This window comes from Anser brachyrhynchus (assembly GCF_964034855.1).
Source record: "Anser brachyrhynchus genome assembly, chromosome: 19".
Lineage (NCBI taxonomy): Eukaryota > Metazoa > Chordata > Aves > Anseriformes > Anatidae > Anser > Anser brachyrhynchus.
The window spans coordinates 3,566,525-3,703,310 of record NC_137712.1 but is presented as its reverse complement, the minus strand read 5'-3'; the positions used below and the strand labels follow the sequence as shown (position 1 = coordinate 3,703,310).

At 54.9% G+C, this 136,786-nt stretch overlaps 6 protein-coding genes and 3 long non-coding RNA genes across 19 annotated transcripts; 6 read left to right on the top strand and 3 right to left on the bottom strand.

Moving 5' to 3' along the window:
* Nucleotides 1-9,399: 9,399 nt before the first annotated feature.
* Nucleotides 9,400-14,716, top strand: LOC308180279. The gene is made up of 2 exons (XR_013940860.1): nt 9,400-13,842; nt 13,942-14,716. It is a non-coding gene; the product is annotated as an uncharacterized lncRNA (long non-coding RNA).
* Nucleotides 14,717-52,798: 38,082 nt separating this feature from the next.
* Nucleotides 52,799-68,794, top strand: PPP1R26 (protein phosphatase 1 regulatory subunit 26). 6 transcript variants are annotated; one of them, XM_080561560.1, is made up of 5 exons: nt 52,799-53,132; nt 53,207-53,356; nt 53,457-56,282; nt 59,338-63,450; nt 64,808-65,701. In XM_080561560.1, the coding sequence occupies exons 4-5, from the start codon at nt 59,399-59,401 to the stop codon at nt 65,001-65,003; spliced, it is 4,248 nt and encodes a 1,415-aa protein (XP_080417686.1). In that variant the 5' UTR covers nt 52,799-53,132; nt 53,207-53,356; nt 53,457-56,282; nt 59,338-59,398; the 3' UTR covers nt 65,004-65,701. The 6 variants fall into 6 exon arrangements, with proteins under 6 accessions (XP_080417686.1, XP_080417685.1, XP_080417688.1 ...); XM_080561559.1 differs by having other exon boundaries at nt 52,799-53,356; XM_080561564.1 differs by lacking the exon at nt 64,808-65,701 and adding an exon at nt 68,000-68,794 and having other exon boundaries at nt 52,801-53,356.
* A 1,069-nt stretch (nt 68,795-69,863) lies between these two features.
* PIERCE1 (piercer of microtubule wall 1) lies at nt 69,864-71,287 on the bottom strand. The gene is made up of 3 exons (XM_080561574.1): nt 71,079-71,287; nt 70,908-70,980; nt 69,864-70,318 (listed from the first exon to the last, which is right to left on the bottom strand). Exons 1-3 carry the CDS (start codon nt 71,156-71,158, stop codon nt 70,133-70,135), a joined length of 339 nt encoding a protein of 112 aa, XP_080417700.1. The 5' UTR covers nt 71,159-71,287; the 3' UTR covers nt 69,864-70,132.
* On the top strand, nt 71,255-73,077 carry MRPS2 (mitochondrial ribosomal protein S2). Of its 2 annotated transcripts, none has more exons than XM_080561572.1 (4): nt 71,255-71,326; nt 71,491-71,571; nt 71,697-71,826; nt 72,168-73,077. In XM_080561572.1, exons 1-4 carry the CDS (start codon nt 71,299-71,301, stop codon nt 72,709-72,711), a joined length of 783 nt encoding a protein of 260 aa, XP_080417698.1. In that variant the 5' UTR covers nt 71,255-71,298; the 3' UTR covers nt 72,712-73,077. The 2 variants fall into 2 exon arrangements, with proteins under 2 accessions (XP_080417698.1, XP_080417699.1); XM_080561573.1 differs by having other exon boundaries at nt 71,279-71,326; nt 71,494-71,571.
* A 2,528-nt stretch (nt 73,078-75,605) lies between these two features.
* Nucleotides 75,606-79,884, top strand: LOC308180277. The gene is made up of 4 exons (XR_013940858.1): nt 75,606-76,167; nt 76,255-76,301; nt 77,222-77,274; nt 78,958-79,884. It is a non-coding gene; the product is annotated as an uncharacterized lncRNA (long non-coding RNA).
* A 1,630-nt stretch (nt 79,885-81,514) lies between these two features.
* Nucleotides 81,515-88,590, bottom strand: DIPK1B (divergent protein kinase domain 1B). The gene is made up of 5 exons (XM_080561565.1): nt 88,298-88,590; nt 85,649-85,783; nt 83,556-83,663; nt 83,191-83,367; nt 81,515-82,800 (listed from the first exon to the last, which is right to left on the bottom strand). The coding sequence occupies exons 1-5, from the start codon at nt 88,358-88,360 to the stop codon at nt 81,988-81,990; spliced, it is 1,296 nt and encodes a 431-aa protein (XP_080417691.1). The 5' UTR covers nt 88,361-88,590; the 3' UTR covers nt 81,515-81,987.
* Nucleotides 88,591-100,082: 11,492 nt separating this feature from the next.
* On the top strand, nt 100,083-109,387 carry AGPAT2 (1-acylglycerol-3-phosphate O-acyltransferase 2). The gene is made up of 6 exons (XM_080561571.1): nt 100,083-100,371; nt 104,197-104,330; nt 104,612-104,787; nt 104,900-104,995; nt 106,295-106,367; nt 107,303-109,387. Exons 1-6 carry the CDS (start codon nt 100,184-100,186, stop codon nt 107,452-107,454), a joined length of 819 nt encoding a protein of 272 aa, XP_080417697.1. The 5' UTR covers nt 100,083-100,183; the 3' UTR covers nt 107,455-109,387.
* Nucleotides 109,388-110,585: 1,198 nt separating this feature from the next.
* On the bottom strand, nt 110,586-129,044 carry EGFL7 (EGF like domain multiple 7). Of its 5 annotated transcripts, XM_080561569.1 has the most exons (12): nt 128,875-129,044; nt 126,234-126,293; nt 124,355-124,423; nt 122,918-123,105; nt 118,936-119,122; nt 117,155-117,277; nt 116,899-117,011; nt 116,052-116,147; nt 114,650-114,814; nt 113,753-113,817; nt 113,284-113,446; nt 110,586-110,905 (listed from the first exon to the last, which is right to left on the bottom strand). In XM_080561569.1, exons 5-12 carry the CDS (start codon nt 119,013-119,015, stop codon nt 110,883-110,885), a joined length of 828 nt encoding a protein of 275 aa, XP_080417695.1. In that variant the 5' UTR covers nt 119,016-119,122; nt 122,918-123,105; nt 124,355-124,423; nt 126,234-126,293; nt 128,875-129,044; the 3' UTR covers nt 110,586-110,882. The 5 variants fall into 5 exon arrangements, with proteins under 5 accessions (XP_080417695.1, XP_080417693.1, XP_080417694.1 ...); XM_080561567.1 differs by lacking the exon at nt 122,918-123,105; XM_080561568.1 differs by lacking the exon at nt 126,234-126,293.
* On the top strand, nt 119,129-136,567 carry LOC308180278. The gene is made up of 2 exons (XR_013940859.1): nt 119,129-121,585; nt 133,231-136,567. It is a non-coding gene; the product is annotated as an uncharacterized lncRNA (long non-coding RNA).
* Nucleotides 136,568-136,786: the final 219 nt, after the last annotated feature.

Here is a 136,786-nt window from a genome sequence, read left to right as displayed (position 1 = left end):
AACAACCCAAAGACATAAAATAGCCACCTGGATGTATATTAAGTAAGAAATAAAGTGACCTCTTCAGGGAGAAAATAAGTGCAGGTGCCACGATGCTTTAGGGACCGCTGTCTCCCAAAAGCCACCGACGGTTCCTGTGTCATGACCCAGCAGTAAAACGAAGAAGGAATTAACCTGAAAGGAAAAGTGCTTGAATTGGATATCTTCAGAATGGTTTCAAATCTTTTACATCAGGGGAAAATTTTTCTTCATTTCTTCCTATGAAAAATCACAAGATGAAAAAGCAGTTTGTATTTGCCATGAATATGTAGACTGTAGTGATGTCCTCAAACTTATATTTGTGGGAAAAAAATGCCAAAGGCTTTTTTATTCAGCCTCCAAGCAAGCTCTCTCTCTGCTTAGCAAAAGGGAGTTTTCCCATTACATAGGAGGAAAGAAAATACCTGTGCTGTTATATCACAGCAGCAGTCTTACACACAGACATAGCTCAACTTATTTCCCCCTTGATAGTCTCTTTGAAGGAGGTGTTCATTTGACATAAATAAGTTACATGCGGGAGAGTAATGAGCTATGTTAATTGCGCTCATCCTGGCAAATTGATATTGCTCCTGCAAACAGACAAGAAAAAACCTTAAATATGTTTGCATATCATCTGTATGGAGATCATATCCAATAGCAACAGGGTCATGCTGTGGTTCAGCTCTCAAATCTTGCTGCTAAACTGAGGGAACAGCTCTGGCTGCCGGGCGGCTCAGCCTCGGCACGGCGATGGGGACACCCATGGGGACACCGCCGCTCCGCTGCCTGGCACCTTTGCACCACCAAAACCCAACCGAAGCTGGTGGAGAGCCTGCAGGCTGAATTTAGGCTTTCAGAGGGCATCTCTGGGTGAAGGGATAAATTCGTTACCCTTTTCTGCTCCTGCCCTGCTCCCAGCATCCAGCCCCATCTCCTGCAATGATGTTGTGGGTGCAGCACAGGGCCAGGACGGAGCCGTACGGCCCCAACCCCGTTCAGACCCTACAGCGCAGTCGCTGCCAGCAGAGACGTTCCAGTTCTGGCACTGAGCAGTTCTGAGACCAATTAACAGGGCCTGAACTTTAGGAGGCTGTTTAATTGAAGAGAGCTGAAGGACACGCGCTTGACTCGGGCGCTGCCGAGCCTGGAGGCAGCTGAGTGCTGAGTGATGGATAATGAATTTTAAATCGCTTTGCTAACCCAGTAGCCTTGCACCCACAGGGGTTTTGTGATCGGGAGGTTTTTGTGTTGATGTGTGCTCTGTGAACTGGTCTAAGTCTGCATTTATTGTGTTTACTTCTAATAGCGATGCAGAAAACATGCACACCAGTGAATTATATAGGTGTGCCCTCGATCTATGAAAGCACACGCACACATACAGCTGGATTCCTTTACGCAGGCACACCTGCGTACACGGCTGAGTAGTGCCAGGAAGGCAGAGGTGAGCGTGGCCTTAGCTCCCTTTATAGACACGTACAACACAGGTCTCACCAACAGCCTCACCAAATGCAACGGCACCAAGGGTTTTGGGGCCCAAAAAGGGAAAATACATTTATCTCAGGGGGTGCAGGGAGGAGCAGGAGCTCCAGGCTGGGGCTGACGCTCCTAGTGCAGCCGGGAGCAGTGATGGCACTCAAAGGTGAACGTCTCCGTCAGAACAGCCCCTGAATTTGTGGCAGGGTCAGAGCACGGTGGCAGCCCCCAGCACAGCAGGACAGGGACAGGGACAGGGATAGGGATGGGGATGGGGACAGGGCTTTGCCTCCCAGCACCTGGGTTTCTCTCTGCAGCGTTGGTGCCCTTTCAGCCCTGCCTCGTTACCGCCTGTCCCCCCTCTCCTCAGAGCACCAGATCACATCTTTATGAGGCCAGGAAAGTTTGCAGCAGAGTGCTTCTAGATCTTATTGATCGAGGGGGAGAAAATAGAGATCATTAAGTATTTAAATGGAGACAAATGAGTCTCTGTTGCTGTGACATCCAATAACCTTTTAGCCAGCAGCCTTAATTCCTAATAAGTAAAAAAAAGAAGAAAAAAAAAATCATTCGTTCAATCAGTCATTAATGAAGCCATAAATCATTAGCAGAATAATTCTTTCCAAATTGAATTACTCCTTTCAATTATTTTGCTTCACTTCCTCCTTTTCTTTCATTCCTTCATTCCCCAAGGAGCTGTGCAGAGTCAATGCACTGGAATTAAACTTAACCAGGCTGCTGCTGCTGAGTAACTTTTTGACTTCTCTTTTTTCCTTTCTGGTCTCTTGCCTGTCCTTTTTCTCTGCAGACTGTGGTAGGAAAAAATATAAATTAAAACTGTGATGTCAAATCCCACAGCTTCCCATGAGGATTGCTCCATAAGGTTTTGCTTTTTTTTTATTTACCTTTTTATGGAATGAGTCCTTCTGGAATACAGAAAGCAGGAGACCGTCTTTGGTTTTATCTCAATGAACATTACTAACCCAGCGAGTGCTAGCAAGCAGCCTTTCAAGCCTTATCATTCAGCAAAGCTGTGCTGAGATGTGATAGAGAGCCACGCTGAAACAAGATTTAATCTGTCCAACATTTCTGCACCAGTGCACCATCCCTAATGTAATCTTTGGTTGTTTTCAGCCCAGCACAAACAGGGAACATCCGAGTGGTGGGTACAGAATCAAAACCTCCTCCAGGTCCCAGCGGGCTGCGTGCTTTGAGTCCTGGGGAGCAAAGGCAGCAAGGCTGTTTGAGCAAGATAAAGAGGGGCAATTCCTGGAGTAATTTTAGGAAAGGATTTTCTTTTTCAATGCATTGTAGCCATGTGTTGGATCCCTGCATGTGCAGAAAATTGTGCAATAAATCCCAGGGGCACCAAAAGCCCGGCTGGGCTCGGGGGCCCAGCCAGGTGCCCGCACCCAGGCGAGATGCTCGTGTCCCCAGATCAGCTCTGACATTTCATGTGTGTTGCAGTGTCCCAGAATGGCCATGCCCTGGGCCATATCCTCACTTATTGGCAAAGTAAAAACCTTCTCCTTTTCACGTTTGCCCCAAAACACGTGACGTCTGTTCCTTCTCCCCAGATCCACACACCTCCAAGTCCCGTAAAACAGAGACTGCCCCAGTTTCTTTTGCGCAAACTTCCTTTGCCATTCCTTTTCCCCTGGCATTCACAAATGGGCTGAAAACAATATCTTTGTTTCTTTCCTTGTCCTCTGCACTGACAACAGCCGGCTCTCCCAGGCTGTACTTGAAAAAAGTTAATTCTTAATTAAGCTCTTCCATCCTGTTTGATATTCATTAGTCTTTTCATTACTTCCTAACTCAGTTGAGTTTCTTACCTTTTTTTTATGCAACCCAGCCTATTCTCCATCCACTAAATCCTCTGAATCCCTGAATTGCATTTTTGTTATCCTTACTGTTATTGCTTACATCCTGTCTCGGCCATTGTGGCATTTAGGTTTTTTTCCCCTGAGGCTTAGATTTGTGTGCGTGTGTATGTGTGTATGTGGATATATAATACATAATTTGCTGAGCAGCATGCAAATTGCAGTCTCTGGGAGAATGGCAACCTGCATATTGCCAAAATGAGCATCAGTGAAATATGGGAAATTAATTTAGCCCCATGAAGGAGATAATTACTATTTTGCAGATTGAAAAAGTGGGGCATAAAGAGATTAAGGCCCAAGGCCCCAATCTAGCCAAAACCCAATCATATGCTTAATTTAAAGGAGATGAGATAGTTCCCTTAAAGCCAGTCATTGCTTAATATCAGGCACATGTGGAGATGTTTTGCTGAAAGCGACAGCGTGGCTGGGATGAGGGGACGGATGCTGCCCTGTTAGGAAAGGCTGATGGCTGTCAACAGCATGAAGAGGGAAGTCAGCAGGGCTTGTGACCCCCAAAAAGCCACTTCAAGGTATCTCAGAGCAAGCAGCTGATGCGGCAAGTGACCATTTATTGGATGGCGGCACATATGGCCTGCCTGAGGTCTTCCCTGGCCCCTTTGGCAGAGCAGCAGAGCAAATATCAGCCTGCTCCTGGCTCCCAGCCCCTTCCAGGCTCCCAGCCCACACCAGCACCAAGCCCAAGGCGCTCCTCACCCGTGTCATGGGGCTGGTGCGGTGCTGTGCGCCCCTAGCAGCCGCCTCTCCTTCCTGCGTTTCACTTTGTTTTAAGATTACTCACCTGATGGCCATTTCTTATTAAACTTCCCCTAGGGACAGCTCAGATCCCACGTTTTCGATCTGAGATATTCCAAATTTGAGATATTGTTGCTGCAGCAGCGGTGGGACACGGCGCAGGGCTGTGCCGGGATGAGGCCGAACAGCATCTCCATCCTGCCCTGCACGCCTGCGGACAGTTGCCCGCCACCAGAGCAGCTGTCCTGCCAGTGTCAGATGTGTGTTTTGTCCAGAAATTAATTGCAATTACCTACTAATGTGTGTTAAATGCATTGAGGTTCACAGTTAAGCAGATTTATGAAATTATATTGGAATTAACATACTACGGACAGCTTCCTCGTCAGGTCGATCTGGGCACGATGCTACTACTGGATGCTTCGGTACTGAGGTTGTGCCGCAGCAGGTACTGTGATCCCTGCACAACCTCTCCCAAACTTCACCCGCCTTCCTCAGCATTGGAGCTGGCTGGATATTTTACTGCTGAATTTTTGGAATTTTGAGAAAAGCTCAGAGCGTGGCAAGGACATCTCCTGCTGAGCCGGAGCTGCATGTGCTGCGTACGGTCCTGGGGAAGCTGCAGGTGGGGGCTGCACCCACAGCACCCACGGCACCCACGGCACCCACGGCCCCATACACCTCTCGTTGAGCACCGCTCTGCGATGGCCGAGGCTGCTGTGGTCCGTCTTGCCCATCACATATATTTCAGACTAATGTGCAAATACACTTTTCCATAAAATACCCGAGTGGAAGAGTTATGCCAGTCTTCTGGGAAAGTAATACCTATCTTAATAAAGTGTGTAAATACATATTTATTTGCTAGACTGGAACCAAAGAGGCTGTTCTGGTCTGCCGGAGAAAAGAAATACACGTTTTAAGACTGCCTAGGTACATAATTACCTTAGAGAGAGAGTGAAATAAATCATCAGTGTCTTCCTGCTCTGCAGGAAGGAACCATCCGGAGCTCTTCCTCTGCTCCCTTTGCTGGCTGTGAACTCCCCCAGTCACCGTGCAAACCCACCCAGCAGTAATTGGTGACCTGGGAGAGAAACCAGTAACAACCAGTATGCCCAGTCGTTGGGCGGACACTTCCTCCGGGCTTTGGAAATGCCTCTGAAAACTTGTGGGTCCTGCCTGGTGGGATATATTTATCGTTCCTGGTGGAACAAGACGTCTGCCCTGAGGAGACAAAGTTAAGTGAAGGGGAATTGATCTGGGAAAGACACCCAGGCACCTGCCTTCGGATGGCTCCTGGCGCTCGGGAGGGGGAGTTGGAGGCTCTGGTTCCGTCTCTGACCCAGATTTTGGGAACAATTTGGCCACTATCACCTTTCACCCTTCACCGTTTGTGCTTGATTCCCATTTCCCTGCAACAGAGGACACAACTTTTACTCCCCGGTGCAAAGCAGAGCCATGCTGGGGGGCTGCAGCCATTCTATTTTATATTAAACTTCTGCTCGTTGTCCATTAAGAGTTAATGAATAGATGTCTTAATAAACGGCCAGTCGATGGCGACGGATTATGCAGCCCTCCAGTCAATAGCTTGCTGACAACGTCCTTGTGACCATCTGCAGCAAAAATTCCTCGTGTCTGCAATATGCTTATAACAGCTATTAATTATTTACCGGTCTTTTAGAGAACGTTTGCAAGTGGGCCCCAGAATAAAAGGCTGCTGGCTCCTCTTTCCTCCTTCCTTCTCCTTCTGCCCTGCACGTCCAGGGAGGGGATGCGGTCCCGTGTCCCCCAGGGCAGATGCTGAGCTCAGGACCAGCGGGGATTGGGGCAGAGCCTAGCACCGGGACCTGGCTCTGCTCCCTCTTTCCAGCAGCTCTCAGCCTGCTCCTGAGCCCGTGGAGCTCAGCTCAGCTCCCTCGGTGTCCCTGTACAACCAGAGCTGCACGCACAGACCTGAGCGACGCAGCAGGGGGAACAGGCACCCAGGGGCAACGCACGCAGGGATAAACCTAGCAGCAGCCCCCGCCAGACCGTCGTATTCACAAGAAGAGGCCAAGGGCCCGCAGGCTGAGGTGCCCGCGTTGCTTTTTTGGAGGAGCCAGGACGCAGCTCGGCTGCGGCAGGGAGGCGCGAGGCGCCGCTCCGTTCGAGATGCAGCCTCCGAAAGGAAAATGAATTATGCATCATGGCCCAGCCTGGAGATCATTGATGATAAATAATGCTAAGTGGGAGCTGGCTGCATGCTTCAGCTACAGGCTGCCCCTCTGCTGCCTTTTGCTTTTTTCTCTTGCTCTCTCTCTTTTTTCTTTTTTTTTTTTTTAGAGAACTCTGGGTTACGGAGCACAGTTTGACACAGAAAAAAAGTATCTTTTTGTAATTGTTTTGTTTAGGCTGGAAGACTTGCCTCCTTTTGCAAGGTTCCTGTGAGCTATACTTCGGTTACACCGTGGACTTGCATCCTTCAAACATAGCTCAGAGCTGTGGATCGAAGCACACCCCAGAGAATTCATATACAAATGCCATCTGGAGCGGGGAGTTCCCTGGGACATCCACAATGCTCAAACAAATGAATTTTGTTTGATTTTGATGGCAATAAACGTGCTGCCATTTTGCTCCTTTCCGCCTCTTTCCCTAAACCTCAGCCCTTGGCTACTGGGGAGGATGTTCAGCCCTGACCCACACAGGGCTGAGCACCCCAGCGTGTTCTGTACATGGGATGCTCAGCACATGGGATGCTCAATGCATGGGGTGCTCAGTGCATGGGACACTCAGTGCACGGGATGCTCTGCATATGGGATGCTCCCCACACAGGATGCTCTGTGCCACCCCAGTCCTGGTCTCCCCAAAGCCAGGGGCTGTTTTACTGGGGGCTCTGACAGTCTTGTCCCTGCAGCTCCTAATGCCAGGTCTTTCTCCCAGAGCAAAAAGCATCTACTTTGGAATCCATGATAGATACCTGGAAAGGGGATAAACATCATCCTTATATTTAATTGCTCCTAACAGCCCCTCAGAAATAAAAGGACAGACAGTGCTACGGTGCCCAACCCGTGGCGATGCCCCAGAAGCTGTGCACAAACCAAACCAGGCGACTAAAACTGTGTTTTCTTAGCAGCCCGTTGCCCTTTCTGAAGGCCAGGTATGCAGATACAGTGCTTTTCTGGACGGGGATTTATTCTGTTTGTCACTTTGACAAGGGATGATTGACAATCAGAATGATGGGACAATTTGCCGTGATCTCACCGCACCTCTGCCAGGCAAACACATCAAGAAAAAAAAAAAAAAAAAAACACAAAGGAAAGAAGAGAGCAGAGCTTGAAGTGGATGCCATTTATCTGCGAGAAAGCCCATGGTCTACAGCCAGGGGGTCAGGCACTGCTGCTTTCCAAACAAGTGGGCTCTGGCAGCAGAGCCTTAAATGTGGGGCTGCGTCTTCTCTGACGCAGCTGGGGGCCGTTTGCTCTCCTGTCCACGCTGGCATGAGCAATTATCTGCTCAGCACTTGTCATGGTGTGGTATTTGGGGACATGGTGACCATGCCAATAACGGGTAAACCGCCCCTGCCAGCATCTCATGGAGGGCACGTTTGGATCCCAGCTGCCCGCTGGGCTGTGCCTGCCCCCCACGGTCTCCCCTTCCCCGCACCAGACGGAGCTCAGGTCCCAGTAACCAACTGGTGGGGTTTTTTTTCAGCAGGTTGGCTCCACGGTGCTCGTCTCCCTTTTATTCGTCATCCCAGCAAGCCAGAAGAATGCTGTGAGCACCTTTCCATAAACCTAAATAAACCCATCCATGGCACAGGGTGGGAGGGTTTTGTGCCCGGGAAGCTGGAGCAAAGGAAGCATTAAAGGCTGGATTTTTCCACCTGTGCTGAAAACCTTTTGTCCCCGTGACGTCAGTGGGAATTTTGAGCCTGCACCAGCTCTGGATGTTTAATCATATGTGACCTCTCCGAAGAAACGCAGCAAATTAATGGTAGAGTTAAGAACAGAGCCCAGGAGTCCAGATCCCTACCTCCACAGCTTAATCACAAGAAGAAGGTTGCTCTTGATGGAAAGCAAACAGATAGGAACTGGAGCGGAGCTTTGCACTGAATTGCAAATGTTCTGACTCCTGATCAGATTTGAGTTGTTAATCCCAGTTTCTTCCGGTTTCTGCTCTTAACTCATTTCCATTTCTCAGCCTGCAGAGGGATCATGCAGTCCACAGCCCTGCAAGAGCATCCGTGCCCAGGCTGGAGGCTTTTACCCCGTGCGGTGCACCCGGAGGGGCGAGGGCTGTGCTGGGACCGGAGCTCAGGCACACACGGGTGGGGGATCAAGGGACAGGTTGTCTGGGAAGAGCATCTGGGCCCACACATTGCGTCACAATCACTTTGCTGCAATTACCTCTTTTACTCTTTTAAGAAAGCTCCCGAGAGCCTGAGATGGCCGGGCGGTTTGCCTCTGCCTGGGGCAGCTCGAAGCCTGATCCTGCGAGGGTGCCGCCGTACTCCTGCTGCAATGAGACGTGAAACTTAGCCCGCTTTTCCTGCAGGAACCTGCCACCACCCGTCAGCTCTGAGGTTCAGGAGGCCAAGATTGCAGGACACACCAAAACCTCCCTTTAGGAGCTGCGTGGCTAAAGCAGATTGACTCGAATCAGCACGTTGCTTTTCTGTGCAGTTCTGCGCTGGAGAGCGGGGAATTGACTCAGTTTCAACTCCTATAATTAAACTGAGTTAGAATTCATCAGAGTAATCTTTCCTGCTATGCCTAAACCTAACCCAAAACTGTTAAATAAAAATAATTATTAAAAAAAAAAAAAAAACATGGCTGTTACTTTCAGTCAAATTCTACAGGATTGTTTTCTGGAGAGAGAAGCTGAACAGCTCACTCTGCACTAGATAAATTTCAGCTTCTGATTCCAAGCTTTTTTTTTTTTTTTTCCTAAGTGGATATACTTTTGTTAAACAAGCAGAGCTGAAATCCTGCCTTCTCCATCCCTCCCCTTAAGGAGCCTGATTGATGCGGCTGCAGCAACGCAATCTAGAGAGTGAGACGGAGCGTGATGGGGACAGGGGCAGGTGCCTGCGTTTAGAGCCCCACTCACAGAGCACAAAATGAGGTGTGTGCATCCTTGTGGAGCCAGAACGGGTCAGTTTTGGTGGCAAAAGGCATTAATACGTCTGCTACAACATGACCACGGCATGCACAAGTGACTGATCCGTGGGCAGAAAATTGGAAGCACTCATGCTAAGTCCTGAGGATTTTTTTTTCTTTTTTCTTCAGTAAGGGGGGGGTCTCTCTTATGTCCCAAGCTGTGTGCTGAACGCTGGGGGTGTTTGGGGGTGAGCTGGGCAGGGGTGACCAAGGCAGCTGCCCCGTTTGGCAAGCACCGTGCTGCAGGATGCTGTGCTCCCATCCCAGCCACCGGGAAGTGCCCTGGAAGCAGCGCGGCTGAAAGGTGAGAGGAGGCATCAGGGTAGGTTTGCTGCTCTTACCGTGACGTGTGCCATTTCCAAGGGGGTGAAAGGGCAGGCTCCTCACGCAAAAAGAAGCACATGGGATTTAAAATACGCCAGCCGCCGCTGCTGTGCATCTCTTAGTATCATCTTATACCAGCAGCCTCTGCTGGGGAGATTTCCAGGAGGATTAAACTGAAAAACCCTTTTCCAGCATCTGCTGCTGGAAGAGCGAGGGTTGCTATGGAAACCGCATCTGGCCTATTCACATGAGTTTTATAAGGGAAGAAACAAATAAAAAATAAAGCAAAAACAACACACGCGTCGCACAAAAGAGAGGTGACTTTGTCTGCTTTCATCAAAGAGCGAACGAGGGCAATCAGGCCTAATGCAGGCTGGCTGGCTGCTGGGTGGGCACGCTTACCCCCCCGACTGCCTGGGACTTGGGCACACGGGCGTTGGTGTCAGCAAAGCCAGGAGGGAGAGCGACAATCCCAATCCCAATCCCAATCCCAATCCCGATCCCAATCCCGATACCGATGCCACCTTTGGACGCCTGCACAGCAGGGAGAGAAACGCAGGGGCAAAAGGCAAAAAGCAGCCGAGCGCTTTCTGCATCTCATAAAGGGGCCAGCGGTCAGAGCAGCTCGCTGGGCAGCGCTGGGGTTAATTCATTAACACCCCCCCCGGAGCCGGAGCAGCCACAGTGATGCAGAGAGCCGGGGGTCCCTTCCTGCAGCCCCCTGCAGCGTGGCGTCGCAGGGGAGCAGCGGCGGGGGCTGGAGGAGCCCAGGGTAAACCGTGTAATGAAACAGGGGGTAAGCTGTGTAATGAGGCTTTTCCTGGGAAGCTGAGTAATCCACCAATACGGATCAGGAGACACCAGGGGTGTCGGCGTTGGTCCTAAAACAGTGAGAACTCCGAGGGCAGGGTAATGCTTTGAGCACACTAATGATAGCTCCTGGCTGCAGCCCAGAGGGACGCGGGGCTGGGCTGGTGCTCTTCCCAAAAGGACGGACCCAATCTGGGCGAGGCACCAGCTCTGCTCCTCTCCGGCAGCTCCCGTGTGTCCCCGGGGAACGGCTTCACTTTAACTGCCGCAAGGCATTGGAGAAATGTTGATGTATGCCCTTTGGAACCAATCTCTTCACCAGCTCGATCCATATTTCAGGGCGGTGCAGCAGATTTTAGCGATGGCTCTGAGCCAGCTCCTTTGGACCAAGGTCTGGAGGCAGAGCCGTGCGTGCGCCCAGCCCGCACGGATACAGCAGGACGTGATCCCTGGAGGTCAGACCCCAAACCATCTCCCAGCTACGATTTTGGGTGAAGTCCTTAAATGAGGGGGGCAGCACGTAGCTTCGGAGAGGGGCTGCCCCAGTCTGCAAACCCCAGGACCCCACAGGGGGAAGCCGTCTTTCTGTCCCAGCAGGGAAGGACGGACTCTGCTCCGCTCCGCAGAGGGCACCCAGCGAGGCGGAGGGTGTTTGCTGTGCCTCCTGGCTCCGAGTGCTTCCCCTGAGCCTTGTGCAGCTGAACCTCAGCCCAGGACCATGCACACAGGCTCCTGAGTTCATGTTCCTCTATATGTGTCCATCATAAATAAATTAGAAATGAGAGGATAACTGCAGACATGCCAGGTAATGTCTGACGTGTGGTGCGAGCCTGTGACGGGGCACTGACTGCTAATTAGTTAATTGTGCTAAAGCACCAGGAAGGCGCAGAGCCTTGCTGGGATAGCCGGTGCCTGCTGGAACCAACACGATCTGGAGCTTTCACAGCCAAGGTCCCAGCTCTGGCACCCCGAGCCCTGGCCACCCTCCGCTGCTGCCTCCTGCTATGCGGGAGGGGCGGCAGCACACAGCAGGTCGGGGACTTACCCCAGGACACGAAGCAAATCGAGGTCAGACGACTGATCCCAGCCCAAAACGTGCTGACTTTACCCATCACCAGCTTCGTGCTCCAGGGGGTTTCTCCTCCTTCACACCCATGCAGGTGTTTTAATGTTAAACCCGAAAGCTGTGCCGTGCCCGCAGTGGGCAGACGGCAGCTCGTGTCTGAGCTCCTGCAAGCAGGGTCATTTTGGAGATATATTAACAGCACCAAAGCCCCGTTCAAGCCCAGCATCCATTACTGTTGTTTTCAGGAGCGCACACAATTTACCATCTGGCCTGGTATTCTTTATGCTCCGAGCTGGATGGAAAGCAACATAGCTCCACTCATTTCTGGGAGGCTGCTGCTGCTCTCACCAGGACCCGGGCTCTGCAGAGCTCCCCTGCCACCCGCGAGGTGCTGCTGGCCCTGCGGCCCCGTCCACGGCTCATGGTGCAAAATCGGCTCAATTTGGGACACTCCCAGCGCCTAAAACGTATAGAAGAACTCTGGAAAAAGAAAGACGAGTGATGAAGTAAGGGAAGAACGTGGTTCAGAAAGCAAACGCCCCTCCAGTGCCATCATCTTTCTGCCCAAACCCCAGCAAACGCCTCACAGGTGCCCGGGGGGGGGGGGGGTCCCAGCTCCCCGCAGCCCCAGCCCAAACGGGTGCCAGGCGCGGAGCCGCTCGCTCCGGCAGCCAGACGTGGCCCTGCCGCTGCAAATTCATGAGAGCTGTGGCTGAGCTGCGAAAGAAGAGCCACCCTGGGAACCCGAAACAAATGTATTCCAGCAGCTGGTGATTAGGAAGAGGTTCGGATTAGATGTTAGGCATTACGTGCCTCTACACCAGCTCGTGGCTGTGAATCCTCAAGCATCCTCCCCAGTAATCTTCTCTTCTTCTTTATATTGTTCTTTCAAGATTGATCAGCATTTTCTTTTCCCAGCACTTGAAATAAGAGGATAAAAACTTGAAGGCACTCTGGTAAACCCATTTATTTACCTGTTACCCTCTCTTTTTTTTGGGAAAAGCTCCCTTATGGCAGCTCCAGTCTCCTGGAACCAGGGCAGCAACAGGGCTGGAGCCGCCAGCAGACCAGATGCACAGAGAGTAGTCAGTGGGGTTCTCAGGGGAAAGGGGCTGAAGGGGTCTGGAGGGACGTGAGGGTGTCCAGTGCTTTCCCACTTCTGGTGCTGAGCCCGTCCTTACTGTTGGGAGCAGCAGGGATGGATCAGACACCTCCAGGCCGGGGTTCATTGCGAGTGAGTGCCATCTCCCCACCGCCCCCCTGCACGCTGCCCCTAAGGGATTTCTTGTTTCCTTTCATTAGTCTACTCGGGGTAATTATTCCAAGAGCACTGGTACGAGCTGAGAAACAAGTCGCTAAGGAGATGATGCCTCACAGCCTGAGCAGGGCTGGCAGGAGGCAGGCAGGGAGGTGGGGACCCAGGAGCAGGATGGTGGGGAGCAGGTGGGGTCCCGCCAGCCTCCCCCAGCCCTTTTGGGACACGGCCCTAACCCCAGGGGTGGGAAACGTAGAGCTCAATGCAGAGCTGCCCCACACAGCCCTTGCTGGTACCGAAGCAGCTCCCAGGCTGCTGCATATGTCCTGACCCCAAGGGAACGTCCATAGAGCCAACGGGATAGCACCAGCAAGACCTGACCAAAACCCAGTGAGGTTCGTGCAGAAATGACCACCCCCCAAAAAAAAACAGCTCTGGGCTGGCACCCAGAATGATGCCCGGCCCTGGGGAATCCAAACCAGACCAGGGCCGTACCCTGCTGGTTTTAAGATGTCTGCCCTCCTCTTCCCCTCCTTCGTTATGCCTTGATCAGCAGCGGCTGCACGAAATCCCTGAGGGGTTTTCCGCGGAGCCCCTCTGCGGACGAGGTGAGGTGGGTGAGCGGCTTCGCGCCGCGCTGCCCCGGTGTTTGCCCAGCGCTGATTTACGCCCTCCCGCAGAGCGCGGCTCGTACATCAGGGCCCCGCTCACGGCGGCAGTATTTCTCCCCGTTCCTGAACCGTGGCCCATTTTGGAGCTAATAAATCCCCCCAGCAGCCTGCCAGGCTCCTCCTGTTCCACCCCAAAGAGGGGGAAAGGGAGGGAGGGGGGGGGATAAAAAAGAAAAAGAAAAAAGCTGGCATCTCCATGGCAACCTGCTCTTTCCCGGAGCTGCGAAGCCTTTAGGTTCCCACTCCCCATTTATCAGCTGCACTCGATTAGGCAGCGATGACAGTCGGCACCACTAAGTGCTGGGGTGTCGGGCGCTCTGGAGAGAGGTCGCCTTTCAAAGCACGCTGCAGGTTTTGCACATCCTGCTGCTCTCCTGGGGGTGCCCGTGTGTGTTTTGGGAAGCCGGCCAGCCCAGGGTGGTGGTGAGCATCGCCTCTCCGAGCACGAACGCGCCAGGTGGGCTCTGGAGATCCTTTGGTCGGGTTTGGCTGCAGACACAGCCCTCCCCAGAGGGTGCTGGCTTAAATTGACCTCTGCATGTTTGCTGCCTTGCAGGCGAGGCTGGCCGCCTGCTCTCCCCCCCCCCCTGCTCGCTGCTAACCCACCGCTTGCTCACGGGACGAGGCTGCGTGGCCCCGAGCACGCCGTGGGCTGCCCAGCCCCGCAGCTGCCGTGCGAGGACCGGACGCTGCCAAGGGCACGGCACGCTTCGTTATGTCTCATTTACAGCTTGTTACTGGCCTCGATCTGCAGAGAAAAGCCATCAGGGGTGAAGGGAGGCGGCTGTCCTGACCGAGCGGCATGGATCTGGAGCACCCCGGGGTGTGAAGGGAGCAGGGCTGGGATGGGTGAGCCCAGCATCGCATCCCCCCTGCGGCCACCCGCCTGGGCACCACCACCCCACTGCCTCCTCCTGCCTCAGCGCAGGAGCCGGTCGTGCTCTCAAAGCGTGGCAGATGGGCCTGCGCCGAAAGAAAATTGCCTCTGCTCCCCAGCTCGAGCAGCCGCGTTTGATTTACTGATTTCCTACCCCAGCAATGCAAACGCGCTTCCCCTCTCCGCAAGCAGAGAGGCAGGCGGGCGCTGTCACGCCGGTCACCAGATGGGCGCTAACGCTGAGCCCTGGCACGCTGGCGTGGCCGCAGACAGCTGCCCGGAGCTCCCGGCCTCGCCGCGCTCGCCTGGTTAATAAAACCAGGTCCCAGCATTCATTTAGGGGAATGAGATGCCAGCCGTGCCCTGCTCCTGCGGGCAGCCCCCCGGTGAGCACGGCAGGGGCTGGTGCTTGATGAGCTCTCCAGGGCAGGGAGCGCAGATGCTGTTCTTGGTGCCCCTCCAAGGCGGGCAGTGGGGTTTAGGTCTGGACGCCGTTCAAGGGATTATCATTATTTAATTGGTGGTTTAAGCGAGTGCAGAGCCTCGCTGCCTCCTGGCACCGGCGTACGTTTTCGAACAAAGGTGTTGGAAAAAAAGCAAAGCGCTGCGTTGAAAGGAGCCGAGCCCGCTGCCCGTCGTCCGGCAAGGCAGCGCCGTGGCAGGGCGCTGAGCACGGGCACGGCATTGTACAGCAGCCACCCATCAACCTGGGGTGCTGGAGGAAAATTTGCGCTCTCCAGCTGAGGGCTAATTTAGCCAGTTTGTGCTGAGATCTGAAGGAGGCGGCAGCTTCCCCTCTTGCTCCACCCGGGGCATTTCTGGAGCACTCCTTTACTTCATTAGATGTTTGACCAGACAACCCCCCTGCCCAGGTAAAAACAGCCAAATATTTCTCTCCTTCCCAGCGTCGACCTTTGCCAGGGCTCTGTTTTACTGCAGCACTGCGGGGCGTCATTAACTCTCAGTGCACCTTCTCATTAGGTATTTGAGTTACCTTTCACCAGGAGGGAAACTGAGGCACGGGCAGCCCCTTCCCTGCCGTGAGCCTCCCCCTGCAGCGAGGGCAAGGCAGAGCAGCTCATCCCCGCGGCCGCTGCACGCCACCACCTCCCCGGGGCACATTGCTATATCAGATTAAAGAAGCGCTGCCGCAAATATGCCAATCATCAGATAACACGAAATAATAAAGGAAATAAAACACTCCAGCTACCAGCCCAAGCGAAAGCCTCAATTAGCAAATATATCAATCACCGATGACACCGTTGGCGTTTGCACTGAGAGCGTTACCGGAACGATCGGCAGACGCAGCACGGCCGCAGCTTTGCTGGGAGCGGAGCCCCCGGGAGGTGCTGAGCCTCGGACGGATGGCCCCGGAGCGGGGCTGGGTTGACGGCATGCCCACGGGGCTGCACACGAGCCCAGGGGTCCTGGACAAAGCCCCCAGCCCAGCTCCAACCCCGCACTTTTGCTTTGCAAAGCCCCCGAAATAACCTCTTGGATGGGTCCTGTCTGCTTGGTCCTGGCCCCAGTGTGCAGTGAGGGGTTAGTCCCCCCCCCACCCCGGTGCCAGCATCTCCCCCCAGGCACCGGATAAAAAAGGATTGGACAAAGGCGCGGGGACATGCACATTTATTTATGAATATTGTGAGATTACAAGCGGCTTACAGGCTCCCAGCTGTGATCAAACCCCACGGCGGCCACAGAGAGATAAAGGCGATGGCGTGTGCGACAGGAGCAGCATAGCTTCCCCAAACACACACAAAAGAAAAAATAAAACCTCTGCTCTCCTCCTTTCCTCAGCCCTGAGATGCGTTTCTTAAAAAGAAAAAAAAAAAAAGAAAAGAAATAATAATAAAAAAAAGTATTGTTTGTTTGCTTGTTTTAAAAGAATTTGTTGGAGTTTACTCAAAGCCCCAGCTGCAAAACGTCCCATTTTGGCAATCGATTTCACCAGTGGGAAGAGTCAGAAAATCTGCTTCTCCTTGTCAAAAGAAAAAAATAAATTTGTTTGTTTGTTTGTTTTGTGGGTTTTTTTGTGTGTTTTTTTTGTGGAATTGGAAACCCCAGTGTCTCCCACTGGAAAAAATAAATAAATAAATAAATCTGAGAAAAGATTCATTGCTTTTTGTTCTAATCCCTTCCCCAGCTCCACAAGCAGAGGTGAGGCTGAAGGGACGGGGGATGCCCAGGAGGGGAGCAGGGGGCAGCAGCTCCACCTGCACCCCACAAGCGCTCCCCGAGCTCTCCGGGCAGCTCCCAGCCCGGCTGCTCTCGCTTTGCAGCCTAAATTTGCCCAAAGTTCAGAAAGCTGATTGTAAATTTGCCCTCGATTGTTGGTCTCGTTAAACCTTCTCCAAGGAGGTGCAGCAATCAACAGGGAGGAATTATTCGAAGGAGGGTGACAAGAAGTAACGCGTCCCCGGGAAAGGAGAGGAGATGGGATGTGAGGGAGTAGACAGGATAAACTCTAGATGAGTAATTCATCCAAGGGTTCGTTTTCCTGAGCTGGAGGCCAGGGTTTGCTTTTGCAGCCTCCCTCAGGGCCTGATCCTGCTCGCACGTGCAGGCAGCGCTGCACCCGCCCAGCTCACGCGCGGGCGCCGCGCTGCTGTGATCCCATTAACAGGCGGGCACAGCCCCTAAATTCCAGTTAATAAATACCTAATGAGAAGATGACAGCCACTTCTGGACTCTCAGCGGTCCCTCCGGTTATTCGCCAGCTCGGAAAAGCACAGCTCGGCCTCAATAATTGATAGCTCACTAACGCAGAGCTGGGGGGGGGGCAGGAGCCCCGTTAATTACCGCTGGGCAGCACCGAGTGCCACCGAGGTGCTGCTGGCACGGCTGGGACACGTCTGCTCCGGTGGTCCGGGGGCTTGGCAGGGGACTACACCGCAGTGCAATTAAAATCAGGGTGTTTGGGGAAACGTGGCCCGACTGGAAGCGGGTCTGCAAGGCTCTGCCGAGTTTTCCTGGCTCGGAGCAGGGCAGCGCTCTTCCACACTTGCTGGAGGTCGTTGGAGTTGGGCTGGAAAGGCAGCGCTGAGGCTGGGGGAAAGGGTCATTTGCAGAGCGGTTCCTCCAGAAAAGAGGAAAATGGGAAAAAGAAGGAGGGGAGCTGGGGAGGCACCAGGAGACGGAGCCCCCTTGCCTGCCCCTCCGAGCTCCCAACAGCCTCAGCCCGCGGCTTCATCCATGCACCAGAAATGAGAGGAGAAAAGTCCGTCTTCGGGAGGAAGAGAGATGGCCCCTGAGTCTGCGAAGAGTTATAGAGAAAGCAATCTAAAAGTCATTGTAAATCCAATCACATTAAACCCTACACTTCAGAAATGTTCAGGCGTCTTCCTAAAGCCTCCCCCTGCTGCGGCAATGAATCTCGGGGTAATTTGCACAGCACCTGTCAATGAGACAATTTTCACCTTTCAGCGAGAGGTTTTGGGATGTTGCAGTCAATGGGATTGTCTGGAGCAAAGGGGGAGGGAGGGTGCGGCGGGGGAGAGATGTGAGATGAGCCCGGGCTGAGCCAGCGCTGCCTCGGGTGACCGATGGGCTCAGCCTGGCTGTGACGGATGCCCCAGGAAAGCTTTCCTCCCTCTGCCACCAGGAAGGGCTGCTCTCGTAGCTCAGTGAGCAGAAAGCCGTTTTAGCAAGACAAAATAGATGTTGCAGAAGCGGGGAGCTGGGCAGGAGGTGTCTCACCGCGTCCCTGTGCAGGTTGCAGGGTCGGGCGCTGCTCCTCCAGCCCTCCTGCGTCCCCGGGGCTGTGTGCGTGCGCTCCCAGCCCTCCTCCACCCCAGGGGGATCTGCCCAAAAAGCCAGCAGGCTCCTTGGCAAAACAACCTCCGCCTGAAGACGGAGAAAAACAGAGGAACAGAAATTAAGTGGCAGTAAAGGGTTCCCTCTGCATGCCCAAAAGCACTGGCCGTGCCAGCCAGCCCCATTTGCAGCCCGCACCCATCCCGCAGCCAGCGCCTGCTGGCGAGGTGTCCTGGAAGAGAAGGATTTTCAGTAAGCAAGCTGTGCACACGCACGCGTGCGCCTTCCAAAGATGCGGGAGTTATTAACGCATATGCATAATAACGGCATTTCATCAGGAGCCCAGGAATACCGCAGCCATATGGCGCCGGATTTACCATCGGCGCTCCGAGCGCAGCCCGCGTCAGCGCTGAAAGCTTCCAGCTAAAAAGAGGGTGGAGGTGATAATGGATTTTCAAAGAGACAATTGCTTGCTGGCTCTGTCGTGACACACTGATCAACAGGCAGATGTTTCCGCTGCGTTCGGACCCGCTTTCGATCCTGAAAATGAGCGCGGGTTCGGTCTGCCTGCCTGGCTGGTCCATCCAGAGCGTGCAAAGCTGGGCTGGAAACCGCCTGCCTCTGCTTTTATTTGCAGGCTGGAAGGGACGGGAGCCATCCGCTAATCCTGGGGGCCACAGTGGCACTGCTGGGGCCGGTCCAACTGGATCATCTCATCGGCACGAGGGCCAGAGCCATAATTTGACTTTTCATCCAGCAGGGCCCATTTCACATCTGTACTGAGGGAGTCTGCCCTGGCTTCTGGGGATCAGCCTTTAACTAAGGGCTCTGGCTGGCTTCAAATCTCTGATTACGGCCGTCGCGAGGGAGCCTTTCTGTCCGGGGATGCTCGTGTGATGGGGAGGCACCCATGTGCACCAGGGGCAAGGGAAGGGTCCGATCCTTTCCCTGGGAGGCAGGCAGGTGGCTGGGAGGGGAGCAGTGAGGAGCTGCAAGCAGTGCTTTCTGGTTTCCTTCCCTCTGCTGTGTCTCTCTCCTGACCCAGCCAGGTATGTTTGCTCTCTGTCTTGGGAAAGCGGGGCCAGCAGTCGCTCCTCTCCCATCAGCCCTGCTTGCTTGCTGCCCCTGTGTGAGCACCCCAAACTTGGCGCAGAGCACCCCGAGCTCCACGCAGGCATCCCAGCGGGTGCACCACCTTCTCCTTCCCTCCCGCCTGCACCATGTACCCAAGGAAGCACGTTCCCAAAATCCACACCTCCGAGAGCTGGATCACGCCTGTGGCTGCTCTGGGGTGCTGCAGACCCCGCAGGCTGTCGTTTTGCTTGCTGCTGTGTATTCACTTGACATTAGCACAGGTTTTACACGGTTTTACGTGCTGGGAAGGCAGAGGTTCATGCATGCAGTTCAAGCGCTCTGTGCCCTTGAGCTGTCGTTTGGGAGCATTTGTGCAGCTGCAGAACCGTACCCTGTTGCCCTGTGCTTTATGGAAGTCTTCAAGCTCTGTTTCCCTGAGACTGCGGTGGCATCGGAAAAGACCCCAAAATGAGAGACTGGAGATGATTTCCCACCACCAATGTTCCCCAGCAATGCCCCCCACAAGAAACAGGGGGCTTTGCTTTGGTACCGTAGCTTTGGGCTTTGTCTCCCGCTGCTGCCCCAGTCTGGGAGCTCGCAGGAAGGGAACTTGCAAAAAAGAGTGAGTTTTGAAGAGAAGGAAATTTGCCTAAAAAAGCAAACTCTAGCCCATGCCTGAGCATGCAGGAGCATGCAGAAGCATGTAGGGTCATGCAGGAGCAATCATTCCTCCGCTTGCTGCCACAGGCTCGGGCTCATTCCTCAGCTCGCAGCCTCTGCTCGGGTCGAGCATCTTTTGACCTGTGGAGGGGGGACAGGAGCTATTTTGCTTCCCTCTCTTGCCTCTGATGGCTGTGGGACTCTTCCCAGGCCTCACCTGCAAAAAAAAAAAAAAAATCAATGAACTAAAAAAAGAAGCACTGTTTTTGGGGCAACATGCCGGTATTTCTGGCGTCTCCTCCTGCTCTTTGCCTCTTTGCTAGCAGTGCAGCCGAGGGCTGTCGGGCTGGGCCCTGCAGAATAAAGACCTCTTGTCAAAAGGGATCAAAATGCTGTTCCACAACAGGGGTGACCCTGCATGGGCTCTCCCTGGCTTCTCCATCCCACGGCAGAAAGCCCCCCCATGCTTCCCCATCACTTAATTACACCGTGGGCACAGACGGAGCAACCCGCCGGCTCAGCAGCTGCCAGCCCAGGCCTGGCACCCAGAAAGGGGCCCCTCGGGCACTTCCCTGGGTTTCTCCATCCCGGCTGGGTGCCTGGGGCTGGCCCTGCATCCCCCAGCCCTGCAGGATGCCTCCTCCGGGTGGGTGCTCCCCCAGTTCCCCCAGAGACTCCGCTGGCGCGGGCGAGCAGATGCCTCCTGGCTTGGCCTCCTGCTAAATCACCATCAGCTTTTTGCAGCACCAGCAAGCTGGCTGCCGAGCAGAGGCCCGGTTCCCAGAGCACGCCGTTCTGTGGGGCTTTAAAAACGCCTTTGCAGTGCAATAAACGGCCTGCATCAGCTACAAGAACAAATGTTTCAGGTTGCAGGACCCCGGAGCTTTATGCTTGAGAGAGATGCGGAGAGCGAAGTGCTTCCCTGTGGGCCTGCCACCAAAGAGCCCTCTGACTTTCTGATGCAAAGGCACGGCTTCAGAAGGGGCACCTTGGTCAAAAACGGGCCCCCCCCAGCTCCACTCTCCCCCCTCCGTGGGCCCCAAGGCACCCCCTGAACCCCCTGAACCGGAGCCTCCCCATTGTGCCCCCCCACCTCTCCCCATCCCTGCCTCCACCTCCGCTCCCCAAAACTGGCACTGGTTTGGTTTCCAGTCCTGAAAAGCACTTGTCTTGTACGGGCTGGTGAATAATTTATAGTTTGCTCATGAGGAAAGGCAGTTGGGAGCGTGGAAGGGGGAAGAATAAATATATATTTATAAAAAATAGAAAAAGGTAAAAAATAAAATAAAATAATGCCCAAACCTACCTTGTAAACTGTTCCTTTGATCTAATCCAGAATAAATTATACATAATGGAGCTGGTTGGTTTTGCTTGCCGACAGCATGAATAAAAAGAAATAGAAAGCAAGAAAGCAAGCCAAAGCATTTGGGCTAATAACAATGTGCTCAGTATATATGCTTCAGCTGGTATCACTTTGCAGCAGCCAGCTCAGATTTTCATGTGAAAGAAATCCATTTTTAAACCAGGGATGCGCTGCGCAGGCGATGAGCTGGTGGGAATGCTCTGCCATGGCTGAAGCATCCCAGGAGAAAGTTTTTATTCTCATGCAGGACCAAGAGATTCAGCAATGTCTTCACTGAGGGATCCGGACCTTGTCTTTCAAAATAACACTTTGCTGCAGGCCTTAGGGCAGGTGCATTTCCCAACATTTTGAAACAAGGTTGATTCAACAAAAAAAAAAAAAAAAAAAAACCTTTCAACTTACAAAGCAGATCCAGGGGAAAGTTTTGAGAACTCCGCGTTATTTTCCCTAAGCCTCCACCCTCCCTCCTCTTCCTCCTCTCTCCTCCTTCCACCCTCCTTCGCCCTCCTGCAGGAGGGAATATTGAGTGAGGCAGCTTAACAAAGCCGGTCTCTCACGAAGAGCTTAGCTCATTGCTCCGGGATGCAGATTCATCAAGAGCACAGTCCATAAAGAATTCCCATGTAGCTCCGGAGCTGGTTCAGTTTCAAAGGCTAATGGAAAATCACTACTGCTAAGAAGTCAGACTGCACGCCTGCACTGACTTTCTCAGGTGAGAAGGGTATTGACCAAACAGCCAATGCTCCAAAAATAAAAATATTCCCCTAGGCTGGCTTCAGCATGCAATTAAAAATCCCAGCAAAAATACCAGGGCCTTTCAAACATGCAATTACCGAGCGAGGGAATCAGACAGGTGCTGATGGGGGAACAGCCGGGGTCAGCTGCTAACCAAAAATGCCTCCTTGAATTGAGTCTTTTGTCGTGAAATGTGAGCGAGGGAGAGGGATTACCAGTGGCAAATGGCAGTCAATTAGCTGGGGAGGAATAAAAGGTCCCCGAAGGTCTGCACTTGATCAGCATCCTGGCGAAGGAGGGCCGCTGCGGCGCTCTCCCCAGCGGTGCTGGCTCAGAGCAGGCTTTGGAAAAAAAAAAATAATCCACCCTCCTCTGAAAGAGTGCGGCAGTTTCCATCCTGGGTGGCTGCTCTGGGAGCAGGACAGCTCCCAGCAGAGCCGGCTGCTGCCAGAGTGGGACGCACCGGTGCCTCGGTCCCTGCACCACGAGCTCACCACGGCCCCCCTGGCTCAGCGCCTTCCAGAAAGCTCACACAGGGAAGCTCACAATAAAACCCAGTGAATTTAACGTTTGGTGCCTGACGTTAATGCTCACTCACACTTGCACACAGTGAAGAGGATGCAGACAGCTTTTTTTTTCAGCCGTGGCCCTCTGTTTTAACTGTGGCCCTCTTATTTAGCCATTTGAAAAGTCTGTTTGCTCGGGATTTTATATGTTGCAGTTCTTTTAAAATACACCTTGAGTGAATTCACTCCTCCCACTGCCAGCTCAAGCCACAATGCTGCAGCTCCAGCACCAAGCAGACAAGGGGAAAAAGGCAACAGAGGCACTGCCTTCATCCCGCGCCCCAGAGCATCCCTCGGGCAGCAGTGCTCCCACGCACCAGAGACAAGCATTGCGTGCCTTAACTCCCTCAGGGTGCTCTGCAGGAGGTGAAGAAGCACTTGTAATGATGCTTAATTCTTCTTTATAGCTTATACAGGAGTGGAACCAGAGAGGTCTGAGTTATTCTCATCACCTGGTGGCCAGCCAGCCTGCGAGGTGGTGGACAAGCTGATGATCTGTGGAAGAGGAGCGACGTAGGGATGAGATTTGGCAGCCCCTGAACACAGGGGAATTTGGGGAGGCCCACTCAGCATCGCACAGAAAAGACAGGGTCAAAAAGACAGGGTCAAAAAGACAGGGTCAACCAGTGCCCGAAGCCTTTCAGGACTCAGCTGTGAGGGGCCGCGTTGCGCCCCAGGGGGATGCAGCTGGGGGTTTGCCAAACGAAGGCACAGCGCCACGGCTGGCAGCCCCCCGGGGGATTTCTGTTCACCTCAGGCTCAAGGGGTCTCTCACCAGCGCGAGGTGCATCCCTAGTCAGTGCCTGGGTGCTGTGAGTTGTCGAAGGAAACGCTAGCCCTGAAGCCAGGGTGGGAGGAATCCAGTTACCCGCAACCGAGCGGAGACGTGGAACAAACCAAGCAAAGCTCCAGCACCACTCAGCTCCGTGGCTGTTATAAATCCAGGTAAAAGCAGAGAAATGTTCACCGAGGTCACTTAAGGGCACTCTTATTAGAGATGTCTATTAACAAAGAGGCAAATAATGTATGTCAGGCTGCCCAACAGACTAATTACCAACATCACAGGACGGCAGAGGCTCACCCACTCCCTGCTGGTGCCTCGCTTTGCCCCAGGCACCAGCTTCATGCAGGAGGTGATGCGTTTTTCTGGGGAAGGTGCAGATGTTCCTGCAGCACCCAGGGGTCCATCTGAGCCCTTTTTATCTCCACTGTGCTCCCCAGCACAGTGCTTGTACCAGAATATTATTAGTTAGTCACCCTGACATTGCTTTCCAAGGCACTGAGGAATAAGAGCTTGTGCATTTGACTCAGTGCAGCCAGCCCTCCAAGTTTCTTCCTCCTCAGTTCTCAATATTTGGCTGGATTCTGCAGTTTTCCTTTCCTTAAAACTCTAACTTCACTTTCTGACACTGTAAAGGCCTTGATTTGGATTAATTAGAGTTCTCTGCAAAATTTCTCAGCCCACTGAGGACACGTAAGCCCCCGGACACGGTTGTTACCTCCCGCAGCACCAGGCTGCCCGCAGCCAGCCCTGCCCTGCTCGGTGGGCTCCTCACACCCCCCATGCCCATGCGTTGGACCTGATCTGTGCTCTGAGCTGTGTCCTCGGCTTTCTGCTCCCAGAGGAAAGGCAGGATCAGCAGCTCTGGCTGTTTCTCCCACGAGAAGGCCCCCAGCACGAGGTTGGGCTGGTTACAGGGATCAGTTTAATGCACATCCACCCCCTCCGTCCTCAGGGTGGAGGGTAAGTGGTATAAGTGATTCCCAGGCTGAATTTTTGCCTTGCCTCGATCTTCATTTGCACCAAGTACCCGGCAGAGGGGCTGTGTGCTGTTCCCCTTTATACAGAACCGGCCATCCAAGCCGTGCCCTGGGTTTCTGAGGACAAGCATTGCATAACGGGTGCCCAAGCACGCCCTGGATCAGCTCCCCAGCTGGTGTCAATCAAGAGAGATCCACTGAGGTCAATCCTGGCCAATTGTATCCACTTAATCTCCTCTCCAGAGGCACCACGTAATTGCTGTGCAGGGCTTGCAGGAGGTGCTCTCCATGTGCCAGCCTCCCTGCACCACCGCCCATCCCCGGCGCTGGGAGGATGCCTCCAGGAGCCTCTTCCCAAAGCACCAGGGCAGACGCAGCCTCAGCACCTGCTCCTTTCCGAGCACCCATGCCATGCAGCCCCTCTCCCAGAGCCCAGCAGCAGCAGGGAACGGGGCTGGGCCGGTGCAAAACCAACCCAGCTGCCTCTGAGACCAGCAGCTTGTCTCACGGAGTCACGGCCAAATCCTGGTGAGCACCCCTCACATGCCCAGGTCCCTTCTTCCCCCCAGATTTTTTTTTTTTTCCTTTTTCATATCAGGGCAGAATTAAAATCCCGAAGGCTGCAAGCTGCCATGCAGGGCTGTGGTGTTTGTTATTTTGTTGTTGTTAGTTATTTTTAACCTGGATTTATTTTCTGTTTTATTTGTCTGAAATGCCTGGAGGCTGGGGTAGAAAGAGTGAACATCTGGGAAGGCGGATTCTTGATAACTCATATTCCAGAATGGCCCCGCTCCCATCCCCAGCATGGTTCTCATATTTAATTAAAAACTCTAAAATATTTACACCTATGAACAGCAGTCATTTCTCTCCCTTCCCTAGCCCCTCTCCAACACTGAGAGCGAGGGAGACGGGAGCAGGGCACGGGTATTTGTGCGTGATCCTTTACAAACAGGGAAGTTGTTAATGGCCTGGGAGCTTACGGCCAGGTTATTTTTTCTGCCGGACGTTTCCATCACCGCAACCGTGGTGGCAGTTCCCGAGTTTAATGCAGAGCAAAGGGAGGCTTCGTGCAGGGCTGGAAATCGCTGGCATTTTGCTGAGGAGCTTTGCACCGGCTTCGGTGCTGGGAGAAACCAGCGTGGGGGGAAAAGGCTGTATCCCACAGCGGGTGATCTGCACAGCCCCGAGCAGCCAGGTCAGGTCTGGGCTTCGAGGCATCCTAGGAGCCAAGCGCAGAGTGTCCTGGTGCAGGCCCTGGGTTGCAGCATTGTCCCTGAGCCATTTCTTAATGAATTGCTCCGTGCTTAGGAAACGGGAATAAAGCAGAACCCAGTTCCTTGTGCTTCCACTGTTTGTTCTCATCTGCTCGGTAAAAATCGTTGTATTTCATCAACATCTGCATTTTCTTATGGCTTGGACCCGTGCACCAGCAAGGCAAGAATTAACAGCTGGGGACCCTGTGCATACGTGGGGGTGCCTGACGTGGCTGCCTCCCCCCGGCACAGCTGGCGAGTCAGTGGGTCCAGCTGATCCCTGCTTAATGTAACCCGGTTAATGAACCCCTCCGGCTAATTTAGCAGAGCGAAGGATGGGAGAGAGGTTTTCCTGAAGGCAGGCGTGCGTGAGAGGCACGGCGAGACGCGGGCAGCTCCCCTGCGCCCAGCACCACGGGGCAGCGCCTGGAGACCCCGCGGTGGTCGCCGAGCCCGGCTGCGGCTGGGGCGGCTCAAATCGGCCTCGCGCAGCACCCGGGAGATGACGCAGGGCAAAAGTGGTTTGCAGCTGCAGAAAAGACTCCGAGTTTGAAAGCCCGAGCTAATGGTCTGCAAGTGTCACAAGTGCCTAATGGGGTGTGGAGCGCTGCGAAGCTCGCGGCTGGCTCCTGCGGTGTAATTACATTTTTCTGCCTGCCTCTGCCTCCTCCCCGTGCTCTCGCCACGGCAAACACCCAGTCCCACAAACATCCCTGCTGTACCCTAGGGGTCCTCCCCATCCCTTTCCTCCCTCCTCCAAATTACATCGCAGAAACCTTTCTGCTTTAACCGATAACGCCCTTATTTAGGATATTTAAGAATAAGGATTTGCTGTGTTAGGAGCTGGTCCCAGGCACGGGCAGGTCGTGTGGGTACCAGGAGCATCGGCCGGGGGGTGCGAGCAGAGGCAGGGAGAACCAGGCTGACCCCGGCCGCTTTGATGGAGACATCTTTCAAGGAATCCTAAACAGACCTATTAGATGTTTTATTCAGTTTTTATAAGTATTCCTTGCTGTAAAAGAGTAAATGAGGAGCCTGGGGCACTGCCAACGGGGCTCTTTTTGTTCCTATTGGCAGTACATCAGATTTCAAATGATTTTTGCCATGAGGAAAAACAACATGCAAATTCAGGCCTCTCTCTCCCTTTTATCTCCCCCCTTGGCTCCCCTCCCTGCACCACTCGCCTGGTCCCTTCTGCTGGTTCCCCCTCTTTTAAATGCAGATCAGCCCCGGTGCTCCTCCTTCAGTCCCTCTCCTGTTGCTGGGAGGTGGCAATTGGCTTTTTTTTTTTCCTGTTTACTCTGGTTTGGGTGCAGATGGCAAGGAGCAATAGGAGAAATGCCAGATACCCGGAGCAAAGTGGGTGTGGGAGGGGGACAGCGGATCCTGGAGGGGAACGAGGGATATTTCGGGTGCTAAGCATCAGCCGGCCCCATCCTGAATGAGACCCGAATGGATGCAGCTGGGGAGAGGCTGAGCAGGCTGTGTCTGGGTGGAGCTGCGGGGGAAGCTTTGCCCAGCCCCGGGACATCTTCCCCAAAGCAGGCAGCAGGAATTATCGCTGCCCTCCAACAGGACAAAGTGGAGACCAGGTGGAGGGTGGAGTCAGCCCTTTGAAGACAAAGGCTTTCTGCTGATGGAAATCCACTGCCTGTGGAAAGTCCTGCTCTTCAGTGCCAGATGTGTCTCCCTGAGAACACGAGGCTGAAAAATTCTTTACTGCTTTTTTTCCTCTTTTATGAAAAAACATTTTAAAAAAAAGGAAATGCTGCAAACCTCCATAGAAGTTGTAAATAAATTATAAAAGCAACAGAACCGAAAGCCGAGGAGGAAAATCCGTCAGTTCTGCTGGGCAGAGATGATCTCCTTGAGGCTCACAATGACCACCGAGGGCTCGGAGGCTCAGAGATGAGCCCTGATGGAGCCCAGACTCACCCCCCTGTATCTCTGCTGGCAGGGCTTTGGGTAAGGTTGGCTCTTCCCTGCTGGTCCTTCCTGGAGAGCCAAACACAAACATTTCTCAAAGCTCAGTGGTGAAAAGCACAGCCGGTTAGCTGCTCGAAGCCCACACCGGGCTGTGCCTGGGAGTATTTGGGTGCCCCGTGAGCTCTGCAGGGTGCTGATGCAGGGTATCTGCACGCAGGGTATCCACATATATCACGCTGGGCTCTGGCTCTCCTTCGAGCAGTCAAACAAGAAAAAAAGCAAGAAGCCAACGCCAAACCTTTCTAATTTCCCCAAGAACAAGAAGAAAAGGGGATGCTATGGCCCCTGAGCCCAGAAAAAGGAATCCCCAAGCTCAACTTTGTCTTCTCCCGCTGCAATGTACCCAGAGATTTGCTTCACAGCAGCAGGTGAGGAGAAAACCGGCTGCATGACGAGGAAACGAGGGTGATGCCCAGGGGACGGGGACCGCAACAGGCAGGGGGCTGGCGGCGGTCTGCACAGCAGTTTGATCTAAAATACAAATAAAAAAAACAAAGGCTGGCCATCTGAAGAGCAGCCTCGGGAATGCAAGCTGCTGCGGTGGCAGGGACTGGGGGTCACGTCCCGAAGGACACGGATCGATGCGGTGCTGTTAAATCCCGCACGGCGTTTCACCTCCCGGCTCTCCGACCCGCCCGCCTTCTGGCCGTGCTCCTGCCTTCCAGCCTTTATTAAAAATCTGCCTCAGGAGACGTGAATGCCATGAAATATGGCCAGGCGTTTGCATAAGTAAAACTCCCCGAAACAAATTATTTTCGTGGTGCGAAGGATCGCGTTAGAACAGCCCGGGGGGGCACCAGGGTGACTCCGGGAGCATTTTAGCATCGGGTAAAGACACAGGCACGGTCCTCTGGCTTTCCCAGCGACAAAGCAGGAGCAAAGCCGTGCCAGCTGCACTGGCTGAGCTGCTGGTGGCTGTGAACATCACCTTCCCAGCACCAGGCTGCCCAAAAACCCGCCGGCTGAGCCACGCGAGCCTTTCCACGGCACTTGCTGCAGGGCCACCTACCCGCAAGGGGACAGCACGCGGCACACGTGGATGGATGCGTGTGGTGGTCCCATGTGCCCAGAAAGGCTTTTGTGACCCTCTCCAAGCCGCATCCCAAAGGGAATGTGGCCAAACAGCCCAGGTCGAGCCCGGGGAAGCTCAGGCAGGTCCCAGCCTCTCGCTTCATTTGCAGTTCGGCGCGGCAGCAGCAGCCTGGGCAGGCCAGCACAAGCTGGCAGCTCCTGGAGGTAACCCCCCCCCCCCAGTATTTCCATCAATACCAGCCTCAGCAGAGCTGATTGCTTCTTCTGTTTCTTCCCAGTGCGCTGCAGCGCATGTACACACGCATAAAAACACCAACTGGTATAAATTACCTTCCAGGCAAAGCCTGAGGACTTATAAATTGCTTAAAAATCAAAGCACATTCCAAGGGGGGAAATGCTGTAAATTGGAAGGGGAAAAATGTGCATGCAGGCTTTTAATAAAAGCAGTGTCAGGGAGGAATCTCACGGCGCTTTCAAGAAGTTAATTAACTAAGTCCCAGGGCACCCCTTCGAGGCAGAGAAGAGTTAATGCCCCGAACTCTTTTCCAGAGGGATGTGTTCGTGGAAATGTCCCCTCCTGAAGCAGGGGGAGCAATGTGGGGTGCCTGTTCGGTGAGCAGGGGTCCGGCAGCCCCCAGCAGGCAGGATTTTGTGCCACAGCGAGGATCCCAAGGGCGCACAGGCTGCAAACAGGCAGCCATGGCAGGACAGCGAGTGGGCGCTGGCTGATGAAGGCTCCTCCAGTGAGAGGAAGTGGGGACACAGAGGAAACGTTTGGGAAGAAAAGCAAGAAGTCCCAACGGTGAAATGAAAAGGGTTTTCTAATATAAAAATATGAACTTAAAGCGAAAGCCCAGCTTTTTTCATTTCAAGGTGAGTTGCTTGGCTTCGGGATCTGGAGCTGGGATCAGTTCACCCATACTGCAAGCTGGGTGATCATGCGTCTGCCCTAATTAACGAAAATTGCAGCTGAACGTTGGAAAAGGAGTACATTCTCCAGGTGAAGCACCCCCAGCCCTCGGGGGTGACATGGGGACCCCAGGCCGGCCGTGGCTGTGCTCTGTGCCTGCCCTGACCCCCCGGCCGTGGGCTGTCCCCAGCAAGCCCGGCTGTTTGCCTGCTCCTCTCAGCAAAGCCGGACTCGGAACGGGGATCGATGTGTGAAATGGAATATATTGATGTGCATTCTGAATATACAGCCGGGAGCCTTTCATGATGTGAAGCCAGCGATGACTTCAGCAGTGCTTTTCCCCAGACTCAGTCTTGGCACATTTTGACTTTTCCTCCCAAGGACCCATCAGTCACTGCCGTGAATGCAAACCAGGTCTGCGTGCAGCCAGCCACCCGGTCCCTGCAGCCTTGCAAAGATCCCCCATCTTCTAATTCCAAAATAACACCACACTTCTTTAATGATCAATAGCAATTACTAAGTCATTTATATCCAATAAAGGATGCAGCAGGAGGTCTGTGTGATGCATTACTGTATAAATTCACACTATGAAACAGATTAACAAAGCATTATGATAAGCAAGCTTATTATTTGCATGAACACGAGGCTTAAGAGCTAATTGAAGCAATCCAGCAAAATGTCAATGACTTCTTTTGTATATGAAATATTCATTAAAGGCACACACTTATTTGTTAGCAATTGTTTATTTATACCTTTTCATTTGCATTCTGCTACAAAGCGGGCTGCCGCTCCACGAGGGCACAGCCAGCGCGGCTTCGTTTGGAAACGCCGGGTCCTTAACATCACCTCCTGCCTCTCGAGACCACTGGGGGGTTTTTCCTAAGTGAATATTGCGTCGGATCCATCGGTCCAGTGGGGCTGGGGGAGAGCAGCCACGCAGAAACCCCCTCACAACCCCTGAGCACCCTCCTCGCCCTCCTCATCCTCGCCTCCCGTGGAGCAGGGCCAGGCGCTGCCCCGGCTGTCCCCGAGGGTTTGCTTGGAGGAGCTCCATGTACCAGGGCACTGAGGACCCCTGCTTTTGGACAGGAGTGCCAGCCTTGCCATTTTATTTCTCCTTTCTGCACGTTGATGTGATGCTTTCGTGCACCCATTAAGCTAAGGAGCATCGTTTGCCCCACTAGACAGCGGGGGAGAGGCATGATGCCGGTGACATCCACCTGCTCCCTGCAGGCTCCGCACAAGCCCAGCCCATGGACCTACACCCCGCTGAGGCTGGTGCAGGATCAGGCCCTCCGTGTGTCCCCTCCTTCCCTGGCCTGAGGCTGGTGGCACAAATAGGGCTGGGGACCATGCCCTCAGCACCCAGCTCAGCCTAAAAAGGGTGCTGGGCTCCCTGCCCTGTCCCCACACCCGCTGCACACCGCTGGGTAACTCGTTATCGCCTCCCCCCCCACTTGCTGCCTTCTCCGTTTTAAGTCACAAATGAAGTTTTTTCCGAGCCTGTCTGTTTGCAAGGACAGCTCCCCGACTACAAATCAATGCACCACCGTATCTTATTTGCTCTGCAGCCAGCTGAGCAAAACAATGTAGCACCAACAGAGACATGAATCTCCTTCATTTATCTTCGCGCTAGAAAAATTCCAAGGCTGAAGCTTTTTTTGGCTGTTTGGCGGCACTGTCAGGAGCGTGATGTGTTACAAATGGCTGGACTGGGGCTCCATATTTGTTTTCTCAGTGATTTCCTTGCTCTAAATCGCAGTTTTACTAACACACGTCCCCGGTTACCGGAGAGACAAATGTTTGACCAACAGCTTAGGATGGGATGCGAGGAGCAATCCTGCATCCCCCCTTGGAGGGAGGCTGCAGTGGGGATGAAGTTATCATCACCCCTAATAGCGCCAAGGAGAAGCACTCTGTGCCTGTGCCAGAAGACCCCGAGGCTGAGGACCAGCCTCAGGACCTGCAGCCCTGGAGGAGCAAGACCCTGAACAGAGCCGTGGCTGAGCTGCAGCTTTCCCTCTGCCCCGAGAGCGTCCATCATACAGCACCCCAAAAAATCCCATTGGAAACCCCCTTCCCAGCAGCACCTCGTGGGGTTGCATCCCCAGGCTTTTCACAAAGTGTTTTGCTGCTCTGCTGACTCCGTCCCTTGGGGGGAGGTTTGCCCAGACCCCACCCCACAGCCGCAGCAACCCGCAGCTCCTCTCTGTCCCTTCCCAGCCCCTTTGCCCTTTACCAGAGCACCGAGCCCCATGGCCCCACAGCCACATCCAGTCCTCATTTCCTCGAGCATCAGCAGCAAACAACAGACAAACGCAGTCAATAACCTGCTAGTCCCGCAGCCCCCACGTGTCCATCCTCGCATTAGCAGCAGCTCTTACTTTTACTGCCACCTTATTAGCAAAGATACTGAGGGGCAGAGACTTCATTTACTTCTGAAAGCTCCAAGCCTGCCTCAAGCTCTCCCCAGAAGCCAGCAGCCCCAGGTAGGATGGAAAACCCCCGGTCCTGCAGCGGGAACCAAGCCGTGACATGCACCAGCCGTCGGCGTGCACGAGGATGCCCAGGAGGAGAGTGCCCGCGGATGCAGGCTGGGGCGCCCTGCCCAGGTCTTAGCCAAATATTGGTGCGAGAGGCAGCAGAGCTGCGGGAGGAGAAGTGTCTGAATGCAGCTCGAGCCACACAACGGCGAGCAAATGGCTTTCAGAGCCACGAGCGGCTCCGGGAAACTGCTGACATCGGTGCGCGGGCTGCTCCCTTTAACAGCTTTTAAATCACAGGGGTTCAACGGGGAAAAAAAAAATTGCTAACGTTTGCTCACGCTTGCACAGGCTCTTATTTGCATATAATTGCTTCCTATCACAACACGCACCATCCAGTGCCACCTTAATTGCAGCAATCAGACCTAATCGCGCATGGGGTGCGCCAACAGGCCAGCACTCTGCTCCACAAGGAGCCGTGGCCCCGTGAGGCCATCACGGCACCAGGACAGCTCCGGAGAGGAGTGCAGCAAAATAAAAGAGGCAGGTGGAAACAGGGGAGCTGGATTTGAGGTGGGCATCGATGGCACAGGACCCAGGGCTTCCTCCTAAGGCAGCCCCAGGAGCCCGGTGCTCCCAGCGGGTAGGAGCGGGGGGGACACGCCGCGCCTGCCCTAGTTTCGTGTGCTGGTGCAGAGGACGATGTGCTTGCGATGCATTTTTTAAGAACCAAAGTCTGTCCTGAGGATTTAACTCCAGAGACGTCTGCTGAGGAAGATGCTAGAAATTTTGGAAAACATCATTTCCAGGGAGGGCCGGGAACCAGCTGAAGCTGCTCCTCTGTCGGTCTCAGAAGCTGTTAATTAGACACGAATTAACGCCCTGGGAAATATTTGATTCCTAACACGGGCACATCTCCGTGTCACCGGGATTGCCGGCACTCCTCCAGCTCAGTACCACCCTCTGGTGCCCGTGTGCTTCTGCCCTCCCTGCCTCTGCATTGCTGTCGTTCGGAGGGCTCGGAAGGTTTTTAGGGCTTTCAGCCTCCCTCTTTCCTTTACACTTGAGGCTTCAACGAAAATTGGGTGGGGAGAGCCTTCGCTGAAGGATGTGGCTGCACCAGGTCCGAGCCAGGTCCCCGCGCCTCCTGCGTGGGGCTGTGCAAGGACCACAGCACGCAAGGGAAGGTGCTGGGGAGGCTCAGGGATCTGCTCGATCAGAATGGCCTTTTTATGCCTTCGGTGTGCAGCATGGGGCAGGGGTCTCAGTGCTCCCCATCGCTCCCCCGAGCCCCGCAGCAGTCCTGGGAAGTGCCGCCGGCCCCTGCAGGGAGAGGGGGAGAAGCCCAGACCCCCCCCCGCCGAGGGCAGCTTCTCCCCAGTTCTCACTCCTATGCAAAATGCTGATGCACATCAGCACGCCAGGCAGCCTGCTCCATTCTGCAATTAAATATTCACTTCTGCCACAACTGCCTGCCTCTCAGATGTGCTGGGAAGCAATCGAACACTTAATAGGAATGGGTTTTAAGGTTCACCTGGCAGACGATTGAATTTTAGAGCATCCCTTGAACCAAGCACTGCATGTGCGCTGCTCCCCGCGTGTTGTTTATGGCCGTGTCTCTGCCAGCACTCACCCAGTTCTGGGCAGCACCACCGACCCAGGACCTCGGCGTTTTCCCAAACTGGCCACCAGCTACACAGAGGCCATGAAATTTTAACCACGTACCGCGCCTTGCCAAGGCACGCTCCTTTTACGCGGCGAAGGAGGACGATGGATGGGGAGCTGATGAGAGACAAATGAGGGAACAGATTTAGGCTGACACATTATAGGAGGCTGAGATGAGCTAATTATTTCCCTAACAAAAGCTCTTAGGGGAACAAGTGCCCTGTATTTTGTTTTATTGCATTTTATTTTGCCTCTTTCCCAATCCCCACGCACGCATGCACTCTCCCCTCGAAGACGTCACTGCGAGCAAGTACTTGTGTTAGCTCCGATGATTTATTCAGAAGCCGCATCGGCTCTGCCTTCCACTTTGACGGGCTGAGGATCTCAATATTTTATCCGGAAATCTCCAGCTAGCTGCCCCTGTTTCTGGTTTAAGCCGCGTGCTCGGTGCACCCACCTCTGGGGCACGGCAGTGCAACAGGAGCATCGCAGCTCCGCAGCAGCTCTGCCACCTTGCAAGCGGAAATTTTTTCAGGATGCTTTTGAATCTTGCCCTCCTTTTGAATGTCCCCACCAGCCCAGCCCGTCACCAGTGTGACAGAGCGTGTGACGGAGCCAGGACGGCGTGGTGTCCCCTGCCGGTGCCGCCGTCCCCGTTCTGTGCCCGCTCCTCATCCACGAGCCGCTTCTCCGGCTGACAGCCGCAGCGCTGGGAGGCACCTGGGCTCTACCTGGCACCAACCGGCCCCACGCTTTGCCTCTGCTTTTTTGGGGGGTAAATTCTCTCTCTTATGTCACTTTGGAAGGCATGTGAATTACTGCAGATCGGGGGCTGGCAGGGGCCACATCCTGGCTCCCCCAGCCCAGCCGGGGGCGCACCCAGGGTGCTGCCCTGCCCAGAGCACGCAGGATCCGAACTGGTAAGGTGAACAAGACCAAGAACACACACAGTCTAATTCCTCATGGGGAGAGGGTAAAAATGCTGGTTAATATTATTCTCCATGGCTGGTTTTACCCAGGCATCACAGAACCCCTTGGCAGCGATGCTGCGTAACTCGCAGGCGCCCTGCGGAGACACCGAGGTCCTGGGGTCACCCACCCACAGCAGTGGCAGTGATGGGTTTATCCAAAAAAATCCCCCCCCAAAAAAAAAAAAGTCTCCTTGCGAAAGCCCACCCCTCCTCCTTGGGAGTTCAGCTTTTTGAGCTCCTGGTGGCTTTTTGAAATTTTTGAAGCCAGATTTGGGTTGAAACTGGGGGAGGAAGGGGGCGGTCAGCCAGCTCCGCTTGTACCCCAACAAGCCAGACGAGGAGGGTCACCGGAGGGCTGTTCTCCCTGGGAAACACCAGGGATGGGGGAAACTGGCTGTGCTTGGGGGTGAGGACGTCCCAGACCCCCCCAGCTGGGCAGGAGATGAGGGACACCGAGCGTGGTCCCCAGCAGCTCCCAGCAGCCGGGCTCTGCTCCGTATTTGCATCCCGCTGCATCCCCCGCCATCCATATGGAACAGGGCTGCTGCCGAGGGAGACAAGAGCAGCCAGAAAGTTATGGTTCAATTGGAGAGAATAAAGGAAACAACCAAAATAAATCAATTTCGAGAGGGGGGAAAATTCATATCTTTTACTGCTCTCCCAACAAAAACATAAAACACAAACAAATCAAAGGTCTGGAAGTGCTTCCAGTCCGGGACATGACCTGACTCGACAACAGGCTTTAATGTGGAGGGAGCTCCCACGAGGATTAAACCGCCGATAATAAATTATTTAGAAATATTAGGTGGAGAATAGGCCCGACGACAGATTGATTCACGGCGACGTTCGTAAAGAACGAATGTAAAAATGCAAAAGAGGGAAAGAAAAGCAAAGTGGCAACAAGCCCACGAGCCTTGAGCGGAGGAAAGAGCAGGGAAAGCCTCACCTGGAGCCCGGCACGTCAGGAGGCTTCATCCCCCCTCTGCCAGCTACGATGGGGGGAGCAAAGGAGCCTCCCACAGACATTAAAAGCAGCTTGATGAATTTAATTTAGGATTTTTTTTTTGTTAATGTTATTAATCACCATAGGCGCACGTCAGGAGCCTTATGCATATTTAAATTGGGCCAGGAGCCAGTGATTTCTCGTACACAATTTCCTAATGTTAATAATGTTTCCATTAGCCATATTCAGGAAATGTGCCTTTTTTTTGTCCCCTTCTGGCCCACACTTTTTACTTTTAATTATGACCCAGTGTCAGCTATTGAATAGGTTGACGCATTTGAAGCGTCTGCAGAGATTTCTTTTTAATAATGCAATTTCTTGGCTGTAATAGCCCTATAACTTGAGTAATTAATGAACCACGCAGACAGCGCGCTCTCGGATGCTGCCCATTCATTCGCAGCAAAACTTGCCAGGGAAAAAGATGCTCCAAAGCGGGAGAGCTGGCTGCTCACGAAAATTAAGCTCGGCAGGTGGGGGGCCCCTCCCGGTTTTACATCTGGGCCTTTCGGGGCATTAAGCCCCAGGAGCTGCAGGGGAATGCTTGGTTCATGCACGCGTCCCGGTGGCCCGATTGCGGTGCTGTGCATCGCCGTGCTCCTCCCGTGCCCGCCGAGGATTCGGGGGCGTCAGGGTTTCTGCTCTGCGCTCGCCCTCGGCATCCTCGGTCCCTGCGAGCGCAGCCGTTTGTTGCTCTCGGAGCTGCTTGTTCCTGAGCAGGTTTACATCGCCCCAACAGAAGCTCTTACCGAGGAAGTCGTGTAAGGAACAGAGAGAAGGAAAATCTATTGCTGAACGTATTGATCTCTGCTTTTTTTTTTTTTTTGAGTTAAAACAGCCTGAGACAGCGGCAGCAGCTCCCAGAGCCTGCAGCGCCAGAGGCTGCCGGAGCATGGGGAGAAGGCGCAGAAAGAGCAGCCTGGGGGGGCTGGGACCCCGAAATTCAGCACCATGAGCCCCCCAGGAGGGTCCTGCCCGGGTGGGGAGCCATCCCCCAGAGCAGGGGGGCTGTGTCCCCAGCCTTGTCCCCACCTTGTGTGTGCACAACATCTCAGGCAGAGGCACTTCCTCAGCCCAGGAGCTCCAGGGATAACCTGGGGCCACGTTCGCAGCCCCCCCACCACCCAGAAATTAAGGGGCAGGCAAAATGCGGCAGCAGAAAAAGCAGGCGGTTCGTTAGGAAATATTTAATAGAAATATTTATCATTTATTGGTACTGATGTGGCAGCGCATCGCACCGATGGGATACAGGGAATTTCACCTACCACTTTTCTACCCAGAAAACGTTTTCTAAAGCAAGAAAGGTCCCCAAGGGGGGAGCCTGGGGACCTGCAGGGGTACCACAGTGCCAGGCCACCAGCCCCATGCTCCCTGCAGTTCCACACCAATTCTCTGCCTCCCCATTTTTTTTCCCGACCGCTCGGCCGCGTGAGACAGCTCGTTAGAGCAGCCGCGGACCTGAGCAGAGATGATCAAGTTGTACGGGAAAAAAATGAACCATTTTAAAAGCGGCTGGTTTGGGTTCGCAGCTGTCCGTGGCGTTAATAACATCATCACAGCCCGTCTCCCTGCTGCCCAGGACAAGCCTGCCCTGCCCGACGCGGTGCGGCCACGCGTGGGGCTGAGCCGCTGCAGGAGCAGCTTTGGGGAATAACGCGGAGTTTTGGTGGATGGGGAGAAAGATTCGGGCCAGGGCTCGGGATGTAAAAACCTCTCCTCTCCAGGGCATGCACAGACCTTCGGCTCTGCCTGTGGGCTCAGGAGGCAGAGCCACCAGCAAAGCGAGCAGGGACGTGTGCCATGGGGATGGTGCTCCGGTGGGCCCGGTGGCTCTGAGCGGGCTGGCGGCGCTGCCACGGGTCTTGGTCGGCCGCCTGGGCAAAGCCAGGCTGCTGGTGCCACGTCTGGGCTGTTACAGGAGGCTGGGGTGTCCTGGGTGAGTGTTTAAAATGTGGGGGAGGAAACCAGACAGCGGCTGCTGGCTCCTTCCTTCCCCCGTGCCCAGGTCAGCCCGGGGCAGGGAGCGGGTTTCTGCTTTTATTCTGTGCGTGCCGAGGGCACCGTCCTCTGCTCGGGGTGGCCACAAGGGACCAGGAGGCTGTGGGGAAGGGCAGAGGTTTCTCGTGGGATGGAGAGGCCGTGTCTGGGCGGCACGGGTCTGTGTACCCCACGTCTGGTCTTCGGAAAGAGTCCCATTTGCCTGAAATGCTGGGAAAACGTAAGCCACTCTGTTCTTCTCACCTGCTGAATTTCAGAGGGAAAACGTTTTACCTTAAGAAGAAAAATAACCAAAAATAAGACGTACTTAGGCACTAGGGCTGCCTTCCCTCCAAGGACAGTCCTGCACCGTGGTCGTGATGGGTGCGGGGGGCAGCGGGGGGCAGCCGGCTCCGCTCGTCGCTGCTATTAAACAGAGCAAGAAGGGAAATGAAGAGAGCCCTGAGAAGCACAAAAGGTAATTAAGGTAAAACTCGTTAATATTTCAAGCCAGGGCTGTGCCTATTACAGCAAAAGGCCTGGCTGAAGCCAGGGAAGTGACGGGAAAGAGCTTGTCTCATTGCATAACGGCACATTACGGGATCAAAGCAATAAAACTTAAGAAACCTGCTGAAAGCCCTTGCAGGGCGAAGGGGGGATGGCGGAGCTGGAAAAGCCTGGGAGAGCAGAAAATAAAAAAGCTGCCAGTTCTTGTTAGACGGGAATAAGCAGGGAGAAAAACTCCCCACCATCCCCTGAGCACCTTGCTGAGTCTCCTCCGGCCGAGAGGAGCCAGCCGCGGGGAGGGATGCTGCTGCCCCGCTCCCAAACCTGCGGTGCTTTTGGGGGGTGTTTGGTGGTTTTGGGGGGCCCAGGGTGGGCAGAGCTGGGAAAAAATGGCCAAGGGACCGCTGGGTCCCCCCATGCCCCCTAGACAAAGACCCACTGGGGCAGCCCCCTCCTCACCAGGGTTTGGAGGAACTTGGTAAATTATTGGGGTTGGAGGGGCTCAATTAATTATCAGGGTTGGAGAGGTTCAATTAATTCTCAGGGCTGGAGACGCTCAACTAATTATCTCTCCTGGTCATTGCTATTCCGGCAGCGATGGAGAGGGCTGCTCAGCTCTCCGAAGCGGCTCAATCTCTGGTGTAATCTCCGCGAGGTGAGGATGGGAGGGGAAATGTGGCTTTTTCTGGGCTCTGACATTTTCCAGCCACCTCCCTGCCAGGGACAGTGGGGAGGGGAGATGCCAGCGGGTGCTGGGAGCCCCCGGCCCGTGGTACAAGCAGGGGGCCAGGACTGAGCCTGCATCCCCGCAGGCTGCCCAGAAACACAATCTCAGGCTCCTCCGCGATGCTCTTGATGCAGGCTGTCTTCCAAATATTGGATTAGCAGATATGAGAGCAGGGACTTGCCGAGGTGTGGAGTGGATTACAGGCACTCCAGTGCTCTGGTACCCGGTAATTAATGTCCTCGATTTGCCAAGAATGCATCAGGCAAACGTGTGCCTCTTAAGCAAACAAGCTAAATAAATATTAATTCCCCATCTCAGGCATCTCTGCGCACGGGGCCCGCTGCAGACGGGCCGGGGGCGAGGGATGCCCGTGTCCTCCCCACACCACAAGAAGTTGTGGGCAGAGCTGTGAAATTCCCAACGAGCCATGATTTATCGGTGCCCGAGATCGCCGCTCTCCTTGCCGGCAGCTCCTCCGGGCAGAAGGATTCCCAAATCAAATCGCAGCACTCCCCGTAGCGCCCGCTCCTCCGAACACGCGAGGCACGCAGGCTAGGCAAGGAAAACAACACGACCACGGCAAACAAACAAGAGGCTGGCTCCTTTTTTTTTGTGTTTCACCACAAGTGGAGGGTGTCTTGCAGCTGGGGGAGGCGGCACAGAGTGCAGCAGGGAGGTAACAGGCAGGGAGACGGGTGGGAGCCCGGCCGGGCTGCGCACGGGGGCATTTTCAGAGGCAGCTTTTAGGAATGGAGAGAAGTTTAAAACATGTTGAAAACAGGCTACAAGCGTGCTTCAAGGGCCGGCAAACTGGAAGGAGTTAAGCCATCGCCTTTCCCCTCCCTGGCCAGGCAGCCTTGTGGCCCCCCCTCATCGCCTGAGGATAAGGGGAGCTCATTTTCCTGCTGCGCTGGAGCTGACACCGGGAACGTCCTGCTCGCGTCCCTCCAGCCCCAGTGAAAACCAATTTCCCTTGCACCAGCAAAAGCAGGATTTATTAACAGCAATTGGAGCTCGGCGATGGATCTCGACGAGGCGTAATTTCTCTGCAAATGGCACGGCCACATTGTTACTACCTCAGCTGCTCCTCGCTCCGAACCATTTAGGACAATTTTTGACTTGATGGAGTCTATTAAGCGTGGTATTTTGGGGATGTGCAACAACCGCTGTAGTTAAGCCTTCTCGGGGCTGCTCGTTTACCAGGAAATGGCCCCAAACTGGGCTGCTCGCCCGTCCACCGCGGGGAAACTGCCTCGTTTGTGGCCAGGTGCTGTTACCTCTGGGTCCTGATCCCAAATCCTAATGTGCAGGGAGCTCATTTGGGCACAAGCAGCTGGGGCTTGAAGAGCGTGAACAAGCCCGCGGTGGCAGCACAAGCACAAGACGAGCAGAGAGATGTGAGAAAAGCCCCCGGGAGAAGATTTCCACCACTTATTTGCAGTGGGGGGTCAGGGCAGAGCTGTGCCAGGGGTGGTGCTGGATGGACGGGGGTGGCCGCCCCGAGCACCCCAGGATCCCTGCGGGACCACGGCCCCGCCGCGCCTGCTCCTGCTCGGCAAACTGAGCTTTTTCGGGAGAGCATTAGGGCTGCTCCGGCAAGGCCATATATCTTTTTTTAATTTGAAGAACGCACAGTTTCCAGGAACTGCGCCGAAGTTAGAAACAATATGATGCTGCTGGTGAATAAGTCATGAGGGCTGGAGCCTGAATCTACATATTTATGCGCCCGCTCCCTCATCCGGGGGGAAGATTTATGGAACCTACACAAGCGAGAATACTCCCGTTCAAGCTGCAGCCACCAAAGCTCCCCTCTCGCCCCCCAGCTGGGCTCTACCCCACAAAAAATTGCCTGTTCTGGGGCTCCCAGGCCACGTCTGGCCCCGGCCAGCCCAGCCACTGCTGGGGGGGGCTCGGCGTGGTGGCGGCGTGGTGGCCGCAGATGGCATCTCGGAGCAGGGGAAATCAGCACCAATCTGTTTGCATACACTTTCTCTACCCAGAGTTATTATTTTTCTTCTTCCCTTTTTTAATTATTGAAAGTTTCTGCTTCAAGAAGCTCTTCTGTTCTCAGGGAAAGAAAAAAAAAAATTAAAATTAAAAGGGCCCTTTGCTAATTTCTGCCTTTTAATGCGTGGCAGTTGTGCAGTTTTCCTCGGGAAAACATGACTGCAGAGCCCTCTGCCACCTCCCTCGTATTTTTAGCAGCACCAGAAAGTCCCGTGCCTGCGGGGTTTGCCTGCCTCGCTCCTCTCTATGAAAAGAAGCAAACCTAATTAAATCGCAAAATTGCAAGTGGCACTTTTCCTTTAGTTTTCCTTTTTTTTTTTTTTTTTACACCGCGCTCGGCAGTGCCATTAATTACCACCTTCAATTACTTGTCACTTCAAGGCCCGAGATCCGCTTTTTGAAAAAACCTTTTGCAAGGGGAAAAAAAAAGGGTGAAAGCATCGCAGGGCGGCGGGGAGCACCCATGGGGTGCAGCTCCGGCACCTCCACCCCTGCACCCAGCGGCGTCCCTGGTCCTGTCGGGGGCCGTCACCACCCGTGGGGGTCAGGACAGCCCCGTGTCGGAGCTCAGCTCGATGCTGGTGGCACCCGGAGCAGGCACCAGTGTCCCCTCGGAGCTCTGCAGGAGGGAGCCCGAAGCCAGCAGCACTCCCGCACACCCCCCCAAAGGATCTCTCTGTAGAGGTTCCCCCACAAAGGCTCCAGGCAGGAGAGGTTTCATCACGATCACAAAGACATCGAGGACTTGGTTGGAGATCAAACAGCTTCCCGGTTGGCTTTCAAAGGCTGCTGGGGTGGTGCTAAGAGCCGGGGCTTTCTCTCCTCGGCCCTCTGAAGCGCCTCCGCTTTCACGTGTCCTTCAGGGCCCCCCTCCCTGCACCAGCAGGACTGGCCAGCAAAAGCCAAAATCAGAATTAAAACCTCCGTGAGATGGTCTGGAGCCCATCCAGGCTGGCTGCCCTGAACACGCAGAGGATGGGGACAAAAGCGCAGCGGCAGAATTGGTGCCCTCGGTGCCCAGTGCTGGTGATGCTGGCACCTGCTCGGTGCCTGCACATGTAACTTCTGTTAGATATGGGGAAAAAAAAGCAGGGACAAACAGCTTGTGCTAGGAGGAGGACGGAGGGCGAGATACATTTCCCAGTAATGAGCCTTTTGCATCAAGCGAGGAAGGGGAACAACGGAGGATTAGTGTGGGCACAAAAATTACGAGTCAGAAGTAATTAGAAAAGCCCAGATCGCTGCTTAGCCCCAGAGGAACCCCTGACAGCCATGAGGGTGCTCATTAAAGGGATATAATTAGGAACCTGATGTTGCTGATGAGGCACGCCAGCTCCGCAGCACCGCAGTCTCGCGCAGGCGGCTCCGTGCCCCCCGTCCCCTCTTGCAGGACCCTGGAGCAGAGGCGGACACTGAGCCCACTGGGCACAGGGCATGGGGCACAGGCAGAAAAACATCCTCAGCCCAAGCAGAGCCTCGTCAGGGGCGGCAGAAAATGGGGAGCAAACCCAGAGCTCTTCCCTGCGCATCCCCTGGCTGCAGCACCCACGCACGGGTTCTGCTTTCTGCGATGAAAAGCGTCCCGGGGGGCACCTGCAAAGGGCAGGTCCGGCCTCAGGGGCTTGTTTCAGCTCCTGCCCTGCCCTTTGGAGGCATTTTGGGGTGGGGGACCTGAGGTGGGATGAGCGGGGTCAGAAGGAGCCTCTCTGCTTCGTGCCACACCTGGCCACGGTCCCTGCCCTACCGTGCCTCTCGGGCAGCCAAGTCCTTCGCAGGCAGCTGCAGCCCTTCTGCCCCCGCTGCTTTATCACCTCTGATAATAATTACCGTAACGAGGAGCTGCGAACGTTCGATGACATGCCTACACCCACATTTTTATAACTTCAGAATGGAGCCAAGGGGGCCTGGCTCCGTACCCTATCCCCACGGGTGCTCAGCGTGCCGGATGGCACTGCTGGGCAGCTTCGCTCCTCGGCGTGGATCTGCACGGCTGAAATGAGAGGGGAAGGATTTGCAGAGAGCCTGGAGATGCTGCCGGAGCCTGCCACATCCAGCTGCACCCACCTGCACCCAGCTCCTCGCCCTGGGCAGGCAGGACCCCATCCTGCATGGGGCAGGGGGCAGCCTCGGCGGTGCCACAGGGGCCCTGCGTGGGTCACAGATCCCCAAAACGCTGAAATATGAAACAAGTCCCATACACGGGGATATTTCAGCGCTTGCTGAGAGGCTCGGGTAAGGCTGCCCAGCTGTGCCGCGGGTGTCCGTGCAGCTTTGAGATGCTTTTTGATGAGGCTGTGTGAAAGGACCATTAACCCCGAGGGCAGCCCGGGCTCTGGCAGGAGCAGGCGACACGTGAGAAATAATTGAGCGGGCGCCCACTCCCACCCCAGCTGGACGTGACCCTTGGGCTGCCGAAAACTGGCGATGCAAAGACGCAATGGATTGTTTGAACACATGATGAAAACCCTCGAGTGAGCTTGAACTCAACAGGGTGTTGTGAGGCTTAATTAATTTATGTCCAAAAGCACTTTGAGGGCATCAGATGAAAGAGGTTATTACTGCAGCGCAAAGAGATCCTTTATTCTGCAAGATGGAAGCAGGAACAGCCCTGGCCACGCTCCCTCTTTAAAGAGCACAGGCTATTAGCACAAAGCACGATGATGAATAGAAGCTTCACTTTTTCTTTTTTTTAATCTTATGGAAATGATCCTGCAGCTTCTAGGGATGACACATCATCGTGGCACAAGAGGGCATGGGAGGGGAGAAGCTCCTGGTGAAAAACAGAGAGATAATTATTTCTTCAGAGAGCCCTGCTTCGAACCTTGGAGTTTGGACCCAAATCCCCAATCCCTGCATCCCCCCAGGGCTGAGGCAGGGCACCCCAGGGCCCCGCTGCCACCAGCTCCTGGGGCAGGGAACCCCCAGGGGAATTAGAGATGCCTCCACGCAGCACCCTGAGGCACGCACAGCCACCCTGTGTGAGCCGATAACACGGCGTGGGTGGCTCAAGGGGGGGGTTGGAAGCACCAATTCTGCCCCCCACCAGTTGGGCAGTTGGGGTGCAGGGGGTTGCACACAGCATGGGGACGGTGGGCACAGCAGGTGGGAGCCGCCTGGGTTTTTGGTTACGCTGCTGTCGCAGCAGAGACACGTTTAATTGCTGCTCCACGGAGGAGATAATTTGTAGGTATGAATGTCGTCCTCGTGGGCGTTAGTTTTCCCCGGCTGTTTATACGAACGGAGCGAGCTTCCTCGCCTGGGAGCCAAAGGTTGACGCCTCCCGGCTGTCGAGACGAAGGCGCCGAGGCGCACGGCGGGTGGGAACACCTCGGCACCGCGTCCCTCTGCTCCGCGGGGAGCCTCCTGCTGCCGCCGTGCCCCCGGGCAGGGCTTCCAGTGCCCCAGCCATGTCCGTTTGTGGGCAGGATGGCAGCAGGGAGCGGGTCCCAGCCAGGCTCAGCAGGACCCCCCTGCCTCCCCCCCAGCATCCTCCTGCCCCACGCGGCACCTGCCTGGGATGGGGAGGTCTCACGGACGCAGACGGTGTGGAAAAATAACCCCTCCTCAAGATTCAGCCGAAGCAAATGAAAGAGCTAACAAGGAGCGAAAATGGAAGAGGATCATTTGATGCTTCTGCTCCAGTGCCCGGGGTGGGCGACTTATGAAGGGGAATTGACCCTGAAATAAAAGCAGTGGAAAAAGGATGAAGGTAAATCCCGCAGAAATCTGACCTGGACCGTGCTCTTTCTGGTGATGGGATTTATTTTATTTTGTTTTGTTTTGCCTTCTGCCCAAAAAGCAGCAGGACAATGGACCTACGTGGCCCCACGGGGCCTTCAGCTGTGCCTGGGATGGGGCAACCCCTGAGGGGGAGCACAACTGGAAGCCCTGGGAGACACTGGGAGGCCTCCCAGCTGTATTCCTTGGAGGAACGGCACTGCCATGGACGGCCACGTGTTTAGGAAGGGTGAGCATCCTGACGGCTCAGGACATCAATGTGAACCCAAGGGCCCTCTGCAGCTCGTCGGGGGGCTCAGCAGGATGCTGGTCACAGGCAGCCGAAGGTTTCTTCTCGCCCCGCCACAAAGCACAGCATCAGATGTATCCCTGCACCAATTTATGCAGCAACGCAACGTGCTCTCCCCGTCTCCTCTAGGCGCCATTTGGCAGATCTGTGCTGCGAATGTCGCGGCAGCCTTTCAGAATAGCTTCTCCCACCATCCCGGCAAGTGCAATGAAACCGGGGGACCATCTGCTGGGAGCCTGGCCACCGTGTGCGGAGCTGCAGCCCTCCTAGCTGCAAATAAAAAAAAATAAAAAATAAAAAATAATAAAAAATAAAACACTTGCTCGGGCCCACTCAGCCTGCCGTGGGGCGTAGCAGATTTCCATTACCAACCCTTGTGTTTCTGCCCGGGGAGCGAGCGGCTCCTTTTCGTGCCCCCACACCTCTGCCGTGACAGCCCCGTGTCAGCAGGTGAGGAGGTGGCCGGGTTTGGAAATCCGTGGCTTAAAGCAGATTCTTCCAGGTGCCTGTGGCACTCAGCCCTACCGTCAATAGGTTTGTCTCCGTCTGCAAGATTCCTTCCCTGAAACGAGCCAGCAGCAGCACTTCGAGCCATCGTGGATAAAAGACACTGCAGTCTGATTTTCTCGGGCAGGACGCATGTCAGTCGCTAAGGGAGAAGGATTTGATCAGCTTGGCTACGACGGGTGCTCTGCTCCGGAGCACAGAGCCTGTGGGGACGGGCAGGGAGAAACCCAACCATGCTGCTTGAAGGCACGTGTTCCCTACAGCCGACGGGGTCGGCTCTGCCAGCAGTGTCACCCTGCCCAGCCCGTGCCACCACCTGCTGCCCCTCCTGCAGCTCTTGTGCCCCCAGGACAGAGGAGGAGGAGGAGGAGGAGGAGGAAGGTTTGAGCTGCTGCTGGCTGGGTTTTGGCCCAGCCCTGAGAGGCAGATGGGGCAGGGAGCAGCAAAGGGACCAGAGCACCCCCCAGCCACACTGCTGATACAGGAACGCACAATTTCAGCACTTTGGGTAATGAGAAAAAGTGTTTTCTCAGGGAAAAGAAGTGAAATGCTTTTTTTATTGGAAGCGCTTGCTTTCTGTAAGGCACTTGCAACATTTTTCGCAATTAAAATACATCTATAGCATCATCCAGTGCTTCTTCATACTTTCTCTCTCCAAAAGTATGATATGGATCAATGAAAATGTCCTCGGAGCTTATGATAACAGCCTTGCTCAGCATCTTCCCTCTTGAAAGAAGCCCAAGGGACAGAAAGATTCGCATTTGTGCAAGAAGAAGGATTTTCCAAAAGGGCTGTTCCCCCACCCTGGAAAAAAAAAATGCCTTTAGAGGAGCCTCCGGGGGCCCAGCAAGAGCCGCCCGTGGCTGGACGTGGAAATTCCTATTTTACGAAGCAGGCTGGGAGGGAACAGCGGGGGGAACAACCTCGCTCCGGAGCTTCCCATCAAGACCAATTTGCATAATTAACACTAAAACTAGTCTTTGCTCTGTCATAACGATTAAGACGGCTCACAAAGAGCCTGGCAAGGGCAGGACTTTGTGTGGTGCCAGCCAGGCCCCCGGGTCCAGGGCTTCGGGATGGATCCGGGTCCCCAGCGCAGAGTCACCAAAGGTGCAGCCAGCCCCGAGCCTGGCCCAGCGCTGAGCACAGCGATAATAGCAGTTAGACCTGATTCTGCTTGGAAAATACACTTTAATCAGCCCTTTTTGGCTTAGCATTGAAATCTGAGCAGTGCCGGAGCGCAAAGCCGCCGCTTCTCCACCACGAAGTCCTGCTGGTTTTTCAGCTGGGCTCTGTTTTAAACGGGCCTCCCACCCGCAGCAATTGTGCTCAGAGACGGGTAATTATGAAAAGGGACTTTGGTGCCAAAGCGCGGAAAAAAAAAATAAAACAAAATTAGGCAGCACCCAAACCTGTGAAGACTCAGCCTCACTCGCACTCCAGCACGCTTGGCAACACGAGGGTTTTTTTTTTTCCACCCGTCTCAACAAAATGTCAAAAATGTACTTAATGAGAAGTTCTCCTTTTACAAACGAAGCAGTAATCTGTCAGAAGGGAAAATGTGCTGTAAACTTAGTCAGAGCTCATCCCTTGACTCCTCGCCAGCATGCATGAAAGTTCATTAGCGAGCTGGGCTGGGCCGGGCTGGGCGCTGCGGCGCGGGGCTGGACTGCCATCTACAGCGATCCAGGAGAATTAAGAAATCCTGCTGCAGCTCCAGGAGCTTCCCTGGCTCTGCTCGTCCTTCCCTCTTCTCCACCTCTCCCTCTCGTTGGGTTTTGGGGTGTTTTCCAAACAAACAACGCAAGCGATGGGCCTTGCAAGGGAACGATGCCGGGGGCGCGGGGCAGGCCCCCAGCGGCACCACCGCTCGAGGACCCCTCCGGCAAACGCCTCCTGACTTTTACTAAGGGTTTATTTTGCCACCGGCACGAAACCAAACGCAGCAGGGACTTCAGTGGCCGTGGGAAAGGAGCTGGTGCCCAGCCCCGGGGCAGGGATGCCCCCACACGTGGCTTCCCCCTGTGCCAGGATGCGGCCCCGCGGGCGGCACGGCGAGCACCCCGGGGAGCTGACGGAGGGGAGCGCGCCCGGCTGAGAGCCGCGCTACAGCAGCTACCAGAAAGATCCGCGTGAGAACATATGGTGTGTTTTAAAATGCACCCATAACATTTATTTAAAATACAGGCTCTAAAGCTTGCCAGCAAAGCTTAATCGGAGAAAACCTTTCCTTAGGCTGGAACCTCTCCTATTGTTTCACCCAACGCATTAAGCTTGTATTTATTCGATTTGAGCCCAAACAAAGGGGGATGTTGCACTGAGCGGTGTTCCTAGGCTTCTCCTGCTCCTGCAGGGTCCCAAACCCAAGCTGCTGGGCCAGCGGGTGCCTCTCCTCACCCCAGGTGCCTCTCCTCACCCAGCTCAGCTCCCTCCGCCCTGCTCAGCCCCTCCAGCCATAAAAGCCCTGCAGCTGCAGGGGGTGGCTCCCCTGGGGTGCTGCTGGTGGCCCTGGAGGAGCAGAGCATCTCCATGTGTCCCTCCTGCTGCCATCAAGGAGGATGGATCTGCAGTGGGATGGACACAGCAGGAGCAGCAGGTGGGCTCTTCCCATCACCTTGTCTCTGTGCAGCCCCATAGCAAAGTCCTGGTACTCCACAGGTACCTGGTGCAGACCCTAATGTGAGTGGGGCTGTGCCCCACAGCTCCCATCCCGCAGCAGGAGGGATCGGGGCGCGGTGGCAGGGAGCTTGGGACAGCCCCACAGGGGGGCTGGGGTCCTGGACACATCACGGTGCATAACTGGTGTTTAATGAGTGTTGCACCATCTAGAGGAGATGTGGCTACTGGTCCTGGAGCAGGGGCCAAATCCAGCCGAGGCGGATGGGGTGTAGGAAAAGGATGAGCAAAGCAGCCCGGTTACGAGAGAGGTGTGAATCCTTCAGGCAGGCTCGGTGTGAGTGATTTCAGGGCCTCGCTGATGAGCCCAGATGGCCTGTCTTTTGCAGAGAATGGGAATGGGAGGAACAGGAGGCAGAGATGATGGCACTGCCTGCTTCAAGTGTGTGACTGATCTCTTCTGGCTGCAAGGGAGAGGAAAAAATAAATTAAAACTCTCCAGCCTGCAGCCAGGCTGACCGCACACCCCCGAGCACGGAATCAACAGTGCTGAAAGCAATTTCATTGCTCAGCTGGACCCGTATTACTTCTCCCTCTCCGAACAGATGTGCCAGTGACACTCATATGGATTGTGGAGAGGTGAGCGAGTGCCTGGCAGCGCCCTCCTGCCCTGCTGGCAGCACCGATCCTGCTGCTGCTCCGCTCCCCTGCCCACAGGGTGCTGGGGCCGCGCCGCTGCTCAGAGAGGGAGCACGAGGCAGGTTTGTGCAGACACAGCTCCTCCATCAAGATTTGGGCAGCAAAACACCAGGGCTACGGCTGCACGGATGCAGGGAAGGGCTTCTCCGTCCTTCGCAGCACAAGGGATGCAGCAGCTCCGTTCCCACTGTTTGCTTTATTTTATTTATTTTTTTTGCCTACCACTCATGCCTCTGCAGATTGCGCAAGTCACAAGGCAGCGCTGATCACATCCCAAACACAACCACGGGCGCGTCTCAGCTCTCAGTCTGCCTCGCTTGCTGACACCCGGTTCTTCTCCTCCTCCCACGAGCTCCTCGCAGCCGGCTCCTTCCCGTGGGCCGCGCACGGCTGCGAGCTGCTCCCGGCCCCCGCGCGCCTGCCCCACAGCCTGAGGTGTGCTGCCCCCGCTCCTTCCCACCCGTGCTCGTGGCTTTCCTGAGCCTCGGCCAAGCTGGGGACGGGCAGGGAAGCCTGGCCGAGGGCCACAGACAGCCCCCACCCCGCAGGATGCAGCCAAGTGCTTCAGGTGATGGGACTGCATGCATCTCCGTAAGCTCCCCGGGGCAGTGCCGGGTATGGGTGTAGTGTCGCTCCCTCTTCAGGAGCCAAATTTTGGGTAAAGTGCCCTAACCTCATGCTGCTGTCTTACCCTGCCAGCCCCAGGGGTGCAGGATGGGCCGGAGAGGGTTCAGGTTGTTTTCCACAGGGCTCAGACCAAAGCCCGAGGATTCGATGCCAGGACAAGAGGATACTTTAAAAGGGCTGTTTGGTAATGCCATCAGCCCAAACCCCATCCAGGAGCATGAGTTTAATATTGTCCAAAACCATGAGTTTAATATTGTCCAAAAGGACAGGATTTGGTCTCCTCCAGCATTCCCGAAGCCATTTTGGCACCGTTGCCCCAAAGCCCTTGGCAGTGCTCAGTTAATATTTCTCCATCCCCAGCAGTTCTGGGGAACGGCGGGGGGAGTCAGCCCCTGGAGCACCAGGAGGTGACTTTGGCCCACGCTGGGAGCAGGATGAGGACTGGGGGAGGGAAATACTTTGGGGATATTTGCCAAATGCTGCTCCCACCAGTCTGAAATGGCTCCTGGGAGGTGCCCGCACCCCGCAGAGCAGCCGGGAGGTTTTTGCTCCGCCTGGCTGCTTGGCCAAGGGTGGCTGCACTGGTTTGTTGGAGGAGAGCCCAGGTCAAAGAGCTGCGTGGTTTTGCTGTCCCAGCAGGGATTTTTTTTTTTTTTTTAACCAGTTCGAAAATTCAAAACAGTGGTGACTTTTGCTTTGATCCAAACCTTATTTAATGCAGCATTTTGGCCGCTCAGCCGAGCAGCAGTTGCTCGCAAACCCTTAATCAAAGCCTGCTCGCACGAAACGCGTCTTGCATTTGCGAAGCCGTGGGCGAGCGAGCCCCGCTGTGCACCACAGCCCCGGCCTGTCCCCTCCCCGGCCACCCCAGTGCGACCAGGGTGGTGGCAGAGTCCTGTGGGGGCAGCACGGACTCATCCTGCTCCACGGGGACCTCGGGGGGGGGGAAGGCGATCCCTTTGTGCCGTGCTCCGGTCGGAGGCTTTGAACTCCTGCCAGCAACCCCGTTGTGAATTCGCTGCAAGAGGCTTCAGTTGTTTGCAGCCAAGAGAGTCCGCGAGTGCTAAAAATAGAGAGCACTCCTTGAAGGTGATCCGAAAAGCTTTCCTAAAGGGGAAGATGCCTTTTGAAAAAGCTGGCTTGGAGCTAGCGGGCTGTGAGGGTGCTGCAGCCGGCTCTGCCGGGCATCCGGAGCTCCCGCACGGCTGTCGGTGGAGTCGCATCACAGGTGGAGCTGAACGAAGCTCCTGTTTCTTTTAGTGCTGCAGGACACAAGCTCCTCCAACCTCCCACACACCCTGCAGGCCGGCTGCCTCCTGACAGCCCCGTCTCTGGGGCTCAGCGCCTCGGCGCTTGCGGCTGCGAGCTTTGGGAGGTGCCAGAAGGGAGCCCTCAAAAGCCCCTGCCCCGTGGTGGAGGAAGTCACCCCATGGCTCAGGAGGAGGCGCTTTGCTCCCAGATCAGCTCAGGAGGGAGGCGCAGCAGGGCACAGCCTCTCCGATGTGACATCGAGCCCGTGCCGTGATCCCAAGGGATGCCTGCGGTGCCTGGGCATTATCCAGGTGCACCCCAGGCTGCCTCCAGCCCCCCCAGCGGGTCCCCAGCACTGCCCTGAGGGGGCTGCAGGGATGCTCCTGGGCAGGTCAGAAAGGTGCTCCGCAAATGTGACGCTTAGCAGCGCAGGGACAAGTCTGTGGCCCTGCTGGGACTTCTCACCAGAAGCCAGCAGAGCTGTAACGGGGGAAGCTGGAGAGCACAGGGCGTTTTCTTTTCCTCCCCTGGTCCCCTCAAAGCTCGCAGCAATTGCAGCACAAAGTCAAAGGGGTTTGTTTCCTTTTGAAACGTATCGCGACCGCAGCATCTCGGTTTCATTATGGCTTTTCTTTGCGTGTTGGGGAAAGCAGCAATCCCGCTGTACAGCTTTGATCTTGCCCTTTAAAAAGTCCGTTCTGAAGCTCCCAGACCCCTTTTCATCGCCTTTCACCACGGCTCGCGGCACCTGATGCCCTCATATCCCAGCCCGTGGCCAAAATCAAAGTGTTGCTGTGGGAAACTGCAAAAGGTTCATTAAAAAAGAAAAAAAGGGACTTTGTCTCGGAATGAACCCTCGTGTTCTTCAGTGCTCCCGAGCCCTGAGATGCGGGAAACGTGCGAGCTGTCCCGGCCCCGTGCACGCATGCTGCTCGATGGCTTGGCACCAGCCTTCAGCACTCAACTCCAACCGCTCGTTCCCAAGAGGATGCTGGATGAGGTGGAAAGGGACCTGTTGTGGCTCCAGCTCTACCTTGGCAGCCCCCAGGGAGCGAGGCACGTGCTGGAGAAGCAGGAGGGTGCCGCTGCAAGCACACAGAGCTGACCTGAGGGCTGCGATGACACAGGAGCTAAAACACAGCCCCCTGCAAACTGCTGGGGCGAGAGCTGCGTGTGCTCAGCCTGCGGCCCCGGGAGGAGCAGCCTGCGGTCCCAGGGGTGGCTGCGACCAGCAGAAAGCCCTGGGTTCCTGCCGCTGAGCACCCACAGCGTGGGTCCTGCTCCGTGGGTGCCGCAGGGGCTTCTCAGGCTCACATCTCCGCTCTGCGAGGGCTGGAGGCAGCCGGTGGCACCGTGACACCAAACGGGCACAAGCGGAGTTGTGACGAGGGCAGGATGCTGCTGGCACTGCCTCCCAGGACAGGCCACCGAGCTCGACAGAAAGGCTTGGGTAAAGGAAACTTGGGAGCCCATATGGCATATTTCCGTGCTTGTAAACAGCAAAAAGGTCTCATTTCACACCTAGGTAGGAATGAGCCGAAACCATTACAAGATTCTAGTTCCAGAATGTAAGGGAGGTGCCATCACTTCACAATTGTACAGCTCTCCACCATATGATAGAGAGTTTATTTGTAAGGGTTTCAGTCAAACTTCTTGGCACCACATTGTACTTCTCGGGTCGTCTCCTCATGCCAGACACCCAGGAGTTACTATGGAAAGGGGTCATCTTCAAAACCAGGCAGTCGTGCACCCTGGAGGCCTTCAGCTGCATTTTAATGGTCAGTAACGAACGGGAAGTTTGCCGGATTTGACTCAAAACCACTAAACACGTTCTGTCACCATGCCTCTGTGCTATACTTTCTACCGGATGTGTTTCACAGACCCAGCGGGTCTCTATAAAAAAAAAAATAAAATACAAATCTGACATGCAAGGTTGATTTACTACAAAGGAGGCTGCTGAGGCAAGACGGAGAGGAGCCTCCTGTGGCTGTGGGAGCTGTGCTGGCTCCTCCGAGAGCTGGACCCCAGCCCTCCACCAGCCCCTGATGCCATTTCCCCGGCAGCATCAGCCCTGCAGCTACGGCTGCTCACTCCGCTCGGAGGGTAAATAGAAATGTTCAATATCCAGCGCCGCTGGCTGGCAGCTTTCACAGGCATCTCTATTCCTTTTTTTTTTTTTTTTTTCTTCTAAATTAGATCTTTCTATTATAACTTCAAGGCCTCATGAGTCTCCTTGGCATTTATTAAATAACAACTAAACTCTTCAATTTGCCATGTTACTACACGATGCAGTTGTACTCCATCTGATGCGCCGCCTGCGGTCAGACTGAAGGGGCTGAACCAAGGGGGGGACGCAGGAGCGGGGCCAGCACCACTGCCCTGGGGTGTGCTCACAGCACAATCAAATTCATGCAAGAGGGAAGCAGGTGCTCGAGCCCCACCTGAGCCCTGTTTTGAACCAGAGAGAAGCCGCCCGCTCAATTTATTTAAAGCCAATGCTTGCACTGCTTTTTTTTTGCCAAAAGTTTTGGACCTCCTGAAGCTCGGTGGAGCCTCATATGTGGACCCTAAATACTGGCTGAGCTCAAGGTTCAGACCATGCTCACTCCACATCCTTTCCCCCACTTTGCTTCCACCAAAAACTTAAAAGGTCCCGGCAGGATTTCACTTTAACAGATTGGTTTCGCCCCGAAACTCAACGGCACACTTGGTGAGTTCACAACTGCCACCAGCAGAGGAAAAGGTTTGCAGAACCTGAGGCTATCGATTTCCCCCACATCCTAGACGTGGCTGTGCCCTTGGCTGGCATCGGATGTGACTCACATCCCAGCGGAACAGCAGCTCAGCAATGCCTGGTGTTCGAACACGGCTCCACGCGAGGACTGTAATTGGCCTTGAAGCCACAGGTTTCCCGACAACAGGAACATCTGCGAGGTGAGTCCTTTCATTCTTACTATTTTGTTTTTAATCTTGTCCTTTTTCGTTCTGGAGGAAAAAAAAAAAAAAAAAGGCATCACCTGAACTCTGTTTTCAGCCTTGATAACCCACAGCAGCTTTCGCCTCTAATGTGTCCGGAGCCACCTATAATGAGAGCCTGTTCCTACCCCCTGCAATAAGCTGCAAATGGGATGAGCAGATCCTGAGGTCAGGGAAGATGTTTCATTTCGAAAACATGAACGTTTCCCTGCCATCCCAGCCATCCTAACAAGGGGTCCAATTAGCGCTGGTGACTTTGTCATCCATCCACCAGGGACGTGTGGATGGGGACCACTGCTCTCATTTCCACAAAGATCATGGATCAGGAAGACAAATCATCCCTAATGGGACCTCGGGGAGAGGCTCCGTTTTTATTTCAAGTGAAAGGACGCACATGGAGGCCAACTTGTTCTGCAGGGCCATAAAATGCCACCGCCGCCAGTGACAGCAGTGCTCTCCAGCAGCAGCCAGCCTCCCTCCCCTCCGAGCAACTGCATGTGCACAAGCACATTTATCAGGCTTCTGGCCATAGCTTTGACTTTAATTTTATTTTTAAAGTGCATTCACATGCAAATTGACTTGGCCTGGGAGGATACATGAATACAAGAGCCCTTTCTTTCCTTTGGAGTGGCATTAGGAGGAACATGGTGAAAAGAGCAAAGTTTCCTCACCTCCGGGCTGCAATTCTGCAGCTAAGGAAAAGCATGTTCATTGTTTTCTTCCGCACACAGATGCTGGCTGTGCTGTTTTCAGCAGTTTCGTTCAAGCGAGCCATTTCAGAATATAAAAGCTTATTGCATATCCAGGGGGAAAAAAAAAAAAGAAAAAAAAACCAGCTGTTTTATTTATTGTAAGAGCAGGAGATAAATTAAGCTGAGTCTATAACTGTGCATGACCGTTTGAAACGTGGTCCTGTCCCATGTCCTGAATAAAAGCAGGATCAGGTCTGGTAGGTAAGGGACTCCTGGGGGGGGAAAAAAAAAAATAGAATGTGAGATTGGAGTCTAGGAAAGAGCTCAATTCCTTCTGCCTCAGGCTGAAAATCTGCATGCTCCCCAAAAGAAGCACCTTCAGGGTGAAAGCAGATAGAAAACCTTCCACAGCACGTGGCATACGCCAGCCCCATATCTTGCGATGTATTGCTGCAGATTGAGCACAAAAACATCAAAAAAGCCTTGCAGCAAAGAGCTGCAGCACCCAGCACCTATCCTGCACCTGTGCCAGGGACAGGACAGGCTCAATCTGGGAGCAACACCAGCTTCAGCAACACCTTCTCTTTCTGCAAGGACAGAATGGATTCACCTTGGAGCCGTGCTAAACTCTTGCTGATGTGTAACACCACATCAGGAAACTGTCCCCTAACTCCGAGTTAAACTTCTCCTGAGTTGCGGGGCTGCGATGTGCTGTCAAAGCTGCAGCAGAAGTGGCAGCGTCAGCCACTGTGCTCATGCAAAGAGCCTGGAGCTTTGAATGGAGAGGGACACGGAAAATGATTGTGTGATACACCTATGAAAGGCAACGGGCCCTGACATCTGCCACGTCCTTGTGTATTGGGAATAATTCCTCTTACTGCAGAGGAGCCCAGGGGGATGGGAGCACAGTGTCTAGTCTGCACGGCCACAAGCTGCCACCCCACTTCGTCCTGGGACCCTTTGTACCTGCTGTTCCCCACTGCTGTTCGCTTGATATTTCATCACCTGAGCATTTTCCCTGTGATTTCAGCAACACCCAGCCAAAAAATGCCAGTTTCACCTGTACTATCAAAGGTATTCAAGCACCATGACTATAAAACGCACTGGCAAAATGAAAACAGGCAGCGCCTGGGGTTAAGGTGCCGATTTTATTATTTAACAGAAAGTAAGAAAGGGAGTGCTTGTGAAGATGTAGAAACCAAGAGCTATGAGTGATCCTGCAGTTTTTAGTGAAGGAGCAGGTTGAAATGGGTGTCCCATGAGGGAGGATTCTGGTGCTTTGGGATCCGTAATGCCATCGGCAGGGACGTGGCTCTGCAGGGAGGGAACAGGCATGGGTGGGTCAGGACGGCCGTAACCCCAGAAAGCACAGGGGTTTTCCAGTGGGTAACCTGTACTTGTAGCGGAAAGTTTCTGGAAAGAAAACAAACAAATTAAAACAGGCTTTGGCTCTTATAACCGATTTGAGCACCGCATCCCAAACTTTAGGTTTGGGACAGCAAGTGGCATGCTTTGCTGATGTTTTCAGCCTTTCCTCCCTCTGTCGGCTCCCTTCGCGCCCCGAAGGAAGCGCTGCGGGTTCTCCTCGTCCTGCGGGCAGCGCTTTGCAGCCCGTGGGGACACACACCCCACACGCGTGTTTTCATCCCCGGGGGCCCCACCACGCGTGTTTTCAGCTCACTGGACGAGGCACGAGGCCCACACCTCGCCCTGACCCCACCGCGGTGCTTCAGCAGGCCCCGGCCCCACCGGGACCGGCCGCCTCCTTCTCCTCCTCCTCCTCCCCCCCGCAGCAGACCCATGACGAGGGCTCCAGCCTCCTTCCTGCCGGCCCGGCCGTGCCTCCCTTTGTGCCCCGGCGGCGGGGCCGACCCGACCCGGTGCTGCCCGGCCCGCTCCCCCCCCGGTCCCCGCCGTCCCCTCAGCGAGCACCGGCGGCCTCCGAGGGCCCGGTCCGGCCGCCCCCGCCTCCCCGGCGGAGCCCTGCGGCGCATGCCTCCCTCTCCCCGGGGGCAGGGAAGGAAGCGCCGCCCGCCCCTGCACCAAGCGCGGCGGGCAGCGGCCGCTCGGAGCTCGGCAACGGGGCGCAACGGAGCGGCCGCGAGCGGCCCGGGGAAGCCGCCGGGACGCCGCTGCCTGTCCCCCCGCCCCGTCCCCCGTCCCCGCCTCGGTCACCCCCGCGGCGGCAGCAGGTGAGGGCCGGGGGTCGGGCGGAGAAGGAGGAGGAGGCGGCGGGGCCGAAGCCGAGGCCGAGCCCGGCTGAGGGCGGCGGAAGGCGGGAAGGGGGAGCCATGGCGGCGCCGCTCGGCCCGGCCTGACGCGGGCACGGGGAGGGAGGGAGGGGGCGCCCCGCGCAGGCGGCCCCGCTGGCCCCGGGGGGTGGCCGGTGGTGTCCCCTGGCTGCTAACGGGGGGCCCCCCAGCCCCGGTGGGTGCCCTCGCGGTGTGGGGCTTCTTCACGGCTTCTTCATGTCCCCTCGTGTTCTTCTGGGGGTGGCCGGAGTGGGGGGTGGCTCCTCACGCCCTCCCCTGGGTGCCCCCCCCGGTGGGTGTCGCGGTGGGTGGGTGTCCCCTCGTGTCCCCTCACGCCCTCAGTGGGTGTCCCTGTGTGTCCCCTCACGCACAGCCTTCGGGATGTCCCCTCACGCCGTCTGTGGGTGCCCCCCAGCTGGGTGTCCCCTCACACAGCAGCCCCCATGGGTGTCCCGGTGGGTGGGTCCCCCATCATGTCCCCCACGCCCTCGGTGGGTGTCCCTGTGTGTCCCCTCACGCACAGCCTCTGGGACATCCCCTCACACCCTCCGTGGGTGACCCTCAAAGCCACCTCACGGTGGGCAGGACCCCCCCCACGACCCCCAGTTGTCCCCTCTGTGGGTGCAGAGCCCCCCAGGAGGCGGCGGGCGCTGGGCTGGTGACAGGCCTGCCGCCATCTCCTCGCCTGCCCCTTGCACCGCCCTTCCCCTTCTCCTGCCCCCAGAGGGGAAACTGAGGCACGGAGTTGGGGGACACGGAGAAATTATGAGGGATGTGACGCCTTGGCTGGGGGGGCTTTGGGCAGCCTGGGCTGGTGGGGTCATGCCAAGGCAGGGGGTGGCACTGGGTGGGCTCCGAGGGCTGTCCCAGCCCAAACCAGGCTGCGATTCCATGAATTGTGCCTGAGAGAGGGTTTTCACCTGGGTGAGGAAGGAGCAGCAAGGTTGTCCCCATCAGCCATGGCTGGAGAGCAGCAAAGTTGTCCCCATCGGCCGTGGCTGGGGTTCAGCATCCCTTCCTAGCCCCAAGCATCACGGTGTGCGTTACCTGTAGCCACAATAACCATCGTGTTTTCTCTCCAAAGGCGGTCATGTTTCGGCAGTAGAGGTGGTAAATAAATGCAGGTGCTATTAACGCGCGTCCCTTTGATTTACCAGTGCACAGTTGACTCTCAGCAGCTGCCACTAGGGTGTTGGCCATGGCCCCAAGGGGTGGTGTGAAAGTTAATCTCGATGCTGTGTAATGTTTGTAGTGCCACAGCCGTCCGAGTGTGGGATAATGAAGACGTTTGCCCCTTCTCTGGAAACTGTGGAAGTAGGTTAATAGGAAATAGGCTTTTAAAAAAAAAAAAAATTATGAAGCTGGAATCTGAAGTATGTTAATTGCATTTCTTCAGGATAATTAGGTATTCTAATTTCTGTCTGTCTGAATCTTTGCTGCTTATTAGAAGGAAAACCGTCTTTAATTTATCGTTGCCCCGGTGGATGTGTTGGAGACTGTTTTAGAAAATTTGTGTTCATTCACGTTTTTCTAAAAGTTTCAGTTGTGACCTGCATCACAGCAGGCTTCTCAGCTGCTTCTGTGAGACGCTTCCCAGGGTAGCTCGTGGCTTTGTATGTGAAAGGCTGGGAGGGCTTGGATTTCATTGGCGAGTGTAGAGCAGAAGTAAATCTAAACTATCTTCAGTTGACTGAAAAGGTGGAATTCAAACAGCGTGTCATGTTGCTCCAAGTACCAGCCATCAAGCAAGGATGTTCTTAATCACTACACTTAAATTTTTAATTCTGCAAGACTGATGTTTTGAAACTAATTAATACTGAGGAATAGAAAACCAGCAACGGATGTGCAGAGCCAAAGGTTTGGGTTAAAATGCGTTAAGATGCTAAGATGTTCTTCGGCAGAAAATCAGCGAGTGGAAAGGCAAAACATTATCAGCTGTGTTTTCAGAGCTAACCACCCTGTGGACATTGTGTAAGGCACGTTCAGGGTGACTCTGCCTCGGTCAATAAGATTTCAAGAATATGGTAGTCTCCCAACAAGATGGCAATAAAACTGATCCCTGAGCGCAGGTCCCAGAATACTTTTGACACAAGCATTTGTCACGTTGTACTACAATCGGTGTTGGAGCGCTGTGCTCTTTTTTAAAGTGATAAAGCGTTGTCATCCCTGCTTGTCTGTTATCTTTTTCTCAGTAGCAAATACATTTATAAGTTTTAAGGAGTTATAACCATAGTCATTCTTTAAAATATTAGTTTAAATATTAAGAATGATAGTTTAAAATATTATTAAATATTATTTAATCTAATAAATTCTCTAAAATATTTATTGCAACTGATTGATTTGAAACCAAAGCTGGAGAATAATGGACAAGAGTAAAGCTGGAGAGAATTCGGAGGTAAAAGCACGTCTCTAGGCTGGTAGAGTGCGGTGCCACGTTGCCACTGGAACTTGCTGAGTTTGCAGGGGAGACGGTGTATCGGGCTTGTAGAAGAGCCCTACTGCGGTATTTTATTTTAATGGGGACTGCTGTATGTCTTGTGCCAGCCATGTATTGTTTTCATCCCACCAAACGATGCTGCAGGTGAAACCTTCTGCCCCTGAGGGACCGCATGGAAGTTCTGTTTGGGGTGTCAGTCGTTCCGTCGACGATTTTTTTCACTGTCCCACAAAACAGGCCTTGCGCTGTTTGGGGTTTATAATATAATACTGCTCTCTCAAATTCCTGAAGATTTGTGTTTACCAAAAGGTTTTATCCTGCAGTGAGATCAGAATGATTTCTCTCTCGGGGTTATTGCGGTATAGCATGTTTCAGGAAGAAGTAGGTTCCCTTTCTTTCTCCTCGAGCTGCCCAAGTTCCTCTGCTGTATGTGTTTAATACCCAGCCAGAACTAATAAAAGCTGTCCTGGGTTTAGAGTTTCTACTACCGAGTATTATTACGTATCTAACTCCTGAAAAGTTCCAAGTAATAAAATATTTTCTTCTTTTTTATCGTAGGATGGAAGAGAGACCAGTCTGAAAAACGCCTCCTTCGTGGACTTTGCTGTTGCCTGCTAGAATGTTCCTTATGAATGCTTCTCCCTTGGTAGCTCTTCAAACACAATGGGAGTCCTTTGGGCCGGCAAGGAATTGTAGATACCCTGTTTGCTTCTCTGAATCCGAAGGGAACGTCACTAGAACCTCTGTAAGCGCAAAAGTTCAGATGATCATAAACAGCCTGCAAAGTCAAGAGTCTCCCCTGGGTATGAACAATGAGTATGATTGTATTATGCAGAAGAAACAAAAGGGAGAAAAGGGCACCGGTAATAGGGTCGCATCCAGCACCACGTTGCTGCGGAAGCATCCTAAATATACCGAGCGTGGTTGTCCTGCTGGTTCAGACGACGCTGAAGTGGAAGTGAATGTGGGATTTGAGACTCTCTTGCTTGATTCTGATAGTGACGACTCTGTTGACCGAGGTATAGAAGAAGCCATTCAAGAGTACTTGAAAGCAAAAAGCAAAAGTGACCAGTCGTTACAGAGGAATGCGGAGTGCTCTGAAAATATAAGCAGAGACAAAAGGTTTAAGAGACAATTCTCCCAGAACAAAATGTCTAGTGACCTGCTACCTGTGAAATTTAAAGCAGAGATGCTCTCTGAAGAGTACCTTTCTGACCAGCTGGGGCTTGGTAAAAGGCTACAGCCTGCTTCCCCTCAAAGCATCAGCAGTGATGATTCCTTTGAACAAAGCATACAAGCTGAAATAGTGCAGTTCTTGAATGAGAAAAAGCAGCAAGAAATCAGCAAGTGTGTAATCGGGGAGGATAAAAAAGATTCCCAGGTGAGGTCTGTCCTAAAAAGCAACAAACAACCAACAAACAAAACAAGTTGTGGTGCTATGAAGCAAGATTGTAACGCGCTCCTCTTGAGACACCATCCCAAGCTACGGAAGACCAGCACGCAGTCCAAGTGTCTGAAGGCTAAAATCCAGGAAGAGCCCGGTGATTTCAACCAAGTGAACCGAGCGTATCTAGAAATGGCCACTGCCAGCCAGCCCTGGCTAATGCAGCAAAATAAAGAAAGCGGAGCTAATTACTGGGAAACTAGGGGAGCGCTTCTGAACGAGAGCGTGCACGCCTCTGACTCGAGTAGCGATGATGGTATTGAAGAAGCCATTCAGCTTTACCAGCTAGAGAAGATCAGGAAGGAGGCAGGTCACCCAACAGGCTCTGTCCTTTTGCAAAGGGAACAATTTGACGCAAAGGGGATAGCCGACATTTCTGCAAGCCTGACAATTAGCTCAACAAAAAGTGCCTCACCAGAACTCCATAAAAACCCTATCAGCAACAAAAGGAAAGAGATTAATTCGAAGTCGACAGAACTAGAAAGCACCAGCAATGAATTTAACAAGCTGTTTAAACCACTGAAAAAAGCCAGACACTTTGTACCTCCGGAAAACAAGATTGCTGCTTGCGAGCTCACGCTGCAGGCCTCTTGCAGGGCAGACACATCTGCAGAACTCATGTGTGCAGAAGCTATCCTTGATATTTCCAAAACAATCATGCCATCCCAAATGGGAAGTGACAACAGATCCCTCGCTACGGACTCCTTCTTTTCTCCCCAGCTTCTCTCATCCTCCCATTGTGAAAGTGACAACAGCCTCGTGGACAGCGATGATAGCATAGAGCAAGAAATCAGGGCTTTTTTGGCTCTGAAAGCTCAGTCGGAAAGCCTCGTAACAAAGCCTCCCAGCCTGTCACACTCGATCCAGATGCCTTTGCCATCTGATCAAAACAGCCTCACTGGTACTCTTGAGCCTTCTCTTCCCAAAACACTGAAGCTATCACTGAGTCGTAAAAGGAGACTTAAAAGGGAAGGCAGAATAGTGAAACAAGATGCATCAAAAGCACCTGAACAGCTGGGGACGGGATTTTTCCAGCCGGATACCTATTCAAAATCTCCTCTGCTCCACGGGGGGTGTGCCCCGAGCAGCCCTGAAGAACTCTGTGATGCTCGGAGGCTCGACAGCAAGGAGACTACCCAGCAGCAGCTGATCTCTTCTGAGCTGTGCGGATCTGCTGACAAATACGTGGCCTTGGATTCTGTAAATCCTTTTTTGCAGGTTCAGAGTGGTGCGAGAAAGCTTATGAAAAATACCATCCAAACTCAAGAGAGAGACGGTTCAGCTGATGAGAGCAGTTCTCTGGATAGTGATGAGGACCTTGATAGTGCCATCAAGGACCTTTTACGGTCTAAAAGAAAATTAAAGAAGAAGTCTAAGGAGCAGAAATCTCAGTGCAAGAAGAGAGTTAGGTTTACCGAGACAGACGCTCAGCTGCTGGATGAATTTAGTAGCCTCCAACAAAATGAGTGGAAATGTAAAAATCCTGTGCTACTGAAAAGTTGCCTGTCAAAATCTAGAAAAGCTGTGAAAGAGAATGCAATCAGAAATCCTCCAGACAACATAAATGTCAAACTTTCAAATGAAAGGCCAGAAGCCGTTAAGAACTTAGAGTTTGATTTACAGCTTAAAAAAGGATATAAACCCGAACCAATTTCAAACCAGAATAACCTGCGGGTAGCTAAGAATAAAAAATGTACTTTCACAGCTGCATCTGACGCTGATGATAGCAGTTCAGTGGATAGCGACGACAGCATTGAACAAGAAATAAGGAAATTTTTGGCAGAAAAAGCTAAAGATTCTGCAAGCAATTCAGAGATGCAGAAAGATGATGCAACTCTAGACCTATTGAGGGTGACCAAACAAACTGCTAATAAAGGAAAAGCAAAGCAACAGCCAGTTGAAAATGAGGTTGGCCTCTTGCTGGGTCAGAGCAAAAAGACTAAGGTGTCCCAGCAAGCCAACGAGTTGAAGAACTCTCAGAGAACGGAAGGGAAAAGTGCAATGTTACTTGACAGTGAGAAAGCTGCTCCCTCGGCGGAGAACATTTATTTTCATACTACTGGTCAGTCAAAAGCTAAACAAGGAATGGGGGGGGTTAAAGGTGGTGCTGCTGGTGAGTTACCTGGAAACGCAACAGGTAAAAAGGACATCCCTAAAACAGAGCCTGTGCGGAAAACACTTCCAGCTAAAAACAGCAAAAATGAAGGTTGCAAAGTACGAAAAGTAGCTAATGCGAAATCTCGATCTAAAAGGAAGAACACCTTTCACTTAAAAATTTCAAGTAAATTTATCGCGGGTCTCAAGTACGCTCGGGAAAGGAAGAAATCCATGCTTTTGATGAAAAAGCAAAAAGCAGAGCAGGCGCTCAGCCAGAGCAGTGCATTAGGAACGGAGGTAGATTCCCAGGATACGGACGTACTTAAGCAGGGAAGAGAAGCCTCCCAGCCAAAAGGTGAATTTAGCGGGGAGAATAAGGCAGCAATAAAAGAATCCAGTTCTTCTCAGAAGCTCGCTGTGGAAGCGTCAGGTCCCCATGTAGCAGAAAGCTGTGAAAGACTGGAGGCTGCTCCTTTGTGTATCACAGGGGAAGCTGAGGGTTGCCAAAAGGCTGCCACTGCAGGAGACCACTCAGATTCACATTTGAGTCTCCCCTCGCAGGAACAGAGCGTGGCAGCAGTAACAGCAGATAAGGCTTGCAGAGGAACATCCAAAGCTGAGAACACAGAGATACGTATGAAGGAAGGAGATATCCACAAAGACAGCTGGGCAGGTTTGAAGTTAGGTCCCCCTCTCCCACAACACGGTGTGGCAGCAGTAAAAGCTGATAAAGTTAGTGGAGAGACGTGTCAGGAGAGTATACGTGGGTGCAGTAATGGAGAGAATAACCAGCAGGACAGCGTGTCAGACCCAAGTTCAGGTTGCCCGCTGCAGGAACTAACTGTAACAACAGTAACAGCGGATAAAACTAGTGGAGGAGCATGCGTGGGTAACAGTGTGCACGCGTGCATTAAGAAGGAAGAAGTTCTCCACCAGGACAGTGACAGGCAGGAAGAAATTCAGGTATCCAGATCCAGTTTGGAAGGAAAGCTGCCTGCCCTGCAGAATAGGGAAGCTGATTGTGAACTGGACCAAGGGCAGGAAGTTCTAGACAAAAACTGTGCAAAATTTACTGACGTACCCGCAGGGGACTGCCCAGATTCCCTCTTGAAAGTAAAGGTTTCAGATATGTAAGTACTTTTTTTTTTCCCCCACAATAACAGTATTTTTAGAAAATAACTGTCGTTATAATTATCTTGATTAAAACTTGAGACATGAAAGGAGAGATGGTGGGAGAGGCTGATATATGTATATCATATACACACTAATGTGAAAAAGGCATCTATTTAACAGGGATATCACGGATAAACATACTTAGGTTTTGTAGAATTTTGTAAATTATTTAAAGCGCTCTAAGGAAATATTTTTTATAATGATTTTTAGGGCTTACATGACTACAGGATGCTGTAGTTACTGTAGATAAGATGATGCTGGCTGATCATGCTTTAAATTATGAGGCCTCTAATCATATATTAAAAGGAAACCTGTTTGCGCGCAGAACATACTTGGCAATCTGTTGAGAGATCCTAGGAAAACACAGCGTTTAATACGAGTGCTGTGCGTCGGAAGCAGACTATCTGCCGTTTGTTTACATTCGAGTTGCCTTAGGACAATCCTTTGTAGTGGTTTTACGCGCGGGTCTCAGCTCTCCCACCCCAAGGACTGTTGGGTGAGCTCGCTGAGCAGAATTCCGGCGGCGGCGGCGCAGCTGTGGGTGCGGAGATCCATCCGTGAAGGTCCAAACGCAGGTCCAGGTAAACAAAGTGGGTCAGACTGTCCACACGGCCTGTGTAAAGGCGATCTCAGCAGCCGCTGAAAGTCCCTTTCGAATGCTGAAAACCTCCTGCTAGCAGGTGATTCAAAGCACAATTGAAGTTGAAAGAAAGTGAAGGAGCATGTCTACTTAGACAACACGATTTCTGTGGATTTCACTACTTACGTACTCGTGGGCCTGCAAGGCTGAAACCATTTCCTCGTTGCTCTCGAGTCCAGTTCTGATGCCCTGCAGTTGCCCAGAGATGGGGTTTGATTTTTCTGAATGACTTTCTTCGATCGAGTGCCCTTACTTTCCTTTTTCAAAAGTGGTTTCTAAAATGTTACGTTTCTGTGAACTTTTCTCATTTACAATTTTTGTGCAATAGAGCAAAGCTAGGTTTGCTGTAGGAAGTTCCTAACGTAAACGCCAAGGATATTTTCAGCACTGTTCTTTCATACTGATAGAGCTCTCTCTGCCTCTCTTTCCAGCACCCAGAATAAAGCAATTTTTCACTACTGTCTTTTTATTTGTACTGACTTTAAATGACATTGAAGTAGTGCGTTCATATCACAATAAAAGTGTCCCCACACCGGTGTCACTGAAAAATCCGAAAGAGGTGGATTTAAGCTGTTGGCTGGTTCTTTCATTTTCGTTTGTGTGTAGTGAAGTCCTTTGAGTAGTCCGTTCTTGCATCTTGTCCTGTGAATTGATTCAATATTCTCTTTATCCAGTCTTCTGCAGAACTTCTCTCAGCCAAGCTACCATTTAGCGTCACTTGGTTTCTTAATCACTTCAGCAGTCTTCCTGGAGGCTGGCCTTAACGTCGCAAAACGGAGCAAAAGCAGTCAAAGAATGGATCCAGTATCGCTTAGTATCCCCAGATGTGATTGCATTCGCAGAATATTGGCAAAGTGCAGCGTAGCGTAGAGTAGAAAAAGTAACCGTGGCTTGTAGAGAAATAAAGAACATCCTTTGTGTGGTTATACTGTTGTGCAGTTACATTTTAAACACGTCTGTAGTGGTCACTTGACATTTCTTACTGTCTGGCCACCTTTTTGTAGTCCTTGGGCTGGTTGGTTGGCTTAAGAGATCAGTATGCTAGGTCATTTCATTTTTGTGGTAGGATACCTTGGGAAAGTGTTTTTTACTTAGCTCACGTGCCTGCACTAAGTCTACGCGGGCATGTATTTTTGTCTGCCTTGAGTCGGTTGCAGGATTTAGGCCTTTTGTTTGGAATAGGTAAATAGGCTGGTATTTTAAAATAGAAGTTTTCAGAGTACCTTGCTTTAAAAGGATTAAACTGTGCTTAATAGAGATGATGGAAGCACTATGTACTGTTTGTATGAAATAAGCTGAATGTTTCTCCTCAAAATTTTCAGTAAATCACCATTTAAGATTTAAAAGGTGTCTTGTGCCCCTGTCAATGTGTCTGTGTGCTCAGTACTACTCGTGAACTGATTCACTTCCAGTTAAGATGCAATTCCGATTACCTTGTGCTTTAAATAAAAGCTAATTTCAAGCGGCACTTTTTTAAAATTGATAAACTTGATTTGTATATAGGAAATGGTGTACATTGATAAGTTTATAATGTTTAATAAACGGGGTTCTGACCATGGACCGTGAAACCAGAGTGCTCCTATGGTTTGTTCTCATCATCAGTAGCGAGTGGTGTTTTTGTGTCACAGCTTTTCCCTCCTGTCTAAAGACGCAATTAACTTCTGCCAGTAACACTTCTGAGTGAAGGATGTCTCCTGCAAAGTCGGTCACGGCATTTGCGTCAGCTGAGCCTGGGAACAGGATCTCACTTCATCTGCTGCTCTCGCTTCTTGCATCCTGCTGTCCTCAGCCACCAGCAACCCGAGACCGTAATCCCCTGTGACAATAGCTTGTGCTTTCCTCGGGACTGAGGCAGAATCCACATCCTAAAATATGCGACTCTCTAAGGGAACGTTCTTAAAAAAGGTAGAAGGAGAATGTACAAAATATATAGGTGTAAAAAAAAAAAGTGCATATTCTTGGAGGTGAGAAGGGTGCTTGCAATCCTAGCAAAACCCGAAGCAGTTTTGTTTCCTGGCACTTACGGTCAAGAAGTAGAGTCCCTCTGTGCTTGCCGCGCTCCGTTAGCAGCACGAGGGGTTCCTCCCTCCCTCGGAGGCATTGCTCAGCAGGTGAGACCTGTGCCTCAGGTGGAAAGCACTCCGCGTGGGACCGTGTGGCATCCTCATAGCACAGCTGCAGCCTCCAGAATTTGAACGAGATCCTTTTCTGCCATAGCAGCGAGTCCAGGAGCCCCTGACGGCGTGGGGAGAGGATGAGCGTGCTTTCATGCTCCCCCGGGGGACGTTGCAACACCCAGCCCAGGAGTTCTCCCGGGAGGCAGCGAGACTGAGCTCCTCTGCGGGCTGGGAGGGAAAAAACCGCGCGGGGCTGAGTCTCCATGGATGCGGTACTGAAATGGGTGAGGGTATTTTTTTCCTTCCTACTGATACCGATGATAAGAGGCAGCCAACTGCAGAGCAGGCAGAGGCTGTGTGCCCCCCGACCCTTTCTTGGCATCCCCAGTGACAGCTGCAAGGCACTGGTTGAGTGCCCAGAACGAACCTCCTCCTCCCGTGATTTCGGCCCTCCCAGGGAATTAATTTTGTCCTCTATCTACGGCAGCATGCACATGGAGCCACGAACTCAGCTCTAATCAAGAAAGTAAAGAAGTTACTTTTTAAATGACTGCTGTTTTTGTTTTTTTAATGCATAATTATTTTTTCATTCAAAGCATGAATCTCATTTGGCTGTTTAGTTACCAAACTGCTTATTGTGGCTACTGGTAACTTACAGCACCCCGAATGCAATACCGGAGTTCTCAGATAAACCTGTGCTCGTTCAGGACTTTGAAAACGAGTACACTGTTTTATTTTTATCACAGCAACTATATTTTTCTGTGCTCCAGGAAAAGCAATCTTCAAGGATCCTCAGGGGACCACGAGGACTACCTTCATTTTTTATAAGCAGTTCTTTGCTGCTATTTTAGGAACGTGTAGCTGCTTTTTTAAAAGGCAGAAACAGACCACCTCTGCCACCATTTCCTTTTGTTAGTGTCTGTGTTGGTTGACTGAAGTTTTTCATACCTCTGAGAACTGCAGTTTGCCCTGGTTTGACGGCGCAGCCTCAGGTGATTCTAGCTGCAAATTTGGAAACCTTGTTTTCGAAATAAAAAGTAGAAAGAGCCTTTCAGGTAAATTCTCTGTGGTAAAATGCGTCACTGTCATCTTTAGAATGGTATTTTCAATTTGTACAGGTATTGCTAAAAAAAAAAATATAAGTGTATTGGGCCTCTGAACACCTGAACAGGTCAGTATATCTTAAGCCCACAAAAGCAGGGAAATGTGAGAAAGTAAAAACAGGGAAAGTACACCTTTGACCTAAGTAAGGTGAACAAACATAAGTGCTTAAGCGAGGATACAGCAGAATCCAGAGAAATAGAGCATGCAGAAGGGATGAGGAGCTGCAAACTTGTGCAGCCTTGAGCAAATCCACGTGCAGAGGCACATCTCGGGGCTGGCTGCAGCTGAAGCCTGCATAGTGCTCCCTTCTCAGCTGACCTCGGAGGAAGTGAATGGGGTAGCTTTAATCCCCCACGTTTCGGGATACAGATTATATGAGGGTGATGCAAGGTACGCAGTGTGCAGAACTGGTTTCAGTTCAGGAACAAAAAGGGGAGTAATTAAGGCAAGGAAGAAAAGAGGTGGGTGTTTGCAGATCAGCTATGGAAAGAGGTAGAAAACAGGCGACAAAAGCCACTATATTTATATTTCAAGAGGTAGTTTCATCCGTAAATTATTCCACCTGCAGAAAAATCTGTGGATAAAAATATGTGTAAAATTGTCACAACTGTTTGTATTAATTCTGCCCTTCATTTTTCATTTCAGGAGAAGAAAGGGAAGTTATAAGAAACCCAAGGCATTGTCTAGAGTCTAACAGAGGAATAGCAGTGAGTGCTAGAGGGTTGCTTATTTATTTTCATGTGTTAAATGTTAAAAATGTTAACTTCTCAGGCCCATTTCTATGTTCAGTATGTTTACTTGTTCAAATCTGTTGGTGTTTTTTCAGCTATTGTCTTTGAGATACCCAAATTAATTGCAGTGTACGACTGGGATTGTTTGGTAGCCTTGACTGAAATCTTGCTGGTGGATTCTTTGAATCTTTGAATGTTTAAAAAAAAAAAAAAAGAGTACAGGCTTGGTGACGTGCTGTTAGGTTTTGAACTTCATGTTCTTAGACTTCTAATTTTTATTTAGTCACTTTAACTACACAAATAGTTTACCTTACCTTTACCTTACAAATATGTTCATCATCTTGTCAAGCTTCCTAAACAGTTTATAAGACTATACAAAAATGATACAAATGTTTATAACAAATGAAGACTATCTTTGCTGTGGTACCAGCACATATGATACTGGTTTTATTTTTTTGGCTATCAGCTGGAATAGTACTATGCTTCTTTTTTATATATACTATCACTATGTTTAACCGGTAAGGTCAGAGATTCTCATCCATAAAGAGGCTAGTTTCTCTTCAAAAGTAGTTTTTAAGTAAAATATGATACGGTGTTCCTTTCAGTGCAGGTACTGGATAAATGATGCAGTTTCTCTGTCTGTGTAACTACAGTTGTTGCAAGAAAACTTAGGAAAGTGTTTTTTTTTTTCTCTGGATTAGTTGTCTTTTTCTCAATAATTTCTTAAGGCGTTGTAGTTTTGACAGATAAGAAAGATGAACATGCTGTCTGCGAGAAACCATTGAACATCCAAAGGCTTAATACATACCTCTGGAAAACATGCATTTTGGTTATTCATTAAACAGTACAGAAATGGTTTTTAAAAAATCTTATTAATGATATATGATATATGAGCCCAGAGTTTAAAGGATTAAAGAGTTTATTAAAGAATTAATTTAAAGAGTTAGAGGGAAAAGGTTAAGGGAATGTATTTTTTGTAATGTATGTCATTCTACTATTTATAAGTATATGCTGCCTATAAATTAAATAGAATGTTTCATGAGCTATTTAAATGTCATTTAATCACATTCAGTATTTATAAACTAAGGTATTATTTCTAGTAAAATTCATTCCATAAGTTAGTGATTTCCATCTCGCACCAAAGTTGCTGCATGTGTTTTTCCTACCGAACTACTGAATTCAGTTTTGATAACATGGATTTAACTTTCTTTTCACCCACAGATAAATTTGTGGCCTTAACTAGTTAGGAGTCCTATTTAAAAAAATACATACAAGAGTTTGGAGGTGGGGGGATCATTTCTAGAAATGTACTGCTACCTTTAACCTGTTAATTTTGTAGCTACTTTGTCATGTTGTAATAGCAAGCCTTACGTCACTAAGCTTTTATTCCTATGTTCTGGAGAAAAAAATCTCATTAAATTCTATCTTATGTGTTTAATAGTGTGAACATGTGTGTTAATCTGTTGCTGCTTATTGTGCCATATGATTTTTTTTGACAGTTTATAGTGTTTTACTGCCCTTGGGGACAACAACTACAATTTTCAGCATTGCTTAAGTGCTGTATGTTCCTCGCAGCAGACACAATGCTAATGCCATGGAAGCCAGTGATCAGAGAGAAGTAATTGTCCCTTCCCTGCTTATCTTAGCAGAGAATCAATATTGGGTGAGCAACAAAGCCCATCTAAAAATAATAGCTGCGTGGCGGAGCAGCATGGCCTGGGACACCAGGTAGCAGCCACAGCATTCCTGTATACTCACGGGCGTTCAGAACAACATTATTTTCCTGCACGTGTTTCTTTATTAAGACAACAGCTCTGAAACAGTAGATTAAGTTTAGGACTCTCTCAACACTGTGGTTGTCATACCGGGTTGCTTACCCACTTAATTCCCTGCGCACAGCCTACGTTTCTGCTGTGACAACAGATTTAGGGTAAGGTCAGTGCTGTTCTTTGCCTGCTTATTTTTTGTAGGGGATGTTTATTTTTTTACCTATGCAGCCAGCACTAAACTGAAGTGGCTTGGTATTGTAGCTGCTGCTGCCACAGCTCTAACAGTACGACGGCCTGCTGGCGTTGTAGCTGGGATGGAAGTTGAGGGTGTCATAGGGGGTGATGAAGTTGTCTGGGCCGGTGACGTGGCTCTTCTCCAGGTAGGTGTTGAGCCCGTTATTTCTGTACATGCCGCACTGCGCCAGAGTGTTCGAAAACGCATGTGAGGTGACGTGCAAGGTGGTCTGTGGGAAGGAGAAACAGGAGAAAGGAGACGATATAAGTGCCAACATCAGCAGCACCTGCAATTTGCACAAGTCTGGACAAAACTGTAAGGGTTCTTCACCTCAGTGCGCCTCAAGGAGTTCATTGTCAGGGATGTTGCAGACAACAGGGGGTTGAGATGGCTCGGAGGGGCTGGGTCTGCCAGTGGCTGCCGAATGCCATCTCTGAGATGCGGCCACCAAAACCTCCTACCCCAGCTGCTTTCTGCAGGAGGGAGGTTTGCTCTGCGTCGGCGTGGCTGCTCTTACGGAGGGCATGGACCCGTGAGGAAGAAAATGAACCCAGCACTGGCAGCGCGGTGTCGTTAGCCGCAGACCCTTGGGAAGCTCCAGCTCAGCGTGCCAGCACCAGCTCTCCCTTCCACCCACACTGGGGGGCTTTGTGAACTGGGGGGGGGGCTTTGCGAGCCATAGCAGGGCCCCATTTCTTGCGTCTGTGCCCCTCTTGCCTTGGGAGGGAGACAAAAGCCCCCCCAGGAGGCCCAAGGGGAGGCCGGGACCCGTTGGAGCCAACCGGGGTCCCAGGGAACCGCTTGGGGCCCGCACCTACCGGCACCTCGTGCACCGTGGGGGCTCTGCTCCCGTAGGCCTGGCTGCTGGTCCGGTACAGGGGGTGCGGCTGCCTGCGGGGGGGACACGGCGCGTCAAACCGGGCCGGGACCGGGGGGATTGGGGCCGCGGGTTTTGGGGCCGGGGGGTTTGGGGCAGGGGCTGCGCTCACCGGGAGCCGGCGGGGTGCTGCAGGCCCCCGCGGTACCGGGAGCCGGGGCCGGGACCTCCAGGGGCGTCCGGACGGGACATGGGGACCGGGGGGGGGTCGGGGGGGACCGGGAGGGACAGGGAAGGACCGGAGGGGGGGGGGGCAGCGGTACGGGGGGGTCGTGGGGCGGGGGAAGCGGAAGGCTCCGCTCCTCTTCCTCTTCCTCCCGCGGGCTGGGATCATGGCGGTGCCGCGGATCCTGCGGGCAGGTGAGGGGTCGGGCTGTGCCCAGCCGTGCCGAGCTAAACCGAGCCGAGCCGTGCTAAACCGAGCCGTGCCGAGCTAAACCGAGCCGTGCCGAGCTAAACCGAGCCGTGCCGAGCTATGCCGAGCCGTGCCCGGCAGTATGACCGCCCTGCTTCTCTCCCCGCAGCAGCCCCCCGGCTCTACAGCAGCTTCCCAGCCCCGGTGCCAGCCCCAGCCCCGGCCCCAGCCGCCCGTTCCCCCGGTCCCGGTGAGTGCTGCCGAGCCCCGGCCCCTTGCCCCGGCCCGGCCCGGCCCTGCTCCGGGGCTTTCCTCCGGCCCCTGCCAGCCCGGGAGGGAGGGAGCGATGGTTGGGGGCTTTTGTCCTTCTCCCAGGTGCGGATGACAGGCTGCTCACCGAGCCTCTCAGCCAGCCCGACTTCTTCAACGTGAAGGAGCTCTTCTCCCTGAAAGATCTCTTCAACGCCCGGGTGCACCTGGGGCACAAAAAGGGATGTCGGCATAGGTGAGTGACCCGTCTCGTGATCCAGCACTTGTTCACATCAGGAGCGTTTCCACAGTCAACCCAAGCCTTTGTGTGTGGCACCAAGCCAGGCAGGGGCTGGGGCAGCGCACACAGCCTCTGTTTTCCATCTGGGCACATTTACTGCCCTACAAAAGCACAGGGACCCCGAGCTGAGCAGGTGTCAGACCCGCAGCCCCTCTGCACCCAGGTGGGACAGACACGGATGGATGCTGCGCACCAGGGAGCTGCAGAGAGCAGCTGGGAGTTGGGGTGTGGAGCCAGAAATTTCTGCTCGATGTAGCCCCACATCCCCATGCGTCGCCCGCCCTCTGCCCCCGCAGGTTCATGGAGCCCTACATCTTCGGCTGCCGCCTGGATCAGGACATCATCGACTTGGACCAGACGATGGATCATCTCCAGCTGGCCCTCAACTTCACCGCCCACATCGCCTACCGCAAGGGCATCATCCTCTTCGTCAGCCGCAACCGCCAGTTCTGCCACCTGATCGAGAGCACGGCGCGGGAGTGCGGGGAGTACGCGCACACGCGCTACTGGCAGGGCGGCCTGCTCACCAACGCCCCCATCCAGTTCGGGTCCGGCGTCCGCCTGCCCGACCTCCTCATCTTCCTCAGCAGCCTCAACAACGTCTTCGAGCCCCACGTGGCCATCCGGGATGCCGCCAAGATGAACATCCCCACGGTGGGGGTGGTGGACACAAACTGTAACCCCTGCCTCATCACCTACCCCATCCCTGGGAACGATGACAGCCCCACCGCCATGGAGCTCTACTGCAAGCTCTTCAAGATGACCATCATTCGTGCAAAGGACTACAGGAAGCAGAGGGAGGTCTTCCACGAGCTCCAGAGCAAAGCAGAAGGCAATTAGAGCCGCTTCGTGCTGGCCGAGGGACAGGCGTGACCGTGCCCAGCAGTGTGGCTCAGCTCCCAGCTGGAGACAGGGGTCCTGCTCTGCTCCCGTGGGTGCTGCACCCTCAGCATCGCTCTGGTCCTGCACCCAGAGCACCAGCTTTAAGCAGAGCAGTGCTGAGGGACGTCTCCAGCTCAGAAAAAATTTGGCTGGAGCATTCTGAGGGGAGATGGAGCAGGGCCAGTCTCAGCTCTGTCCTTGTTTGGCCCTGTTGCAAGGAGGCACCTCTGTCCTGAGGCCGTCCTGTTCCCGAGCTAATGGTCTGGCATGAAACCACGCGTATCGCGCACCTCTTTATGTGACAAATAAAGGGCTTTGATCCTTTTTTTTTCTTCCCGTTACATGCGACGGTGGGGAAATCTCTGGCAAGCGTTCATGCTCACAGGATGGGGGGCCAAAGGGCTGCAGGTGCCCTCAGAGGGCAGGGGGCTGTGCAAGGCCAGCCTGTGCATCACGGGGGTGTCGGGCCCCTTGGGGTCAAGCATCCACCACAACGGGCTGATGAAAAGAAATAAAAGGTTTCCCTTTTTCCCAAAGAAAAGGGAAGCCCAGCCTCTAACATGCCCCATGCCTCTATGGGGGCCTTAGCGCAGTCCCGCAGCGTGGGGGGCAGGCACAGGGAGGGGAAGAGATGCCGGGGAAGGGTCCCCATGTCCCGGTGTCCCCATGAGAGTAACGACAGCAATAAAGCTGCTGATCTATTTTGTGACCCTGCTGATGAGTGGGAACCCGACCTTTCGGATGCCTCTTTCCTCTCTTTCCAGAAGAAGGTGACAATTTGTAGCTCTTTCACCAGCGCTTGAGACAAAGCGGGGGTTAATTTGTATAATTACCTAAACATGCTTTTCTGCCACTCAGGTAATTTTTTATGAATTCTTTTACCTTTTTATAGTGCCAAACTTAACAAATATGTAACCATTTGTGAGGAGTGGAGAAATCTAAACTAAGTATATAGTCTTAGTGTGCCTTCCTGCCTTCCTTCTTGGGGTGTACGGCTCTCTGCGACTGCCTGAGAGGGGAGAAGCTGTTTGGAGCTGGGGCAGGCCTCTTCTCACAGGTAACTAGTGACAGGACGGGAGGGAATGGCCGCAGTTTGTGCCGGGGAGGTTCAGGTTGGAAATGAGGAGACATTTCTCCTCAGAAAGAGCGGTCAGGCGTTGGGACGGGTTGCCCAGGGAGGTGGCAGAGTCACCGTCCCCGGGCGTGTTTAAGGAGAGGTTGGATGTGCTGCTTGGGGACATGGTTTGGTGGTGGTACTGGCGGTGGGGGGACGGCTGGACCGGCTGATCCTGGAGGCCTTTTGCAGCCCTGACGACTGTGGCTCCATGTCCCCGTGTCCTTTAGGGGCCGCCTCCCCGCCTTGCGCCCTCCGGCCCGGCAGGCGGCGGTCGCGTCCTTCACGGGGCGTCCCCGCCGCGCTCCGCCGCCTGCCCTTTATAAGCGGGAGGCGGGGGCGGGCCCGGCCTTTCGGAGCGGCGGCCGGGAGGGGGACGGCGATAGGCCGGGACGAGGGGGCTCGGGGAGCCGGGGCCGGCCGGGGGGGCTCCGGAGAGGCCCTGTCATGGTGCCGGGAGCCGGCACCGAGCTGCAGAGGCGCCTCTGCTCCGCCACGGGGCCCCGCGGATGGGCGCTGAGGGGGCGGCCGCGGGGCCCGGGCGGGAGGAGGAGGATGAGGAGGAAGGAGCCGGGAGCCGCCGTGGGCAGGTGGGTGGCGGGAGGGGACCGGGGGGGGGGACAGGGAGTGTGGCCAGGGTGTGCTGGAGAGGGGGTGAAGCACCCAGGCCTGCAGCCTACTCAGGATTTAAACGTTAAAGATTTGAGTGATTTTAAAAGAATCTGCTTAGCAAGTTACAATTTTTGGTTTTAATCTTTCTTTCCTGAGATACTATTAAGTGGTATAGTTCAGAAAGGAGCTTATTATGTAATTAGCAAAGCATCACATTCTTCCTCTTTTCTTATTCCTCTTTCTTTCCCCTTGCAGAAGGCAAAGAGTGAAATGAGCAAGGTTTTTCAGCACGAGAAAAATCTTTCAGCATGAAAAACCGAGGGTAAGTAAGGCTTAGCACGAGGCCTCTCCACGTCCCCTGCTGTCAGGAAAAGCTAGTCGCTGCTGGCAAACAAGTTTCAGGCACCTCATAAAAGTATATCTTAAATGCTGTACTGCATTTAGTGTTTCTAGCCACACCAAATACCTTCCTAATACAACTTTCTGAGGAGGCGGTAGAATCTTGTTCTTATACATACCCATAGTGCTACCCTTTAGGCTTTGCGTGCTTGGCGTTTTTTTTAAAATCGCTTCCTGCCACAGGCGTTACAAAGGTGGCTGCTGTGGCATCTTTGTGTCTTTAGGTGGCAGAGAGAGACAGGCTATGTTCTACGCTCGTTTGTTCCGAAACCCGTGAGCACTCAGAGTGATTGATAGCCTGACACTGTAGATAGGCTGGTTTTGTTAGGAGGCTTTTAAGAAATTAAATCTCTCCTGGTTTGTTTTTTTTTTTTTAATTGCCTGAAGTGTGAGAGCTCTATGTGGTAGAATAGAAAGCTGCTGTATTGAATGTGCGAGTCCTGGGGGTTGCACGCTGGCAGCTCCAACCCTAATGCTGTCTGGAAGTAAAAATATGCCCGCACTATGCATTTAGTTCTCCAGTTTCTCTCTTTTACTGGGCCTTTCAATTTCTTAGTGAAAATAACCACGTAACCAGGCTTCGAAGCATGTCTAAACAGCTGCTATAAATCATGTATAATAATATATATATTTATATTTATAATATAATATATATATTTCTGCTCTTTCAGAGAAAGGTGTGTGATGTGGCAGACCCAGGAGGTCTTCTCCAAGACCTGAGGTGAGCAGTTGTAGATGCGAGTTCATGTGCTGAGAAGCTCCATGCCCTGCCCCAGTCGTGTTGCAGATGTGGCTGTAGTGCCATGTTTGTGTCATTAGGTGGCAGAAAGGAAAAGGCTACGTCTTTGCTAGTGCTCTGAAACCAGTGAGCGCTCAGAAATGGCGAGCAACCTGACACTTCTTTCTAGCTTCCTATTTTTTTAATGTTAATCTTAAATCTTGCAGTTTGGACAGCTGTGTAGGGACAGGGTACAGAAGCTAGTCCTGTCCTTCAGTGTGACAGTCATTCTCAATAAATACCTTGTTTGTGTGGCAGATGAGAGATGTGACTGACTGAACTACCATCAAATGTCAGCAGTCCTGTGCGCTCATTATGCTGAGCTGCAGTCTTGAAAATTCAGTAGCTTCCTTGGTGTCTTGCTCTGCTTCCATGGAAATACCGGGCTGCAAAGAGTATTTTTCTTTCCAGGCTGTGTTTTTTTCTGCTCCATTGTCTAAGAATGAGGCAGAGGGAGAAGCACTGAGCCTGAATTCCAAGTTAGCTACTGCTTCTGTAAAATTCCTAAAAGGTGTTTGTCTAAATTGTGGCTTACATCCATTTTTCTTGCTTTTGATTTCTTTTGCTGTGAATCTAATTAACATCTTTTCTTTAATAGGAAACTCTGAAGGCAGTTGTTTGAAAAGATGCTTCCACAGAACAAAGGTGAGGTTTATGAACCTATGTGATAAAAAGCACCTGAATTGTGGCTTTGGCTAGAACCGGTCTTAATTTATGCTTTGCTAACATGTTCTTTGTTGAAAGCTAATTTGGGTTTCTTGCATATCATGTCTCTTATTGGCATGGAGAGATGGCCAGCTCCAGTATTATTTATTCTAATAGTCCTGACTCCTTGGAGATTTTGATGTCATGACATCTTAATATCATTAGGGGGCAGAGATGAATGGGCTTCCTGTGCCTGAAACTTGCAACTGCTCAGAGATTTTAGCTTGACATTGTTTTCATGTGTACCTCTTGAGAGAGAATCAGCGGAAGATGGAGCAAATTTCCTTGGAAAGATAGTTAGAATGATGTCAGTTTTAATCACATTGGGGAGGAAGGTCCTTTTGCGTTTTTGTTTGTTGGTGGTGGTGGTGGTTTTTTTTTTTTTGCAAGGAGAAATAGAAGTGACAGCTCTATCCTTGAGTTCTATTTTTGCCTTGAACACAGTCCTTTGTGGCCTGCGAGACATCCTTGCTTTGATGTCTGTTCCATCTGTAAAGGGAGGATAGCAATATACTGCAGCTGTTGAGTTTTGCAGGGTTTAGCACGTGGATATTGAGAATCCACTCTACCTGGGAGCGGAGTAGATAGGGGAAACGGGCACTTGAGTTTGTTTTCAAAGTACTGGCATGGCCTAGAAGCAGTTGGGTGTGGATTCAGGATACGGAGAGAAGGGTGCCCTTCCCCTAACATTTGTTAAACTCTCAGCCAACAACTTCTTGACTACCAAGGGTGCTGAGTAAGCTTGACCAAAAGGTGCAATCAGCACCTTTGGCAATCTTCTGAAACGTGGCCTTTAAATCATGCTTGCTTTGGGGAGTTAAAAAAACAAAAACAACTTAAGATGTTCTTTCTTCTTACAGCTGCATTTGAGAACAGGTCTGAGTTGTTCTGCAGTTTGCTTCAAATATTGAAGGTAAGTATTATCTTTTGGAAACATACTCAAACCTCAGTGTGTTACTAAAGCAGTGTCAGGGTAGGTGTTTTGGGGTTGGTACATCTTGTCCCTCTGTATCCTTACAGGACATGGGCAAATGAAAAACTTGCTCAAGGTGGCATGTTAAGATCTTTCCAGAAGTATGTGCCTAAAATTCAGGGTTTTCCTTTTTTTTTTTTTTTTGTCCTGAGAAACCTGTACTGTAGGTGGAATGCTTTGGAATTAAGCTCATGCACCTGAACTTAGCAGACAAAAACAAAGTGATTGTGCATGTAAGAGTTGGTTGGGGGGAGGTGTTCTTGTAGAAATCTTCTTTAGGTATTCGAGAAACCAGAAGTTCAGCAAATGAAAATTACGTTGCCATTGGCACAGATAAGAGCTGTGCAATTTCGGATTACTGATGTTAATAAATGTTACAGAAGTTAACAGCAGTAAAGCACAGCACTGCTTTTAAGCGTCTGTACAGTGAAGTACTGTTTAATCAAAGCCGCTTTTGTTGAGAACATGCTCTGTGTGTTGTAAAGTGTCAGAAATGATCAAAACAGGGTCTCCTGCTGCGGCCTGACACAACGCTACTGGAAAAAATGTTTGTCACAGATCCACAAGTGATGAGATGATGTCTTAGATGTACTGTAGAAATAAAAAAAATAGATTAAAATGTCTTTCAGTAAATGTAGAAGGGAGTGCTTCCTGAGACAAGATGTAGCTCCTTGTTTATCGTGGTCGAACTGGTAACACAGTAGACAAAAAGCAAAAATATCATTGAGAACAGTGCAACTTTTTAGTTGTTTTCTGCTGTGTTTATATGTTAGCATGCTGGAAGTGAGAGAAGCTCTGGCTACGCAGAGCTTTGTGAAACTCTGAGGCTTTGCAGTGACTAATAGCTTGACAAAATCTGGCAGTGCTAAATGTTGGAAAATGTCCTCATTAAATGGGCATTATGAGGGCCAAAGGTGCCATTAACCAAGCGGGTAGCTGCTGGCTGCAAAATGAGCCATTTAATTGGGAAAAGTCACTGCCTACCAGCAGTGGTGTTGGGAAAGAATGCTAATAAGGCTGTTGGGGATATGGATATGCAGAGAGGCGTGCCTTAAGATGCGACTCTTCCATTTAAATTCCTGACTTCTTTTAGTGCTGAAATAAGTAATGGATTTTTTTCATCAGACTTCACTCACATCAAGGGTCCTGTAGGGGTAGCGAGTGCCTAATGAGGCTCTCTTTAGACCTTTACTGTGAGGCATGGAAAGAACATCTATTAAAATTTTCCCAGTGGCATTTGCTGCTAACCATCTTCCCAAGACTGAGCAGCAGTCCTGGGCTGTGAGTGTTTCTTTATCGAAAGAGTTACCTGGCTTTTGGCTTTAGAAAAGATCAATATTTTGTATTAAAGTGGTTCTGATTTTTTTAAAAAACAACCTTCTGTATATTACCGTCACTGTTTGTAACTGTTTTATGTCATGGCTTTGAGCACTGGAAGAAGCCCAGCTGTTCTGGACTGAAGTATAATGTCTGAGCTTAGATACTACACCATAGTGGACAGTAGGAGTCTCAATGGTACGGATGAATTACCTTCTTAGTATTAACGTTTATTGCTAACTTTTGCTGGCTGTATTTATTTGAAGTTCTTGTCTAACATCCTGGGTGTTTTTTTTTTATTTGCAGATCGTGCCTTGAATTTTAAAATTTCTCGCAAACCTGGCCACAGCAAAAGAAACGGGTTAGAAGTATCTGCATTTGAAGATTCCTAAAGCTTCATCTTTTTTTTTACATGGCTTAAGCAAACTACAGCCAGCAAAAGCTCACGCAATACTTCTTGAATGTAGTTCTGAATGCTTGCTGTAACTGGCGTACTCAAATGTATAGCTCCAAGTGTCCTTTCTGCTTTTCATGTACTCCTAATGAAGAGCCTTAAAAGTTGTAGGCTTTAATTTCTGCCAGTAGTCTTGGCTCACACGCAATGTGAAAATATTCACGCCCATATTTTGAAGCACTGTTGTCTTGATGTGTTTTCTCCATATGGTTGAAGAGGCTTAAAATAAAACTACTATAAAAACGCTCCCTACAAGTCTGAATTATGCTCGTGTATTTGTACAACCCAAAGTAATATTTTAAACCATTCTGTGATTTAGGACTTACCTGTGCGTATGAGAACTGTGATTTTTTTTTCAACCTTGAACAATGAAAGGTAGAAACTTGCTTCTTAACTCAGTCCTCTTCTAGCGCTCTTAAATCTACCGTGCTGCTCAAGCAGCAGCATCTGCTGAGCTCCGTTTGTCAGCCTTTCACTGCTTCAGCTCTTCCTCCTTTTCCAACTGCTGTGGGAAGTTGGAAGGAGGCTTTACGAGGGTAAAATAGCTTTGCCTTTAGTCATATTTCACATCGTACCGTAACTTGCAAACAATAATCTGTTGTTTGGAAACACTTGTGTGTTGTATTAGTGATAAACAAAACTGGGTTCTTGGGGTGTGTGTCATAATCGGTGTCTGTCCAGTCCTGATCCTGGGGTTTGCAGATGAATAACATGGTAATGTGATGTTTTTGTCAAAAGTCTTTATTTGAATAAAGTGTCTTAGCTAGTGCTGTTAAATACATGGGCTCTCTTTCTCCTGAACAACTCGTTGTAGATGCACAAGGAGGTTCTGATACTTGGGATGATGTGGATAAGTACGGAATGCATTTGTTTTCTTTTGTCTTGCCTGCTGCTTTATCTAACATGGCTTTTGGGGAAGGGAGCAGTGGGGATTAAGTGTAGTGGGAGTGCCATTCATCAGGACAAAATTTACTTTTAAGATTTCAGACAGATGGGAGGGTGAAAAATGGCTGTCCTGAAAATGAGAGGATTTGGCATGGTTGTTAGGTTTCTTTTCCTAATAGCAGAAGAAAATTAATTTGTCAGTGGAGCTAGTTGCCATGGGAATACAGGACAATAGACAAGGAGCTGGGGGTAGCTCTGTGGAGCCTCATTAAAAGGATTCCAGTCCTTGCCCTCCCCCAAACGCTCTGTGCTGTGCAGGAACCTGTACCTGCACTTAGTGCGGTGCCTGGAGGTGGAGTCCTGACTGTATGATGTTAATATTGAATTAAGGGCAGCTGCAGTGGGCTGAGGAACTCGCAACCCTTCAAGTGAAGAAACCTTACAGATGCTCAACCTTACCCCAGATGAATTATGTTGCGAAGCCGACTCCTCTGCAGGGAGCAAGCTCTGCTGGCTCTGCGCTAGATTTAGAGCACTGTTGACACTGAAACATTTCCTCCATAAATAATAGTGAGAGGTAATGATGATCCTATGGAACTAATAGAAGGAAATACTGATATCTCTCCTCCAAAGGGCTCATAAATTTGCAGCCGTGACGTTACCGATTGCCTTTGCGGGCTATATATACTGTCAAATGTATTTTTTTCCCCTCGATGATTGTACTTCAGATATACGCTCCACTTCACTAAGCAATTGTTGGCAAGAGCACCAGCATATGTGCTCCACCGGCAGTGATACGAATGTCCTGCGAGCAGAGCGGGCTCGGGGTGGCTTACAGAAACTCTTCCTTCTCTACCCGTAATTTTAAAAGGCCGAGCGTTTAAAGGAAACAGCCTGTGGCCAAGAGACCTGGTACTATTTGCGCAGACGAACAAATGATCGCTGCTGAAAAGATTCTCTGGAAATTCGTTTTGATAATGGGAGAAGCACTGGATTATTCTGGTATTAATCTTTAACCTCTGCAGTGCAAGCCCGGCTTAGAGGATTAAACGGAAAGGTTGCCTCATCCTTGCGTAGGTGGCTGAGCAAGGTGGGCAGTAACAAAGGACAAATGCGTGGCAGCTGGTCCCAACTGAGCACAGGGTAGACTTTACGTTTCCTTTAAGCCGTTCTGGCCTTACATGCTCCAAAACCTGGCACGCAGGGGAATGGCCCGGCCTTCCCGGCAGCCGCTTGCGGGCTACAGGCAGAAGCAGCTGGGTGGAGAGCCTCACGCAGGCCATTGCATCACTGTCATGGGGTCAGGCACTTAAAAAAGCAGTGAAACAATTGCCAGGGTTCTCGGCCGTGGAAAAGACAGCTTATCCGCTTCCTAAGTTGCAGCTGGATCTCATGGTAGATGACTCAGATACTTAAGGAGATACTTCTGAATAGGAAAAAAAAATCTACCTTTTTCGCCTTTTTAGCTCGCAAGCAAGCTGGTGCTTAAAAGGCTGCTGTTTCACTACTGATGTACTGGCGTGATTCACATAAAAGCTATTTATTTACATCAGAGACGTTCATCAAAATAAGATGCGACAAGTACAGCATGAATGATTCATTCTCGTCTTTCTGCACTGCTTTCCTGTTAATCAAGGAACAGTCAGAGGCACCCAGCTGGGCTCCGCTGCCTTCTCTCCTCCTGCGCCGTCTGCTCCCCCCGAGCCCGTTCCTCAGCCCAGCTCCTGTACCCCAGCTCCTGGCAGCCCAGCTCCGCAGCATGCTCTTGCAGACGGGGTCAATGGTCGTGCTGGGCGGTGGAAGTCGGGACGTTTGGTTTTTCGTGAAGGCGACGGGGGCTGCAGCTATGCTGAACTCCCTGCGGAGAGCGCGGGTTTTTCCTGCGGGGGAGAGGGGATGGAGGAGCAGGCCCTCGACCCTTGGCTGGGCTTTGCTCCGAGATTTCAGGTTCTAAATTCCAGGGCTGTGCTTCCCCCCCAACACACACACACACCCCGTTAGGAATATTTGGTGTTGGAAATCTTCTTCCAAAGCAAGGTCTTGAGGTTGTTCAGCACGAGGGAGTGGTGCACTTCCATCTGGCTGGCCAGGCCGCTGAGGGTCATGCAAGTTCGGAGCTGCTTCTGCAGCTCGTCCTTCAGCTCCGGCGGGGCTCCGTACAGCAAGTAGTCCTGCAGCAGCCCGCACACCTTGGCCAGGTTGGGCTGCACCACGTCGCCTTTGCACTGCTTCATCAGCTTGTCGCAGGTGGCCGTACAGTCCTCCCCGTAGGTGCAGTCCACGTTCTGCTCGCAGTGGCGTCCCTTGAGGAACCCCCTGATGGCCATCTCCGTCGCCACCTTCCTCAGGTTGACCATCTTGAAGTCGTACTTGTCGTTGTAGCCCACGTTCCTGAAGCTGGTCTCGCAGATGTAGAAGTTCCCGTAGGTCCCGTGGAAGATCTCCTCCACGAACTCCAGGAGCCCGATGGCGATCTTGGCGCGCCGGGGCCAGGCTGGAGCGACCCACTGGTGGATGACGCGCTGCACGGCCGCGGGCAGCAGCGGCTGCAGGAAGGGCGGCACGTCCGTCCCGTACAGGGAGCTGTGAGGGATCTTCTCCGTGACGTAGAGGTCCCCGCAGTGCCCCAGCAGCTTGGAGGTGTGCTCCTTCTCGTGCAAGGAGAGCAGGAGAAGAAACTCGTTGAGCTGCAGCAGCGCCCAGATGGACTTGGCCTCTGCCAAAGACACCTTCCCGTCCCGGTTCACGTCGGCCATGGTGATGATCTGGCTCACCAAGGCTGCCAGAGAAGGCTGGTCTCCTAGGTTGGACTGCAAGAGAAGAAGGGAAGTGCCATCAGAGCCTCGCAGCTCTGCGTTTGGGCTCGGTATCGTAAAACGGAGCTGGGGGAGCGGCAAGCTGAGTGCCTGGCTTGGGAGAGGGCGAGCTCGGGGCTCAGGCACTCCCGGTGCTGCACGGTCGGAGGTGTCACCCCTGGTACAGCCGCCTCCAGGGCTGTGACACCAAAATCTTGCAAATAGGAATTCCTGTGTGGGGATGAGGGGATTTCTCAGCTCATCCAGCCCTTGAAGGGGCCCCAGCTCTGGTCGGAGAGCGCTGGCCGGCAGAGCTCTCCTTCAGGGGCAGGGGACGGGAGGACGACTTGAACCTTTCCAGCTAGCAAGTGGAGGGAGGCAGGCTCCGGAGGGACCCTCACCCACCTTCAGGAAGTTCAGGAGCATTTCTTTGAACTCATCCATCGATGTCCCCCGAGTGGGTTTGTCAAAGAGAACCACATCCCTCCTGGGCGCCGAGGCCGGGTTGCTGTCTGCCTTCAGGGCCTCCTCGATGCCACATTTGATGATCACCTCCTTCTCCTTCCAGAGCCCGCTGTAAACCTGCGGCAGAGGAGGGGGGGGGGGGAAAGGCAGGAGGAAAGCAGCAGCCAGACCCGGATGGGGAACCGTGATGGGCAAGGAGCAGAAGCGTGGCTGGGTGGAGGAGGACACTTCCCAGGTCCCCTTTTTTTGGCACTTGCACCCGTCCCCAGCCGCTCGGTGGCCCCAAGAGCTGGGCAGAGACCTACCTGCTGGGTGGGAGAGGAGGAGAGGCAGTGCTGGAAGAGGAGGCTGTGCTCCTCGCACAGGTCTTTGCACGTGGAGCCAGAAATGATTCCCTTCTTGTACTGGTCGCACTGGGGGGGGGGGAAGGCAGAGAGAGGCAGCTCAACGGGTGCCGTGCAGTGCGGCTCCCCGTCCGCCCTTGGAATCGGGGGGTGTCCCGTGAGACATGGGGCACCCCAAATAGGCAGTTTGGGGAGTGCCAGCTCTCAGGCACAGCTCCACTCATTGCCAGCCCAGCATCGCCCCAGCCTTGGGTTCAGCACCAGGGTGCGGTGCCAGGGACCACATCGTCCCCCCCCAGGCTGTGTTGGTACGCCTCATAGCAGGGACTGGGATGGCTCCGTGCCTCAGTTTCCCCACTAACACCCTCACAGCCCAGGGGGCGGCAAGGCCGAGGAGGTAAAAACGCCCGGCACCGATGAACGGCAGCGTGGGTTTGTCAGGGAGCTGCAGCGCTCATCGCTCTGAGTCCAGCCCCTTCCAGTGCCCCCGGCCTCCCTGCTCTGTGCCTCCCAAAGAAATCCCACCCAAAATCTTCTCTGCTTCGACACCGAAGGAGTCCTGCTGGCCCCAGAGCAAGGCTTTTAACGGGGGAGATGTGAGATGAGTGTGTGGGGGCACCTGGGGCTGAGCCCCAGCAAAACCCGCAGCAGTTGCAGGAAGGACCCTTTGGGGATGGGTCGGTGCCTCCGGAAAAATGTGGCTGGGCTGACACCGGCTGCTCCCCGCAGGCACGGAGCTCTCCAAGGGGCCGTCCTGGGGAAAGGAGGTTTTTGGCTCCCGGCTCCAGCAAACAGGCTGGGCTGATGGCTGGATCGAATGCTATCTGCTGTCCGAAAGGGGCAGGGCAGGTGCCCCCGCGCTGCCAGAGGGGATTTGCTGCTGCAAACGCAGCTGGGGAGCTGCCGGGGCTGGGGCTGGGGGAGGACGAGGCTGCAGGGGCTCAGGATGCTCTCGGAGAGCAGCAGCCCGAGCTGTGAGATGGGCTGGCCCCGGTCCAGGCGGTGGCTCTGATCCACGAGCGGGGCAGCTCGGTCGGCGAGCTGGAGGCGTCCGCAGGCAGGAGAGGCTGCAGCTCTGCAGTCAGCAGCGAGGGCCCAACAGCCTCGGGGCTGCAAACGGGAGCTGCAGAAATTCACAGCATCTTTTCCCTTTTTTTTTCTTTTTCTCTCTCTTTTTTTTTTTTTTTAGCGTGGATGGGAATTAACCCCTGGACCTGCTCACACGGGCCACGGCTGGACACGGTGTCTCAAATCCCAAGCTCAGAGCGGGAATTAGCACCCGAGACCCCGTGGTCGGAGTCATGCAGAAAATCAAATTAAACGATCGTTGCTGTTGTTATGGCAATTCCTGCCTCCCTTCGCCGCTGAAGGATTGATGAACGAGGCGTTTGCAGCCAGAGCCTCGGCGTCCTGCTCCGACCTGCAGCCCTGCCACGGGACACCCGCAGCGGACCCGGGGGGTCCCCGCTTGGCCACCGGCCCCCCACCAGCCCCAGCTGAGCCAAGCTCCTGTGTGGGGTCCGCCCTTCATGCGGGCTGGTGCTTTCTGTAGGGCACGGCATTTACAGAGCTGCACCCGCAGCCTGCCTGCTCCCTTTTTCCTTCTGCAGAGCACCCCGGCACGATGCCCTGCCCGCCCGCAGGTCCCCCCTCACAGCCCCGACACTGCAGCTTCACCGCGCAGACGTCAACCTGCCACAGCCTGGCTTGCTTCCCTCCGACATCCCATTAAACGGCTCTGCCACCGCCCCGGCAGGAGAAGGTCACCTCCCCAGCCCGCAAAGCTCGCCGCGCCGCCGGGGCTGGAGCCGGGGGAGCAGCTGCCAGGAGAGCTCTTTGGCTCGGTGTTTGGGCACGATGGCGCAGAGCACGGCACCGGGCTCAAAGCTCCCTTTCCCCATCCTCCCTCCTTCCCACGGCCTCCCCCATCCCGTCCCACTCCCGTCCCTGCTGCAGCCAGCAGCTCCCCACGGCACGGCTCCCCCCGGCACCCCGCACCGGGACCCCCGCGCCCGATGCCGGCCCCGGCACGGCGGCTGCTGGCCGGCACTCACAATTATCATCCGGCAGACGTGGCCGCGGCAGAGCTCGGAGTAGGACGAGTAGTGCATGTAGGCCACCCAGCTGCCCACGAAGATGCCCAGCCACACCACCAGCAGGTATTTCACCTTGATGCCCGGCAGGCGACTCTGGAAGGGAAAGAAAGCGCGGGGGGAGGTCGGCGGCGGTGCCCATCGGTGCCGCCCAACCCGGGCACGGGCCGGGACCCAACTTTTGCCCACAAACCAATCTAAGCGCCGATGAAACCTTCGGCATTTTTATGTATATTCACCAGCCTATTATGCAACTCCTGCTGCAAGTAGGTCACTTAAAATTCCCTACGAGCAGGGAGATTACAGTGCTGAGAGGAGCCTCCGGCCACGCATCCGTGCGCCCGGGAGCCGCTGCCCTCCGCAAAGGGTCGCTGCCAGAGCAGTGAGCGGCCCCCTCCTGCCCGCCGGGACCCTGCTTGTCCTCCCACCTGGGTAACGAACCTGTAAGTGCCCGGGTGATGCCCTGTGCTAACGATGCAGAGGCTCGCAGCACGACTTTGTTCTCCTGGCCTCGACTCTTCCCGCCTGACCCCGCAGCAGCGCCGCTGCCATCTGGGCTCCCCACCCGCGGGCTGTTTGCCTGGCCCGTACAGCACCGCGTGGTGCTGTCCCCGGTGGTTCCTCAGGGCAGGGCACTAATCCCATTTCTCCTGGGGTCTGTACAAAATCCCTGCTTCGTGCCAGGCCAAGAGGGCCCTTGGCTGGCGGCTGCCTCCAAGCCCTCCTCGCACACGCGGGCCGTGAGACCGCGGCGTGCTGCATGCCTGCTGGGGCTGGATCCGAGGGGATGCGGCACCGCTACAGCCTGCAGGGCTCCACGTCCAGATCCTGTCCTCTAAAACTGCTCCCAGCTCCGAAATACCTCTTCCCACGGCCACTGCCCTGCTCCTGTGCCGGGCTGCAGCCAGCAGCACAGCCGGGGTGAACGGGAGCGTGAAACTGCCCGGGTCTGAGACAAGATCACGACAGCTCGCACGGTTAATTGGCAATACCCAAGTGTGAGCCGGCCCGTGACGCCCTTTTTGCCTGTCGAGCAAGTGCGGCGCTAATTAACGCCTGTTAGAAGAGAACCCAACCACAGCGAGGACTTGGCAAACATAAAGGACAGTGGCTTTTTCCTATAGGGCTGCACCATGGGGCTGAAGGCCGCTCAGGTGGCTGCAGTCAGACGAGTCACTGGGGCCTAGGAGACCCCCCAAAACTGCCCAGCAGCAGGGATGTGACCCACCGAACCCCCAGCAAAGGGACCTGTCGATGGGCTTCCCCCATTTTGGGGTGACAAAGCCCTGGAACGGCCAAAATATCCCCGTTGGCTTACTCAGACCAAGAACCCATCACTTTCCCGGGCAGAAGGGAGGTCGGGACTGAAACCTGAGCGTGGCACATCGCCCCTTAGACGGTGGAAGGAAGCGGGAAGGTTTGGGATGCGTTGCAAGGAGAGGTTCCACCGGGTTCTGGCAACATTTTGCATTTGTGGCTGACGCTACAGTTCCCTGCAGGGGCTGAGGCTCAAGGCCCAGGGCTCCCTGCCCGCCGCCTCGGCCGGGAGCACAAACCAGCGGCTGCTGCCCTCCGCTTGCTTTGAGCTGCTGCGTTTAGATTTAGGGTGACTCCAGGAGGCGTAGGAGTGATTTGGGGCCAGAGCTGCCTTGAAAGGCGAAATAGACGGAGCATCATGGCTCCGACACCACGGGCTCGGCCACCGCTGGCAGTCCCAGTGCCCGGCCCCTGCCCGCTGGCACAACTCCACGCAGCCGCTGCTCAGGCTGCAGGGCTGGGAAGGTGACAGCCAGCTCTCGGCTAGTGCCAGCCCCCAAAATGCCCCCCTTGGCCGTGCAGCCTCCCCCCCCCAAGGGCTCTGCCTCAGTTCTGCTCCCCCCCCCGCCAGCATCCTCTGCCCCCTTCCCTGTTCTCAGGGATAACCTCGCTGCTCTGGGACCTTTCCCGTCCCATCGCTGCAGGGGGGGGGAACACCCGGCCCCATCACCGCTGGGGCGCTCCTACCAGTAGCTGAGGACGGGGAAAATAAATGTAATCAAATAAATAAATAAATAAATATTAAAGAACAGAAATAAAGAGAGGGGAAGGAGTCGGCCGTGCTGCTACACCGCTGCATTGGCCGGCTCAGTTATTTATGCGGGGTGGGTGGGCGGATGGACGGATGGACGGATGGAAGGAAGGAAGGATGGAAGGAAGGATGGACGGATGGACGGATGGATGGGGCTGCCTGACGGCCAGATGGAAGGAAGGATGGCCAGATGGATGGGGCTGCCTGGCGGTGCCTCTCTCCCCGGCCCCACAGAGCACTGCAAGCCGCGGGTTATGCAACCGCCTCGGTGCCGGTCCCCGGACCCCACATCCCGCTGCCGGTCCCGGTGTCCCGATGCCACCCCCCCGTCCCCCGGTGCCGGTGCCGGTCCCGGTGCCGGCAGCGCCCCCGGCTCCCGGTCCCCCAGCGGAGCGCCCTTTGTGCGCGGCCGGTGCCGGGATGCGGGGACGGGCACCTCCGAGCCCCCCCCCGGCCGGGCTCTCTCCCTCCATCCCTCCCCTCCCGTGCCCCCCCCGGGTCGGGCTCCGTCCCCCCAAACCCAGCCCGTCCCCGGGCGGTACCTGCAGGCCCTTGGAGAGGGGGCAGAAGAGCACCAGGTGCGCCAGCCGCCGGATCCTCCGCATGCTGCGGGCGGCCGCGGGCCTCAGGCACCGGGGGGCATGGCCGGGGGCGGCCGCGGCCCCCGCCTCGCCTCCGGGCACCGGGAGGGAACGGAGGGGCCGGGGGGGAGAACCGGAGGGACCGGGGTTTTGGGGTGGGGGGGGGGGGGCCGAGCCGCGCCGCCCGCTCTGCCCGCCGCAGCGCACCCGGCTCGGCACGGCCCGGCCCGGCCCGGCTCGGCTCCGCCCGGCTCGGCGCGGGGCGGCGCACGCAGCTCCGCCGCAGCTCGGGGAGGCGGGGGGCTGATACCCGGCACGGCTCGGCACGGCACGGCTCAGCCCGTCCCCGCAGCGGGCGGCATCAGCCCGGCCCCCCCCCGCCCCCCTCCAGCCGCCCCCGGGGGTCCCCAGGCGGGGATGTCCCCGCGGTCCCGGGCAGCCGGGGGGGGCCCGGCGGTGACCCCCTGGGCAGTGCTGCTCTCGTCTTTTATTTTATTTTTATTTTTTATTTATTTTATTTTATTTTATTTTATTTTATTTTATTTTATTTTATTTTACTTTAATTTTATTTTATTTTTTTTTATTTTATTTTATTTTATTTTATTTTTATATTTTTTTTATTTTTTTAATTTATTTTTATTTAAACGCAGCGGCTGCGTTCCCCCGCCAGCGCTGGGAGCAGCCATCGCTGCTGCTGCTGCTGCTGCGCTCGCTCCTTGCGTTTCTCCCTCCTGAAAGCCCGGCGGCAGAAGCAGCAGCAGCAGAAGCAGCAGCAGCAGCAGTAGAAGCAGCAGCAGCAGCAGCAGCGGCCGCCCTCCCTGGTCGTGTTGCGTTTGGGCAGGGAAATCTCCAGGCAAGACAGGGGTTGCTTTGTGTCAGGCCCCGAGCAGACAGGCCAGGGCCAGCCTCTGCTCTGGGGGGTGCAAAACACATCGTCAGGCCGGAGCGAGCGGGAAAAGAGAGGCAGAAATACGATGGGAAATGCTCCTCACAAAGCCGTTTTTAAGATAATTCCTCACTCGCTATTCATAGCTCTTCAGGTCATCCATTCGTCCCCTTTTCCATGCTTCAGACTGCTTCCTTCCATTTGAATCGGGCCCAAAATGACCTCTGAAATCAGGCTGCTTGCCTCGCACCGAGCGGCTCCTACTCGGCGTCAGGCACCGTGCACCCAGGGACTGAGAGCCGAAACCTCCGCCGGCTGAACCGTAACGGAGGCGACGAGCAAGGAGCAGCACACCAAAACCTGACCCGGCCCCCGACCGCTGCGGCTTGTTTGCAGCCGCCTTTAGCCCCGAGGACGTCCCCGCTGCTCTGGCGCCGTGCGGTGCCACCGCCGTGATGGGGCCAGGTTAGCATCACGTCCTCCCACGTCCTGCAGGCTTTTGTGTTTTGCTAAAGCCAGGATGGTTCTCTGGAGTTTACACGGCTTGTTTTTGGCGTTAATTAGCCCGGCAACAGAGAGCCCCAGTGATTCGATTTTATTTTATTTTGGTGGAGAGGTTGGTGTTTTGGAAAACTCGGGGGATGAGGAGGCGCCTTGCTGGGTGTCTGGGGGAGACGTTGGGTGGGAGTGGGGTGCCCAGGAGTGGGATCTCTCCATGATGCCTCCAAGAGGCAGGGTCTGGCAGAGCCCCCAGCCCAGCCCCAAGCCCGTTCCCATGGGCTCACACTTGCCCCAGTGTTGGACCCCCCGAGGGGGGCTTGGTGCTGAGCCAGTTGTGAGGATGAGGATGGTCCTGGGGGTCCTGGCGCTGCAACACGCTGCTTTCCCTCGCAGCCACAGTGAAGTGGCTCTTTTACTCCTTTGGCTCTTTCCCCCCTTTGCTCCAGGTGCCTCCTGCAGCACGCGGCTGAGCGGGGCTGTGGCCGAGCAAACCCTCGGGCTGCTCGCAGAGCGCTCCGGTGCCCTGCGGCAGGGCGGCTCTGCCCCGCCGCAGCCACGCACCCGCACCCCTGCCCTGCACGCACACACCTGGGGTCACAGAATCACAGAATCATCAAGGTCAGAAAAGCCCTCCAAGATCACCCGGTCCAACCATCGCCCTGCCACCAACGTCACCCACTAAGCTGTGTCCCTAAGCGCCAGGTCCACCCTGTGTCCCCCCCCCGCCACCCTAACAAACTCCTGATTTCCCTTATTTCTGGGGCCGGGCGTGGTGCACACGGGCAGGATGAAACCCGCCCTGGAGCCCCTGGGGCTTAAGATGAGAAACATCGCATCTAGGGCCAAAGCTGAAAGGCTCGAGGTGCCGGGGAGGCTCTCTGCTGCGGGGCTCTGCAACGCTCAGGGGTGGATTGTCCAAAGAATCTAATTAGGAGTGAGCAGACCTTCCCGAGCTGTAATACGCCAAGTAATTAGGTGATTAGTATTGATCGTTGGAATGCTTAATGAGCAGTTATTGCCAAATGATTAATTAATCCAATCAAAGGAGTAATATAGAATTCTGCAGGTGTGATGTGATCTGATATTACAGGCGGGGAGCGAGGGCAGCGGGGGTCTCCCCGCTCACATCCCAGGCACGCGGAGAGCCGGGCACCACCCAGAGCCGCTCGCTGGCTTTGCTGCAAGCCACCGTGGCTTTGGGCTGCCCCCCGCCCCTGGGCTAGGGGCTCCGTCCCCTTCCCCAAAATCCCCGGGCAGGCGAGCTGCTTCGTGTGGCACAGGGGTGGGAGGATGTTGTCCCCCATCATCCATCAGCATCCAGAGGCTAAAAGCTGACACTGATCTCCTCCGTAGGAATCTCTCCCTCGCACCCTTGGTTAACTTGCTCCGGTTTCTCCTGGGTCACTCAGCCCACGAAAGCTCTGCTGATCTCTGCTAAACCCACCCCGTGCGGCACCATCGCCTGGCATCGCCTGGCAGGGGATCTCTGGGGACCTCCTGGAGCCACGCTGCGGGGACACGGGAGCTCTCTGGGCACCCCTGGCCCTGTAACAGCCTTTTGCTGCCCCTTACCATGCACCCAACTGTGCTAGGACGTTATTCAATGAATTAATTACAGCGCCGGGTGACAGCCCAGGGACAGCCCCGCCAGGTGCCACCGCTCGCAGTGCCCAGAGCCACTGCTGGGCGGGGAGGCGCAGGACCCAGCACCAAAAGAGAGGCTCCGAATTGTGCCCCTCTAGTGCCCGAGGGACGTGTGCTCACCCCCTGCCCATGTCCCCTCCTCTCCGAGTGGCGCCTTCAGGGCCAGCCCCAGCCCTGCTGCCCCACGGCCACGATTTCCCCCGGGGGTGCGAATGGATCCGGGCCCCAATGCTCCTTTCTGTGCACCCGGTAAAGGTTCGGGGCTGCTCACCCGCACCCTGCATGGCATCCCACAGCTGCCTCCGCCCGCCTGGCAGGCCCTGATGCGGCTGAGCACAGCAGTTATAATTAGAAATGCTAATCAGCTCTGGTGTTTCTAGCTTGACAGCCCTGCCACCCCCAGCACAATCTTCCTCCCATCTGTCCCGTGCTTTGCCCCCTCCGCTTCCTGTCCAAATTCCTGTAAATTCATTGTAATCGAGCCCTACAGAGCTGGGGGTGGAGGAGCTCCCGGCTCCCCAGTCACCACCAGTCCCTTAACTGGGGACACTCTGGGGACATCCCTGCCCCTGGGTGGGCACTGACGGCTGGGGCGGGCAGGGGCAGGGGCGAAGGATGGTGGCTCTGGCTGTGGCCAGACCCGCGCGGCTCGGCGTGCCCGGCGGCTCTGGAAGGGGAGCTCTCTCATTAGGATTTCCGTCATGCGCCAAGCGCCGGCTCTTCCCAGCCGAAGAGAAAAACGAGCTTGCAAAGGAGCACGGACAAGGAGGCTGAGCGAGCAGATCCCTTCCCCGGGCTGAGCCGGTGAAGGAGCGATTCATCGTCATGCCTTGTGCTCGGAGGCACAGCCCAGGGGATTCCTCCCTCGCCGGTGCCCGCAGGCAATCCCCACGTCCCTGCCTCCCGGGAGCTGGGATCCTGCGGCCTCAGGAGCCAGGACGCCGCCTTCTCCCCAGCACCACGAGCCTCCAGGGCACGGCAGAGGCTGACGGTCCTCACCCCATGGTGCCACTCAAGCCCCTTTGGGTGACGTGGTGGCAAGGGGCCGGGCTCTCCCCGCTGGTACCAGACCCACCCCGAGCAACCCACAGCACCCGTACAGCGGAGCTGCGCTGACACGGGGCGAGATAAGGATTTTATCCTGAGCCCAGCTCTGGGCATGTCCGAGCTGAGAAATAAGGCAGCATCTCGAAGGGGTGCGGTGCTGGGAGAAGATGGACGCAGAGCCTGGGATTACAAATCAGCCTTCCTCGTTTGGGTGCTCCTTGTTTATTAATTTCACCTGCCTGCAGGAGAAGGCTCCAGCCCGGAGGCTCCGTGCGCAGCAGGGAAGGGTTTTTAAGAAGCAGGGGAGATCCCTTTACCCCCTGCCCATGGCCAGCTGCTGGTGGGCACCCCGTCCTCCCTGCACCCTGAGCACCGTGATTTCTAGGGAAAGGGACGCGGGAGAAACGAGGAGGCAGCACAAACGGGGCGCTCGAAGGGCTGCCCAGGACAGGTTGCGGTGGCTCCGGGGGCAACAGGCTCACGACAAGGCGCTGGCGGTGCACGCAGCTGCCCGGCAAACCTCTGTGGACGGGTCTGGCCGGGCTCATCAGGGCTAATTGGCTCCCCCGGTGCAGGTTTCACGCCTGCGTGAGCGGGGCTCCCGAGCACCCGGGCGTTAATGAGGGCCTGACCCCGTCGGCGCAGCCACTTGAGTTTTCCCGCTGCAGACAGCTGGCTTAAGGGGCCCTTTTATTCTGTCCGTATCAGATCAATCGGGACGGTTATAATCTAGTCCTTGTGAAAGCCGGGAGCGGGCTTTGCCGCCCAGCTAGCTCAAGGGGAAAAAAAAAGCAAGCAAGAGGGAGAGGTCGTGACGAACTATTGATCGAGCAGGCGGCGGTGCTGCTCCCAGAGACGGCTTCTGCAGAGAGCTCGCCCGGGACAGTTTGCCTCTCTGTCTCTCGCTAATGCTGCTCCATCGATCTTCTGTGACAGGCGGCAACTACAAGATTTATTTATTATTTTTTTTTTGTAGCTGGAGTCATTAAGAGGCATTAATCAACAACAGGGGAAACACGGAGAGCCAGGCCGTTCGTTTCACGCGGACGTACTCCCCGTGTGGATTTTAGCCTCCCGAGGTGCCCCTGGTTCATTTCCAGCAGCCAGGGAGGGCTGCCAGGAAAAATTCACCTTGCTTTGGACTCCGGCATTTGGAGCAGATCCCAAGCTGGTTGCAGCACCCGGCAGCTCCGTCCAGGCCGTGCAAGGAGAGGGGTCCGGCTGGGGAGCTGGTGACACCCGACCCCAGGTACCCACCCCGGTGTCACCCAGCCCTGTTCCCACGCAGGTGCCCCGGGAGGAGCTGGGCTCTGGTTTCACAAGCCCCGCATGCTGGGTATTGATTTCACACCGTGCTTTTGCTAAATCCGGTTGCCGCCTGGCAGCAGCGCGAGGTGCCCCAGCCCTCACCCAGCGAGGAGCCGGCCCCACGCCTGGGCTCGTCCCCTGCGGGGTGGCTCAGCCCACTGGGCCCTGCTGCAGGACAGCTCCTGCGGGGAGCCTGGGGCTGTCTGCAAAAAAAGCTCTTTGTGCTCAAAGTGCCCCTGGGGCTGCACCGCTCCCTCCTCCCTGCCCTAAGGGTATTTGTATGCCCGTTTTTCTTCTTAATCAGCTCCTGCGCTCAGCCCCTGCAAGTGCCTGTGGCGGTGCTGGAGCCCATCTTGGAGAGCTGGAGCTCGGCGAGCGCAGCTGGGTGCCCTCTGCACTGGAGCAGGAGCACAGGGCGGCTTTTGGAGGGGGCTGCGAGGAGCTGCTGTGGTCCCCTGCCCTCCTGGATGGCTGCAAGAGGTGTGCGCTATTGCAGGGACGGGCTCGGGCTGTGGATGGAGCTGCAGGCTCCTGCATGCGGCCTGAGGACCGGCCCCCACGGCTCAGAAGCTGGGCTGGTGCCTGAACGCACTCATGGACTCAGTCCAAAGGGTGTACGTACCGAGCGATGCTTCAGAGCAAGGGGAAAGCCCTTCTGGAGGAGGGGATGGAGATCCCGGAGGAGAGAGCTTCCCTTTCCTCTCCGTATGCATCTCGCTTTGACTCCCAAAGCCCCAGTGGCCCAGCTCTCCTGGGCCATTACACAGCGGTAATTACTGCAGCTCTCTGGGGAAACGGGATCTTCCTCTGCGCTGTAATTACAGCCGCGCATCCACGGCAAAGGGCTCAAAGGGAGCAGGGGAAGCGGGCATGAGGAGCCTGCCCTCCCAGCAGCAGGCACACTCGGAGGCGCACGCAAGCTGTGAGCAGCCAGCACAGCCTCAGCCCCGGTCTCACACACTCACACTCACTCACTCACTAACACTTGCATTCCCCTTCATTCAGGGTGCTCCTGGCCACTGCAGGAGCCAGCACTGGCCACCTGGCAGGGTGTGTAGGAAACCACCCATTCCCTTCCCCCGTTTTCTGCCCTCTCCCATCGCCGTCACTTTTGCAGAACCGGCTGCAGGTTTGCTCAGCACTGTCACCCGAATCCAGCCCAGAGGGGGCGAGTTCTGCTGCTCTCTGGTGGCTCCCTGACATGAGGGTCCCTGACATGGAAACAGAGCAACCCCCTCTTCGGTCCCACGTTGGCCATCAGGAAAAGCCCTGGGCCAGTGACTTTGCCCTCCCTGTGCAGCCCATCAGCCGCCAGGTCAACCACCCAGTCACTTCCAGCAGCACAAAATCCATCAGGAACGGTCAGTTTGATTTCATTTATTTACACGTGACATTTGGGGAAAAGCCTAATCCTATTGCAACTGGGAAAAAAAAAAAAAAAAGAAAGAAAAAATAAAAAAAAAGGTCCCAACTTTGCAGCCTGTAGGAGCTCAGGCGCTGCAGCCAGGCGGGTTTCTGTTTCGGAGGCTGTGCCCTGCGTGCAGGGCACTCACGTTTCACTCAGCACCCCGCCTGCTGCACGTGGTGCAACGTCTTGCAGAGCATCAGGTGCAGGGAGGTTCTCCAGCCTCAGTGTGCAAATGCAAATGCAGCAGACAGATCTTGCAGCCTCACTTTTTTTTTTTTTTTTCTGCCTCCTGTTTCCTGCGCTGTCTGCCAGGAGCAGAAGCCCGGCAAGCGGTGTCTGGGGGGCAAGGTGGGGAGCAAGCCCCTGCAGTCATCTGGTGGTGCATTGATTCTCCAAACACCGACCTCCAGGCTCATCGACAGCCCTGTGAGCGCCCTGGAATTCAGTGGGACCGCTGGTGTGACGTTCATCCCGCGCGTAAGCACCGTGCCAAATCAGCCTTGCGCCTTCTGTGGATTTAAATAAATGGGTTGAGTTTTTCAAGGCAGAGGCACAGCGAGCTCAGAGGAACCAGCCACGAGCACCACCACAGGAGCTCCCCATTTGATGCCTGGAGGGAGGCTGGCATCTCTGGGGGGCAAACGGCAAACACCAGCAGGGGGCTGCTGCTCTCTCCTTGGCCCTTTTTGGTCCTGCTGTGCTCTGAGACCTCCACCTCTGCAGGTCTGGGGGTCCCAACGCACACACCAGAGCACAGGGCTGTTTTCTGCAGGTCTCTGCCACGGAGCTGCCACGGAGCTTGTGCGAGATGTGCAAAGTGCTTGGGTCCCCTGACACAAGAGACCATAAAACCGCATCTGGCTGCAGTTAGCATCCAAGAAGATAAAGAAGTCACTTTCCCAACAGTTATCTGTAGCTGGGTAAAGGTTATGTGAAGAAAATCTGGTTACCTAATATACTTTTGCAATGTTTGTTTTTTTTTTTTTCTTTTTAATTGCTCGTTCTTACAGACAAACTCCTTTACGCTTTACTTTTTCCAGAGAGCACGGGAGGCTGCGCATCCACAGCCCCGCTGCCGGGGCAGTTTCACAGTCCCAGCCTTCAACCTCTTGTGCAACCCAACTGCTCCATAGCCCGGTGGGTGACTGCAGTGCTCGCCTTTAAACCACACTGAGTCAACATCCTAATTCCTCCCCGAGCGCTTACCCTGTTGTCATGAGAGCGCTGACGTGTGACTACCTAAAAGCCCGGCAGCTACAGGGAGCGTGGCCGCGGGGCACCGCGAGCTCGTGCGGCAGCTGGGGGTCAGCCTGAAGCTCTGCCCTGCCGGCCTGGGAGCTGGGGAGGGAAAGGGCAGGCTGCGAGCGTGGGTGCAGCCCGGGGACATCGCTACAGCATCCACAGGACAGGGTGAGCTTTGCCTCTGGTGCCCCAGTGCCCGTTTAGGCTGAGCGAGCGGGACGGAAAGGGGATGAACCCACATCCTTTGCATGAACGGCTCTCAGCCGCCGTCCTTGCCTGGCAGAGCAGCCCGCAGGATGCAGTGTCAGCCTTAGGGCAGCCTTGTTTCTTGAGATAAAGGTGGCCCAGGTTACCAGTCTATACCCATGCCTACGCGGAGCAAGCTCTAGCAGAGTAAGTACATCGGTATCATGACGCTGTGCTCTTTACGTCCCCTGCCTGAGCCACGCAGAGGTGCCACTAAGCCACAGCAGGCTCTGAGAGGCACCTCAGCCGGCTGCTATTGGGACAGGGAAGAGGGAAGAGGATGGCTCAGTGCATGGATGGACAGACTGACGGAGGTCCAGAAGAGGTTAGATCAGATGTGCGGATCACCTTACGGTTCCTAGGTCTCTGGCAGGTGAGGCTGTTTTGCATCCCTCGGCAGCAGGAGGTTGCTCTCTGGGTGCTTCAGCACCCCGGGGCTCGGTGCTGCCCACGCTATCAGTCCTTCCTCACCGGGCTCACAAGCCAAGGTCACCGGCGCGTGCCTCGACACGGCTGAGAACAAAGCTGAGCAGGTCGCTTCCTCCCCCCTCTGCTTTTAATGTCACCAAAACCAGCTGCTGCTTTCAGCACGTCCCTTGGCAAGAGGAGAAGAGAAATGAGCTGCTGGGCAGCGCTGCCAAAGGCACTGGGGGAAGCCAAGGGCAGGCACCCAGAGAAGCAGCGAGGGACACGTCTCTCCTTCCTTCCTTCCTTCCTTCCTTCCCAAGTGCTTTCCTTCCCTGCCCTTCTCTGCTCATCGCGCTGCCTGCGTGGGAGACGTTCTCACCGGCTCCGTTTCTTCTCCAGGCCGGAGCTAGTCATCACAAGTGAGGTCACATGCTGTTTCCATGGGGAGCAACAAATTTAGTCAAATAAGAGTTAAAAAAAACAGCGCCAGGTTACTACAAGGCATCAGACGACCAAAGCCAAACGGCGGCACTCCGGGCTTTGCGGTGTTTCACAGACCCAGCCACAGAAACCCCACCATCGGTGATGCTGCGTGGACCCTGCTGCTCACGCAGGTCCCAGCACCGTGCTCCGCTGTGAGCACTCTCCTCTCAGGCAGCTTTTCGAGGCTGCTGCTGCGGATGCTCGAGGGCACCGGGCACCGCACGCAACCTGAACAGGCAGCGCCTGCTACTGAGAATTTGTGGTCTGATCAGTGCTGGCTGGGTGCTTGTTTCTGCCAGCGTTTCTGGACCCTGCTCAGCTAGACTACCTGCAGGGTACACTTGCAATGCATCTAAATAATTCAGTCGGTAGTTTAAATATGCAAAACATGCAGCGCAATCTAATAAGTTTTTTTTTTCTTTAAAAAAAAAGCATTTGGAACTGCTTTGTTCTGGCTGCTGAAGCGTGAGCGGGCAGGGAGGGGTTGCTGCTGCCTCTGCCCGGGGTCGGCCGCGTCTCGGGGCTGCTGACACAACCCCTGCAGTGCTGGGTGTGCGGTCCCTGCTCCGTAAGGCAGCTTGGCATGATAATGTTCATACACAGGCTGTCGTCATCTGGCAGCGTAACCATTTTCCTTATGAAATAACCCAGAGGGACAGCTCTGCTCGCTGACGTGCAGGCCCGTGTCTGCCTTCTAATCTGGCATCAGAAATCACTCCCCTTCCTTGAGCTGCAGACTAACACGAAATGTTTCATTTGCATCACTCCAGATAACCTGTTGGAGAGCATGGGGAGGAGGGAATTAGAGCCGGGCTCCTTTATAGGCACATCCACGAAGCAACACGTGATGCCATCCCCTCCGTGCTGTCCTTGCTAATGCCGTTTGCCGCCTGCGCCACGTCCACGCTGAAATTCACATTTCACTTCCCTACCATCAGCCGGCGTTTGCGATTTCGGTGGGTCGCCTCACATGCACCCCAGTGACAGATTGCCAGGGACTTTCTTCCCCTGCCCACAAAAGCGAAAGCCATGAGGATAACGCAAGATCGCTCTAGGCCATCATATGCTCGGCTGGCAAGGCGGCGCTGCCTTCCCGGGCATATGCTGGCTGGCACAGCGCTGGAGCAAGGCTCACTGAGCAGCCTCTGCGATGCGGGCCCGAGGGATTAATCTAATGCTGTGCCGAGATGCTAATACAATAAGGGTTCTTTGTGGCATTAGCAGGAATCATGAGACCGGCTCTGAGATGTCATTGCCTGGCAGTTGTAGGGAGTGCCGGCCTTGCTCTCTCGGACAGACAGAAAGCTTGTCTCCCGGGTCAGGCATTACAGCTGCTGAGGGGCGGCGAAAACGCAGCGAGCTGCCCCCTCGTTTTGGTGGCAGCTCACGTGGGAACAGCCCGTTACCTCTGGTGAGCCGAGGGAATGAGTTATTTGTGAAGGGATATCGCTTTTCCATACTGGTTTTCCAGGAGCTGGGAAGTCTGCTGTGCTGATGCCACCAGGACCGCAGCACCAGGGGTGTAAGTCCAACACGCTGCCAGGCCCGCATCCCACCCAGATGAAGTCATTATCATCCACGGGACCGGGATTTTACCATAAAAAGGGTTGCAAAACCTGCTGAAGCCAGAGAAAGGGTTTGTGCTGGTTCCAGCAGACTTCCTTTCATCTCCCTTGCCAGCTTCGCGCCCACAAAGCCGTTGGGCCTGATCCTGACTTCACCCCAGCGCCAGCGGGGGAACTCCCACCCGCCGAGCACGTGGCTCAAGGGTCCTCTGCGGGGAGGCAGGGAAACAGCCAGGGGATGGGGATGGGGCACCACGACGGGTCCCAAAGACCCCAGATGGCACCATGGGGGCACCCAAAGACAGCCCTCAGGGCACCATGAGGGAACCTAAAGACCCCATGTAGCGTCACGAGGGGACCCAAAGACCTTGCATAGAGTCATGAGGGGACCCAAAGACCCCACATAGAGTCAGGAGGGGACCCAAAGACCCCACATAGCATTATGAAGGGACTCAAAGACCCCATATATTGTCACGTGGGGACCCAAAGACCCCACATAGCATTATGAGGGGACTCAAAGACCCCACATATTGTCATGAGGGAACCCAAAGTCCCCACATAGTCAGGAAGGCACCCAAAGGCCCCACATAGCATTATGAGGGGCCTCAAAAGACCTCACATATTGTCATGCGGGGACCGAAAGACCCCATATATTGTCATGCGGGGGCTCACAAGACGCCACATATGCTCATGCGAGGACCCAAAGACCCCACATACTGTCACAAGGGGACCCCATAGATTGTCACAAGGGGACTCAAAGCCCCCACATATGTTCACGCAGGGACCCAAAGACCCCACCTAACACCACGGGGGCACCCCAAACCCCCCAACACCGTGCCGTGAAGCACCTCAGGGCCCCCCTCCCGGCTCCACCACGGCCTCCCCTTCTCCCCCCACAGCACCGGGACGGCCCCGGCCCCCTTCCCCGCTCCCTCCCCGCCTGGCTGAGGGCCGGGCCGGGCGGGGAGGCCGGGCAAGGCCGGGCCGGGGCCGGGCCGGGCGCACCGCCCACATAAGGCGGGGGCAACCCACGGCAGGCGGCTGGAGGCGGCCGGAGCTTAGCTCGGCTCGGCTCGGCTCGGCGGGCCCGGGGAGGGGGGGGAAGCAGCATGGAGCTGGGCTGGCTGCTGTGGGGCGCGGCGGTGCTGCTGCTGCTGCACGTCCTGATGGAGCTGAGCCCCGCCGTCAACTTCGCGCTGCGGATCGGCTTCTACTACCTGCTCTTCTTCGTCTGCTCGGCGTTCACGGTGCCCGTCTGCCTGCTGGTCAACGGCGGGCGAACCGTCAAGAACATGAGGCGAGTGCCGGGGCTAACGGGGAGCCCCCCTGGGGGGAGCCCCGGGACACGCGTGGGTGGTGGGGAGCCGCGGTTGTGCTGCCCACGCCGCGGGGATGCTGCTGGAGATGGCTCGGAGCACAGACTGGGGGTGGCCTCCAGGCTTTAGGGTGGGTTGGGGGGGCTCGGAGACCCCCTGTCTGCCCCCTGCTCCGTGCTTGGGTTTGGGGACTCCGGCAGGATGATGCTGGGGCTCTCCTTTTGGCATGCCTCTGGTGAAGGCTGGGCACCAGCAGTGCTTTCTCCTCCAAAAGCGATGGCTGTGCCGTTTAAAAACACCCCCGTGCTCTGCCTGGGGAGCGGCACGAAGAACTTGGCCACCAAGCAGCTGCCCAGGGCGTGCTGGTGGCCTTTGGGTCCTGCCACGGCCATCCCGGGGCGCTCGGTGCTTGGGGACAAGCCTGGGGTGCTCCTGGAGAGGAGCAGCCCCCGTGTGGGTGAAGGCACAGGAGTGTTTTAGGGGCAGGGTTAGCACTTGTGTCTCTGGTGGTTTCTGTCCGAAGTCCTCCCTCTACGTGAGGATTTGTGCTGCCGGTTGCTACCAGGCCCCGCTGTCAGCCCCGCTTCGTTTCTCTTTTTGCCCCGCAGGCTGAGTTCTGTGGGCAGGGAGCGGGGGGAACTTTTCCTCGGGGGTGAAAGTGGAGCCCCGGTGCCTTGACGCATCCTCGTGGATCAAAGGTTGGGCAGCGTCCCAGCCGGTGGAGCTGGACTTTGGCTGCTTCGGGGTGCGATGCAGCTCCCAGTGCCCCGCGCGGGGCGGAGCGAGCGGTGTCGGGAGGAAGTGCGGCGCGGGACGCGCTGCCTCCTGCGCGTTGCCCTGCCCCGGGCCACGCTCTGCGATGCGCCCCGATGGCCTGGCCGCGGGCGTTACAAACCACTCCGTGCCCCAGGGTCTCCTGCTCAGCTCCGTCTCGGGCGTTGACTTCCTTGGCTTGCTGTGGAGAACCTTTCCAGCGCAAGGTCTCCTCCTCCCAGGAGTCAACAACCAACCCTGCGACCGATAGAATTTGTGATGTCAGTTATGGAAACACCCTTTTCCTTTTCTTTTTTTTTTTTTTTCCCCCCTTAAAACTTTTAAAATCTGTAAAACTAAAAAGGAACTTCGGTGGGAACAAGAACTCCTTCCTCTGAACGGTTCTCCTGTTGAAACTCGGAGCTGAATTTTGGCCAGAACCACCCTTTTCCTGTAACTTAAGCCCATCCTTTCCACACGCTGGCGCTGGCTGATGATCCTGGTCGCGTATCCTAGCTCCTGGGAGGTCTGTGGCTGAGGTGATCGAACGAGCTCCTTATTTCTGCGATCTCCCAGACTGTTTACACCGCCGCGAGGAAAGAGGTTGGAGGAGAGCACATGCTGGTGGTCAGACAGCGATAACGGCGTCGCTGCCTGGCGCAGAACACCCCGTCCTTGCTGTGCTCCTGGCTCCAGCGCCGAGTCGCCGTGACTTGGAAGAGGTCGCCCTCCGTGGCTGATAGAGATAGATCTGTTTATCTAGTGGCGAAACCTCTTGCGAGAGAGTTTCCAATCCGGTAAGCAGCCTGCATTAATCCTTCAGAATCAGAGGATCCTAAAAAAGCCTCTGTCACAGGCTGTGGAGCGCGTGAAGCCGGGGTTGCTGGATTTCAGGCTGGAGCTGTTACAGATGTGCTGGGAAGGCACGTTCCCTCTCATTTATCCGCTAGCTCCTTGTGCCTGGCAACAAGTACATCAGATTTACAGCTGCCTGCGGCTGCACCAAGTCGGGGTCATCCACACCAGCAGGGAAGCTGCTCGCACGGCTGGAGGGGGGTGGGCTCTATCTGCATAGCCCCGTGGGTGACGTGGCCAGCCGAAGCAGGGCTGCCAATCGCCCAGTTCCTCTTCGCTCGCCCCGAGCTCTGCCCCTTTGCCTCTTTCGGCAGCTCAGGCCACATCTTGTGCAAGGAAGCGCTCGCTCCTTAGTGGCAGGAGGAAGTTGGATGGTTTGCTCTTGAGTAATGTGTAACCAGCCTCTCCCGGCAGCTTCCGAACAGCGTGACTTGCAGAGCAGCGACCTCTCCTTTGGTTGGCAGTCAGAAGGGAGGAGAAGTGGGATTTAGGTCAGTCCGGTGGCGTGGCCTCCGCCGTGCCCTCACCGGTCTGTGTCACCTCGTCTCTCCTCACCTGCCCCTTGCCCCTGCCCGGGCCGTGCTCCCCTCACCCCTGCAGCCTCCCTGCCCTGGGTGAGGCTCTGACCTTTGCAGCGGGTTTGCATGCTGGGGACTGATAGCAGCTGTGTCACGCAGCAGAGTTACCCGCGGCCACTGGCCTGCCCCGAACTCTGGTGTTAAAGCCGGAGCCCCAGGGACCTGTACGGCGGGGCACCCCACGGAAACACGGCCCTCGCTGCGGGAAGGAGCGAGCCAGGGAAGTTGCGTGGATGAGAGCTTGTGGCTGAAGAGCTGATGGCGGGGACGGGGAGGACTTCTGGGGGAACAGATGCCGGGAGCTGCTGCCAAGCTGGGACGAGATGCCTGCTGGCTGCTCACCTGCCCTCCCAGGTGGCAGAGATGCTTCCCGGGTGGGTGGCGGTGTGTACCCCTCCAGCAGGACCCCGTGGTGGGGGAGAAGCTGATGTTGTCCCTCTTTCCCCTCCTGCAGGGAGGGAAGCTCCATCCCCTGTCTGCAGGGGGAAGGTACAGGGCGTCCGGGTGCCTGCTGGAGGCAGGTCAGCTCACGAGCCTGCTCTAGGGGAGGCAGAGCTGTGCTGGTGGCTGCTCCTGGGGGCTTTGCTCGTGTGCGAGCTCCTCCGCCTCCCGTCCTGGCAAATGGCTGCTCCCCTGCCCAAAATAGCCCTCGTGTGCTGCCAGCTTCTGCCTGCGTCCTTTGGCCCACTTGGAGGGTCCCCAGCTCCCACCTGCCTGGGGTGGTGGCGATGGGTCCTGCTCCCACGGGCTGCCAGGGGCTTGGCCATGGAGCCCGGGCTGTCCGTGCTCAGCAAGGGCACGGCAGCCCACGGGATGCATTGGCAGGGCTGCGCCGAGCTGCTGGTGCCTCCTGCCAGCCCCTGACCGTCAGGCACTAGGGAAGAAAGCCAGGAGCTTGGTGGACGGACCTGGAGGTCTTCTGGGGGACCGAACTGGCAGGAGGAAGCTCTTGGCTTGAAGATGGCTTTGCCAAGGGCGCTTCCCTGAGGCCAAGCTGCGTGGGGAGCATCCCGTTCACTGCTTGCCTCCTTTCGTTGTACCAGGATGTGCTTCTTGCCTTTGTTCTCTTCCTTTCTTGGATTCCCCTAGGGTAAAGACACCCCGCTACTGGTAGTCCTGCTAAGCAGCACCTGCCAGCACAGCAGTGAGAGCATTCCTCGGGTGAAAGGTGCAGGCTGTTGGCCATGTGCTGGGGAGTGGCAGTTCCTAGAAGAGCTGTCAGAGCAGGTTGTGGGGCTCTGCTGACTGCAGCAGGAAAGTGTCGGTAGCGTTGGAGCAGACCGTGGCACAGAGGGAAATGAGCAGCAATAAATGGGTGGGACTGGCAGCAGGAGGAGCGGTCCAGGCTCAAAGTTACAAGCGGCTTCCCCCAGGCTTCCAGTAAAATTTCCGCACTAAAGAGGACCGTGCTCAGCAACCGAAGCACCTTGGGCACATGGGACCAGTCATGCAGGACAGGCACCTTGGTGAACCAAGGGCAAATGAGACCGGAGGCTGGCTGTAACACAATTCTCATCTCCTTCCACCCACTCTGGTGCTGCACGGTGCAGCAGACCCTGTTACACCCCTGCCCTGCTGCTGTCTGACCACTCTTCTCTTCTCTTCTCTTCTCTTCCCCAGGATCATCAAAACTGTAGTCAAGACCTTCAAGTATTTCTTTGGCCTGAGGTTTGAGGTGAAAGGACGGGAGAACTTCGAGGTGGAGGGCCCTGCCATCATCGTGTCCAACCACCAGAGCATCCTCGACATGATGGGTGAGGAGCTGGCCCGAGGGAGGGAGCGCTTCTCTTGTTCGCCACCTGGGAAACCCTGCTGGCATCTCCTGGCCACGCAGCCCCCCTGCCCTGGCACTGGTCTACGCTACCGAGGCAGCTGGTCCAGCTTTCTCTCTCCGTGCTGGATTCAGGAAGGGTCTCCCCTCGCCCTGAGCCATCACAATCCCCTCCCCGCCTCGGATCGTGTCTCTTGTCCCGTCCAAGTGCAGGCGCTTGGGAAGGGGGTGGCTGCTGGGTCTCACCCTCTGCCGTCACGTTAGGGCTGATGGAGGTCCTGCCCGACGACTGTGTCCAGGTGGCAAAGAAGGAGCTGATGTACGCCGGCACTGTGGGGCTCATCATCTACCTCGGGGGTGTCATCTTCATCAACAGGAAGAGCACCAGCAGTGCCAAGATGGTGATGGCGGAGGTGGCCAAGACTATGGCGACCGATAACGTGAGTGTGACCGTGGCGTGGGGGACGTGGCAGTCCTGCTGCTGCCTCAGCCAGCAGGAAGGGAGTGCTGCGAGTGGGTTGCTGGAGCGGATCCTTATCTCCCCGCGTGCAGGTGAAGGTGTGGGTGTACCCAGAGGGCACGAGGAACTGCACCGGGGACTTGCTGCCGTTCAAGAAGGGAGCGTTTCACATCGCTGTCCAGGCACAGGTAACAGCGCTTTGCCCCTGCGTGGGGACCCTGAAAGCTTTTGCAGTGGCATCGCAGACTGGTTGTACAGTGGCAGGGTCTGTTTGCTCTCAAGCGAGCTGTTCTCCTCTGTTAAACCACCATTAGGTGTCACAAGCACTGCCCAGCGAGAGCTGAGAGCCTCTCCCTTCCCCTGCAGGAGTGACACCACCCCTTGGAGTGGGTGGCCGCAGGCAGCCGAGAAGCTGCCTTGTCCCCTCTCCTGACCACTGTGGTCCTGGTGTCCCATCTGGAGGGCAGAGCATGGGGACGGGCACACCTGACCTGAGCAGAACTGCTTTAGAGCCAGGTCCTCTGGCCCGGCTCGTGGGCAGCTCCTGGCAGAGAGGTTTCAGCGCAGAGCTCGCCCCTGGCAGGGAGCCCAGCGGGCCCTGCACCTCGAGAGCTCGCCTGGAGGATCCCAAAGCTGTCAATTCCTTTCTCAATCCCCCAGGCTGCGATAGGATAGTGTTGATTCGGGTTTATTAATGCTCGTGCTTTAGAGCAACATCTGGGCTTGCTCTTCGTAGAAATAGCTGCTCCTTCCCAGGCAGCCGTATGGCACCGCCCTGCGTTGTCTTAAACGCCTTCCCTCCCCAAAATGACAAGACCTGTGAGCAGCCAGCGGGGGAACAAACCGTTCCTCGGCTCTGGGCTGCCGGCACTCCTAAAGGAGTGGTGGTGTCCAACCGGAGCCCCGGGGGGGTTGCTGCAAGCCCAGGTGGAGCCTGCGTTGGGCCATCCCTGCTCCTGCCGGGGCTGGTGCAACCCCGGCGGGGTGGTGGGGCCGGTGGGAAAGGCTGCTGGCGGAAACGGCACCCACCTCTGTTTACACTCCCCGTGAGTCACCGACTGCGCTTTGTGTCTGCGTTACCAGCGCTAAAACGCCGTGGCTCTGTGCGTGCCCTCCTGGCTGTGTCTCTGCCTGTCGGAGGCTCCCCTGGGATCAAGGGGCCGCAGCTGATGACGCCCCCCCTGAGCAGCTGAAGGCACAGCGCCCGGCCTGCCCCACGCTCGTGCTTACCCAGCACGGAAGGCCTGTCAAAACAGGCACCTTGTAGTGCTCGCAGGTCGGAAACTACCTGCGTTTTGAAGCCTGCCCTGGGAGGAGCCAGGCTGAGCGCTGCCTGAGACTGAAGCATAGCCTCCCCTGTGGGGCTGTGTGCCCCAAACGGCCCAGAGCCAGCCCTGCTGCGTGGCACTCGTGGCTTGTCTCTGCCCTGCCCTGGGCTGCTGCGGGAATGCTGCAGTGCGAGTAACTTTCCCCTCTTCCTCCCCAAGGTCCCGGTGATCCCCGTGGTGTATTCCTCCTTCACCACCTTCTATAACCCAAAGAAGAATCTATTCACATCAGGTACGAAAGAAACTTTACAGAGACGGGGGCGACGCCATCTGCATGTGGAGATCTGGTGGGAGGGAAGCGGTGCTGAGCAGGAGGAGCCCTGCTGGCAGATGTGTGGAGGCAGTTGAAACGCTTGGCACCAGAGCCTGGGCTGGGTTAACTCGGGAAAGAATGCGATTAAATATGCCAAGTTTTCATTAAGAACGGGGCACCACCTCACCCTCTCATAGCTGGCACAGCCAGGGGCGTTGGGTGAGGGCTCAGGCTTTGGGGAAGAAGCAAGCACGGTCTGCCTCCTGGCCTTTCAGACCCCTCTGCACGTTGTATTAATGCTCAGAAGGCTGTCAGTGAAAGTGCTGGGCAGAAAGTTGGCTTTCAACCAGCTCGGATCAGTAACTCTAATTCTGGGAGCTCTGCGTGCTCCGCGCCTGGCTCAGCAGAGCCAGCCAAAGGTAGGAGGCCGGGTAGGAGCAGATGGAGGGAGCGCCTGGCTCAGGCTGAGCCCTGCGTGCTCGCCCCAGCCTTGGCTGAAAACCCTGCAGAGCAGCCGCTCCCGCAGTCTTTCGGGAGAGTGTTGGGTCCCGATGTGGATTTACACCCTGATATGTGGCATGGGCTTGGCTGTTGCCGAGGGGCAGAGGGGCCTAACCCAAAGCACGGCGCTGCCAGAACCTGCAGCCTCTTCTCCAGCCCTGCCCTGCAGATTGGGGCATGGGAAATGCTTTGCTGTTTGCTTTGTGCAGCTGCTCAGGACAGGGCCTAATTCCCAGGGCGATCTCTTCCCCTGAGGGCAGCACAGCCTGCGCTGGCAGGGGCGGATGGCTGAGGGTGGGTGCCTGGAGCCCTGGGGGGTGAGGGCTGGGCAGGGGGTGCGGGTGTCCCGGGAGGGCAGAGAGCAGCTCTCCCATTGCATGGGGGATTCTCACAGGCTCTTCTTGTCTTCCCAGGCAAAATCAAGGTTGAGGTTCTGCCTCCGATAGAGACCAAAGGCCTGACATCAGACGATGTCTCTGACCTTACTGACAGATGCTACCGCACCATGAGGGAGACCCTCTTCAGGCTGTCCGGCCGCCCAGGCGAGGTGAAGGACTCGTCCTAGATGCTCCTCCAGTGGTGGCACCATGCGGTGGTGGCTGAAGGGACCTGTCTGTTGCCAAATACCCAAGGAACTTCTCTTCCTCTGCAGTGACTTCTAACTCTGGGGACATCGTGGACTGGCACACGAGGCGTGTTGAGCCAGCGCTGAGGTTCCCCATTGAGTGGATTTCTCTTCTGGGTACATTATCTTGCAATGAAACGTCTCCTTTTTCTGTATTTCTCAGGCATCAAACTTGTGCTACCAAAGGGCTCAATGACCAGAGAGGTGAGTTCCCCAGCTCGGGCGGCTGCTGTGGGGCGATGAAGAAAGCCTGGCTGGAGGCTGGGCCCTGCCCCGTGTCCCCACGCCTGTGTTAGGTGCTGGCCTGGCCCTGTACGGCCCCAGATGGAAAGCCACCAGGCAGCAATGCGTATCTGCACGTGACGCTGCTCAGACCAGGCTGAATATTGGGTAAAAAGCCCAACTCTGTGCGTGCTGGGAGCACGGTGTCCTCCCCAGGCAGGGCAGAGCTCACAGCTGTCTCTGAAAGATGCCCTTGGGTCTCAGCAGCGTTTTGTGCTGGGGCTCTGCATCGCCCAGGCACTCTTGAGCCGAGTCTTTCGCACTTTGTGGAAAGCTCCTAGGGCCAATAACTTCAGGTGGGCAGAAAAGGGGAGTGCATGCGGCCAGCCGGCCTTTTAAATGTCTCTTAGGGCTTGGATTTTCCCCTGTCTGAACAAGTGCTCTTGGTCACTGAGGGGGGCAGCAGTGCAGAGGGAAGCTGTGGTCTCACCAAGCCAGCGTAAGCGGGCTGGGGCTGTCTGAGTGCCGTCCAGCCTTGCCAGAAGTCATCTTCTGAATGAGACCCCACGCCTGTAGCAAGCATTCAGAGCCACAGCTTGATTAAGAACTGCACAGATCTGTCAGGGTCCTGGGCCAAGCCTCTGGACGCTGCGGGACACGCACCTGGGCTGCCCCAGTGCTTCCTTGGTGCAAACTTCTGCCGGCTCCCTGCTGTGCTGCCTGCTCGACCCCCTCGCACTAAACATCCCGGTGCCTGTGGTACTCGTTCCAGATGCAGAGGGCTCCGTCACGCTCGTCTTGTCGTGGTCAGCACTGGCCGAAAGATGGTGCCTCTCCCATGTCTGTGGGCTGATCTCGCTCTGCGAGAGATGCAAAACTCAGGAGGAGCCACAGGGGGTGAGAGCTGCCTCTGTAACGAGCAGCCGAGCTTGGAAGGCTTCGGCTCTTCCCCTGGGGGAATAAGCTCAGTCCTCAGAGCAGGAGTTCAGCTAATGGGGTTTCCCCTGCGCTCCGGGGTAGCGGGCCCGCAGGGCTCCTGGATCCCTCGCTGGGAGCTGCAGGAGCACCGATGCCCTCTGCGAAGAGCAGGGCTGGCTCACCGAGCTGCTTCCAGGGTGCAGGGAGGCTTCGGCACCCCTGCTGAAGGAGCAGGGAGCAACACCTTGAGGTGAGCCCCCTGGGGCTGCTAGGGTAACCCATACAACCAGGTCTTGCAGCCTGTCTGTGGCTGCACTGGTGGAACTGGGCTCACAGGGCATTTCTGGGGGTAAAGCCTCGCCTGGGCGAGGCAGGGGGATCCCACACAGCCAGCAGTCCCCAGGGGAGGGAGCGCTTGGGCTGAGCTGGCAGGGGGCTGGGGCTTTACGGAGGGGCCTTACGGTACGGTCTCAGGTGTCCGACCCGTGGGGTGGGTCGGGGTGGGAGGACGGAAACCGAACCAGCACTTTGTAAGAGCGGCAGACGAGCGGCTGTCAGAGAGGTTAAACCCAGACAGGTCCCAGGAGAGCAGCCACGGGGTGACTCCTGCAGCACCTGGGAGGAGGGAGTGGTGCCTCTGTGCGTTGTCTGCTGCTCGCTTTTAATTGGGGTGAGAATAATGTATTTGCTTTAAAAAAAAAAAAAAATTACACCTTTTGGTTATTTAAGTAAAGGAGACTCCTGGTCTTGTGTGGGAGCTGGGGGAGGAAGGCTGTCGCAGGAGGAGTGATGCTGACCCGTCAGGGGGAGGGTTTGGTGATCTGGTGGCAATTTTACAACCTTGTTTTGACAGCCCCGTGCTGAGCCCCTGCCTGGTCTGAGGCAGGAGGACAAAGACCCCCAGGGCCCTGTCTCAGTGGCTCCAAGCCCATCTCAAAGCAGGGCGCTGGGGAGCTCCATGCCCCCAGCAACAGGTCCGCAGCCTCGGTTCGCTCAGCAGGAGGCTTTATTTTATTACAACCCTGCAGCACGGCCGTACCCACGTGGCTCCTCCTGCAGCTGTGGTCGTAGGAAAGCCTCGTACGTGGTCGGTCACATCCGCTCTGCTGCACCTGCGACCTTGGGCTTGAGCAAACAGGGCTGGGAGGCAGCAACTGTAGGGCAGGGAGAGACCAGCTACCCCACAGCCAGCACTGTGCCAGTGGAAACAAAGGGATTTGTCGGCCCTTGGCCCTGAATCCAGGTGTGCAGAGGACTGATCCCCTGCTTGGCGTCACCCTGTGGCACAGGGACCGGGGACAAACCCTGCACAGGTTTGTCCCCGTCCGCTCTGTGCGGATGATGGGAGTGTCATGGGGAAAGGTTTTGCATTAGAGCAGGTAAAACCAGACTCTGCCTTCAGGCCCGTGTAAAAGCATCGTCTTTACTGCTCTACAGGGCTCGGGGGTGGTGCAGAGGGCTGAGCTAAGCAGGTAATTTCAGAGCAAGCCGCCAGTAGCTACCCTAAGGAGATACAAAGCAGCAGCCCCCTTCCAGCGCTGGCTGCGGAAGGAGGAAGGTCCCCAAGGGCAGGACAGGTGCTGCAGCAGGGACACCCGTCCCCGTACCTGCCCCGTGCAGTACCTTTGCAGGGACCAATTGCACCCGTCCCTCCCTGCGGCACTGCCTGGCTTGGGGCTGCCCCCTGCCACAAATCCACAGCCCTCCAAATGCTCGAAAAAGCACCTGCCTTGTCTGCACCTTCTTCGGGAGAAAGTCCAAGAATACTCAGGTGGGACGTGGGGACAACTGTCCTGCCCGGGTCAGGGCTGTGCTCTGCTGGGAATTAGTGCTGGGCACGCAGCACAACCCCCCCAGTGCCCCAGGCTCTGTGGGTGATGTCTCTGGGTGACACCAAATAAAAGCCAAACACCACCAAGCACCACACGGCCTCACGTAGAGCCACTCAGGCACCGCTAACGGCGTGAGGCACGGTATTTATTGTCTGCCCCTCCGGCAGGAGTGGGGTGGGATGCTCGAGGTTTAGGAGTCCAGTTTGGAAGTAACGGCGTGACCTTTGGTAAGGTGACTTGGAAGAGAAAACGCCGGAGATGCTGATGGGAAACCAGCCTTCTCCCGCTACCCTGTGTCTTCCTGTGGATGATGTGGCTTCAGCCCCAGCCTGTGGCTGGAGAGCGAGATAAACGCTACGGATGCACTCCGCTTCTTCCAGTTCCTCAGGCGCTCCACTAGAGTTCGTTTTTGCAGGAACCTGGGAAGATTGAAAATAAATAAATCAATCCAGCGGTGTTGTTAGCTGGGGTTTGGTGTGGTGACAGCGACTGGCTCGTAGCTAATGCAATTCTCTTGTCCTACTGCTTGGCTGGAGATGTGTGCGTGGGCTGGGGGGTACTGCCTGACTCCCTGGGGGCTCGTATCACACAACTATAAGCTGTTACGGCAGGCTGCACCCACCAAGAGCTGGCCTTACAGCACGAGCCGGCAAACCCTGCCCCAGGCACCTCCAACCAAATTCGTGATGGGCACAGAAGCGCAGGGTTTCCTGTGCTGGCCATAACCAATCCCCGTCTTGCAGAAGGTGCTAAATCCTCTCGCTGTCTCTCTCCCCAGAACGACAGGGCTGACCTGGACCTTTATAAACGTCACCCGTATTTGCCGGTTTCCCTTTGCCAAACAACGCCCTCCTGGCTCCCTCCTGCTGCCTTTGGGAGCGTGGCGCTCACCTCCCTGGCATGCTGCAGCCCTCGCCAGCCCTGCCTGGGCCTGGGGAGTCCTGCACAAAGCGTCCCGAGGTGGGGACAGCAGTGACAATAACGCTGCCTGGGACCAGCCTGTCCCGACCGCAGCCCGTGGCTCTGGGTGACAGTAATTGGAAGCAGCCCCTACCGGTCGCTGAAGCCCCCAGCGCTTCGGCTGGCCCGAGCAGGAGCCCAGGGAGGTTTTGTGGGCTGGGGACGGAGCCGTGGCCGCAGAGCAGCCAGCACAGTGATGAGCCTGTCTGCCAGCTGGCTGTCAGCGGCCCGCCGAGCACTGGCACGGTCTGTGCTAACCCGGGTAATGCAGGCTTGGAGGGGGCTCAAGTGGTTATGGCTTGAGATCCAACCTCGTGCCCTCGCCGGTGGTTTAAGGAAGAGGAAATGTTGTTTAGGCCTTACACACAGCCCCACCGGGCGGAGAATTGAGGGGTGCAGCTATACCTTTGCGTTACACTTCACAAGGCACAGAAAATGGATGGCTACGTAACTCTCCATGGGATGCCCTGCAAACCCCACCGCTCACTGGAGAGAAAGAACGGTCTTGTGTCCTCCGGGGACTTCCACGAACATGGGAGGGTCAAAAGCACGCTTTGCTTGCTGGAACAGGCTTGGCAGAAGCTAATTTCAGGGCTCTGGAGTAATCCCTTGGAAGAAATCCACGTTACCTTGTGATGTTACTCACATTCCTCGGTGCTGTCACTAAGAATATGTACAGGACAATGCCAGGAAACTCGGTCTGCTGTGTGACACTTGGTGGTTCTGATAATTACCCCTTTCTGAGATTTTTTTTTTAAAAGGGTCATTTTGAAGCTTCAAGAATGCTCTTTGCAGTCTGTTATATCTAAACCATTACCACAAGCAGCGAGCTGGGACTGGATATGCCCTGAAACCTCGCTGCCCCTTTGTCTCTCCATGTAACCCCTCTGCAGTTAGCAGCAGGCTGCTGCTGCGCACCAGCTCCTGAGCCAGCCAAACCATGGCTGGGTTCTGTGAACGTTGGACTGGATTTTTTCATGGGAAAATTAGCTGCAAATCGCCTACAAGCTGCAGATCAAAATAAAGTGTTTACACGGTTTGTGCTCTACTACGAGTCAAACCGCAGTGCTCCAGAGAGAGCTCTGGGCAATCGTCATGGGCCCAAGGGCACCCTTCCAGCACTGCCCTGCTCCGCCGTGCTGCAGGGGAGCATGCCAGGCAGGACACACCACATTCGGTCACACCGGCAGCTCTCACCAGCATCCCTTGCTCCAATCTGCTCAGTTTGCTCCTAAGACACCTCCCCTGGTGTGCTGCATGGCACAGGACTGTGCTATAGACTTCAAAAAGAAACATGCCTAAAACTTCCCAGGTTCATAAATCTGCCAGCTTCAGCACGCTCCCTAAACTTTCCTGATTGACTTTTTGGACTATTGATTTCCTACGAGTTTGGGATTCTTTTCATTTCATCCTGGACTAAGTCACAGTGCTACAGGAAGGGAACAGGGCTGGTGAAGGTGCTGACTGAGATGTGAGCCACCGCTCATGGTGGGCTCCTTCTGCTTCTGCCTCAGAGCCGTTTGTGTTCATCTTTTGATTTTCATCTTTTGAAAAATGGGCTGTTTGTGTTCATCTTTTATTAATTACAGGCTGCTGAGTTTGAGGGGAGATACAGATTAATAGTGGCGTGTGTGTTACTGGTCTGGCTGGCTTGCATCTGTGGCCAACCTCCGCGCCTCCTCCCTGCACCAGGGCACAAACAGCCCCAGGCCGCTGGCGGAGCAGAGCCGCGGTCTGAGGTCTGAGGCCGGCTTAGTGGCGCTTGACTGCTTGGGGAGAAATGTGGAGGGGTGGAGTGCAACACTTCGATCCCCCCCCCCTTCCTCCGGGCACTTACATGTCTCCAGCCGCTCCTCGAGGAAGGAGATCTGCTCACTCAGCGAGTCGATTCTGTCCAGTTGCTGCAGGGAGTGGGACAGCCGGCTGATGGGGTCCGCGCCGATGTCCTCGGGCTCAGACGTCGCGAGGTTGTGGAAGGGGGCCAGCACCAGCTGGAGTTTCTGCGGGGAAGAAGGGGAGCCGTCAGCATGTCCTCCCCAGCCAGGAGCGGTGTTGGCGGGGCGTTTGGTTGTGTTCAAAGGGACACCATGCTGCAAGAGCCGCTGCGAGGCTCTGCGGCAGTGTGGAGCACAGCTGGGATCCTTGCCCGATCCCTGCCTGCGTGAGGCCGGCGTGGCGTTAAAAATAGAGCAGGGGTGGAGGGAAAGCCTGGCTGCACACAGCCCGGGGTTGGAGCCGGCTGTGCACGGCCGTGGGCCACGGCTGGGCAGGGAAGGAAGGGGCAGAGGGGTGCAGCGAACACCCACCTCTTCCAGCGCTTCCACTCTGTTCTTCAGGTCTTTCATCTCTTCCTTCATTTCATTGGAGGGACCTGAAAAAAATACGACCAAGAAAAGGTCGGTTAGTAAAAACCCTAAATTCATCCGAGGTGAAGTGGGATGTGCTGGGCTCAGGCCAAGCACTGCTGCTTGCTGCTCCCCTCCTAGGGAACACCAGGGCTCAGGAATGAGATCCAACGCCTGCTCTGAGCGCAGGCACCTGGACCTGGCGCTACTGAGAGCACGCCTCTCCTGGCCGCTGGAGTACCTAGAACAAAGTGGGGGAGCGTTTCAGGCTTCGATGCTTAAAGGACAAAACGTCCGTGTTGTCAGGAGGTTAGTTAGCACCCAGCTCTGCCCTGTCCCGTGCTGAGCTCAAAGGATTGTCCCTGCCGAGGACCCTGGACGTGGGACAAAGGCAGGCAGGTGGCGGGGCACATGCCGGGGGCTGCCCTGCTCTCCCAGGTCTTGCCCTCACGATGCCAGTGCTGGCCACAGCGCATTATTACTCACGGTACGAGTTTGAAGTGTCACAGCGCGTACCAAAAGTAATAATGGGCCGTCACCAGCAGCGCCCGATGCTCCTCGTGGCTCCAGACATGCCCTGCGAGAAGAACGACGACGATGACGGAGAGCACAGCCACAGCCCCGGCCACCGCATGCCACAGCGGGCTCTGTCACCCTTGCAGGGGCCGAACTCGTGCACAAGGGCGGTTGTTTGGGTCTCCTGGGTGACTGGGAATAAAGCTGATGGGTGCTGGCTGCTGTCCCCTCTCCTGTCTCTTGCCAGTCCTGCTCCAGCCACCTTGTGATGCTGAGGGGTAATCCCAGCTTGCACCAAAGGCCCCGAGCAGCTGGGGCTGTGCTGCCTCAGCAGAAGGTTACCTGCTTGGCTGAAGGTCCCTGGCCCGGGGCCCAGCCCTGTGGGCTGGCACGCCTTGTCGTCAGCAGCGAGGCTGAAGCCATCCCGGCAGGCACAGTGGAAGCTCCCGGCCGTGTTGACGCAGAGCTGACTGCACCCGTGGCTCCGGCCGGCACACTCGTCCACATCTGGAAGGACAGGGATGGCTCCGTGGGGACGGGAATGGGGGGAGATGCTCACGAGGGACGAGGGGCGCGGACGGCGGTGCCACACGAGCAGGGGTGCTGCTGCTCCCCTGCCAGAGCCATGCTGATGTGATGGGACCGCAGGCAGGGCCCAGGACACCCAGACCGGGCTGGCATTTGTGCTGGGCACAGCTCTGGTCTCCCCATATATGAGAGTCAGAAGCAAAAGATAAGCTCAGAAATGTCCAAATTCTGGCTGGGGTGGTCACTATCCCCGAGCAGCCGGGCGCAGGCGGCCCCGCGCTGCCTCTCGCAGTGCTTGGCTCTCATCCTGGATTTACGGCCGGGGTTTTGGTTCCAGCCAGCCGTGGCGAGGAGCTATCAGCCTTTCAAGTGTGTATAAAACCCAGTAACCTCTCCTCACACGGGGGAGTTATTAAAGCTGTTCCCACAAAGCAAAATGAGCAGAGCTGCTTCCCACGCCCGGGCGAATCTCTTCTAGGCAGTGGGAAAATCCTTTCCCCCCGCGCTGGAGCCAGAGCTGTCAGCGATGCGCTCAGCCCTGCCCTGCCCAGCGTGGGTCAATGCCACACGTTCCTCCTCTGCGTTACAGGAGGGTGGAAAGCCAGGAGACATGGCAGACGTGGTTTGCACCATGCTGGTGTGCTAAGGTCTGTCGAACACTGCTGCCTCGGCTCTGCCAGATTTCCCCGAGCTCCAGCAAGGAGCTGCTCTCACGCAGGAGAGGAACCCTTCCCCTCCACTGCCGGATATTTTTGGTTTTACAGATTTAGTCTGGGCAGTAAATGGGTGTCTTAGTTTACAGCACGAGTTTACAAAGGCTGGGAGATGGGTCACTGCAAATAGAGTCTCGGGCTGACCCCGTGAGCGTGACGGCTGCTCTGCACAAGGCCCTTTGCTGGCTGCAGTCGCAGCAAAGCACAGCCTCTGCTCGTGCTGACCCAGTGTGGAGCAGCAGCAAAGAGCAAATGTGGGTACCAGGGCTGTGCTCTACGTCTGGCAGCACCAGCACAGCCACAGGGAGCTCTGAGCTTCCCTGCTTTCCCGGCTGGAGCAGCAGGCATCGGTGCCCTGGAGCAGGATGCGTAGGTGTGTGTGCGGAGAGGTCACACACAGGTTCCCCTCCGGGCTCTGGGAAGCACCAGGCTTGGTGAGGAGCCACAGTGCTGGTCCCTGTCCCCTACCGATGGGCCAGGAGGGCAGCGGGGCGCAGCGGTACCTGTCTGGCAGGAGAGCCCCGTCCAGCCGGGCGGGCAGGCACATCGGCCGGGGAAGGCGCAGCGGCCGCCGTTCTGGCACGGCACCTGGCAGAGAGCTGCAAGAGCAATCAGACACAGCGTCACTTGGCAGGGCTGGGGGGGGGGGGGTCCCGAGCCCCCTCCCCGGCCACCACGGGTGTGTGTGCACGCACCACGCACGTGCACAGAGCAGCAAGCCCTTGCACCAGTCCATCCCGGGGGGCTGCGCTGCCCAGTGCTGGCAGCACCAGGGTGTGTGGGACACAGCTGGAGTGTGACGAACAGAGCTTGGATTTGCAGCCTGGAAAGAGGCCAAGGTGCCTGCAGCCAGCACAGGGCCAGGGCAGAAGGGCCACACTGCAGCCCCAGCAGCTCAGGCAGCATCACGCCTGGGACGTGGCTGGTGCTGAGCTCCAAGCTCTGCTGGGGGCAGATTAGCTGCTGATGTGTTTTGCGTTTGTTTTGTGCTGCACATCACAATTTCCTCCTGAAAGCATTTCTCTTCCATTACTGCTGATTTATATGGAAAGGACTTACTCATTTTATTTATCCTCTGGTGACCATAAAGTTAATAAACAATCCCAAAGGAAAAAGGCCTGTGAGGCAGCAGAGAAAGGATAGAAATTAATCAGAAATCGAGCCACATTTAGTTGTGCTATTGGAGGCTAAAAATGTAAATGCTTTCCTACAGGGGGAATTGGACTGGTGTCAGTAGACGAGAGAGCTGGCTGCTGGGGCCTCATCCAGGGACCTGAGCTACCTGGGCACAGGGGGTTGGGGACAGGGAAGTCGAGCGCTGGCCCCGGGGTGGCACAACGGCCTCCTTACCTGTGTTGCAGCTGAGCGCGTGGCTGCTGGCTCTGCTCCAGCCGGGACAGCACGAGGCCACGTGCTGGGGCACCTGCCTGTACACCTGCCGGTAGGCAACCTTGTAGATGGTCCTGCAACGCAGAGACGGGGCTGAGCCACGGGACTGACCATCAGGGACCATCCCAAGCCCTCCACCCCGCTCCCACACCACTCCGGGTGCTGCTTTGCTGCGACGGCTCCAGCTCCTGCTCACGAAAGCAGGCAGCTCCCTCACCTGTAGGTGCTGCATAGGCGGTGGCCCTGGCAGGTGGTGAGGTAGGGCTGGTACACGGGCTGCACGTGGGACTCGGTGTAGGCGGCCGTCCGGCTCCGCGGCTCGGCGGCGCAGGCCCTGCGGCTGAGCAGAGAGGGGCGCGGGTCAGGCCCCAGCTGGGACACGAGCCCGACGCTTCTCCCGACACGCCAAAGGGGCTTTACACCAGCTGGGGACACAGCCTGACAACCCCAAATTACACAGGGCTATTTATACGGCAGTGGCTCAGTGCCCAAGTGACCCGGGAGGTGACTCTGAGCTGTTTCGGGGCAGGGAGACAAAGCTGGCAGCGCTGCGGGCTGCACGGTCTCCTCCTTCCCAGCCCAGCACGAAGGCACTGACGCCCCCTCGTCCACTCACCCCTGCACAGTTCCTCTGTCCTGGACAGGTGGGGCCTAGATTTAGCAGGGGGGATTCACTCAGGGCTGTTCTCCTTTCATTCACTACCTCCTTTCCCCTAAAACCATTCAATTTTAGGTGTATTTTTTCCTCTCCGAGACTTTTTTGTTCCTGAACCTGATGCCTCTGTGGTCACCAAAAAATTAATGACTTCACAGAAAGGGTCAGGCTCAAAGCAAAAAGGTGGAGGACAGAAGAAAGCTGCCCTCTGTTCCTTCTAAGATAACTGAGACCCAGTCAAAAACTTTCCCAAGGTTAACAGCCAAAGCGGTATCAGTTAAAGATTCTTTTTCTTCAACAGTTTCCAGCCCAAGCAGCTCAGTCCCACTGAGGAGCTTGCTTGCTTGTCTCAGCCTCCCAGCTCGATTAGAAAATTAGAATAAAAAAGTCTGGGAATTAACAACGGACATCAGATGGCTTCCATTAACTCCAGAAAACTCCTCTCAGCCTCACTGGTTAATGTTACAGAAGACAGGGTTTTTAAATGGCAATTGTTTGCTTTGCAGATTTTATAATAAAGCTATAGCTGCAGTGTGTGCGTGTGAGAGAGGAATTCAGCCTGCGGGTATGGTCACGACCAGAATGTGAAAGGTTTAATGCTAGAGGAGGGTATTTCAATGTAAAAACAAACTTTGTAGAAAATGTGAGCCGAATCTGCGGGGCAGGGGCTGAGCTCGAGCTCCTTTTGGCAAGGGAAGGAACTGGGGCGCTGAGCGCTAGGCACCCTTTGGCCCAGCAGGGAGCTGAGATGTGGCTATTCAGGTCGTGCTGGGATGGATGCAGGGCCTGTGTCAGCCCCAGTTCCAGGAAAGGGAAGGGGAATTGCTGGGGCTGCTGCTCCCATGGGCCACAACTGCTGCAGCAGTCCCTGGGGCTTTTAATACCTGCATCCCCTGCACGCTGCAGCCTCTCGGAGCTGCGAGATGGCAGCCTGCTTTGACGGCTCGTTTGCAAGGCCTGACTGGCACGACAGCAAGACAGCACGAGTATTTTTGTGCAAGGATGTGCTTGAAAGGGACAATAATAATTCCTGAACAGCTCAGGGCCTGTTTAGCTTTTGACTCTCCCGGACAAAAAGCCCAGAGTGCCTTTGTGTCCCCTGCATGGGCTGAACAGAGCCAGGGCATTTTCTCTAGAGGAGTTTTTCGCTTCAGTGGCCCAGCAAACAGACCCCAGCGAGGGCCTGCCGAGATGTGGCTGCCCCAGGAGGGCCCTGCGGAGCCTTTTCCCAGCTCCTTGCCAGCCCAGCTATGTGCCCACAACCGGGTGAGGACGAGCAGTGCCTTGACAGCTCAGCATGTGCTTGTGACACATCTGGGAGATGCAGACAAAAAGGAGCTTACCCTGCCCGGGCAAAAGCCTCCGTGCTGGTCGTGCTGAGGATGAAGGCGAGTCCCGAGAGGAGGCAGCCGATTCGGGGCATGTCCTGTCCCCTCCCGCTGCGCGCTGGGCTGTGCAGCAAGGACCAGGGTCACACCTCGGTGGGAAGCGCTGGCTCCTACTGCATGTCTCACGCTTCAGCGGGGAACCCTGGAACAGAGCAAAAAAAAGGTGTGAACACGTGGTGCCCGTACCCAGCCGACGACATCCGATAACATCCGATGGGGACAGGGGGTGGAAGCAGGGCACGGCATGAGACTGACAGCCAGGTCAGCTCTAAGGGAACAGAAATTTCCCTGTGAGGCATCCACACAGGGTGGGATGGGGTGGCGGTACTGCCCTCGTTGGGCTGCACAGAAAAAACCTGCATCGTTCAAAACATGCAGCCAATTCCAGGCAGCAAGGCCAAAACAATGGCTTGTAATTTCTTAATCCATACAGCATTGTAAAGCTGCATTTTTCCCACCACATAACATACTGAAATCTGATCTTCCTCTCTTTAAAATACAAGCTCTTGCCAGAGAAAAGTGCTTTAAGGGCCATATGTCCCGTCTGCAGAGTCAGTACTAACCAAGTTGGAAATAGAGGCTTTGATTTTCTAGCAGAGGACAAATATGAAACAGGGCTGAAGAAGGTCAATAACAATATCTAATTTACACAGTGTCTAATTTATACAAAACAGTTGGCCTCCGGATGGCAGCAGTTAAAGGAGGAAGAAACAAAGAAACCCGCCTTAAACATACGACAATTAAAGAAAGAATCATTCTTTCTGATTAAACCTTGAAAAAGGAGTTGCTTTACCGGGATACAACACAGCAGGGAGCATCCTTCTGAAACTGCAGAGCTACCCAAAAGTTTTAAAATCCCCAGGTGATGTGGGATGAGAACGGACTGGAGAGTTGCAGGTTCATCCCCAAACTTCTATGGACAATTCCTAACGCCAGGTTTTTGGGGATGATCATCCCAAATCGATAGACCTGTAACTCTCCAAGTCCTCCTCCAAGACAGGCAGCAGCATCTCTTCGTGCAGGTGAAGAAACTGAGGCACGGAGAGATGGAGGCTTCCACCTGGCCTGCATCTGGAGACAAACTGGCGTGCCTTGCATCTGCTCAACGCCTAGCAAACGTGCTGGAGCTTCCCGCTGCTTCTGAGATCCCCTGGCACCAGCCCCGAGCCCATGGCTGGTCTGACCGCAGCGGAGTACCCGACGCAGGCGATCCCTTGCCGTGCAGGGGTTTGTGCCTTCCTGCCCCTTAGAGGCAAGCATCTCGTGCCTGCTTCCGTGCAATATCGCAAGGCAAAGGCTGGCTGAGCAGCACCAGGACTCATCACTCGGCCTGGCTGCGCAACGGAAGCTGCACGTCGCAGTGAATTGACTGAATCGCTGCAAAACGCAGCCAGCACCTCGCTCCACCGCTGAACCCGGTGCAGAAGCTGAGGGCCTGGCTCCAGAAGCACAGCAAGGGGTGGCAACGTCGCCACCCCGCTCCTCTGGCTGCCCAGGTATCCCCTGGGTCCAGCACCCAGCGGGGAGCTGCACACTTCTGGGCCCGTCTTAACCAAGGTACGAGGCTGGCTTTGAGGAGGTAAGGAGGATTTTGGTGATACGCAGCCTGCAGCCCTCCGTTCTCCTACCTTTCCTCCAAACTTAACAGTACATTTCATGCTCTAATGATTAATAAATCGTACCTCCACCATCAGGAAAGACCTGTGGGAAAGTTTTTAAAAAACAGCGAAAGAATATTTTTTCTCCCCATCCCTTCTGGAGACGTCCCAGGGACACTGGTGTACAAAGACGGACTAAATCCCTGCTGCTCAGACAGGGGTTTTCCCCAGAGCTGTACTGGGACGCATATTTTCCCTACAGGCACAGATCCTGGGCTAGCGGTGCTGCTCCAGAAGCCTCCAAGTCAAACCCTGCCAACCGTCGCAGTCCTCCCACAGAATTCCTGCAACCACCACGGGAGCTTTCCCTGTGGGGAAGGGAAGAAATGCAGGGCACAAGCCGAAAATACAGACGGTTTGTTTTTCTCTTTGAACTGGAGCAGCACTGCCCTACCTCAAGCGGTCTGAGTATTCCCCCGGGGTCACAAAATTATGGTTGCTTAGGATCAGATGAAGTTTTGAAAGCGGAAGATATTATAGTCTATACTTGTCTCTTTTACGAGTTTATGAAAATTGTGAAAATCGGCCTCCTCAAAGCTGCAGAAGATCCTCCAACCTGTTGCCACTATCTATCCTAGTATTCCATTTTTAAAGTACGTAGTTTAAGGAAAATCTTTTCAGGCTTGAAAAAGAAAAAAAAAGCCTTTTTTCAGTGTCTTTCTCATTTCTTGAACGATGAGATGAAGCCCAACGGCTTGGCAAGTGAAACTACGTAGGTGCATCTGAGCTTCTGCTGGTTTAGGGGGCAGCAAAGGCTCCTCGGTCAGCCCTGTGCTCTGGTGGGTCCTTCTCCCGCCAGCCGGAAACATCCCCATTACGCTTCCAAGCCTGCTCTCCGACCCACAGCAGCAACCGAAGGGAAAACACAACCCCAGAGGCAGGTGAGCAGCGGGAAAATACAACCCCGGAGGCAGGTGGGCGGCAGGAAAATCCATCCCCCAAGGCAGGTGAGCAGCGCTTCGCCCAGCTCGGCCCGCGAACCCCAGGCTAAAGCTGCGGGTGATGCCAGCAGCACGAACTGGGGGCTGCCTCCGAAGCGATGCCGGAGGATGCAGCCCCTCGGGAGGATGCAGCCCCTCGGGAGGATGCAGCCCCTCGGGAGGACGCAGCCCCTCGGGAGGACGCGATGCCCCCCCAGCCACCCCCCCCCCCCCCAGCTGCATTTCTGCCAACAGCGTGGCCTGGTTCTGGAGGTGAGCCCGCCGCCGCTCTCAGCCCCGCAGGTCGGTGCCCAGACCCCCTGGGGGGGGTCAGCACCAGCACCAGCACCAGCAGCAGCAGCAGGGACGCAGCTTTCCCCCTCCGACCCCTTCCAGCCGCTGCCCGCACGGGCTGGGACACCAGCGGCGTGGAGCAGGGGCAGGGGGATGGATGCTGCTCAGCACCCCGGAGCTGAGCCCCTGGACGTGGGTACCGGGGGGGGGGGGGGGACACGCTGCGGGGACCGGGGGGGCACCCGGGATGCGGACACCCACCGCAGGGTGCCAGCACCACCCCAGGGTGCGGGCACGGCACAGAGGGACTCAGCGATGCCACCCCCGTCCCGCAGCCCCGCTCCCCCCGGGGCAGGACGCCCCCTGCCCACCCCTCTCCGCCCCCTGCCCCAGCCCCCCCAGCCCCTCTCCGCCAACGCCCCCGCGCTGCCCGAGCCCTCTCCCCCCTCCTTTTACCCCCCTTTTACCCCCTGCCCCCCCCCCCGCCTTCCCCTTCGCCCCCCGAAGATGCGCCCCCCCCCCCCGCCCCCCGCCGTGCCGGGCCCCCCGGGGGGCTCCGCAGCCGCCGGGACTCACCGGTGGCGGTGGCGGAGCCGCGGAGTCGCCGCCTCGCCGCGGCCCCCCCCCGGCGTTTCCTTCCCCCCCCCCCCCGAGCCCCAGCCGGTCCCTCCGCCCCGACCCAATGAGGAGGAAAAACGGAGCCTCCCGGAGCCGGGGAGGGGGGGGGGAAGCGCCGGGACACGGAGGGGGGGGGGAGCCGCCTGCCCCCGCCCTGATGCCCCCCCCCCCACCCCAACTCCTCCGGACCCCCCCCCCCCCGCCGGCCGCCAGCTGCCCCCCGAAATGCGCCGGGGGGATGCGCGGGGACCCGGCAGAGCCCGGCCCCGGGAGGGGGGGGGGACACGCGGTGACAAGTGGCAGGGATGCGGTGGGTCCCGGGGGGGGGTCGGGGGGGGGGGTCTGGCCCTGCTGGGGGGAGGGGGGCGTGCTGCTGGGGTGTCCCCGGGGCTGTCGCTGGATCTGAGCGGGGGGCCGTGCTGCTCCGGTGCTGGTGTCCGGGCTTACCTGCGGAGCGTCCGTACAGCCCCCGGAGCATTTAGGGGGGGCGCGAGGTCCCCGGCCCCCTCCCCGCAGAGAGCTCTCCTGGGTGGGCAGCGGGTTAACGGCAAGCGAGGGAGACCCCAGCGTAGCCCCCGTCCCCTTACGGGCTTCCCGAAATCGTCCGTCACCAGCGCAAATTCATTTCTCTGGCACTAAAAGAGACCGCACGTGGCTCTGCGTCGCCTTCCCCCCGCCACCCAAGGCTGGGCCGCAGGGTCCCGCCGTGCCCCTTTAGTCCCCCCTGGACTCATCGCAAAACTCCCTACACCGGCAAAGTCCTGCAGGAGCAGGCAATGGACTGCCAGGGCAGGGAGGCTGCTTTTCCACCAGCCCTCAAGGATGCTCGGAGGTTTCCTGGGACGCCCCGGGGCAGATGCGGCAGGCGGGTCCCCCAGCTGCCGGCAGGTTTTTGGTGGTAAAAGCCTGCTTATTTATCAAAGAAAATTCTGCGCTTCGCTTTGTGCCGAAGCGCCACTCGTTTTGTCTACGTTTTTCCTTGGGAAATTAGAGCACAGAGGTTTATTGTTTTTCAAATGACTTAGGCGCCTGCCTCTGCACAGAGCCAGCCTTAAAGATAGCAGGGGCCTGATGTGTGGCTGAATGGCAGGATACACCCCCCCGGGGAATATTTGTTCCCATTACGCTTTGCAATTTATTTCATTTTATTTTTATTTTTTTGGAAACCATGTAGGCATTTAAAGGAAATGTTTACCAGTTAAACAATAATGGCTCCAAAAGAGCAGCCGGGATCACTGGCCCGTCCCCTCTATTTCCCCGTGGATCCGCCGATTGACTCGGAGCTGCCCTGGGTCACGCTGAGCCCCCCCGGGAAAGCCGGGGCGTGCTGGTTGTACCGGCGCGGGGCTCTCAGGTGGGCCCGTGTAACGGGAGCACAGACTGCTTTGGTCAGGCCCTCCCCGGGGAAGGGAACAGAGCAGATGGGAATCGGCTCCGGGACGTGCTTGTGGAGAAAGAGCTTCGTCACCAGAGGGGAGGACGGAGAGTGCCGGGGACGGGATCCCTCCGGCAGCCAGGCGAAGGCTTCCCGACGCCGGTGGAAGCGCAGCGCCGCGTTACACGGCGTCTTAGGTTGCACGAGCAGGAAACAGGAGGGTTTGCTCACTCTGCCTGGATCCAGCAAACCTCTGGGGGATGATTTCAGCTCACGTAATCTCATAAGCGCAAAGCACAGGCAACTTTTCCCAGGAGCCTCAAAGGGACGGTAATTATCTTATTATGCAGAGAGCACTACTGTTTTTTTTTCTGGTTTATGGGGAGATGAACAGTGCCTGATACTCGGCTTGTCTAATAATTGCAAAACATGTTTGGAAGCCGGTGGAAAGCTTCTGCGTCTGACCATACTGAAAGCACAACATCTAATTTCGCGACCGAGACGCTCACCTTATCCGCGGTGCTCTGTCATCTGTCCCGAGCAGGGATCCTTTCCTTAAGCACCATCTTGGCTTCTTACTGTCAGGACAGAAAAAGCCCGTGGTTACACTCCCTGTGTCCTGCGGGAAGGTATCAGGGATCCAGACTTTGCCCATGAGGGACCCGGTCTGGGGGTTTCCCGGACGCGCCCCACAGCCCCTTGAGGAGCGGGGTGTAGGGTGAGCACGGGATCGTGGCCACAGAGCGCCCGCGTCTGGCATCGGCCCTGAGGCTTTAGGAGCATCCAGCGGGGCCTGGTGGTCCCCTCACTCACACAGGCTTGCAGTGGGGTCACACCGCTGCGATCCTGGTGGGAAAGGCCGGGCAGACCCGCGGTGCCTTTGCACCCTTCGGGATACAGCAGACAGGGATATGAGCGAGGGCAGAGCAGAGCAGGGCTGCCTCACGCCTAAGGCAGCGCCAGGGCTTCGCCAAACACTGAGCTATCCCCTCTCAGCAGTTTCCCTGGTGCACAAGGCTGGGATTTTCCGAGAAGCCCCAAGAGCAGGTGCCCCACCTCTCTGGGGTGCCCCATCCCTGCTGACGCTGCCCGGGTGTATCAAAATCCCCTTCTGCTCACTTATGATCCCACCCGCTGTGTCCCAACACTGTGTTTTACCACCTGCAACACTTGCACACGTTTATTTAAGGACTAAGCTCCCTCAATCCCCAGGCAACTTTTGCACGAGTCCCCAGGGATGGCGAGAAAGGGGATGGACTCGTTCCCTCACGGCACCCAGCCTTCAGCTCCTCGTGGGACATCGGCACGTTGCAGGGCTAAGCACAACACCTCCAAGGTCTTTGTTACCTCCCTTTCAGCCATTCCCCAATAATTCCCAAAGTGCACTGCAGCAATTTTAAATTTCTGCAATTATTTGAATTGCAAAATGTTTGCTTTTCAGCTCCATTTACTTGGTCAAATCTTTGCACAAGCAAGTGCCCATGTTATCTGCTTAAGAACTGCATATAGCGCATTAAAAGAGCATTTAATCCTCCGCTCAGAGGGAGGATTCAGTGTCTTGTATGCTAATATTCATTATGCCGGGAGGAAATCCCCCAGGATACAGCCTGGCAAAGTTCCCTTGAAGGCAGTGGAGTTATGCCAGTTCAGCGTGGGGGAAGATCAGATCTGCTGGCTCTGTTAATATAGGTGTGATGAGCCTCTGACAATGGCAGTGAGGGATTTTGGCTCACGACTGAGAGTCTGAGTGAAATCGAAGTCCTCCCTGGGCTGGCATTTTCCCTGCTTCCTCCGAAGCTTTCTCCCTTGCACTTCAGAAGTGTACTCCCACGACATCTAATATTAACGCTTGTCTCCAGGCCAAGAAAGAAATGTTTCTGCACAACCTCCCTCTCAGATTGAACAACGTTAAATCTCCTCGTCTCCCACCGGTTTTACCACCAGCGTGTACTACAAGATAAACCGAGCCTCGCCCAGAGCAGGACTCAAACCGCGCACCAGGTGGGCTTTGAAGGCGAAACTGCCACCACCCCTGGATCCGACCGTCCCGTGGGGCACCAAGGGCTCCCCGTGCGGGAGGAGAGCTTGGGGGGGCAGGAGAGTGTCTGCGGCAGGGGCTCTGTCGGCATGAAAAAGGAATGATTAACAGAGGAGACCTAATAAGAGACCAGCACTAAGGTCCCACACCAGGAACCGTTCCTAGAGAGGAGTGCTTACAGCCCTTTGCACCAGCCGGGATGCGCCCACGTACAGGAACTCTTCGCAAAACAGGGGCCAGAGGTGCTGAGGTGGCAGCTGGAGGTGGATGGATGGGGACGCAGACAGAAGAGTGACACACATACAGATGCAAAACTTTTCGGCTGCTACAAACCGGGGCTGGCTGCATACCTGCTGTGCACAATGGTCTCTCGCTGGCCTCCACGGGGGTCTGGCACAGAACTGGGAGTGCTTGTGAAAGAAATAGGAATTTTTTGGTGATTCAAAAAAAGGGGGAATCGGCTTTTCCTGATTTAGGCCAAATTCTTCTGCTCGGGCTTTTCGTAAGGCTGCTTGTAAGCTTTACACTAAAGTTTAGGCTTTGGAGCAGCCCCTGCTCTGCAGAACTCTGCGAGGAAAAAGACCTCCCACTATTCTATTATGTTCCATATTGTTCTCCATTGCGTCAGCTGCAGACCAGTTATCTCAGTGGAAATCTAGAGGCGTCCATTGATGTCAGTGGGATCAAAGCAGGTCAAACCAAGAAAAGTACTTGGCCCATAGCACTGGGTCTCTCACCACCAGTTGCCTGTGCTATGCGTATTATGACCCAGATCTGATTCCCACAAAGCGATTTTTTTCTCTGAGTAAGGACTCCGCAAGCAGGACCAGTAAGTTATAAATCGAGTCTACTACAGGGACATACAGCAGCCTAGCTGTAGCTGTGCAAAAACACAAATGTGTGAACAGGACAGCATCTTGCAGCCATGTTTATTTTCTTTTAGTACACACGGTTCTTATATACGTTTAGGGGAGGCAGTAACGGCTGCTGTATAAAAACTGGGAAATGATTCATCTCACTCAGGAATAAACTGAATTTTGCTGCTTTCTGTGAAAGTTCCCTGGCAAAAAAAAAGTAGTGTTAGTCAGTAGGGAATGGTTCCCGCCCTGCCTTTCCCTTCTGCGTTTTTCCAGTGAATCACTCCCCAAGGAGCACACGGAAAGTGCAGTGGGAATGGCTGTGAGTTGCATGCATGGCTCAGCTGGTCTCTTAATCACAGCCATGCCAGCGAGAGCATTTAGCACAAGACTGTTTTTTCTTGTTTGTTTGTTTTGTTTGTTTGTTTTCTCTAATTATCCTTCAGTATCAGGAGAAAGTCTCCAGTTCCAGAAATCTGCACTAAGCGGAGTTCCTTTCTGCCATCACCTCCCCAGCTACAGGCAGACCAGGAAGCCAAGGGTTTGCTTTGGGAGAGGGGACGGAGAATTAAATAACATTTTTTATTACCCTCTTCTGTTTGCAAAGACCCTTTCCTTTTCCTTCTCTGTCTGGTCTGAAAGCTCAAGTTAAATCTTCCCTTGTGTTTCAGCATGTCCTCCTGCTGCTGGTGTGACTGTGAGTCAGGTTCGTTTACTCTAATTTGTTGCAGTTTGTAAATCTATCTCCCCAGAGCCAGCCCCATCTGCAGCAGCAGAGTCTGGGAAATGGCTCATATAATCCTGCATCCCAGATTCAATTTCTCTTCCTTACCTCTAGGGAAAGTTGTACAGAGCTGATAGTTTAGCAGCATAGAGAGGAACTAACTCAATCCCCGGAATGAATTCTTGATCACAGGGAACAACATTCAGAGCCTGCCAGGGCAGACTGGGGGTTTTCTGTACGCACCGCTAACCCCACTGATACCCAGAGAGGTGCATGTGCAGGGGAGGCTCAGGGTCCAACCGCCGCATCTGGGCTTCTGTCTTAAACCACCTCCCAGGCAGTGCCAAAGCTTGCCAACCCACTTTCACATTGCTTTTATCATTTGCATAACCTTATTATTTCTTCTGTGAATGTTAGACCCTGTGAAAAAGTATACCCAATTATTTCTGTCAAGAGCTATGCGCTGGCTTGGTCCTGCTCCGCATGCCTGGGTAGCCCTGCTGCTCCTACCCACAGCCCACTTTTTATCCCCAAATACCCCCAGGGAGCCACTGAAAGCATCCTCCCTGCATTGTGTAATGCCACAGATCAGGAGGGTAGGACCCACAGGTCTGCAGGTAGGTGAAAAAAACTTGTATGCGTAACACCCACGGTTATAAATTCAGAGGCTTTGCTGAGCTCCTGGCATGCAAACCGCAGCACGCTCCAGGCTCGCAGTTATCCAGTACCAGCCTCAGCAAAGCCAGTCCCTGCCCAGAGCTTCATCCAGCCCTGTGTCCTGCCTGTCCCCAGGGGCCGAGCTCTGCCACTGCCACCTGAAATCAGCAGCGCAGCAGCAGCAGCAGCAGCATGGCCCGGGGTCCCAGTGCCGCCAGCTGTGCAGGGGGAATGGGCGCAGGTAGCAGGGTGCGGGTGCAAGGATGAACAACGTGGGGTTACAGCAGAGGCACTCCGAGAGGCAGACAGACGCAAAAAAGAGAAGGAATAATGGAACGAAAGGCGGTTTGCTAGGAATTTCCAGCTGTCTTATATATGTATCTTTGCGTGCACAAGCGTTGCAGCCTTCCTCTGCATGCGCAGGGGCTAAAATAAACCCTCTGTCCAGCAGCCAGGACTCTTCTGTTCCTGGAAAACAGCCTAAGCACCAGTGGAGTGAATTAAAATAATAGTGCTACGGGCTGGGCTCAGCTCTGAGCAAACCAGCACCGGAGCCATCCCTCAGCTCGGCACACACGCAGCTGGCAGCAGCGCAGCCGGGGGATGCTTCGCAAACCTGTTTGCTCGGCAGTGCTTCGTCAGTGCTGCATCCTTGACCGCAAAACCCCACCGTAGCCTGACAAGGACAGCCCCTCCACCCTATCCTGTCCCAGTCTGTCCCCTCTGTGGCGATGGCCATGTCTCGTACTGTACCTGCGGCGCCCCGCTGTCCCCCGCCGTGCCGGGACCGTCCCTGCCGCCGCACTGCCCTGTGGCTGCCAGCCGCCATCCCCGCATGGCCGCCCTGGGCCCGGGCCCGGGTGCCCGCCTCGCACCCCCCGCATGGCCGGCCGCCGGCCGCGCAGAGGCAGGAGGTGACTGCTGAGGTGGAAGGGTGGCTTTTTATGCTTTTCTTCCTGTATAAATCAGGCCGGGGATGGACAATCCCAGACAGGACTTCCTGTGTGTGTTGTGCGCTGATAACGGGCGCTGTGAGGAGAACAAACACGGCTGCCGCATGCCCAGAGGGGAGAGGGGCTGTGGGGCGGCACCCCCACCCTGTGCCTGCCAGTCCCCAAGATGGAGGGGACACAGCTGGCCGCCATCAGGGCCATGTGGAGGGACAGGCGGCCGAGGAGGAGGCACTGCCCGCCCGCCTGGGCTCCCACCTGCACCGCACAGCAGCGCTAAAATGGCTGCCGCCCCCACCCTCCTGCCTCGCACCCCTTGGTGCACATCTCAGCCACAGCCTCCCTGCATCCCCCCTCAGAGGAGGCTGGTGGAGACCCCCACTGCGGTGGGGCTGCCCTCACAACCCGTGACAAACATGGCGGGGCTGACGGCCATCTTCTTGTCAGGGGGCCATATTTATGTGGGGTGCCAGCCCAGTGTTTAGGACGCCCCAAAATTTAGGTTACACGTCAGCGGTCAGTCAGTTTGTTGGCTGGCTTGTCACCCTCATCACAGCACTGTCCCTGCATTGGAGGTGAGTGAGGCACAGGGCCACTCGGGCCACCAAACCCACCGAAATCACCCAGCGAAGATGGCCTCTTTAGCGTCGGGCAGCAGGGAGGAGCGCCGAAAAACCTGCCGCAGCTCCCACATTTTGAGAGCCATTCTGGAGCAAAGCTTACTGCGATTTCCACTTAAGTGCATGTTTGTACGTGACCTTGGTTTAAAGAAGGAATAGCATGTTTTTTAATCAGAATTCAAAACCTTGATCTGCTGCTGGCCACTAGACCTGTGTTAGAGCCCATGTGCCATCTGCCCCGCTGGCACAGGGCAGCTCCGGGGCCCCGGCCCTTGCTGCACCGCGTCCTCCCGGCCCAGGCAGCACAGCACACTTGTGCGCAGGCTTACAATAAGCCGAGGATGACTCCCACCCTGATTCAGCAAAATGCTACTCTGGGCAAGTCCCCTGAGGCTCGCAAAATATTCCCATGTTTATTTATATAAACGCATGGCTAAAGAAAGACCCCACTTGTTTTCCTTGGCACGAGGGTTTTTCAAGGGCTGTTTTCTGCATCCCATCGTTTTTTTCCAGCAATAGGTGATTTTACACCGCGGGTTGCTTCCCGCGAGCATTGCCAGCCGAAGGACTCCACGGGAGCAGTTCTAGCCACCGTTTGTGCTCAGCTGTGCACGAAACACTGCATGTGTATGCAGGGAGGGCGTTATCTCAGCCTCTTCTGGTGCAGGTTTTCAAGCTCCCTATGAAAAGTTATAGGGCTTGCAAGGATGGCTTGCACTGCCTGCAAGAAAAGGCAGCACTGAAAACTGAGGGAAGCTGAAAACTGAGGGCCAGGGCTGACAGCTTTCTCAGCCCCGCAAGCCACAGAGCCCTCCCAAGGCCCCCGGCACCATCACGATCCTCCCCACTCCTCTAGACCAAAGCCCCTGAATTCTGGGGACAACTTGAGACCCAAATCCTAACACTTGCAGCGACCGCTGCCTGGCCCCAAGCCATCTTTCCTGTGTCCTCTGCCCCGGCACAGGTCACGGTGCATCACTGGGACATCGGCCGCCCACACCGCCACGCGCAGGACCGCTCTGGGCTCAGTGGCGGAGCTGCAGGAACGGGATGGGATGTGTGGAAAATGTTTCCTGTTTACCCAGCCCGCAGTGTCTGCTGTAGTAGCTGCTGGGGCGGGAAGTGGTCAGAAGGGGCCACACAAACGGGTGGTTTTAAATTTGAAATTTGCCCATGGCCCACCTCTATCCACACGTCTCCGATGTCCCCAGACCTGCTGCTGGTGTCCCCCAGCACACACGGGCTCCTGATAGCCGCCCCAAGCCATGGCACGGTGACATTTTGGGTAGTCCCGGTGGCGAGGTGGTGCTGGGACCCACCACGGGCCGAGCACGGGATACGGGACATGCAGGCAGACAAAGCCAGGACACGTGCTTCTCCAAAAGCCCTGCAGCATTCAGGGCCTGTCAGGCGTGAATTGAGTGGGGGGATGGAGGGACTTCAGGGTCCTCATTAGCACCAGCCAATTAGCGTGGCATGCTGCTCTCCTGTCAGCTGATGGGGCTGCAGTTGAATACCCCCTGCCCACGCTGATCCCTCAAATTTGAGGCCGTGTTGGTTTTGTGATCGTTTTTCCTCCACTGTTTAATTGCAGGAGCATTGCCCCTCATTGTGTCTTTTCCCTCTGAGTCTCAGCTGTTCTTGAGAAACTAAATCCGCCTGGTTTATTTGATGGGCACTTTTGGGGCCAGCATGCAGCTGGTAGCTGTGATGCTGCAAGCGACTGTCGGAGAAAATGTTGTCATGCAGCAACACGTGACACTTTAATAAAATCAATTACTAAGCAGCAATCAAAATCAGGTGGCAAAATCTCCACCTTCACAGCTTTTTGCATCACAGCAGGTTTGGGACAGCCCAGCTGTTTTAGTGCAGCAGGACAGGGGCACCGCAGAGCTGGCTCTGACCCGGGGTGGGTTCAGGAGCACAGCATCAAATGTTTACAGGCGGGAGCCGCTCCAAATCTTTGAGTGACAGCTGCTTCTTCTCCATGGAAAAACTATTTTACCATCCTTTGCCTGTTTTCTCAACTGTGGATAATGAAAGCGCCAGTCCTGTCGAATGGATGTTATGCTATTTACTCGACTAACACCCATGAACTGCTTTTATATTCCTGCATGAAACCTGCTGCATGAATTTAACTCCTAATTTCAGATGTTGCGAGCTGCCAGGGGATTTAATTTGCTTCTCAGCAGAATCAGATGTTCACTCGAGCCTGAAAGTGTAAGAGGAAAAGGTATTGCAAACCTGAACGTCTTCAGGGAGCAGAGGAAGAAAAGAAAAGCCTTTGGCTGCTCGTCCTGCACTGAGCCCCATTTGCCCTACCCACGCTGGAACAACCTCACGATCTCTCTCCTCTGCAAGGACGTTAATGGGAGCTGTGGGGGCCTGGCACCAGGCTCCAGCACTGCTCTGCATCCCGCCCATGCCACGGCCAAGTTCTCAGAGCCACCAGAGCTGGGTAAGGCCCCCAGCAGCCAGGTTTCAGCAGCGGGGACCTCTGCTCGACCATCCCCTGGCTGAGCTGCCCCCCCTCAGCCAGCTCCTCCCTTGTGGTGACATTTCTTGCAAGGCACCGTGTGGGTCGGGATGAAAACCACCTCCAGGTTTTGCATGCTCAGACTTCGTGATCTCCTGGGGCACCTCCAAATGCCTCTCATCTGCCCCCGCAGCCGGTCCCCAGGGTGCAGACACGGGTGAGGCTGACACAAGTGACTCCAGCCCAGAGTTTACGCTGTGCCTCGTGTGCTGGGGCAGGAGCAAGGAGTTTCGAGGGTGCCATGGGAATACCCATGCGGTGCAGACGTAATTAATCAAGGTCAGAGATTGCATTCTTCGTTAGCAGTTCTTGCCACGCGAGAGAGCCTCGGGAGGCTGGCAGACAACCGCAGCCTTGCTGGAAAACACATTTGTCTTCTCCTGGTGAAAATTTTATATGAAAAGAAATTTTATCCACGTTTCGCATCTTAGAAAGTGCCATCTCTGAGAAATCTGAGTTCAGGAAAAGGTCCCTGGAAACGATCAAAGTCCCGCAGTTCAAAAACTGAGCCTTAGGGTCCAGAAGTTAGAACGATCGAATAAATTGTACTTTTCCCACAGAAATTTCCCTACTGGTTAAAAAAGCATTATTGTTAAAGCAAAACCTCTCCAACAAAGTATCTGGGGAGGCTGTGAGCAGGGGCACTCAATGACTGGTTTGGGATGGGACTGGGGTGACTGGGCAGACGAGGCCGGGCCAGCTCATAGGTCTGTGCTTGTGGAGTGGTTTTTGGGTCACTGCCATCACGAGCACAGCGAGCACCCCGCTGGGCAGGGAGAAACGGCACTGGGGAAGGGTCTTCTGGCAGAGCTCTTCAGGGAATATTTGTTCCCTTAGCTTTTTGATTATTAGTCTTTTTTTTTTTTAAATGTTCATAAAAAGAGTTAAAGAAAAGATGCTTTGGGATAGCTGCCCCTTCTGAGGTCTTCCCCTGTTGTTTCAGCTCCTTTGCATGTCTCTAGGTTTTTTATCTTACCCTAAATGCTTATTTTCTCTCTGACAGTGAGAGTCAGAAAGGCTCCTGACATCCAACAGCTGGGAAGCACCTCGCTGCATCTTTCAGGGATGGACGGATCCTCTGTGGACACTGCCAGGACCAGAAGCCAGCTCCGAGAGGCTGGCTCTCTTCCCCAGGAGCAGTCAGCGTTGGGCCCAGACCTCCTCTTTGCACAGGGCTCTTGCTGCTCATGGAAGCCTCTGGTTTTGGAAAAAGACATTTTCAAGGCGTGCTGACACCCCTATGACCACCTCAGACTGGGCTCTTTGGTACTAATAGCTGCTCATTAACACCAAAGGCTAATTACTGCCTATTTTTTAATTAGATATTCAATGCCGCGTTGCACAAGGGGCTGGTCAGGTTGTTGCGCAGAAGACAGGCAGGTCCTGTGCACCACAAACATGGGGCCGAGCAAAGGCAGAGGCTCCTTGCGTGAGCAACAGCCCCTGGCCAGGGAAGCGTTTCCATTGTGGGCAAGGCTTTCAGCACGCCTGGAGCTCTGCACATGCTCCTGCGCTGCGTCAGAGGCGCAGGGAGAGCTCAGCACCACCGCGTGTGTCATCAAGGTCACCTTCTGAAAGGGGAGGATGCCACGCCGCAGATTTCTCCTGCAAAGGGCTCCCCAAAAGGGCCGTCCCGTGTGCGCCCGCTTGCCAAGGCCCGTAAATCATCCCCAGCAGAATTAAGACTGGCATCAGAGCATCAGCCAGGCCTTACCGTAACGCGCCGCCGACATCTGTGCCTTCCTGAGCCGGAGCCACCCCGAGACGCTCCTGGAACGCTCCCAGGTGCGTGGCTGCCAAGGACTGCGTGCTGGCTACCAAAGGAGCTGTGTGTGGATTCCCAGGAACAATCCCTTCCTGGAAGCACAGTGATGTACCTGTCCGTGTGGCATGCCAGCCCTTCCTCTGCGTGAGCCCTGCGTGCTCAGGCTCCCCCTCACTCCCCGCATCTCTGCTCAGGGTTCAAGGAAAGCTGTTCAGAGAGAGGAAGAAAGTGAGAGAGACAGGGGGCAGAGGCTAACTCTTGTACACGTTGGTGTCCCTCGCACAGGCATCAAACAAGCACCAGGGGACAATCTGCCACATCCCGTAGCACCGTGGTATGGGGCGCCACCAGGACCCCAGGGTGCTCGAGCCCATCAGGGACGTGGCTGTGCCTTGCTGCTGCTGTGACAACATTGAAGACAGAGGCGGGAGAAAACCCAGAGCCTCTCTTTTGCGAAGCCAGCTTGGTAAAGGGCTCCCTTATCTTCACTTTGGTGTGAGATAAGGTTTCAGTGCTGCCAGAGCAGCTTTGTATCTCGCAGATACCTCCCTGCGCTGCAGTGGGTGTCAGGCGTTCACAAAATATTTGAGTAAGACCGTATCTTTTTGAAACCCATGTGCAATGGAAAGACACACAGGGTGGATCAGATCGACGCTGCGTGGTTTTTGGTGTCTTGTTGTTCGTCTGAGGACAAAACGGGTTTCCTCAGCTGGTAGGACCGGGCTGGAAGGGCCTCTCACTGCAGGTCCCTATACAGCACTGCTGCAGGGGGAACGGGGACACGAGTGTCCCGGCTCCCTGCTGGGCTGGGAAAGCTGGGCGCTGTCCCCCTTGCTTCAAAGCCTTGCTGATACGCGACCATTTGAGAGCTGATCCAGATAAATGTTTGTTTGAATGAACCAGTGAGAGCTGCATCCTATTGCAACAAGCCACTTTCCTTAAGAGCCCTGACATACGTGCATATATGAATAGCAATAATAATAGCAAAATAATTTGTGTCTCTCCAGGATGATTTACTGAGCCGGGAGCCTGCTCTTCCCTTGGTGCTGTGCTGTTCCCTACAAGGGACCTGACGATATAGGTTTGGAATACCTTCAGAGGCAATTTATTTCTATGAAATCCTCATGTAACATCGCAAGGGATGACTGGGAGGAAAAGGCTTGTCGTGAGAGTAGAGGACAAGGAATAAAAGCCGTCCCTTTGCAGGTCTGACCAAAGAGCCATGTGCTGCACCAGAGGCATCGGTCGCGTGGGATTTGGGTGGTGCAGGGGCAGGACCCTCCCGATGCCCAAAACCCTCACCCCGGTTCACACATCGCTAGCTTCAGCTGTCACCGAAAGGGGAAACGTTGCCCTCTCACCACAGCAAAGCTATTTCCATGTCACAAATCGGTGCTAGGTCCTGCAAGGCACCTTCTGGGCTGCTCCGTCCTCCACCAAAGTCCTGAGGGCCACGAGCCCTCCTCCCTGCCCGCAGCAACGCTGCCTTTCCCAGCAACTTTCCCCGATCTTTCCAGACAAGAATAATTGAAATATTGAAGCTACCTAATTGTAGAACAAAACCCTTGCAACTGATTAAATTTTTCTATGTTAAAAATACCTGGTGTATTGAAAATCGCACTCTAAAGGCCAGTTCTGATCTCATTCGTGTGGGACTAAGGCCAGACGAGGTCTCCACGGAGAAGTCCTGAAGAACGGCCAGGCCTTAAACCAACGGTGGTCTGCAGAAATTATAAAGACAAATACCATGCACCCCTATAGAACTCGATGTCTTTTTTTATAAAATTAATAAAATGTGCAATAGCTAGCTGTCTCCCTATTAGCGGATCTAATACCTTGGCTTGAAAGTCCTCCCCAGGAAACATATATGTCTTTTTGCTGACTCCACTGGATTTCAGCAACATAATAGAGAAGTGGAATTCAGCCTAAAAGCCAGACAGTGAATGCAGAAGTCAAGACTTAGGAAAAAGATACAAAAAAAGAACCGTTGATATGTCTCTTCTCTGACACGTCCCATCCTATCAAAATGGCCACTGCCTTTATTTTGTTTAATCACTTATCTCCACGGAGGGAAGAGGAAATTCCCAAGAACGCATGATCGTTAAAAATATTAGCCAGGCCTGGTGATTATTTTTGGTAGCTAAAAACTTCCTGACCGAAGGGTTTGGGTTTGCATTGGACTTCAGTCGATGTTTTAGTACAACTTTCATAAATACCCATTATACTCAAATCGCTGTGCAGTTTACAATTCAGCTGGGAAGGGCGGGTGTATGTTTCTCTTTCTTTGTTTTGTAATGCAGCATGGTAAAGTGCACAGCGCTCCACTGAATTAGGGTTTAGCTATTTTCTTGTATCCTTAAATAAAGGACTAGTTCACACAGTCCGAAATCTCTGTTTCCTTTCTGGCAGGAAACAGGAAGTGAATGCAAGGGGCAGATTTGGAGTTTGCTTGCAAGAACAATTGAACTCCCATCCAGAGGGGAAGGGGATCTGCGTCAAGAGGAATTCACTTTTTTTTTTTTTTATTTTATTCCTTTTTTTTTTTTTTTTTTTTTTCTGGAAGGGAAGAGAAAATGACCTTTAGTTTAAAAGCCTGAAAGAATAAAGGTCTGAGCATTCGGGGCTGCCTGCACAAATATAGTCATAAAGGCCTTTTCCTGACTAAGGGCCCCGGCCGCCGCTCGCACCGTCCCTCGGGCGGCGGGGTCCTACTGCAGGCAGCGCACCGCTCGCTGCCCTATTAGTTATCCTGGGTGAAGGGCGTCACCGAGACCTGTCAGCAGTTCCTGCTTAG

Coding starts and splice junctions, on each gene's coding strand:
- PPP1R26 (XM_080561560.1), top strand. CDS start 59,399: ATGTTCCTTATGAATGCTTCTCCCTTGGTAGCTCTTCAAACACAATGG. Junction 63,451..64,807: donor AAAGTAAAGGTTTCAGATAT/GTAAGTACTTTT, acceptor CTCTTTATCCAG/TCTTCTGCAGAACTTCTCTC.
- PIERCE1 (XM_080561574.1), bottom strand. CDS start 71,158: ATGTCCCGTCCGGACGCCCCTGGAGGTCCCGGCCCCGGCTCCCGGTAC. Junction 70,981..71,078: donor CAGCACCCCGCCGGCTCCCG/GTGAGCGCAGCC, acceptor TCCCCCCCGCAG/GCAGCCGCACCCCCTGTACC. Junction 70,319..70,907: donor CCACGGTGCACGAGGTGCCG/GTAGGTGCGGGC, acceptor TCCTTCCCACAG/ACCACCTTGCACGTCACCTC.
- MRPS2 (XM_080561572.1), top strand. CDS start 71,299: ATGGCGGTGCCGCGGATCCTGCGGGCAG. Junction 71,327..71,490: donor GCCGCGGATCCTGCGGGCAG/GTGAGGGGTCGG, acceptor CTCTCCCCGCAG/CAGCCCCCCGGCTCTACAGC. Junction 71,827..72,167: donor AAAAAGGGATGTCGGCATAG/GTGAGTGACCCG, acceptor CTGCCCCCGCAG/GTTCATGGAGCCCTACATCT.
- DIPK1B (XM_080561565.1), bottom strand. CDS start 88,360: ATGCGGAGGATCCGGCGGCTGGCGCACCTGGTGCTCTTCTGCCCCCTC. Junction 83,664..85,648: donor ACGTCTGCCGGATGATAATT/GTGAGTGCCGGC, acceptor CCCCCCCCCCAG/TGCGACCAGTACAAGAAGGG. Junction 83,368..83,555: donor CCTCCTCTCCCACCCAGCAG/GTAGGTCTCTGC, acceptor CCTCTGCCGCAG/GTTTACAGCGGGCTCTGGAA.
- AGPAT2 (XM_080561571.1), top strand. CDS start 100,184: ATGGAGCTGGGCTGGCTGCTGTGGGGCGCGGCGGTGCTGCTGCTGCTG. Junction 104,788..104,899: donor AGACTATGGCGACCGATAAC/GTGAGTGTGACC, acceptor CCCCGCGTGCAG/GTGAAGGTGTGGGTGTACCC. Junction 106,368..107,302: donor GAAGAATCTATTCACATCAG/GTACGAAAGAAA, acceptor TTGTCTTCCCAG/GCAAAATCAAGGTTGAGGTT.
- EGFL7 (XM_080561569.1), bottom strand. CDS start 119,015: ATGCCCCGAATCGGCTGCCTCCTCTCGGGACTCGCCTTCATCCTCAGC. Junction 117,278..118,935: donor GAGGCTTTTGCCCGGGCAGG/GTAAGCTCCTTT, acceptor CTCTCTGCTCAG/CCGCAGGGCCTGCGCCGCCG. Junction 117,012..117,154: donor CGCCTATGCAGCACCTACAG/GTGAGGGAGCTG, acceptor TCTGCGTTGCAG/GACCATCTACAAGGTTGCCT.